The sequence below is a fragment of the Nyctibius grandis genome, chromosome 1 (assembly GCF_013368605.1).
Source record: "Nyctibius grandis isolate bNycGra1 chromosome 1, bNycGra1.pri, whole genome shotgun sequence".
In the NCBI taxonomy this organism is placed as follows: domain Eukaryota; kingdom Metazoa; phylum Chordata; class Aves; order Nyctibiiformes; family Nyctibiidae; genus Nyctibius; species Nyctibius grandis.
In genome coordinates, this window is record NC_090658.1 from 24,156,086 (window position 1) to 24,277,981 (window position 121,896).

The window sequence follows — 121,896 nt, forward strand, 5'->3', positions numbered from 1 at the left end:
CCTTTGTAAAGGCCAAGACTAGTAGCTCTCTCAGTAACAGCATTAAGAAAATCCAAGCCTGCAAGTTGCTATTATTAAATATAACGATTATATTAATGGACAGCCATTACAGATGTACCTCAGCCTTTCTAATGAATTCATAACCATGAGGAACAAAATGATTTCTTTTTCCCATGAAGTACATATGTCAGATTTAATGGCCTGAAAGATAAATAAGAACTGAGTTGGCAAATCCATACTAGCATTCACTATCCATGAAAATCAAAATATTCTCCATTGCACTTAAACAGAGGGCATTAGATATTTTCAGATCATAATCCAAAACATAATATAATCTTTGCCCAGAAGGCAAAAGGAGTAAACAGAAATATTTCCAGTCATTTCTGTACAAAGTATAGAGAATCGCTGCTAAAAGGTGAATCTGCTTAAATCTGTACCCAAACTACTAAAAAGGACAAGGTACTTCCAAGTTGCTGTGAACTGTATTGTTCTTCCATGGACTTATAGACAACTGGGCTCTTACAGATATTTGGTTTCTAAAAATAGATTGTTGAAAGCATGGATTTCCTCCTACAATGAAACAGTGAGATGCTGGTGACTGGTATGCTTAAGAGAATTTATTCTTCTCCAATTCACCAGGTGAGGGAAGAGTCGTACCAAAAATAGATCCTGTTCCTGCTTCCTCCTGTCATGTTAGTTCCACAGTCAAGAGAAGGTCTTATAAGGATATAGAGGTATCCTCCTACTCCTGTGCCACATATACATCCATTTCAAGGCCAGCAACAATCAGACTGGATGGGAAGGAAGAAATACAGGCAAGGATGAACACAAGAGAGGACTCGATCTCTACTACAAGGACTGCAGCAACTTGGAAAAGCAAGCTGAAGGCAGGGCAGGAAAACTGCAGAAGCTTTCATGCCTTTCGTCTAACCCAGAGCCTTTATAAGCTAAGATGGTTGTAATTGTCCCAGGGATGGTTGGGGAATATGCTGGGATGGCAATGTAAGTAACCAGACTGTCCTGGTTTGGCCTAAACCAGGCCGATTTTCCTTTCAGTGATTTTTACTTTCAGCTAAGTCTCCTCTAAGTAACTGCACTTTCTGAAACTAACTGCATGTTTGCAGACAGTGTCTGCTTCCAGGACTGATAACGCTCGAAGTTTGTAGTTATCGCTGAGGCACCGGTAGGGATGTTGTGCAGTAAGGCTCTTGCTGTACTTAGTCTTAGAGAAACCAAGGTCACTGCTGAATTCCTCACTGCTTATGAGTGAAGAGCCAAAGGGGGGTCGCAGCTGCAGGGGGGAGCGGACAGGGCAGGTGACCCAAAATTGACCAACGAGGGTATTCCATCCCATACACGTCATTCTCGGTATAAAGCGGGGGGATCACGAGGGTCTCGCGCTCTTTCTGCTATGGCCAGTGTCCAAGGAGGACTCCGACTGTTTTCCTGCTGCCCCCGATCCTGATCTGTGCATCCCTGAATACAGCTCTCGACCGTCGCTAGGCCCAGCCTGGGCCTTCCCGGAGCCTGCCCTGCAGTGCCGGTGGTGACGTTGCCGACATCGGGGGAGCTCGATCTTGGTTTTGTATATATATTTGTATATATTTGATTATTCCAATATTATTATTATACTCTTTTTTTTTTCATTATTATAGGTTTATTAAAACTATTTTAACTTTCCAACCCGTAAGTCTCTCTCCCTTTTCCCTTTCCCTTTCCCTTCGGGTGGTGGGGGGGGAGGGTTAACAGAGAGCGTCTGCCGCAGGTTAATAGCTGGCCCAGCTTTAAACCGTGACACCAGACTCAACTCAAATTTTCTTGCCACCACCTATTATCAGGACAGGAGCAGTTAACTCAATTCCAGCCTTAGCCTCAACCACTAACATTTGCAACAAAAATAAATATTATTTCCCACGTCACTGGAAAGCTTTGCAGCAGCTCTGTCACAACACAAGTAGCCAAGAAAAAAAACTGGTCTCTAACTTCTTTTAGCCTGTCCCTTTCCCCTGATGTGGAAATTACACCAGCCTGTCATTTTACATGTTGTTTCTGCATTTCATCCAAATGTTGCCAGACTGGCAGAATAAAAAAACAAATCATCACACATATCCCTAAATCCACTTGAAGGCACTAAATGTAACAATGGGATAAAATGATACCTATTACATTATATTAAAAATCCAAGCACCCAAAAGCATGAAAATGAATAATTAAGAACATCAATCTGCTGCCCACAATATAGCCACATTACGCCTATTTCATCATAACACCATTTACTGTCACACTTTGATTGTTTTTAAAATATATTATTTTGTTTTCTTGATGTCAGTAGCTAAATGTGTTCAGTGAAAAGAGTGGGATCTGGATGGAAGGTACATAGAAATAGAAAAAAAAATAAAAAGAAACATTACTCAGCTTTTAGAAATAGGTTGTATTGAATATTGCTCCTTCGCTTTTACTGATGTCTAATGGGGAATGAAAGACATGAGGAACATTGACTCGAACCCATAATGCAATGGATGTCTAACAGAACCAGAAAAAGTAAGCCCAAATTACAAAGACCATCAGATGCAGGAAGGTCATTTAGTCCAGAGATAGGACTGCTATAGAACAGCTGCTCCAGCAAAGACGTTCTAAACTTGCAAACAAATGACCATCCCCACTACTAAATCACAGCATTTTCCACCAAGTTTCTATTGCATCGAAGTAGTCAAGTCATGCTTTTAGGAAGGGGGAATGAATCATCTGTTATTATTTTATTCTATGTCATCCAAAATAGAAAACTTACTCTGACCTCTTTAATGTAAGGAAGTTATATTTCAACCAGACCAACCTGAAGTTTTTGCATAAAACCAATATAAAGGAGTTTGAATAAGCATTCATACAAACATTTACAACGCAACAACATCTGTCATCCTTGCATTCTGTTTCTTTAAACTGACAAGAGACATTTCATAGAGCTGAACATGGAAAATAAATTTTAAAACTGTATTAATAAATCCAAATTTTACATTCTCAAATGAAGGAATTGGGACCTAATCTCAAAACATGCTATTTTCCAAGTCCATGGGAACTGTGCCATTCACTTCACCATTGTTAGAATGTCACCCATGTATCCTTTTAACCCAGAGACTGAAACATCAGGGCTGTATTTTGCAGGTTTGCCCTTGCACTGCCTTTTGGATTTGTTCTGTTTAAGCAGAATCCTTTGCCAAACTGAGAGCCTGCTCATGTTATTGGAACCATCATCCTGAAGGGAGACAAGCACAGATTTGAAAGGATTCAGGTAGTATGTGGATAAATACATGAGGGACCTGAAACCTGAAGATGGATTTCACAAGCTGAAAGAGAATAGATCAAATTGAATTATTCATCCAGCTCCAAACATTGATTAAATCCATAGCTGGTGACTGAGGGCTCAAGCCAACACAGATTTACAACTGAATAAAATTTAGTACCAGAAATAGTTCCATCAGTAGTGTTTGCAGAGCAGGCTGCAGCTTCCCGTTCTCTCATTTTTGAGATACACTCAGTTAATATCTCATTGTCTTGCTCATGGAAGGAAGGGGGAGAAGAGGACTTACATTTTTCTAACGTGCAATTCAAAGACAATATATGCCTCTTTGCTTTTACAAAATTAGGATTTTCTATAAAATTGTATTTGGGGTTTTTTTGTAATAACAGAAGTATATAAATTCAGGAAATATTTAGAGTTATGTTTTTAAGACAATGTTAACTAATAAGCAATGAATATGGATAGTTTGTTTAAATTCTTGAAGCTGTGATAGGAGCAGGCAGAAGTTACTTTCTGTCTTTAAGTTTGCCACATCTGAATAGTTGCTGTTTGCAACTGCAAAGTATTAGGTCTTGGCCATTGTAGGAAGGCAAGATCTCTGACTTGATCAGTCAATAGCCTAATGTGATTCAGACAGTCATACGTCCCTATCTCCTCTAAAAACCATGGAAATAAAAATGTTATACAAGTAGACCTGATAAAATCAGGCTACTTTCACGGTTCATTTCTAATGCACAAGGCAGCCTGTTACTGGTGCACCAAGCATAAACTCCATCGTATCAAATGGTTCTTGAAAGATACAGCTTGTTGTTTATGTTTTGCCGATCGAGAGTTTTGTTAAGAGAAGCCAGTACTGATGAAATGTCATGGCTTTGCAGGTTCCCTTTTTTCTGATGACTGTTTCTTCTGAAGTCTAGTTTGTCAAACTGGAGGAGTAAGAAGCAGCAAGAATGCCCTGCAAAGTGCTAGGATTTCTGTACCAGCAGTGTGTATGCATGTATGTAATTCATACTGAAATGACATGTGGCGTGCCACACACTTTCCTGTGTTGTTGAGGGCACAAAATAAGCCTCCAAACCAAGGAGGATATTTGTTTTGCTTTTTTTCAACACTGAAAATAGAAAATGTCAGACTTGACTTGTGCATAGAGCTTTCCAAAGGATAAGATTCTCTAGGTTGATTCTCCTCCTATTTATATTTGGTTTTCTATTGGCAGAACTATATTTGCTCGAATGGAATCACTCTTGATTTACTCAAGTGTGAGAACAAAACAATCTGATTCCTCTGTCTGTTCCAAATCAGCATTATTGTGATACTCCCAATTCTTTCAACAATTTTATGATTTTCAAAAAATTCCCTGGTCTTCCAAAAATTGATCTTCTTTAATCTGTTTTATCTTGGTCAAGTTCCAAGCTTCATGTAATTTGCATTCCTAATATTACCTCATTTCAAAATGAGACTTTGTACATTTTTTCAGCTCATAACCTTCCTTAATATAACCACCATAATTGTACTTTAGCAAAAGCACTTGAATTGTTGAAAAAAATATCTTATTAAATCTATGATATAGTAGGAACTGAGCAATTATATGCTGGAAGGGGAAAAAATCACCAGCAACTGCACATTACAAAGGTTGGAAAGTGCCTTGATGAGCTGACTGTGGCTCTCCGATTGATGAACAGCAGTAGATATGCATAAAAGAGTGTGGGTGCCTCGAGCATGTCTCTGTCTTCAGTGAAGTCAGAGAAAAGAGAAAACAAAGTGCTTTACAGGAACCTGCTCTCTTGCCTGGACTGATAAGCATACAAGATAAGTGATATACATTAAACATAAGCAAGTGGAATGCAGAGAGTATATGTCCTCATATGTACTACATTTCAGCATATTCGTCCAAATTAATCTCCTGTGCTATTTCTGTGGAGCAATTTAACACAAGACAAATGTGGTTTGCTGTTGACTTGTACTCTGATCTGAACCAAATCAGCAACAATAGCTGTGTGAAAACCTAGGACTGAGATGCAGTCCCTTAATCACTCATGGAGAAGTGGCACAGTTTCAGCTGAAAGGGTATCCAGCCACCCTGCCAGATGTGAGTAGGGAGATTACTACAAATAGCAGAAAACATGTAGTCCCAATGACAGAAGACATCAAGAATGGCATACGCTCCCTCTGCAGCTATACAGTCTTTGCAGAGACAAGTACTCCACCTACTTCCTAGACTCCGAGGGACAACCAGAGGTTAAGCTCACACAACTTCTTCAGCTGCCACAAATATGCAAAAACCTTAATCATAAACATTCATCAGGAAAGGAGAGCTGTGAGAATCTGCAGAACACAAGAATTGCAGTAAAACACTTCTCTCTCTTTGTAAAACCTGTACACACCAGTGCCCACACTGCAAAACACTCCCAAAGAGCATCCCCTAGAAACAGCTTTAGTATCTGCAGTTTCTAGTAGAGTACCCCAGTCTTTGCAATTCGTGTTTTTTAAGGGCTACATGGCAAATATGAATACAAACTTTGCCCAGTATAAGATGTGAAAAACAACAGCATAGAAGGACAAGTTTTTAAGGTTTAGGGAAATAAAATATTATAGAATTTTAGCGGGGAGGGGGGTGTGTTTTTTTGTTTTAGGAATACGTAAAGTCATATGATGGAGAATTGATATGTGAACTCTTTCATGTTAAACTTTCTTTAAATGTACCCACTGATTTCTTACCTACATTTTGCTGTTTTTCATAGAAATTCCATGCCAATATTATTCATCTGTAGTGGGCTACATTTTACCCACTGCTATAGCAACAAGTCCCCCAGTTCTCTCTCCTTCAATAATTCCTAGAAGGAATCATAATTTTCAGCAACACATAGTTTTTTTCTATAGTTACAGCTTATGGGTCATGACTAATTGCATGCTGCATCAATGGCAAAACTCCACTGACTGGAAAACAAGGTACCAATACTGAGTTCCCTGGAGAAAAATCCACATTTGTGTTGGTAAAAAAATAATCAAGTCCAGTGTCTGTAGCTAAGGCAATGCTACTCCTTGCCACTATAACACACAGAAATTCCTACTAAATTATCCCTGTAGCTTAAAACTTAAACTCTGTGGTGACTCAAGGAAATGGAGGATAAAATTTTCACACCTGTTACATGTCAGCAATGGAAGACCCATTCCTGCCACTTTTTTGATCAATATCTTTCCACTACTATGTCCTTCTGAAATGATAAATAAATCCCTGTGAAAAAAAAACCACATTGTATACTGGTTCTTTTAGATTTTACTGTTTGCAAAGCTGTATATCAGATTCATTTCTTTTTAGCCCAAGTTGTTTCAGTGTTTGATTGTGATCTCACCCACATCTTCCAAAACCTAAAAGTAGCTGCTTTTATCAATGCACGGCCATTAAGAAGAGTCACACCAAAATAAATAGCTACCGTGCTTTCAGTTGCATAATGCCTTAAAACTCAAAAGCCCAAGCAACTTCCAGACCATCACAATTTAGAGGACAGCTCTTGTTCTCTTGCACTGTCTGCTCCTTGTTTCTCTCCATACAATTTAAGTCGAACTTGCAAAGCCTACTTATCTTGCAGATGTTCTCACAGAAAGTTATCCTAAACCAAGTCAATTATCATCTGGGAACTTCTATCTGGAGCATGGCCCTTTTGTGCATGGATATAGTTCAAGGAGGAGATCAGCATGCTGTAGTGCAGGCCTGTAAGCTAAGAAGCTTTTCTGTTTGCAATGAGATCAAGGTATCTTGGCTTTGGCATTTAGAAATCTATATACTGATTAAAATTCTGGAATACTCTGACAACAGCTGCTTTAAACAGAAGTTACCAGATGGTAATATTTGTGTGGGTACCACGTCGTCTGGAAAGGAACAAGCTAATGATGCACAAAACGCTTTGATGCATAGCCTTCAAGCAGTAAACTTAAAGTGCTATGAGGCTTCATACAAGGACTCGTCTACCCTGCTTTGCAATTATGTGTGATACAAATAATTTTTACCAATGCAAAATTATTTGGCACGTAAGTGTTGTTGGGATTAAAATGAGTATCATCCCTCAACATGACTAATATTTGTGAACTTCTGCGTAAATTTGCAGAAAGCTATAGATCATATTTTAGACATATTGCAGTTATGAAGGTGGGTGTTTGGAATACAAAAATCCAGCAGTTACATGGAGATTAGAGCACAGGCCTCTTTCAATCATATTTTGGAAATGGAACACAATGACAGCCTAAAACCTAAAAAACAACTAAGCCTGTCAAGTTTAAGGAAAATCACAGGAAAGCTCAGGACAAACTATTCATACCAGTATATCATCAACACAAACAAGACTAGAGCTGTTCCCTGCAAAGAACAACTTTGTATTTTAAGGCAACTAATTTCAGAGCTACCTGTTGTATGTATATGCATAAGAGGCTCTGATTAAACTCCTTTGGTATGAATGATGTGATTGACAACAGAAAAATGACAGAAACAGTCAGAGGATTTCTTGCACTGGTCTTGCAAGGATGTGTGAAGACTCAGAAGGCTCAAAGCACCATCAATATCCTGTTTTTTTTATTTACTGAAGAAATCCACGGAGCATTGTTCATGCAGAAATAAAAGTAGCAGTATCTATTAAACTGTGTGCTATTTAAAGAAATATGTGGTTGCAGTTTGCCTTTCCACTCTTACTCTAGAGTTCACGCACCATATTTGTAACCAACCTGACCATGCAAAATGCAAAACTAAAAATAGACCTTCACATGCACCTTGTTTTCACTTTTTCATTCAACCCTTGAGCACTTGCACTACAAAAATGGGAACCTATTTAAAGTATATACTTTTACAGATCAGGGCTCAGTTGGAATCTCCCTGAAAATCACGTGGAACAGGTACCCTGCTGATTTAAATTGCAATGTTGAAACCTTTATTCAAAGAACACAAAATAATTCTGAGTGATTAGTTCAACATTTTTGTGTGCTGGAAAGCTCACTGGATTTTTTTTTTTCGCTGAAAAGTAAGTATAGCAGGCTTGCTTTGAATTAAATACTCTTTCTCAAAAAATATATTTTTCATAAAATAAGAGAAGTCTGCTTACAAATAACAGATAACCAAAGCTTGACCAAGGTCAGATAAATTATGTTCATGAACATATACCTTTATAAAGCACAAATATATTACTCATTAGTATTATTACTGCTCTTAGGAAAGAGTCCCTTAAGTATGCATATACCAAACAATCGACTGTTTAAAATAAACTAGAGCAAAATTCACTATGGATGGTCTAAGTCAGTTACTGGTCTGTGATTCTGGTGATCATCCTTTGTTCCCCTGTCTTGCTATTTAAGACTTCTAAGAAAGAAATTAGAGTGGTAATTGTTGTCCGTAGAAATTTAAGACAGAATAATCACATCAAATTATATAAACTTATTTATGTATTTTTTTATTTGTTCTGTTGGACCATTTCTCCAGGACAACTATTATATTCAATATCCTCAGTATATTAGCATCCTGCAGTAATGTATTTAAGTTGGGCATGTTTATTATATTTATTAACCAAAGGACAAAAATAACAGAATGAGATGTAATAGAACGCATACATCTTGTGTGTAGTTAGCAAGCAATATATTTAATTGTTTCTCCTTCATGTTTGTTGATTTAAACGAAAGTCAACAACAGATACTAAATTCAATACAATTTACTTAGTACAGACCGAATTCTGTTCCAGGGGTCTGAGCAACCCTGAACTTTAAGTACTACTGTAGCCTTATAAGTTTCTGCATCAACAGTGAGGAATTCCCACTGGAATGCATCTGTACATCTGCGTTGGGGAAGAGAGAAGTGTCCTACACAGCCCTGTGTCCATCAGCAAGAATATGGTCACATAATGTCCTGCCTACCTGTTGTATGTGGCACTGACAAACAAAGAAACCTGGCCCATGTACTCCCTTCATTTTCCCAACACCTGAAGTGTGAGAGGAGCTCTTGTGCAAGTGTGAAAAGCCAGAGAGCAACTGTGCTGTCTGGAATGAACTGGGGGACTAGACAAAAGTAAGTGAGAGCTACAACTTGCCCAGAGTGCCAATGGCAGAAGGCTGGGGGCTCAGCATCAGCTGAGGCAACAAGTGCCTGAGGTCACCATCACTGTCCACCACTCTGATGCAAAGCTATCAGGTCAAGGACATGAAAGAGTGGCATATGACATAGCCTATTCCAATACACAGAGGGGAAAGGGTGCAGCTCCCAAAAACTTCCACATCCTCCCAGACTAAAGGTCCAGCCAGCTCAGTACCTATCTTTGAGAAGGGACACAAGTATGTACATGGAACAGAGTATAAGAACAGAGCAAGGAAAAGTCATCTCTCTTGGCAGACCCTCACAGATCTATCACAATACAGTTACCTTGTTTTAAATGGATGAGTTGTCACTGTTTTACCCTGACTTATTCCATCAACACTTCTACTTTCCCCAGAGATGCGTTTAAGCCACAAATTTCACATGCAGCTCTAAATTCCCCTGAATTTTCAGATAAAGAGATATGCCAGGAATTTTAAATTTATTTTCCCGTAGCTGGAAAATTAATCTTACAAAACAATAGTTCTCTCCTGTCCAAATACAGTAAGCGAGCACACGTTTTATTCTCCTAAACTCTGTGCAATTGTGCAATCAAGCTGCTCCTGTGCCGTTTATTTGTCATGATTTCACTTTGATCACATCCACATACTGAAGTATTCAGCTGACAGAACAACTGGCTTTCTTTTCAAATAGTGGATGAAGAGCAATGAAAGTAGGGAAAATGTGCATCTGTCACGATGCTGGAATTTAGATATATGATAAAAATATCTAAAATGCTAAAGGATCATAGGGCCTAAGGAACTTTTTTGTCTCCTGAATTATCATAGGACTTTTTTTAATGTTTCATGGAACTGGAGTTGGAGACAACACAAAAAGTCATTTAGACCAGGCATTACAGTCTTCAAATAAAATGTAGATGAAAATTGTAGAAACTCTGGAGGTCATCCTACCATCATTAAAACAAATTGCAAAACTGTTGCAAGACAGAGGGAGCAGGAGCCAGCTATCTGATAAGTTATTAAATACAGAGCCCTATTTAAAAGTATGCCATTTCTTTGATACTCAATCTTCAAACCAATTTGTCATACACTATATAGTTAAACTTCATAATATAAGCATTGTTTCTACATTCTGAAAATAGGGTAACTAGGGGTGATTTAGCGATCCACTGGCAAAAGTGGGGTAACTGTGCCTCAGGAGCTGCCTCATTCTTTCTGGCTCTGAGTAAATGTCAGTATCAGGATTTAAAAACAGATTATCTTGGCGCCTCTTCTCAGGACAATATCCAAAACACTGTCTCACTTTCTATGCGCATGAAAACAGAATTAAAATAACACCAGTATCTTCCACCTTGTACTATGTATATCCCTTCATTTTAAAAATATTTCATGTAAATCCATCCAAGCTCAACAAAAGCACCTACAATCCGATTCAGAAAGTACCAAGTATAGTACTCCCCAAGGTCACACCCTGACTAGCTTTATTACACATGCGCTACACTGTCTGCTAAAATAGTTACCCTGTAGGCTAACTTCTGGAAAAATTCCTGGTTTTGCAGATCTATTGTTATTAGCACGCAATGATACCAAAGGCTTTCCAACCTTTTGATTGTCTCTTTACACCTTGTGGGTAGACAACAAGTACAATTAAGGCAACTCAATCCCTGAAGTCAAAACTGCTGAGATCCAAGAATTTCATATTTTTCTAATAGTGAATCCATCTTTAACCCACAGCATTGGAACATGCATTGAATACAGAGTAGGCATAATGCCTTAGCAAATATCCTAGATTAACATTTCAATTATTTTTACTACCTTAATAACAAAGAAAAATTAGTAAAATAACTGCAGGATTAAGCAGTTACTGTCTAATGTTTCCAGTCTTACTATGATTTGTTCAAACCCATTACAGGTATTTACATATCCCAGGTCTCAGAGAAGGAAAATGCAACCCATTTTTGTTCTAAGTTAACGTATTTTAACAGGGAGCATTCCTAGTGATGGACAGGTCCTAACAAAACCAGTAGCTGGATAGAACAGAGGCAGTGTGCTCCCTAAAGACATTTAGCAAATGGGATTTTCATGTCAACCTGGACCTGCCATTTTTAAGTGACCCCTCCTGACCCTCTGCAAGAATGGGCAAATGGTGTTAGATGTTTCCTAGGTTTTTTGACACAAATTTCTACAGGTAAACATAACCATGCTATAACAGACTAATATAAAAATATGATCATTTATTTCATAAAGATGCTCATACAGTTTTTCATTTTGGTTATCTCTGTTATCAAGTACAAACCCAACTTCAGCATGAAGCTACCATGACCAATTAAGATGACAACGGCCTCCTTTAAATTACTCATTTCCTTCTCTGTTTACACCAGTAAATTGCATTAAAATGTGCCTTTCAAATTGGGGTATTCCATGTCTTGTTAAAAGCCTCTGACTCTAATAATTTTATCCACTTCAAGATCCCTTTATAGCTTCCTGTGTAGGTAAACAGGGTTTAGCACAAATGAGAGCCCAACTCCAAATATAGACAGTTGTGTTTAGCACTGTGTTTGTTACCACATTAATTTCCTGCGTTCCTGATCCAACATGAATGTCATTTCCCAGTGCAGAGAAGCCTCAGTTGTAGACAGAGATCAGCCTCAGGCCACTAATACTCTGGAACAGAAATGTTATTCTTTCCTTGGAGACCCATGCCATTTCTGGAATGAAGGCTGATTTGTCCGCATACAAACGAGGATGCTAAGTGTACTTCTTGGAGGATGCATTCCTGAAATTTTCCTAAGGATGGGAAAGATTATTCTTTCTGTGGTATCAGCACTGGAATTACATCTTTTCAGCAGTAAGGGAATGACTTTGAGGAGTGATCACTTCTTCTCCTTTACTTCGCACTACCACCAAGCAGTTCCAGACCCTTCCCCTTGCTTTTGACAGGCTTATCACTCTATTTTCCTATTTGAAATTGTGAACGAGGAAAGAATGTTTTATTGCTGCCAGGAGGGAGTGGTTGCACAGAGGGTAGGGAAGGGAACACGAAGGAAGGAAAAAGGTGTGTGGGTAGGTTTGGTTTTGATTCCCTATCTACGCAATAGACCATAGAGATTCATGCCACAGCAGCATCTCATAGCACATACTGCCTCATGTAGAGTTAAATCATTTTTTAATTTGGAAACTTAACAATCAGCAAGAATGCTAGCTGGCAGTACACAGCAGCTCCTTCATCCAAGGAAGGATTCACATCTCCAAGAAGGACATATTTCTTCTGCTGTCAGTGAGCCATTTTCTACTTTGTGCCAAAGAGTCTGCAGAAGGTCTGTCAGTCAAGACAAAGCACGTAGATTCAAAAATACGGTGTACACTTGGCCATGCCATTCCCCACAGTCAGCTACAGAACTGAGGGAAAAACATATAGCATCTGTGGAGGATATGGGAGAAAAGGTGATCTCTGGTTCACCAGTCTGCGTGAACAGGTAGGAGAGATGTATCGCTTCTACTGTCCTGAATGCATCTCACCCCCACATCCATGTTCACACACATCCATACAAACCGCTGCTGAAACCCACAAGATAACATGCTGCATTACATCCTTAGCACATTGATTCGCGACATGCCAAGAACGACGCCCACCCATCCTCCCTGTACAGCATCACATGTGGAACTGTCCCTCTCTCACATTGCCATTGTTACAGTTCTGGCCTTTCCTAAGTTCTCCTGCTTTTCTCATTCCCTCTGCAGATATCATTGTATCATTGCAATTGCCCTAAGGCAGCCATTCTTACCTTCACATCTTGCACCAGGGTCTTCACCAGCAGCAGCTGACATAGCTCATGTGACTCATGATCATAAGCCATGTATATCATATGTAGCGCTGGTTTGGTTGGGAAGAAGCTTTACTTGAAAACAGAAGAGTGAAGAGACGAAGATGGATGTACCATTCATCTCTCAGATATGTCTGGAGGTACATGTTGCTGCAACAGATTTACAAGTAAACCAACGTGTTTTTTTTCAATTTGTTTTCAGTGCTCAGGGTTATTTTTGGCCAAGAATGTTATTCTTTGAGTGTCTGAGCTCCTCTGGAGGCTTCTTCTTCCTGTGAACCATGGACTGGTTCACTGAGCAGCCTCCAAGTCCTGTGTGGTAAGCTATCAGTTCCAAGAAGAATGAGTCAAGTGTTTGCCCACATGAAATTAATTCCCTGTTATTTTAGGAAGAGGCAGAGAGGCTCATAATTCATTCTCATCACTGCTGGGAAGCAAACACCAGGTCTCTTGCACAATCCAGTGAACAGGGCTGTCATAGTGATTTAGGCAACATAATGTTACAGCCAAGGTAATACATGACATGGCAATGCCGTGGAACGTGCCCTTGTAACAAATTAAATACTTCAACAGGTATCCCTGCACTTCACTTCAACAGGGATCATCCATCTGCATCCAGGATGAGATTTGTTGAACATATTATAAAACTGATTCTGCTAATTATTTTTAAACTAGTTAATGAAATAATTGCATTGCTAACAATGACAGTAATAATTTGAATTGCTGTCAATACCATGAATTAAAACCCAGAGATGTCCATCAGCATCTATTCTGGTCACTTTTCCTTTGAATGTGAAGGGCTTGGAATCCCTGGGTCATGGGTTTGACTTTGGAAAGGCAAAGCTCAATCTGCAAACCCATATTTGATCTTCCCTTTCTCTAAAGAAGACTGAATCTATGTCAATCCCTCCTTTAGCTGTGCAGATATATCTTCTGCAATGAACACGGAAAAGTGATACTCAGCAGGGTCTCAGGTGAAGATATTAAATCCTCCACTCCAAGCCCAACTTGACGCAGGGCCTAAAGATAATCTCCTTTATCAGACTGCAGATTTGTTATCTTGAATGCCACTGCAGAGACTAAATTACTACAGTGGCCCATATGGCTTTTGGATGGGTTCATTCAGGCTGAGGTACTTCATAACTGTAATGCCTAATCAGCTTCATGACTTCAGGACTTGAAGAATCCACCAGCCCTGCTTACAAAGTCCATAGCATGAGTAAAGGTACTGATGGTGTACCCCTGAACAGGGCTTAGAGAACAGACTTCTTGCACCAACTCCCAAAACCTGCCTTCTCTTACGGTGTTGCATTCAGTCATGTAGTTTCCTGTAAAGGATCGAGGGACAGTGTCTGCTCTACAGACGCATGACAAAACTGTAAATAGCACCAAATACAATGCCGTATAAAAAGAGAGTGGCAAGTGGTCCCTGTAGCTGAGACTGAGGTTCAATTCATTTCTAAAGCTTCTCTGTCAGCAAGCTATTTAAGGCTTGCCTCTATATTTTTGTCCTTCCTGCTGGTTTGAGTTTCTGGCTCATTATTGAAAATTAATGATAAAGATATTAGTAAGATAGACTTCCTTCCAGTGGTTGGAAACATGTATTTTAAAAACATGTTCCTCTACCAGTTTATTGTACACAGAAATTAAGGGTTTCCAAGAATCAAAACAGGCTATTTATATATTAGATGAGAAACAAAGGATAGATTTTACTTTTAAAATTTCAGGAACAACTTATAAGAGTAACTTATAACTGTGCCATTAGATGTACTCTGGAGATAAATGAGCAGATGTAAGTACATTTATAAGTACCCATCAGTTTACAGAATCACAGAATCACAGAATCAACCAGGTTGGAAGAGACCTCTGGGATCATCGAGTCCAACCGTTGCCCTGACACCACCATGTCAACTAGACCATGGCACTAAGTGCCATGTCCAGTCTTTTCTTAAACACATCCAGAGATGGTGACTCCACCACCTCTCTGGGCAGCCCATTCCAATGTCTAATAACCCTTTCTGTAAAGAAATTCTTCCTAATGTCCAACCTGAACCTCCCTTGTCGAAGCTTGAGGCTATGTTCTCTTGTCCTATCACTAGTTGCCCGGGAGAAGAGGCCGACTCCCACTTCACTACAACCTCCCTTCAGGTAGTTGTAGACTGCAATAAGATCACCTCTGAGCCTCCTCTTCTCCAGGCTAAACAACCCCAGCTCCCTCAGCCGTTCCTCATAGGTCATACCCTCCAGACCCTTCACCAGCTTGGTCGCCCTCCTCTGGACTCGCTCCAACACCTCAACATCTTTCTTGAAGTGCGGGGCCCAGAACTGGACACAGTACTCAAGGTGCGGCCTCACCAGTGCCGAGTAGAGAGGGACGATCACTTCCCTAGACCGGCTGGCTACACTATTCCTAATAGAAGCCAGGATGCCATTGGCCTTCTTGGCCACCTGGGCACACTGCTGGCTCATGTTTAGCCAGCTGTCGATCAGCACCCCCAGGTCTCTTTCCGCCGGGCTGCTTTCTAGCCACTCTTCCCCCAGCCTGTAGAGCTGCATGGGGTTGTTGTGGCCGAAGTGTAAGACCCGGCACTTGTTCTTGTTGAACCTCATGCCGTTGGTCTCGACCCATCTATCTAACCTGTCCAGATCCCTCTGTAGGGCCTTCCTACCCTCCAGCAGATCGACACTCCCACCCAGCTTGGTGTCATCTGCAAATTTGCTGAGGGTGCACTCAATCCCTACATCTAGATCATCTATAAAGATATTGAACAGCACCGGCCCCAGAACTGAGCCCTGGGGAACACCGCTAGTGACCGGCCGCCAGCTGGACTTTACCCCATTCACCACCACTCTGGGCTCGGCCATCCAGCCAGTTTTTAACCCATCGAAGAGTCCACCCATCCAAGCCCTGGGCAGCAAGTTTGTCTAGGAGGATGCTGTGGGAGACAGTGTCGAATGCCTTACTGAAGTCTAGATAGACTACATCCACAGCCCTCTAGCTTGGTTATGAGTGAGAATGCAGATTTTGTACGTTACATATAAAAAAGAAGATGATGGAAATAATCTCAACAGCAGCTTAATTCTGCGCTCTTTATTCTATGCTTGAACTTGCAAGATGCACAATCTCCACTAACGTTTACAGGGTAGTATAAGCATTGGCAGTTGGTATGTTCTGTCAAGAAGTAAAACTTGTGCTTTAGAGAGCCCCTTAAGAGAATGGCCTTCTTCCTAAGTGATAGTCATATGTGGCCACGACAGACAATAATATTTTTAAATTCCTGTACTATAAGTAGCCTTCACCTATGAGTCTGAATCTCAAACTGATTCAAATGGGATCCTTTGCTAATGCGACCACTTCACAATGTAAGAGGTATGTTGGTTAAACTCCTGTGACTGCAGCTTCCTGGAAAGAAAATTTCCAGGCAAAGCCACAGAAAAGTGCAGAGAAAACTCCAAATACATTACGGTACACCCAGCTTAAACCAATATCCACTGAAAGACACACAGAGAGAGAGAAAGCAGAGGACAAAAGGATAGCATGAATTTGTACAAAAATCACACAGATACATTAAGATTGCCAAAGGCTGGGAGTATCCAGTTATTTCTGACATTTATACTTCTGAAAATCAGGCTCTAAAGCCTCTAAGGAGTTTTTGCAGCACATCTACATTTGATGTCTTAGTCCTCATGTTTGTTTTCACTCCAGCATTGTCTGCCATGATTGGACTAGCCTTATACACCAAGATGGTGACTAAAGGGTGTATGTCGTAAGACAGCTAGAGAAGCTCCTTAAACCTCTTTCCTTTCAGTGATTCAGCAAGAGGGAGACTGTCATAAATCAGTTTAGGTTTTAAAATTGAGTGGCATCTCACTTTTGCCCCCCTTAACAATTCTTTTGGACGTACCATGTGCAAGTAGGGCAACATTCCCTGGTATTGATCTGCTTGTGCTTTTAAGATAGAGGAGGGGGGGAGAGGGAGGAAAGAGGGGAGGGAAGGAGGGAGGGAGGGAAGGAAGGGAGAGAGAGGAAGAAAGGGCTTGCTGGTTAATGTTTTCCTTTCGGCTTGTTTTTATGAGTCACTCCACTAAGCATTTGCATTAGCAGGTCTCCCGCTGCTGCTGCTAGATCATTCAACTGTTTGTTTAGCTGCTGTGCCTCTTGAGAAGCCCAACACCACTGAATTTTTATACATCTTCCTTGTATTTTACTAACTAATTAAATCTTTAAGAACCAAATAACTTCCCATCACTGTGGTCCCTATAGAAGCAGCAGTCCCCCCCAACTCAGTGCTATTACTCACTTGAGTAAAGGTTACAGAACCAGACTGATAGTTATTGTTGCTTCTTCATATGTTGTCTCCTGACCAAGTTGTATCAGAAAAAGTGAAAATAACAACATAACTGGAATGTCACAATAATAAAGTTTAAAGTTCAAGGCTTTTTATTCCCACTTGTGAATTGAAATTAAAAAGTTGCTTAATCTTGAACGACATTTGCAAATCGAAACCCTGAGTATAACTTTGATCAAATCACTTTGAAAGAGTTGTATTTCCCTCTTCAGGTATGAGACTAATGTTGCTCAAAAACATATCAAATCAGAAGCTACATATGCACTAAGACTGACATTGCCTTATTCCTGCAGAATAGGGTCTTCAAAAAAATCTTGCTACTGAGTTAAACAAGAGTAGGGCTGTAAGCAAAACTCTATCGTGGCCAGCATGAAAAGAAGCTGCTAACTGAGGAAAGCAAAGAAAGAACAGCAGACAGCTTTTTCTGTCTTTATGAGGATAACCAGCAATGTTCTGCTTGACCTTCTTTATCTCTTGCTTATCCAACATTCTGAAATTCTTTAACAGCTTGCTTTCAATAAACCTTTTTTTTCCCCTTTTCAAGAGTACCAGAATAAGCTATATTAATTAAATACAAGCTAGAAACCTGCCCATTGGATTAAAAGGCAATAAAAGCATCAGAACTTACCTGTTCACAGAGGATGATTCAGACAAGAGATCCACTCTGTGAGAGACTGGGTCCCAAGAGGAGCATTGGTAAAGCAAGCTCTTCAAAATAGCTCTATATCTTCTGCATGAGGTGTTTGTTTTGTTTCTTCTTCTCTTCAATCAAAACAATGACTGATAGGAGAAAAGTGGGTGTTTAAAGGATGTAAAAGCCTTGTCTTGGTTCTATAAGAATCAGCACATTAAGAGCAACTTTTCTTGATTGCAGGCTTACGATCTACACAACTTTCTCTTACGCACAGCTCAACCCCAAATAGTGACTGTGTATAAATGGTATCTTCTTACTTATCACATCTGTTCCCTGTGTGAATTCGGAGATGCGTGTGCTGACTTCAGTAACAAAAATACTTTTTTTAAAGTTACTTGTTATTCTTGCTACACCAACATAACTGAGGGAGTATGAGCTATAGTTCTTGTCTATCATCAACAGAACTATGGGATAATTAAAGGACTAGTCAGTTATTTGTATGCAAATTATCTGCCTAGGTGAAATTTAAAGCATAGCTTGCCCTTCAGAACATTTGTCACCTGTAGTGATCTGCTAGAAGACATGAAGCTAGAACATAAAAATGTTTAGTTGCCTGATTTAATCTGAAGACTTTTCAGGAAAGAAAGTCTGTCTTCCACTTGCCACCTGGGCATATTTTATTTTGAAGTGGGTGGAATTAAACACAATTTCCTAAAGCTGCAAGTTTAATCTCTCTCCTGTGTAACTGTTGCTTTATTCTAGAGACATTCTTGCCCTGTATGCCACTTAGGCTCAAGACAGGCCTTAGAGGGGATGTCACTAGGATGACTCTGGAACAGCAGTGTCACTCTCTGCTTAAAACTTCCAATGATCAGTATGTTCTACTCAGAGTGCCCTACCTCATCTCTTGCTCTACAGCAGGTGAAACTCACTAGCTAAAACAAAGATGTTCCTCTGTAGTGGCTAGGGCACAATGAATAAGAGTATATAATAACTAGCAGTTAATTAAAATATTCCTTCAGGTGAAGTGCTAAAACACTATCTGGGCTCTGAAAAGGCTAGATTTAATCCCTGTTAATAATCCCATGAAGGACTGAAAGCTGGAGAGGGACTTTTTACAAGGGCATGTAGTGATAGGATGAAGGAGAACGGTTTTAAACTGAAAGAGAGTAGATTTAGATTAGATATTAGGAAGAAGTTCTTTACTGTGAAGGTGGTGAGACACTGGAACAGGTTGGCTAGAGAAGTTGTAGATGCCCCCTCACTAGAAGTGTTCAAGGCCAGGTTGGATGAGGCTTTGAGCAACCTGGTCTAGTGGAAGGTGTCCCTGCCCATGGCAGGTGGGTTGGAACTAGATGATCTTTAAGGTCCCTTCCAACCCAAACCATTCTGTGATTCTGTGATGATTTGTTTCAAAATTACATGAGCCTATGCAATTGCTTTGCCTATGGTATAACTTTTCTGCCTGATACTGTGGCCTGTAATTCTTTCACTGCGGGTTCTTCAGTTCTAGTTTCACTCTGTGACACAGCTCCTTAACAGCTTCTTTTGGAGTTGCATAATCTGAAAGGCAGGAGACACAGAGGTCTGGATAAACACATTATTAAAGAACTGCAGAAAATATCAGGGTAGTGCTCACATGAAATCTAATTTATCCTCTGGTCACTTAATGTGGATAATGGACACCGGTGATGGAATGTGCATGCCCTGGGCTATACGCTGGTTCATTATGCGCACACGGCTCCCTTTAAGTCTAATGTGAATTTAACGTACCAAGGAAAGGGAGGGCATACCCTTCAGGGTGAATGCATGTTCTCAAAAAAGCTAAAGAACTCCTACAATAATGTCTGTTTCTAAGATAATGGTAAAGATTGGATATTGATATCTAAGCACTTTTATGACTGATGCATACGCTTCAGTTGTTCATATCCCGATCAATAGCATGTTATTGATGGCACAGAAATGTGTTTTTCTGCCAGCTCCTTACCCATCCAGTCTCACACTTAACATTAAATGTATGGGGCACAAGGTCTTATTTTTTATAACACCTTCGAAGAGACACACAGCTGGGAAGGGCTCAAAGGCACGCTCCTGGCAGGCCGTGCTGACAGTCAGTGCTGCCCTCTGGTCGCTTCAGCCTTTCTTCCACCTCAGGCCTTTGGTGGAGGCGGCTGCCCACGGCCTGCCCCGCACGGCGATGGGCACACGGCCGTTGTTAGCAGCCCCAGCCCCATGCTGAAGCTCTCAATGTTTAATCCGATGAGTTGACACGTTTTATCGCTCACACTTTGCTACCCGTGTTCCTGAAAGAGCTCGGGTGACACGCTGGCTCCCCGGCCACACCCCGCACACGTTTCGCCAGCCTTTGCTGCCGAGACCCAGGCTCAGCTCTAAAAATAAGACGGCAGAGCTATAAATAGGAGCCGCTTGAAGCGCTTTCAAGATGTTCCCTCAACGCCGCTGCTTCGGGGGGAGGGGGGAGAAGACTTTCTTCAGGTGGCGCCCCGAGGGGAGGGGAAGGCAGGGAGGTGGGTGGGGATGGCTGCGGCGCAGGGAGCCCACGGAGGGCGGCCGACGGGCAGGGCAGGGGGAGCGGTGGCCCGGCCCGGCCCGACCGCGGGGCTCCTCCCCAGGCAGCCGCGGTTGCGAGGCGGATCCGCGCGGGACGGCGGTGGCTGCTGTGCGGGTCTGGGGCCACGGGACCTCGGTGGGCTCCCTTCCTTCCCCCCGCCTGTGAGGTAACCCGGCACCCGCGGGCAGGGGCCCGGGCTGCGCGGGAGGGAGCGCCGCCGTCGCCGGGGGCCCTGAGGGGACGGGAGGCCTCCCCGAGGCTGTGGGGAGGGCAGCGGGCGGCCTCCCCGAGGCTGTGGGGAGGGCAGCGGGCAGCTCAGGGTGCCAGGAGCCGGGCTCTTCTCAGTGGTGCCCAGTGACAGGACCAGAGGCGAAGGGCACAAACTGAAGCACAGGAGGGTCTCTCAGAACATCGGGAATCGCTTTTTCCTGTGAGGGTGACAGAGCGCTGGCACAGGCTGCCCAGGGAGGCTGTGGAGTCGCCATCCCTGGAGACGTTCAAAAGCCATCTGTACGTGGCCCTGGGCAACCAGCTCTGGGTGGCCCTGCTTGAGCAGGGGGGTTGGACCAGCTGATCTCCAGAAGCCCCTTCCCACCTCACCCACTCTCTGATCCTGTGAAATCCTGTAGAGCCTCACTTAGAAGTACCAGAGCTGAGGATCCTCCTTTGCTTAAGACTTCCAGGATTGTGCTTAAATTTAATAAGAGCTTTATAGTCTTCTGTTGCTGCTTATGGCTTTATGGTGGAGGTGGTCTCTTAGGGCAAACTTTGATTGCAGCTAGCAGGCCTCCAGTAGAGAGCTGCCTGTGCCTTAGGAGAGAGAGCAGCAGGGAATTACACTTAATACCTCCTCCTCTCAGTTCTGACGTTCTTTCAGCAAGTAACAGCAGGGCTCCCCTACTATGCTGTATGATCTCACTCTGTTAACTAATTTCCCCTTGTATCAGGAATGCTCTTGCTTGTACAATGAGAAAAAAAAATCATGTGGCTGTAAAGCCTAGTACTTTAATGGTGCTGTAGTTTTAAAGTGTTGTTTTGTCTTGCTGAATGTTCTGCTTGCGTTCTGATCTAACCTGTGTCTTGCATTATTTGATAAAAGGAGAAAAAGCAAATAAACAAAAATCAGAAGACTTTCCCACTTCACTATCTTTTTTTTTTTTTTTTTTTTTACTGAGAAGAGCTGGGTCTCCATGATTAAGACAGCCAGCGTTTTGCTGCCGTAGCATAGCCAGTAGTCTATTGCAAATGTTCATGCATCTGAAGGTACTCAGTCCCCCCCCCAGAGAGATTCATTGTAATTATGTAGGGTTTTTTTTTGTTGTTGAACGGCTAGCAGAAAATGGCTTTTTTCAGAAAATGGAAAGGTTAATTGCAATAATCCAGTTTTGCTGCACATTTTGGAGGGTTCATTTTATGATGCCTTTAGCTGCGAACAAAGTCTTTTTCAGCCAAGCCCTGATGGTATTTGAATAAACTAGTTGAGTACATAGGTTTTGAATACAAGACAGAGGTGTGGCCTCTCTGTTCCCCTCACAAATACACACATACCTGCCCATATTTCTTCATACCTTCTGCTTGAAAACACCAATGAGCTTTTAGAGGATCAAACTGTGACCTTGTTGAAGTCAATGTCAGCATTATTATGGACTTCAGTGAGGGCTGTGGCTGCAAGCAAACTTACATTGGTGATTGAAAATCAAAAGTAAAATGTACTTGCCTATTACAGTAATTATACTTTTATATTATACATATACATAAAAGTATTTTACTGGCCAATTTTGTAATGAGTAAAAGTGGAAAAGAGATTTTATGGGTTTTTTTCCCTACCTTTTTTTTTAATTAATTACAAAGAAATGAAAATATGCAAAAAGGTGTCCTGATGATTTCTTGACTAACATAATATGAAAAATACCAAGAAACTGCAACAAAATAAAAATGTTCCCATCTAAATAAATGAAATAATTACATAGCTGCGACTGTAGAAATATGTTCATTCACATAAGAAGAGCTGTTGGTTGCCCAAAAATGTGGAGACCTAAGATCTTTTCTAAGAAACACCAAGGAATATAAAGGTGCAGTTAGGTAAATAGAGACTTAAAGGTCTCACTGGTGCTGGCAGCCTGATCCATTAGATAAAGTCTTAGATCTTTTAGTTATTTACAACTGGTTGGCCCTGTTCTGCATATGAAGCGAGTTCTTACCAAGAGCTTTTATGCCCATCACTCAGGAAAGAAGCATTATAATATCATTATTATCATCCTGCAATATCTGATTAATCAAGCCATAAACACACAGATCATGCTAACGTTACTACTTAGAATTCTCCCAAAAACTTGTTGGTCTCAACCTTGGCTGAGTTTATCATTAATATCTGACAGCATATTTTTCCCTGTCCTTCAATACCACATTAACTTTATGACAGTATAACTTTAGAGAATTTGGCTGCAAATCATGGATTTAATTTTATCTCAGCAGATTTAGATATCAGTGGCTCTCTTTAATTATTTAATTTAAAACTTGGAAGTTGTTAATTTGGCCTCATTAGTCAAAGTGTCACAGTCTATAGTTTAACAGGAGTAGTACTGGGAAAATTTACAAATGTTGAATTAATATTAGTTAGAAATTTAGAGGAATTGAAATGTTTTCAAGGCAGCTGGTGAGGTTATTGCTAATACTACAAAGTACTGATAAATACCAATGTCTCCATTTAGCCAGCACCCAGGGCTAAACAATAACCAGTTGTTCTTTCACCCAAGACTCCTCCCCAGCCAAGAAAAGGAATTGCAAAAAGGAGGGAGAGTCATGGGTTGAAATTTAAACAGATTTAATAAAATAAGAGAACCAATATCAATACTAATAATACAAAATACAGAAAGTTATACTTAGCCCATGTAGTAGTAGTACTGGTGGTGGTGGTGGAACTCTCCAGGGACAGCAACCACAATATGAAAGATAAAAGAGCCCCAGCCATCCCTGCCAAACTTTCCAATTTTTAGTGAATGTGATGTTTATGTTATAGAATACACCTGTGGGCAGATGCCCTGGGATTCACTTCTCATAGCTTTAGCACCTGGCTAACTCAAAACTGCTAATGGCCTTGATCACCATACGATAGCTGGCCACAAACAAAAACAAAATGTAACAGAAAATGGATTCTATTATTTCATCCCAGTGAAACCAGGACAACCAAGATCTTGTTTCTCATCCTTTTATTTGTGTTTAGAGATGACACAAACTGATGTATCAACTACTCTGTAATGAATTCTAATAGATTTATTGGGAAGAATAATAAATCCCTTTATTCAAAAGGTAAATTCAGGGTGTTAGAACATGTAGTATGAGGACAAGAACGGATTGTTTTTTATATATGTACTTGCTGAAGGGTTTTTTCAGGTACTTGAAAGGCAGGATGCCAGTAGGAGGATGCTGAACTAGATGGACTGCATTTCTGGTACAAAAGAGCCATCATTTTATTGACATATGTCACTAAAAAGTTACAGAAAGCTCAGCTTACTGCATTGACTGCACTCATATCCTCAGTGATTTATACAGGCTCCGTAGTTAACCCCTGAATTGGGCTTCGTACATCCTCCTGTAGGTTTTTTTGGCATTTCGGAACAGACACATCACTGTTCCTGCTGTCCTTATGCTGGAGGCTTTATGACTAGATAGAGCACAGCTGGTTTATTGGCTTTTGGCCACCGGAAGCTTTTTGCCTACTCTGGAGACATTTCCAGTTTGCTAGCATCCAGTGCTTCACCCTCCCTTGTCACTGTTGTGGCCACAGTTGTGGCCAATCTTGACTTTGCTTTGTGACACCTGACACTGATTATTCCTCACCAGTGCCGAAGGTGCTGTAGGAAGCTTCCTGGCAGCCCCACCAAGTGCACAGCATGCCCCTGAAGTGACATAAAGAAAAAGAAAAAGCTCCCAAATTTTTTTCCTCCTCTTCAGCCATCACTCTGTTATTTCTATCTGCTGCAGCTGCTGCAGGAAGAGGCTGTTTTACCTCTGTGAACTGCCGAAACTTGTAGCTAACTGCTGTGAGCCAGCAGGTTTCAAATGTGAACTGCAGTTCCTTGTAAAGATCTTGTGTTTGAGGTGGTCACCTTTGACCTACCACATGGCACATCAGTGATGATTTACAGGCCTGTGGTTTGAAAAATGGAAAATAGAAATAATAGAATAATAATAAATAGTATGACAATTTAATGGAAGGAAATTATTTTCTTGTCAAAGTCCTAACAAAATAAATGATAGACTTATTCATGTAATTCATTCATGTAATATTGTCATTCCAACAACTGTACTGAACACGCGTTATATCTGACAATGCGTTATACCTGACAAAAAGGGGGAAATTCAGTAATTCTTGACTATATAGAACAGAAGTTGGCTTCAAAATTTCTTGCTGTGTCAGGCAATAACACACCAGTGTCCTGTCGTGTAGAAAAAGTCAAAGCACATGCATGAGCAGAGGAAACCCAGTTGAGCAGAGGAAAAAATATCTAAAACTCAAGGGAGAAGAGACAGCAATTACCAGCTGCTCTGGTTAAATATTCTTTTCTATGCTCTTTTTCATACTTTTGATTTAAATTTTTTTTAAGGTACATTGTTATTTTTAAATGAATATAGTTCACACATGTCCTGCCATTCCTTGACATCTAGACACTAGGATAAAATTAACAGAATATGTTGTATGGAGGCCTGTTAAAGAGTGCATTTGCTCAGTCTTTTTTTCTTTTTTCCCTAGGCGGTAGTTCCAGTTTCAGCCTTTAGAGACTGCAAACAGCAAACAGGAAATAAAACATGCAAGACTGGTAGAGATTGGTTTCTTCTGGGTGTAGGTCAGTGGCCCTGATGCAGCCTGTGGCTTTATCTCGCTCAAAACAACAAAGAGGAGTTATCAGCCAAGCTATACTGACAGAAGAAACTGAGTCTGAATAGCTTTTTCTAATTTATAACTTACATATAATGTGTATAATATATTTTATAATTTATAAGTAAAGAAGGCTGTAAAGTGGCAAAACTCTTTACCAGTGCTGCCCTGCATCTGACTAGAAGTCCATCCAGTCAAATATGTCTCCAATACTGGCCATGAGTAAATGCCTGGGAAAGTATAAAAACAGAGCAAGAATACAATACTTTCCCCTAATACTCTCCCTCCTCCTTTTTTTTCCTTTCTCAGCCCTTTGGGGAACAGTGGCCTTCAGTCTTTGGCTAACCAGTGTGGTGGACACATAAACCTCAGAGTTTTCTAACAGCACCCATCTCATGTTTCAGTGTATATTTGTACTTAGATTATTTCTCATGACTTGCTGATTGTGCTGTGTTAGTGTTTAAACGTGACAGATCAAGACTCATTTTGTGAGGCACATGTCTGCATAGAGTGAAGAACAACTATTGCCCTGAGAAACTTTAAACTTCTGGTTTGACTAGACAAGACAGGTTGGAAGGGAAAAAAGGTACACATTGTGGTCTTGATGCTCTAAGTTATGCACTAATTATAAATATATTCCTAAAGTCATTTCCAGTCTGGTAGATAGAGCATTGCTGCAGAGCCAAGGCAGCAGAACCCTTCATAGCAATTTGAAGCTCAAGGAAATTTCCACTGCCACAGCACTGGACCCTCTTCACAGGGAATAAAGAGAAAGCATTTGCTTGCTCTGGAGGAGAGCAGAGCACGCTGGTGGAGTAGGCTGCACATCCTTGGCTGGATGCTGCCACAAACCTCCCAGTCAGTAGAGAAAAGGATACTTCCAAGCCATAGACCATATCTGAGGAGACTTTTAGGCACTGGGAGAAGGGAGAGACTGTATTGCACCCATCCTGTGAAAGTCAGCCTTCTCCCTGCTGAGAAGAAGAGAAATAGGAGTTTGGAAGGGACATGGGGATGGAGGTGTTTTTAGGGCTTGAATTTTCAAAGGAGTCTAAAATAACAGATGTGCCAGCAGCAGGTTCGTATCCATCAGCAGAGACAGCATAAATTTATTTATATCTTGCTTTTACCTGCCCAGGATGGGGCCATATTTCTTGTTGATAAATGCAATCTAAAGTGCTTCACTTACAATGTGCTTATTTTAGAAACTAAGAAAAGTGTTCTTGCCTTTATTGAAATAACTACTTGACTGTGTTGCCCACTGAAATCCATGAGCTACCACAGCATGGCTGCGTACTTGAGAGGTAGCTCAGTTACTTTCTCAGGCAATCAAGTCATTTGTTCTTCATCAACTAGAGTTTATATATTAATGAATAGACTCCTTGCTGTTAAGAAGTTCTCTCATTTGGATACTGTGTAAAGGATAACAATTTGCAGATGAGTTCTGGCCCATGAAAAGCCCAATAAGAGTGATTCTTTACCCTGCAGGGCAAGAGTATAGGCTAATCAGTACTTGAGCAACCCTCAGCTATTTAATTGGGATAAAAGGGCTGATACAATTATGATGCTCTTTCTGTTTGTTTAAGAATCTTGGAAGTGTTACTAGGAAATTATGAATCTTTCCTGGATGAGAAGAAATAATTGATCTGTATGCAGCTACCTAGAAATGACATGCAGAAGTGAGTGAAAATGTCTGAGCTCTCATAAAAAGAAAGACAACTTTCTAAAATATATTACTAGTTAAACCATGTTCTGTTCTGTTAATGAAAAAGAATAAAGAGCAGAGTCATAATTTTTCCACATGCTTTCACGGTTTTCTTATTATTTGTCTTCAGTTCTTATTTTTCTGCCTGTACAGATACCCAAACTATAGCATTTCCCTTTTACATCAAAGGGATTTGATGAAGGACTGCCCTGATCTTTCTTCCTTTCATCTGTCTCTCCGTGCTTCTCCATGTTTTCTTTGTAGCTACAAGTGGATACCACCCAGTGACAGGAAAGGCATTTGAAAAAGAGTTTCTTTGCTCTGCTGAGGGGCCTTGCAGCTGACAAGTACACTGCTAAAATTGGATCCTGCTGATCAGTGGGAGGATGGCCTGGGTATGGCTTCATACATATCTTCATAGGGGCTCTCTAGGGTGTTGCTTATATAACTGACAGTTGCTTAATTTGCCTCCAGCTCTTAATAGTTAATCACGCAGTTTAAGATATCAGATAATTAAGTACCACAAAGTGCAAACATCAGAGTGTTCACCCAATACAAGTATGGTAGGCTTTAGTAGAGGCAGTCAGGTGGCAGAACTCCTGTTCTGCAGGAAGGTCCAAAATTAAGGAAAATAAATGATGTCGTATTAGAACCCCTCTACTCATGCCGTTAAATTAATTTTTTTAAAATTCATTGAATCTAGAGGATCTGTCTCGTAGGTTCCCAACTCCCAGGGCTTCCATGTTTTCTAGCTATTCATACCAGAGTGAGTCCTGAGAAGCCCAGAGGAGGGTCTTCCGGGGCTTCAAGACTCAGAGCCTGGGCATAAGCTGAGTTCTCAAAGGTCTCAGGTTTCCTGCTGCTCAACTGGAAGGCCAAATGTGACACATAGCTTTCAGGTTCACAAGAGAGAGAGGATGGCCCTGCTACTTCTGCAAACCGAGCAGGGGTGGAAATAGCAGGTGTTGGAGTGGCCGACAGACGGGAGGCCATACAGTGGGACTGCTTTGGAGCTGTGGGTCCTGAGAGACTGCACTGTCCCGCAGCCCACCAGGTGAGCCAGTGGGGCTCCTTGCTGGTGTTTTGCTTGAAGTTCAGCGAAACCCTGTTGTCTGAGAAATATTTGTATTTTGACAAACTTACAAAAAATGCCCCAAAAATGCCGTTTTCCTGAAAACTTTTCAACCAGTCTTGAAGTGCTGCACAAAAACCAACTCCTTCAAGTTCAGTTTGTTTTAATGTTCTGGATTAAGCCTGCGTATGCTGCTTCCATATCTGATGCCTGATGAGGGACGCAGGCTTCTGCAGGTATTCACATATGGACCCAGAGAGATTCCAGTCCACTAGGAAATTAATGTGGATTTTAGGATGATGACAAATAATGCATATCTAATAATCAATTCTGAGTGCTGAGTACCAAACGCATATCTCAGATACTGTAGTTCTGTATTCCTGTGGATGAAGGTCCACTCCTTTTTACCCAAACTTACTCTATCAATAGAAAACCCCTGAGAACATTTTCGAGCATAAATCCCATTGCTTTATATGTATGATCAGAGCTGTTTCTGTTTCAGAACTATGCTAAACTCCACAATTCCCATCAATGAGAATGGCCTAATATGTGGATAATTTTTAACCTGCTATAGTACGCAGTGATAAATCCTTAAGTATGAGTATGTGAAACAAGATATGCGATCACTAGTGAATAATAGGACAGGAGACTAGACTGATGTTGAAACCTTCTTAAAAATTGCAGTTGTCACTAACTCTTGTACTGAGAGCCAAATCTTGCAACACACAAAGCCCTGCAAATCTGGGAGCTGATGCTGCTCAGTGCCTTACTGGCGGCAAGGACAAAGCTACAGAATCAAACCCCTTGTTTTTGGAGAATGATCCTCTCACAGCAGCAACTGCTTAGCTGTATGCTTTAATCTGTTTCCTTGTACGTCATTCAAAATATTCCGAAAGAGGCTTTCTTATGTCTTCTGTGAATGCCATTAGCAAAGTCATGTTGTATCTGTGCATTATTATTAGCTAAAATGTAAAAAAGCATCTTTCTTCTCTAACTTCCAGTCAGTACTTCTACTGTCACCTTTTTAGGCGTGCTGGGGCTTCAGCATTTGTGTCGGGAGACAGATTCAGGTATTATACAAATGCAGAAAATACAAAGAAACTGAAGAGACTATTCAATAGAAACAATTCCCTGTGAAGCATTTTAGTATCTATCTGTCTGCTCTAAGAAACACCTGATTTTTCTTCCATATAATTTACAGCCTAGGTCTCCTGTTAAAAGAATTGTGCATTGATGTACAAAGTATAACACTTACTGATTGAATTGTTTTATTATAATCCAGTGAAATTAAAGCCGTTTGGCACAAATGAAAGTAACTGCTGCAGTGTTTGTGTGGTGACACAGATTCAAGTATTATAGAAATGCAGAAAATACAAAGATACTGAAGAGACTATGTTGACAACAAAACACATAACTAAATAGAAATAGGACTTGTTCCCTCACCTAATGACTGCAAAGATAGTTGGATAGGTAACTAATGAGTATGCGGTATAGACTCCCTACTGTGTCTTATACTGGTTTAACAGAGGTGGTCATAAATTATGACAGATTTAGGAAATCCCTCTTTTCTGAAATTATCCCAAAACACAGCAGCTTCTGTTACTATACCTGAGTTTAAGCAGAGGTGAGGCAGAAGCTCTGCTCTCTCTCTGTTTGCTATGGCTCAAATGAAGAGCTTCACAAAAATTAACACCATTCCTTCAAAGGCTGTATACTACTTGTTTTCATTCTAAGAAAAGGCAAAAATAATAGCATCTGCATAGCTGCTGAATTATTTTAGTGATAGTACTAACCTATGGTTTTACAAAGTCTGTGTGTAAAGGCAACAGGACTTAAGCTTATGGTAAGGAACAATGCCAAATTACTACTTTTAAGAGACTGTACCCTTCGGATTCAGAAACTCCATCAGACAGTTTCCTTGTTTCACTATCAGACACTGCTTTGGAAAAGGGTGTTCGTCATTCAAGGCCTGATCTTGAAGTTAACTGGAGTATATTGCTAGCGACATCACCTTGGATATGCTCTGGCTCCGTGTGTGGTATTGGACCACCACAATGAATCATCATAACTTGAACACAATAGGTTTTATGCTATCATCTCCTCGGTTTTCATGATAGCTCTTGCCAAAATAATTTCCTTTTTGTGTGTCTTTCTGTGGGGAAACACACTGTTCCTAGAAGCTTTTAGGGCTCCATAAGTCAAAAATGGTTGCGGCTACGGAACCTAGGCAGTGTTTCTTCTCATGAGAAAGAAAATCCCACATATTAGGTATTTAGATAAAGATGAAAATAGATGCCCTGAGGTTTAGGCACTGGTCTGGTACGCAGAAAATCAAGTTTCATTTCTGTGCCACTAACTCTCTTGATCTTGTTACAATGAACCAATCACTTAATCTTTTTCAGTCTCTGAAATGAAGACAATGCTGCTTTTTTTGCCACTTGCTATTTATCTGGTTTGCAAACTTCAATTGTGAACTCTTTGGGTATGTTAATGAGTGACTGACTGTTTGTACAGAGCCTGGGACCATGATCTGACTGAGACTTCAGGAAGTCACCCGAGTTCAAACAACAGCAGCAACATTATTGCACGAGTTAATTGCTGTAAATGCACATGTAAAGGACTAGTACTTAAAGATCTGCCGTTATTGTGACTGTGTTCAGTCATAACAACTGTGTAGTGCCTGCGTCATGTGTTACACATAGCATGCACGTATTAAATTAAGTGCATTTGGGTCAAAAAATTACAATTTTGGATACATGCTTGTTCCATTTTTATCTGTCCTCACTCAGAGCAGTTTCCCACTCATGTTTTTCCACTTCAAATCATAGCGGAGTAATTGTTGAGCTAAAATGGTAGGACTGGGCACAAGAAGATAGAGAATTACTCTCTGTTCTAAAGTTGCACGTGATTAAGAGCTCTTTTCAGTATAGTATCCTTCTATCTGTCATGCCTTTCATAGATGTTTTGACATAAAAAAGAAAAAAAAACAAAAGAAGTAAAGATTTAGCCAGAAAAAAAATTATATTTCAAAAGAAATGAAAGAATCAAAATTATTATTAGTAATATACAGTGTGATGTAGCTAAACTAATTGGCTTTTAAGTCTTTAGCCAGTATATATGAAGCTATGATTAAGTACCACTAGTTTCAAAACATGAACCAAAATGCTTTAAGCAATATATCTAAATAAAATTTAAGAAATAAATGTTTTGATGAGTTACCTTGGATTTGAGAGCAGTAACTTCCTTCGTCCATATCCTGTTGTGACTATAGGAGGATGATTTCAAAAGACAAAAAAAAAAGCTGACCTTTTGATGATTTTATTAACTTAGGGACCCATGACAGTTAGAAATATGAGCACAGAGGAAAAACAATAACGTTTACTCAGCTCACATTTATTTCATAGTGTTTTTATTTTAAGCCTGTGGTCTAAGGTGGCAGAATTTGATCCAAAAGAGCACTGCTAATAATCTTTCCAACTTTTGTTTTCTCAGAACACTGTTATAATACTCTTTGTTACCTGCATCCTTTTATCTTTAAGAAGGCTGTCCCAGACAAAAACTAAGCTACTAGTGATGAGGCCTGAATTTCAGAGCTGGTTGAGAATGCACTCTCTGAAAAAACAGACTCTTTGTCAGGTGTCACCAAATCAAGATCCAAAACCTATAATCATTTTCTTAAGTTTTTCTTAGGTTTTGGTTATAGCTGTATAAACATAAGGTTTGTGAAGTTGCAGCAATGCCTCTGAAGCCAAAAATTATCCTGAAATGTGTATAAGAACAAAAGTAAAGTTTTCATTGTTTAAGAGTCAGACACTCCTGGTTCTTCCCCAAATTACAATGTTGCCTTGAAACCAAAGAAAGAATTGCATTGATCTTTGTAGTTCTGATGGCACTTGGCATGTCCTTTGACATTTGGGATCATCTCTAAGGAGATGCTTCCTTTGCAACTCACAAATTGAATCAGGCAAACGTAAGTTCACAATTAAGCAGCTTCTGCTGGTAGACAGCCCTTTGGAGCATAAAACTACTGAGCTTTAGGCTCCTGTATGCCAGTTGGCTTATCTCCTTAAGAAGCATGGACTTCTAAGCGTGGGTTTAAAGTGATACGATTTATCTGGTGAAGAAGATTATGTATGCACATTGCATTGGTGACTGGCTTGCTTCACGTAAACCAGGAATAGGTTTAAGCTGAACCAAAATGTTTTGAAACTGGAGAAAGTCTATTTAAATTATAGTTCAAATTGTTGCTGGAACTTTTGCATATAGACAAATCATTTCACTAAGTTCAAAGTAAGTTAAAAATGAGGACTGAAGTTTAGTCTCCATGATCAGACTTGCAAATTAAGGTACCAGCTTCTCCTTGATCTTAGTGGTAGTTAGGAACATGATTGTGTTGAAAACCATACCACTGGACAGGTAGGGACTGACATCTCCTGGATTTCCTGTGAATCTGTGTCTGTCTGACTCCTGTGAGCCTAAGTGGCTTTTGAAATTGAGACTTGGCCCCTTCAGCTGTTAAGGCATACAGTAAAATTTACCCTGTAACTCACCTGAGGTGAATTCAACTGTCAGCAGTGGGACATACCTTCATAAAATGGGTGGAATTCCGTGTATTTGGAGTTTGTGTTCTTGCAGCTTGCCCTTAATTTGAAATGAGAGGGGGCTTGTTTGCTTACTTTGCTGTATTGGGCCTGGCTTTTCTAGGTCTCGCTTCTGTGATGTAAGCCCATACTATTTCGTAGAGTATCTTTAGAAAATATTTAATGTGCTTTTTTCCCCACTGCTTCCCTTGGGCACGAGCAGCACAGTAGCTTCTCGTGCCTTCTCGTTCCTTCTTTTGACTTGAAGCTTTATGCTTAGCAGAGATGATCTTTCAGATTGCAAAATATGTGACATTTGTGCAAAGCCATGGCTCATTTTTGTGGCCTGCAGAAAATTGCCCTGTAGATGCTGTGTAAGAGGAATTTTCTCTGAAGAGTATCTGGTCAAAAGCATCCTACTAATTGACAGGGATTAAAATAAACAGAAGTAATCTGGCGGGAAAGTAAACTCGAAAGTGCCAGCCTTTTCATACCTGTGTCAGTTGCAGCGTAGCATTCTGGCCAGGCAATGACTCTTCTGTAATCCCCATAGGACCTGCAGAAAGATAATCGTATTTCTTAATGCTTCTGCAGTATGTAACCAATACATTTTCCTTCCCTACAAAGGGTCCCAGATAGCCATGGTGCCTACGTACTCCATGATGGGACCTTTCAGAGGACATATGAGTCTCAGAAGTAGCTGTAAGTATTCACATTATTACTTGAGAGGTGCCTATGTGCTCCAATTTTAGAATAACAGCTTGAATATTATGAGATTATTAAAAATACATATTTTATTATTGAGACAATATAAAGTATGTAAGTGCTTCTAGTATCTGCTATTACAAAAATCTCTCATTCTTGATTCAGGCAAGCAGCTTTCCTGTTCAGGATCTTTGCCAAGCACCTGTAGAAGAATTGCTAGAAAGCTGTTCTGCCTGAAGCTTCCCTTCTCAGAAATGCTGTTCCACTATACCTTCTCCAGATCCATATAGTTTCAGTTCTTGATTAGATGCTGGCAAACACACCACCACCACTAGCACCACCACCCACCATTTTTGTCCTTTGTCCCTCCCTTGAGGAAGCCCAGCTGCAGTCGGAGGCATTTCACTCTCTGCGCATAGGGAGTGCTGCATTTCAGGGCCCACAGAGTATTATCCTACCATCCTCCTCTTCCCACCTTTTCAAAGGAGCCTCAAAGGACTGAGAGGAGGACATCTATTGTGTCCTCACCTCAGCAGTCTGTCATACTGGTTTCCTGTATAAAGTGGTGTATGTATTTTCTGAAGGGAACAGAAGCAGAGACACTTCTGTTAAATGCTCAAAGCAGAAGCCAAAGCTCGATGCCTGCCAGTGCTTCCTGCAGCTGAAAATAAGCAGAAATACTTACCCAGAAGGGGAGCAGCTCGAGATAACTATGCAGCTGAACCAAAGTAAGAGGATTTGCAAAACATTTGTCAGCCATTGACTGGGTCACTCTGCTGAGAGATTGTCTCATTGGTTACTATATTATCTGCACTGAAGCAAGCGCTATGGCCACAGCCATGGGCAAATGTTCTACCTTGTCAAGCATGAAACACAAAGCAAAGAGGCGGTCCCTCTCCCCTCAAATTTAGGCTCTAAATACAAGACAAGGAAGTAGACAGATACACAAACAGATGTAGGACCATAACTGTGAACTCCTGCTCACGGTACAAGCTCTTTCCTTGCAATGCTAGGTAGATACTTCAGTTTACGAAAGGCAAAGCCAAGAATGTTGCAGAGATGGTTCCCACTTGCCAGTAATGTGAAGGGTAGATCAGAATTTGATATTTCCAAGCTTTTGAGGCTTAAGTATCACAGAACTGTTTTTATTTGTTGATTAGAAGTACATCTAACTGTGTCCCCACATTGGGAAATTTCCACTTGTAGGAATTAGCAATTAGCAATGCTATAAACTATTTGCAGTATAGCAGCACTGCAGTTATACTAGTATTTTAAAGAGTAAAATAGTTGACGTTCTTGAAAACATGCTTTTGCTCTTATAAGAGGCAAAAAGTAGTGGCTTTGAATTAGCAGTCTGGTGAGGAGCAAAGTCACCTCTTGTGTTTTTCAAAAGCATATTTTTGTTTTTCAGATACATGGAAAAGACATGTTTTATCACTGTCATTGTGTATCAGTCAAACTTTAATACTGCTTCGACTGGATTTATGGTATGACATTATACCTCTGGACATGATATATTCTCCAGACATGATTTGCAGAAGTAATCTCTTGCAATTCAATCAGTGGAAACTAGGTAAATTAGTCATCGTACAACTACACATTCAGGACTATAATAAATTACCAGGAAAGTCATTACAAAATAGGAAATAAAAAGAGTCAGCTTTGAGAGAGTTGTCACTGTTCTTTATTGCTCGTTCTTGGATCTGTGTTTCCTGCAGATCTTTCCTCATATATAGAAGCAAGATGTAATTGTCTTGAAAGTACAGTAGTATCAGAGTTTAGAAAGATTTTCAAAAGCAGGCAACTTTCTGTAGGTGGATCTGTGCTCATATATAGAAAATGCTGAAACTCTGAAATGTTGAAAACTTGGATAAAGCAATTTGCTAAGTGTTGCAGGTAAATGAGATCTATGTAAGACAGCAAAAAATACAGAAGTTTGATTCAGTTCAAACAGGAGCTTGAGAACTCTGCTTGTCTTTACAGCACACAAAAGGGCTGTTTCAATTTGACCTGACGTGTGTTTACCCCACCAAGACAGCCTCATAACAGAGCTGCTTAAAAATCCTGGAAGATTTCTATTTAACATTTCCCTCAAATTGAAGTTATTCAAAGATGTAAAAGAAAACAAAAGAAAAATCTGTTAAAAAGTGTGAACTTTCCAGTGAGCTCAAATAAGATCACCCTCTCTAGGGGTGGGAAGTACTTAGATGGGCACCCACTAAATCTCCCCATTTTATTGTTTTTATCGTTAAAACAATCTTCTTTGAGAAATGGATGTGTTTTTTCATGTCCTCTTTTCAGAGAGATTGAGCCACAGAAAGAAAAAATGACTTGCCAAAGTTCAACAGAAAGTCTCTGGCAAAGAAAAGAATTGGCTTTTTTTTTCCTTACATAGGAATAACCACAATGCTGCTTATTGCACAATGTTAGTAGTTTTCCGGACTCAAGATAGAGTTAGATTTTATGAAAGACAAAAAATTAGATTAAACTACTAGTGCCTTGAGTATCTTCAGCATTTCAAATTCGGGGCAGTAATTCATTTTGAGAAGAATGTTCTTTTTATAAATGGATTTTCCATTCCTTTTTAATCCTCGGATATTGTTTGGATTATCACATTGTTCTTCTGTCACGCTGTTTTTTTCACTGCATGTATTGAAATCAGGCTGTCACTGCCAGTCAGGGAAAGATTTGGGGCATTTCCTGAAATACTATTTTCTTTTCCTTACTGACAAGAGCCTCTAGCTGCTGTGATTTAGGGCACTGCCATTCCCTGAACTCAGTAGAGCTGCCCCCTTTTACACCAGCTCGGGATGGTGCTGGATATTACTGAAGAGCTTGTTCCAGTTGCTTTTGCCAGCAGGAGGTTACAGCACAATTGGCAAAATTCATGAAAAAAAATTAAGTTTTTTAAGTTTTGGAAGTGAATAGCTACTGATCTCAAGCACATAAAAGCTTTGAAACAGAATAGTACTGATGTTAACTGTTTGTTTTCTTTAGTATCGTACTGACACCCCATGAGTGGTTTCCCTGATTGAAATTGGACACGTGGTAAATGATCTGGATTAGAAATTTTGTGAGCTTTATATTTGTCTGCTTCAAACATTGGATTTCATTGTGGTACCTGTACTACTCATGCTAAATTTCATTGAGACAAGAGATAAATGCAGTTTAGTCATAATTTTGCACCAAGTTCTCCATTGCTTTATAGCAAACATAAAGTCATTATTTCTGTTGATGTCTCTGCACCTATTTGTGTCATGATGTAAGCACTCTGGCTGTGCCTATGTGTTCGATGAACAATCAGAATGGATGGTCCTGAAGCTGAAGTAACACCACCTTTCTGTGGCTAGTCATGTTGGAATGTGATGCTGCTCCTGGACAGGCTGTTGAAAGCAGGTCTTCGTGCCAATGCCCTTCTGGCAGGCTTTTAGTCGCTTGCAGGAGCACATTAGTAAATAATACTAAATGAAGCAACAGATATGGCATTAAGTGTTCTGTCCCGCTCTTTCTTATGTTTCTTGTTCAAAACATGACACAATAAATTGAATGTAGTCAAACTCCTTGGCAGTGAAAAACAGTTTGTAGCACTGTCTCACTTGGTAGGCAAGAGATTTAGACAAGAAAAAGCAACACAGCAAGAAAGCAGCCAAACCGAGGTTAGAAGGATTGATTCCCAGACTCTCAACCCAACGTCTCCTGTTCTTTCAGAATACAATTAAAACTTTGAAACTAAGTCATTAACTGAAATTGTACGTTGGGGACATGACAATGAAACAATCATTTACTTCATTGTGTCAGAAAGCCAAACCTGAATAGGTTGGATGGGCTGATTGTCTCAGTGTAAGGGCTGTTCTGTGTCTGTGGATGGAAAGTGAAAGGCACATTAGATTTCTGATCTCTAATATTCTGTTTATTTTTTAATATTATTTGCTAGCAACTTTCCATCTGCAAATCCTGTCTGATGATTTGAGAAGGAATCCAGAAATAATATTTTTGTTCAGAAACAGGTTGAAAGACAATGATCTATCTCAGCTGCACCACCAGGTTAAAATTTAAAATGAGTAAATGCTTATCATCTTCTTGACTTTTTTCCTGGGCTAACGAACTTATGTCAGATACAGAGACAAATTCTTCCTAATCTGAGAAGTCTTGTGGGTTAGAGATTCAGAGGAGTGTCACGATCAGTCTGTGCGTAACATGTTTCTGTTTCATGTTCTCGGTCCTTTTCTGGCCCTATTTCTGTCTGTGCATGTACCCAGTCCATTTTCCTCACTACAGCGTGCTAGAGTTAGGCCTGGTATCACCAAGAGGTAAGATATTCATATGCAGTTTTTTACAGTACTTTGTCCTACTGTCTAGTATTAAGTCTTTCAAAATGTAAATGCTTTTTACTATATCAGATATTAAACAGTGAGATCCTCTATTATTCTCCTGAGTTCTATAATATCCAAGGCTTATGCATTACTTATTGCAAGCCATAATTTTCAGGTATTCAAAAACAGGCAAAATAAAAATCATTTACCACTTTTTCGTATTACATTTTGTGTTACCCTTACTTTTTGAGATAAATGAATGAATATTGACTTGATTTTATTGCAAGCAGGAGAGGATAAATATTAAAATGTTTTCAGAGCCATTGTTGCCTGAGACATTGCTTGCCCTGTTGAATGAACTAAGATTTTTCCCTCTTGCAGCTTTTTCTCCTGGACCTTCCTGCAAGCTCTCCAACCAGTACATCATTCAAGATCACATGGCTGCTCATTACAAGAAACTGATGTCTGCCAAATGTATGTACAGTCTTTAATGATGACAACATCTATGTAGCTGAAAGATGAAATCATAGTCAAGGGTATGTTGGTTGCCCTTAGTTTTGGCTGGCTGCTGAACTTCCGCTTTTTTTCCTCTTTCTCCCTGTCACTAACAGTTGTAGGAGGATTTAAAAGTGAGACATAACATGGTGTGCCCTAAAAGAGGTGATAGGTAGAATACTTGATTGGAACTGTAACCTTGTCTTGGGAGAAGCAATCTTAACTGTTGGGAGGTGTAAAGTCTACAGAGTCAAACCATTCCACAAAATTACAAGTTCATGTTAGGAAGGGAAATATTAATTAATTCCCCTGTGTTATTTAATAATGGTTTCTGCTTAGATGTATATGGCAGTTGACTAAAAGAAAAGGTAAAATGAGAACTAGGGCAGGTATTTGTTTAATTGGGAGAAACCACTGAAGAGTAACAGTGAGGTTACAGCTTTCAGTGTTTAGAAAGTTACAGTATCAGTCCTAAATAACCAGAGGGAAGCTGCATTAGCATGCAGTCATGTTTGAGAGGGCTCTTCAAATACTCTCTGTCCTGTAAATAGCTGCAAACCACTAGAAAGAGAATTTGGAGTAAAAAAATGTCCTCTGTGAGTTATCAGGAGCTGTGTAAACTTCCTGGTGCTTCAGGTGCAGATGAAAACAACTGGAGTTGAATGGTCATAGCTGTAGTTAGGTTACTGCAAGACTTCCAGTCCTTGGGCTCCCAAGGCTTTCTAACCAAACAATTCACTGATATCATGCAGTGAGCTTTATAATAACACATAGCTGTTGAACAACAGATGAGATTGCTGCTGCATTTTTTGCCAGGAGTCCCATCCTTTCATCAATTTGCAGTGCCAAGTGCTTTATCTTAAACTACCTAGCTCAAATCTAGTGCATCTTTTTATCATGGTAACAAAACCACTATTTAAAAGTTTCAGCACCTCCGCCATGCCACAGTTCATGACCATCCCACTCATACTGGGAGCTGGAGGCTGGATTGATGCTGTATACTTTCATTCTTAAATGACTTTTGCTTTTGCATGGCTAATGTCACAGAAACAGTGAGCTCTCAGGACTGTAGAATTCACATCCTAGTGCATTGCTCATAAATATACAGAAGCATCAGGACTAATTAAGAGCAGCAAAGGCAGCTGTATATAAGTGAAATTTGTTTTACTCTCAACTGGTGAAGCCTAAATGAGGGAGCAAAGATCAAAAAATAAAAGGAGGAAAACAAAGATGTTTTCAGTCTTTTTGTCTATTACATTCTTAAAGCTCAGAAGAAAATACACAGAAGATATTCTTGGTATAAAAGGAGCCAAGTGCTTTGTTCCCAAGCAGGTTTCAGTTTTCTTTTTTACAAATGTCAGCTCTGCTTGTCTGTAGCAGAATTTAGTCAAACTGGAAAGAGCTTCTCACAGCAGGTGCTAATCAAAATTTCCAGTGGCTAAAATTTCTAATTCTTAGGTGTTATACCATTTGAAGTTATAGCTCTCAAAAGTCAGATTTGGAGCATACTAGAGTGGGAACCTTTAATATTAAAACACTTATTTTCCTTATTATAGTGCTTCATCATTCCTACAGGTTTTCCTTGTAGAGCTGTACTTTTGCATACATATTAAAAACTGCAATATGGCAAGGATATCAAGGTTCTCTTCTGTACATACCTTGATGCTCCAAAGTGCTGACTTGCCACATGTTCTGTACATCCTTAGAGGAGATGATAGGATTTTGTGCCTCTGGAAAATCTGGTGAGAGTTGTCTAAAGGCCTTCTCCAGTATCCTTCTAAATATTCTCCAATCTGTTTGAAATACAGCTGCTTTTTTTAAATACAACCTATTTGGCCTCACTCCAGACAGTAGCTAGCCCTGCATGTCTGAAATTTCATTTGGAGCACTTGTACAACCTCCAATTTGCTGTGACATTTGGCAGTAATCACAAAAGTGTCTTGGATGGAAATGGAGTCAATGTCCTTCAAATGTAACGGGAATATTGAACTTCTAGGTGATTGCTTTTCCCTCTGCAGTCAAAAATAGCATTTCCCCATATACCTCAGTTATATCCAGGTATATGCAATCAGACATACAGCTCCATTAATATCCATACCATCCTCTGTATGAACACGACTTAACGAAGAGTGTGCAGCAGCATAGTGACAGCGCTTGGTTCCTTGAAGCTCACTTGATTTAACCTTTTACAATGAAAACCAAATGACCGACTAACAGAAAATGCTGTGTACAAAACTGCCGAGGTAATTGTATAATCAAATAACTCCTGTTGCTAGAAAGATGATGAAGAACTGATGACCTTGAGCCTAGGGACAACTTGAATCTCACTCTTAGAGCATCACTTGGCAGTTTTCCCTGTCTGATACCAGCTATACTACTCATCCCTGAAATATAAACTTTCTGGGTAGCAGAATATGCAGTAGATGCCAATACAAAATTAGTACAGCTTTTCTTAAATTGTAAACTAAAATGAAGGTTAATAAATGTAGCTGTACTGGCTCTTATTTCTATACCTAAGTAAAGATGGGCAAAAGCCACAAAATTCAGACCCAGGTTTGATACTGAACAAGCAACAGCGCTGCTGAGGCACTTACCTTATTTTTTTACCCAGATAAAGACAAGGGGTGAAATCCTCAGCTGGTGTAATTGCAGTTGGTGTAATTGTAGTTGGGGTAACTCCAACTTCACTTCATTTAAGCTATGCTAACTTTTGAGAGCTGACCATTGGCGAAGATAATAATAGCAGGAAATAGGATGAAAATAGTATATATCACTAGGGAAACAATAAGATTTGGTGGTTTGTAGATCTGCATTATTAATAATGCTAATATTATGTGGACTGGTACCACATTCCCACAGGGAATTCAATATCTTAGGATGACCAGTTTCATCTCTATCCATTTTCGTATGATTATTTGTGATGTTAGTGTTTCATTGGACTGAACCTTCTTTTTGTTAATACAGCTGCTGTTGATTCATCTGCACCAAAGAGTTTGCATACCAGTGTTAAATGTGAGTAGTTTTGGTTTGTTTTGTTTTCAAAATAGGTCTGGCTCCATTTGTTTGGTTTGGAAATACTTGTCTTTTTTTATGATGAAGGTGTTCTGAAGAGGCATATGCGTGGCAAAAATATGCATCATTGTTGTTAAGATAACAGTATCTAGTATCTAATATCTAATCTAGTATCTAACTTAATAGCTGTGTTCACTTGGTTCATATTTGCATAGATACATGCTAACTTGCAGACCATGGGAGTCTTTGATACGCATACTTTAAGCAGCATGGTCGTTGGAGGCATAAATTGCTTTAGTTTTCCCGTCTAAACTCAGACCACGGCCCCTTTGAATTCCTTGCTAATCCACACCGTATTTTGCATTTACTTAACTGCTTTGTGTATCTCCGGGCACCAGGCATACTACAGTTAAAACAGGTTTTGAGGAATGAATGGGGTTTTGGTAAGAGAACATTGCACTGCACCTTAACGCCACCTCTTGGCTGAAGCCTGCAGCACCCAATGTGTAGGCAGAGTCTCTCCTGCCCTTCCTTGTTTGAAAGGAAAGAAGATTGATGAAAAGCAATACATTCATCCCTTGCCCTGGAAACAGAGCATTCGCTTTGGAGTGTGTTTAGTTTTCTTCATTCACCAGGTTGTGAGGCATATGCTACTCCTCTGTTCGATAGTTACGTACAAGGGAGCACACATCCTTTCTACACAGAAACCCCCCATTTTAAAATGAAATTTAAAAAGCTGGAAAAATGAAAGCTTCTGTTTTTCCACAGTGCATGCATAGTGGGAACCATGTATCAGAGATCTGCAGTAGGCTATTGCTCTGAGCAGGGTATAATGTACTTAGAAGCAAAGATAGCTCAACGGCAATGGTGAGTTGCAGTTGTTCGAGCAAGATACACACAAGACAAAAAGCCAAACATAACTCTTGCCCATAAAGATTCAGAAAAGTGTGTCATAATCTTCAGTACAGAAGAGCAAGAGAACAAGTTCAGGACCATAACAAATCACAAATCAAAATTCTCTTCTCTTTGATTTTTAACTCCTCATGCTCAACAGTGTGTTTTTCTTTTTTTCAGTGCTTTTATATAATAATTTTAAAATTAGTATTTTTGATTAATCGCTTTATGAAAACAGTGCTGTAGTAACAGAAAGAAATGCCACAGAAAGCTTTCTGAGAGTGATAGGTTGACAGATGATCCTGACACAGAAGCACATGAGGAGTAGAATAACACCTACTTGAGAAGATCAAGAGGACATAGAATTTGTTCAGCTACCTGTGTTAGCTACAATAGCAAGTTTTCCTAGATGACGTATCAGAGGGAAACATTATCTGTGTTTCTTATAATGCTTTCTTAGGAAGGTATTCCTCTTACACTGCTAAGCAGGACTGAACTTTTGTGTGGAGTTTCTGTTTATTTAGAAGCCCTCATGAGTACAAGGCTCCTGGTGCACACAGAAGCCATAACATGAGATTCTCAGGCAGAGAAAGTGAGGACCCAATATCATTTTTGTCAGTAGCCCACTGGAGGAATGCAAATCACCTTTGTAGTTTAATATTTATCTTCACTAAAAGATACTATGTATCAGCTAAGTCCTTTTTCTGACACATTAGCTCCAGAAATGTCTGTTTTGGCAAAAGAAGTTTTATCCCTTGAAGGACAGAACTCAAAATTCGTAAGTCACAATGAAAAGGTGCATCAGAACTTGTACCTTCTGAAGCGTTAAGTAGGGCAGTAGCACAATGGAGGTACAATTGCTGCTAATGGGGTTGATGTGCAAATCATTTGAGCAGTATAAAATTATTTTATACCTAGAAAATAGGCTTCTGTTTATCATTTGCATATTCAAAGACACAAAATAAATGAAGGCTGTTTTGCCAGCCTAGTAGAATAATAGGAGGAGAAAACTAATTTTCTGCTTAGTACAAGATTACAGCATTTTCTTCTTTTCATGTAAAATTTTCTCCCACAACAATCTCCCACTATTACTATTACTAGTTACTAAGTGTGGTGTGCTTTTAAAACCTTGAAATTTATCAGAACTTTGACAGATACACATTCTGATGCAGTATAACTTCTTACCTGTTCTCAATCACTCAGATAGGTATAACCTTGTTTTCCATATGTGTGATCTGTGTTGGATACCACATGTTTCAATGGTAGACTGCAAAAAGAAAATTCAGGTCACTCGGTAGCGATATAGACATACGCAAACCTATTAAAATAAAGAGAAAACCTCAAACAGATACAAAGATTAGTTCTGAAAAGACAGAAGAAAATACAGTGTACAATACTTTGTTTCATTTTAAGAATAAATGCACTGCAGATAAAACACTGTACATAATTTTTTTACAATCTGGAAATGCACCATTTCACAAGCTGTCTGTACTGCTGCACTTCAGATTAAGAACTGTATAGACAAAGTGGGAGACATGCAATGTATAGGACTTTCTTCTGAATATCTTCAGGTATATCTTGGATTTTCAATTCTAGGGTTTAGAAGGGCCCTGTTTTAGATTTGGTGCTTCATTGGGCTTTTTGCTGGTTTAGATTTCATTAAGCTACTAATGTCACAGTTAGTAAGAATGTAATTGAATTAGCTGAGTTTGTTTCATATGAAAAATTCCTCTAACGACCTTTAAATATGGCTTATAGAGCATTGCAAGTGCCAGCTTTCATCAGTTGGTGAGAATAGAATAGAATAGAATAGAATAGAATAGAATAGAATAGAATAGAATAGAATAGAATAGAATAGAATAGAATAGACTATTTCAGTTGGAAGGGATCTACAGTGATCATCTAGTCCAACCGCCTGGCCAATTCAGGGCTGACCAAGTTAAAGCATGTTGTTAAGGGCATTGTCCAAATGCCTCTTAAACACTGACAGGCTTGGGGCATCGACTACCTCTCTAGGAAGCCTGTTCCAGTGTTTGACCACCCTCTCGGTAAAGAAATGCTTCCTAATGTCCAGTCTGAACCTCCCCTGGCACAGCTTTGAACCATTCCCATACGTCCTATCACTGGATACCAAGGTGAAATAATAGTTGTGTTTCTTTACTGTCAGAGTAACATTCAAAATGCTGGTGAAATTGCACAAACTTATGACAAAAGTTAGGGAGAAACAGCTAAGATAAAGCCACGTGAGCAGTCCTTTCTCTCTGACATAGAGCTGGCTTTGTTGTAGCAGTAAGACTGCATCTCTGGTGTTCTCATGCTAAGAATTATTGTCCATTTTTCAGCTCTCATCAAAGGATGCAAACATATATCTGTCCCCTGCCTTAAAACTAGATATATTCGCTGGAGATGCATCAGAGGTTAGGAATATGGGAGATATAGTTCATCTTCATAAGTGTTCTTGTGGAGATAAAATTAAGCAAAGGTGATTTAAGAGACATGAGAGCAGCACGACTAATGAAACTACTGTGAAAACAGTGATTCCTTGACCATCCGAGTGTGGAAAATGTCTGACTAGAAGGATGTTTACATTTCTTAGTCTCAGCAAAAGCCACGTTTGCAAGAAAGAGCAGCTAATGAGTATGGAAAGAGCATAAGGTGTGCTGCTGAACACGCCACTGACCAGGTTTCAGAAGAGTGTCTAAGCGGTCAAAAAGAAGAATTTTTGTTCTAATGGAAATGTGAAGGTTCTGGGGAAAAAAATTCCGTTATGAGGCATTGTTTCTATTCCAACAAAGGAGAAAATTCAAAATAATTTTGTTTGAAATCGGATACCTTATTTATTTATACATCATTGAGCCTGAGAGTTAAACTTACCTGTGGCACCCAGGAAGTCCTCCAGTTTCTCAGTTATCAGGGATTAATAATTGACAACTAATTAATAATAAGCAGCTGAATTACATTCTTGGACCTTGGAAGCATGAGACAGTGTTCCCATGGCCAGCTCTAGAAGTCTCTTCCGATCATTATTTCCATGATACTATGATGCTCTGCCCCAGATTCACAGAGCCCAAATTTGAGTCAGATCTCCTGAGGCTGATCAGCTCAGTAAGAGGAGCAGAAACCTTGGCTGATGTGCATATGAAGCTGTCCCAGATGAGCTGGCAGGAAACTGGGAAAAACTTAACACTCGTGAAAGATTAATTAAAAACAGCCCTAAACAGGGGAATTCATAAAGGTAACCTGCACTTCATACAGGAAAATGAGGCACTCAAATCGTTATTTGGTCCTGCAGTTCTGAAAATCTCTTACTACATCTCAGCTCTTTGGCTCCATCACAGAATCAGTCCACCACTCCAGGGAAGCGTGGTAGTCCAGGGCACCCTGCCCTAATTCTCTTCCTAGTCTCCCATTCCAGGAATGACAGCGACTCCACCAAGGCCTGCTCTCATGTATTGTTTTTCTCCAGGTTTTGCAGTATCTGCTCAGCTTCCATTAGCAGAGTATTGGGTAGCAGTCCAGCAAAATAAGCACACCAGCAAGGTGAAGCTGTGGTAGGAAGTGGTCAGGTGCTTCAGGCTCACTCTACCCAAGTTAAAGAATCTCCAGAAGGAAGGCCTAAAGTAAGTCTGGCTCTCTGGGCACATCTTTAGGTCTCCACAATCTTGGTCTTAAGACAAAGCCATTCCTTCTCCTCTCTGTTGAGCTACAATTTGATTACCAAGCCAAGGCCAACTACTTACAATGGCAAGATGAGCTATTCAGACCATTGCACATTCTGCACAATTCCCTTGCACTTTCAGGAGTACAGTACCCAAAAGGAATTACAATATTATATGTAAGTACAAGAGGTCATGTGACTGTTTCTCATTCACCTTTTATTGAGTGTTGATCATATAATTGCTCCACATGCTGTGACTCATTTTTATAAATATGAAACCCAAATGTACATACAAGTGTGTGCAGAAACACATGCTTTAGTAATTGGAAAAATGAATAGTAGCTTTCTTTAAGAGAAATTTTATTTTTCTGTGTACTAGCAGAGTACTTAAGTGCTTAGATATGGTACACAGTGGTCTTTTTATAACCTGTGTTTTTCCCTTTCTAATTCTCTGCATGAGACAGACATTAGTCAAAATAATAATTTCCATTCAGGTTTTAACCAGTTTAAAATTAAGTTTCTTTGCGACTTTCAAGACCGCGACACCTGTGAAAAAGAACAAGTTGTTTCTCCAGACAGTTCAAAGACATACAAAATTGCACCATTTTATCTATGGTTTGTGGGAATTACATAAACATAATTTTATCCTTACAGATGTAGAATCTTAGTTGTCACTAATCTTGGGCAATTGAATGTATCATTTAGCAATCACTGGAAATTAATGTGTTTATATAAGCAAACATCAATTTTCTATCATTGCAAGTTTATGGAGCCTTAGCGAGATGGTTTTTAATAATAGATTTTGCAGTCTGTAAAAAATAAATGTGTATATCACCATTACAAGGGAGCTGCAATGCAGGGAATATCAAATGTATGACTACACTACGTCATTTTGCTATCAATGATTAAACAACTAATCTGCTTCATAAATTCTTCTCACACTTCGAATCCTATGCTATGCTAGCAGCTCCATTTGGGATCTGAGTTCCTGTATGGTGGCCACTGTACAGTTTACAGATCATGTTCTGGGGATATCTGCCCAAATGATGCATCAGCTAGAATAGAGTAAACGTGTACCAACGTCGTCTTTTACAGGGAGGAAATTAAGACAACAGAGTTTAATTAACATACCTGTGATCACACCAGAGCCTGTTGTAGAGCTGGGAATTAAATGATAGTTTTCTAAGTCCTATCACAGTGCTTTAATCACAAAACCATCCTTCACATCAATTTCAGAGTCAGCGCTGTTGAAAGGAGTATTTGTAAGGGGGAAGAAGGTGGTGGGAGCTACTGGAGGATGAAGAGAGCAGGAGTCTTGTCATAACCATTGTGCACTGACTATTTTAACTTTGCATTCCTACTCTGCTGCCAACAGAGAAAGCTGCATACGTCACCAATCAGTCAGTAGTTTAAACATGGATGAAGCATCTTGACATTTCTCTTGTACTCCAGCTTCTAGGATTCCTTTCATCCTTGAACACTTCCATACAGTATCAGTATAAAAAAAGTGCTGTTATCCCTCTAGAGGCTTGTACGTTCCTGCCAGTGATCTGCAGATAGATGTTATGACGTCTACTTCTGGCCTTACCAACAATGTCTTTTCACCACAAAATATAGAATCAGTTCAAATAACGAGTGGCTTAGCTATAGGAAATTTTGTTTGCCAAAGTAATAGAAATTCTAGAAAAAGTTCTTGATCACTCCTTGGCGTAAAGCAGAGTTGACAGTTGAACATCCCTCCACCTGCTGCCTGTTGGCTTCAGGTAAGAGATGAAAATCTGTAGCTTGGCTAAAGAGGTTTTACCCATTTTTAGTAACTTAAGAGATCAGAATCTTGAAAAAAATCAAAAACAACGATGATGGATGTATCCTTCTGTTGGACCACCTTTTCACTGTGTTAATTACCATTGTAAATCTGTACTGACACGAGGGTGGGAGGGAGATCTGGCCTTTTGTCTCAGAAATGTGGTGAAACATGCTTTAGAAGAGAAGCAGGCTGCAAGAATGGGAGATGCTCTAAGTGTCAGAGTTTGCTCTTATTTGCTTATGCAGGAAGTTGTGAATACTTAAGAGGTTCAGAGCAAGTGGTAGTTACAGAGCTGTGAACCTCACCTTTTGAATATATCTTATTTATACTCACTAAAAGAGTAAGAAAAATGGACTATTTCCCCTATGTAAGTAAAACAAATGACAAATCTTGTCTTTGCTCCAGTAAGAGAAGAGAGTGTGTTTCTTTATTTTGATGCAGTGTATGACGGAATTGTGTCAAGTGCTGTCAGCTCCCAGTGATGTCCATGAATTTGTTGCCTTTAGTAAGGCAAAACCAGTCACAGCAGACGTGGGTTATGGCCAAAGGTTTCAAGCAGTTCAGAATTGCTGGGACTGGGTGGTTTGTTATGGAGAGCCGATTCCTTCTTGCCTTCCTCTTGGGGAAATTCCTGTTAATGTCAGCGTGAGCACTCACATTAGCAAAATGTGCAGAATTTGGCATGGGATTAGAAAACAACATGGCAAGCAACAACAGGCAGTGTCGCTTAGCAATGTTTCCTGAGTATATCTGGCATTTCAGAGAGTTTTCTTCCCATATAAAACTGTTACTATCCACTCACTTGATAGTATTGCAGCATTTAAATATTGATGAAAACAAATAATGCTGAACCAGAGCTTGGGGCTCAAAAAACACCCACACGCTGTAGATTAATGTGCCAACATAGCTTTTCATAATGATAGCTAGCATGGGAAAGAGCATCTGAAATCAAATCTAAGCACTTGAGCCTCACTTACCACTGGTTTCTGCTGAAGGGGTAGTCTTGTTTGGTCTGAGAAGCCGAAATAAGTGGTCCCCACACCAAACTATTACCAGTGCAGACTGCAGCATTTCGCCCATAGATGTGAACATCATGAGTAACTGTCCTTGTTATCCCTTTGTATTGCACTGGCCCAAAATCTGAGATTACATCCATTAACAAGAAGAGAAAAAATTGAGAAAAAATGGAATTTCAGAGAAGTTGATAGGCGATCAGTGATGACTGACACATATCTCAGAGTTTCATAGACACAGCGAGAATAAACTGTTGTGGTTATATAGCCTTTTTTTTCCCCTAAGTCTTCTCTGTGTTCATTGCTGTTTTACAGAGTTGGGGGGAAGAGTTTAGAAGTATGTCAAAACCTTATTTATTTACATCCCACTTCTCATTAAACTGTTCCAAAGGCTAACTTACCTTGCTATGAGTAACATATGCCTTTCCTTTAGGATGAATTTGTCCAGTCTTGGTAAACCTCTGCTTGACAAACTGTATTGTTTAATTTCTGTTCTGTCTATAGGTGCTTATAAGCTGGAATAAAGTTACTTCTTAACCATCCTTTTGAGGAACTAAATACATTCAGCTCCTTAAATCTGTCACCATGAAGAGTGTTTTCCAGACTTCATCATTCTGATGGATCTTCTCTGCATCCTTCCCAATTTATAAATGCTTCTTGAGCAGTAAAGTTGTAGAGCAGGATATGTAATTCCAGCAGCAGCCATCCACCTGTCAAAGGAAACTGCAGTAAAAGCTCACTGTTTTACACTTGAGATTTCCACTCTTTATAGGCAATGATATTACACTAGTTTTGGCTACACTGTCGCTGTGGGAACTGTTTGTCTAGAAGGTACCAATGTTCTTCAGCGACACTGATTCCCAGATAAGTGTCACCTCCTTTAAGTAAGAGCCTGCATTTTCTGAACAGAGATGTTCTGTTACCCGTGCTGAAAAGTACACTGCTTGCTTACATCTGCTTGGATACATCTACCTCATTGAGCGATGCAGATCACTTTGTTACAGTAAACCACCCCTTTATTATTCACAGGTTCCCCAGCTGTAGTTGTTCAAGCTTTATGAGGAATGATTTTATGTTTTCTTTCAGATAACTGAAAGAAATAATTTAATAATATAATATCAAAAATGATGCTTGCATTAGAAACACCTGCCTTGCAAGGAGTCCTCACTTCTAATTACATTTTCAGATCTGCCAGTTAGCCATTTTGTAAACACATGTAATTTTGTAGTGTTCTGATTTCTTAGTCAAAATGTCATGCAGAACAGAGCCAGGGAGCTTACAGAAGTCTTTTAAACCAACACCTTTATCTATCTCACTCAACCACAGTCAGAATCTCTCTTTTTTTTCTTATCAAGTTAGCACGGAGATTTTTTTTTTAAACCTTTTTGATTGGCGTTGCTTATTTACTTTAACCAAGTCCTGTAACAGCCGTGCAGTTGTTATGCTCAGGGCTGATATCAGTCTGACAGGCCTGGAGTTCATTTATCACTTTTGCTCTTCTCTTTCTCCCACAGTCCTTTGAAAACATCCTTGTTGTTTCAAAACTCATCAGCAGTTAAACATCAGCCAACTCTTTTAAAACACTTGGTAGGAATTAAACCAGAACTCCCACTGTGAGCCAAAAATGAAGGCATTAGCCAAGGTGTGGATTCTATTTCTAGCTATAATCACTGAGTTTTGTAACATCTGGTAAACAACTTAGGGGAAGCCTGTTCCGGATTTATATCCCATGTTCATACATGGGCCATAATGTTCTTAGACCTGAAAATAATCTTCTGTTTTAGGAGGCAGCTGTGAAATCAGTTTAAGGTGTTTGCCAGCTCTTCTTACTATTTAAGATAAAGATAAGTAGAACTGAAAGGCACTAGATTTAAAAAAAAACAAAAAAAAACAAAACACACCACAAAAACCAAAACAACAAAAAAAACCAAACAAACAAAAAAACAAACAAACAAACAAACAAAAAACTGGTTTAGGTTTGTTTCATTCTGATTGACCGATATTATCAGCCAAACTGCTTCTACTATGTTGAGTGAGTTTGTGTCCGCTCATTCTGTACACAGGCCTTTCACACAGCAGCAGAGGAGAGACAAGACGTTTTATTAACTGGCAAGCAACAAGAACTGCCAGGAAAACAGAGTGGGGGCTATAGTATCTGAATCTTCCTCTGTTTTTAAAAGGACCAGATTTCAACTAAATTGCTTTTATTTTCTGTACTTCTGTTGCATTGACAAGTACCAGATACCAGTACAAGTGCCAGTGAAATTGTATAATAGCACTGATAAATTAATGCTGGCCACAGGAGGAGGGATGATAAATTAGCAAATAAATGAGCTTAACAGAAAGGCTGTTGAATACATTTGCCTAAATAACTGCTGCACTGGCCATACCACATGATTCTGTTCCCTGGGAAGCAGCAAAGATGTAGTCAAGAGGTACTGGCTGTTGAAGGAATAGAAATAGGCATGTCCTGTAAGAGGATTCAGGTGACACATTGAATCATTTTATGCTTCTATAGGTGAAACCTTGGCCCACTCCCCACTTAATTATTCAGAGTTGTGGTTTTAACCATAAACTACAGCCAGTTCTTAAACATTTCAGCTAGGACGTGAGATCAGAAGGCAAGAGATGTCAAATTTTTGCTTTTCTAAAAGAAAAAGAAAAAAACCCCAAACACCTTTGTATCATTTGGGATACAAAGTCTGCATGTTATTTTCTTTTTCATTCTTGGCCATTGCAAGTTGTTATTTAAAAGTATTTAGAGAAAGGCAGAATGGGCAGGTGATCCTTTTCTCCTTATGTCACTCTTGCCGATGATCAGCCAATGCAGCTGGGCAAGGCTGCCAAGTGTGACATGGTCGCAGCTGACTTTCAAACAGAACTGTAAAGGAGTGTGTGTGAAAGCCAACAATGTGACCTGAAAACCTAAGAATGACTTCTACTCTTAGCCCCTGCATTCACACATCTGGGGAGCATGCCAGGCCACCACGGGGCAAGGTCATTTTAGGAAGAGAAGTGTAGGAGAGGAGAGGTTTAGAAAGGAAGCAACCTGGAGCATTACTGGCATCCAATGGGTGCTGGGAGCAGCTGTGACTCTGCAGCCCTGGAATCATGAGAAGGGGCATAGGGAAAAACATGAATGCGAAAAAATAGTAGTGAGAAAAGAGGAACTGGAGAGAGCAGGGCTGGAAGGTGGTGAGGCAAGTAAATACCTTAGCAGACATGTCAGCAAACCAGGATGTGCTGCAGGACCCCTCAGTCTGCCTCACGCGGCTGAGGCACATACAAAACCTGACAGTCTGGGCAATGAAGCCTGGCGTCTATTAGGGAAGGAGGAGAGTTGCCATGAGACATTCTGGCCCAGGAACTTTTGCTAACTACTCAGAACATAAAACTATAACTCAGTGGAATAGTACTTATTTGAATAGGCTTAATGCCATGTGGCATATTTATAACCCAATATTTATAGTAAAACTATCAATGAAATACTAGACAAAGTCTGTTTAAAACCCGTGGCTCTTTGACCTGGAACATTTTATTTTCTTGTCCTTGGCAAGGCTTGGTGAAGGCTCAGCTGTGCCTCGGGTAGATGGTTGTTGTCCTGCCTCACCTGCGCACAGACAGACGGCACATGCAGCAGAGCAGAGAGGCAGAGACATCACTTTTTCCCAAGGCCTCACAAGTCATTGGCACTGCCACGAAAGAAGCCAGGTATCCTGACTGGCGGTACTGTTGCACAGACACTACAGCAAGCTGCCTTGTCTGTTATTTTTCATATGACTGCAGAATGCAAAGTCTTTAATCAGAATCAGGGGGTACTTTGATTGGGCACTGTACAAACCTAGATAAAAGGGGAAGGTATTAATCTCTGCATGAATGCGATTGAGCAAGTACATTTTGTTATTTGTTCCAGTGAGTTGTATAATCCTGCTTCCCAGTCATCCAAATAGGATTTAGCATTGTCAACATGTTTTTCTTAATAGGATGATGCTATGAACTCATGTCCATGCAAGACTGGAAAGCCAGATTATATGCCTCGGGAGACTATATATCGGTTTTAGCTGTTAGTGAAATCTCTTTTTTTCAATGACCAAGCCACAGCCTTGAGGCCGCCTTACAGGGGAATTGCCAAGAGGTGGTGTGACCCACACAAGAGCCATCATCAAATTTTGGAGGAGCCAACCATTTAGTCCAGTATCTAATTGTTTGGGTTTTTTTTTAAAAAAAAGCCTCAGCTATTCTTTTTCCAAAAGAAATATTACTTTAAGACTAACTAAAACCCTGTAACCCTTCTGCTAATTCAGAAATGTGCAATACTAAATTCAGGTTGATGCATCTCCCCCTCAAAAGAAAATCTGCAATAAGTGCTGCTTTGCCAGGTTTCAAGCATTATTCTGTCACATTACTAATGAGACATGCTGCAATTACATCACTTTAGAGGAGGAGGAGTTGTTTCTTATTAGCAAAAAATTTGCAGTGCATTGGGAGCGTCAGTTCTAGTACATTGCCAGAATTGCAGTGTAAGGGGGCCTTAGGCTAATCAAGAACCAGTCATGCATTTTGTCAGGAATAAGTCAGCGTTATTCACAGTAACATCACTCAGCCAGAAGTCACGTTTCACCAGCTCACCTGGAGCCTTGCTAAACCCTCTAAAATTGCGTGTTTGAGGAGTCTCTGCAGCTGCACCCAGAGGGGAAGGAGCAGAGCACGTCTCTCTGCTGGCCTGCCCAGCAGTACTGGCACATACCACCATGTGCCAGAGCTGCAGAGGGCAAGAAAATTCTGTCAGAGCTGCATCTTCAACCCAAAAGATCGATGTGTAGCTTGCAGGAGCTCAGTGGACCTGACTTTACTGATATTTTGTGTGTGAATCCTTAGTTTCAGCTAGAGCTGCTGGGGCTATTATTTTTTAAACACCATCTACAAAGAGAAAGGGATTTCTTGCACATTACAATTCATATCCCTTTTTTCTGAGCTATGCTTGGAAGGAACATGGCAGGTAAAAAGGGTTGAAAATTTTGGTCATGTATCATTCTTGTTTGCATTGCTAAAAGTAAGGTTCTGACAAGAGATGGTGAATTGTGAGGCTTTGCATTATCCATGAGTATGCCCCTGTGGGCCTCTGTGGTCTTGGGCAATTCATATCCCCTTCTTATTCCTGTGTATTCTTCTTATTATTTTATAACACTTAATTATATATATACATATAAATACATAATATGATATATTATAATAATGCTTATTATGAGAATAAGTATTCTTATTCCTATTCTCACTTGCATATTTTCAGTGAGATCAGAAGATCCAAAGGACTAGGTCTGTTTCTGTCCTTTTTGTGTATGGGGTGGCTCTCCTCTTTTCAGCCTGAGTTTGACCGATACAGAAAGCGCGCTTTCTTGGCCTTTCAGTCTGCGCAGACCACAGAGGCAGCCTGACTTTGGTCACTCAACTCTTAGTACATAGACCTCAATCCTTATTTGATTACCTCGGCTTTTCTGCTGTTTTGACCTGTCTCAGATCCTGTCTAGGGTAAAGAAAAGAGCGGGCAGAAGGTGCGAACAAAATGTTGTCATACTCTCTTATCGCTCCAGTAGCTCATTACTTACCGTGTGAGTGATGTAACGGAGTCTTGGGTTGCGTCTATTTCACATTCAGATGTGTGCTGAGCATGGAAGCAGCAAGCGCCAACTGTAAAAAGTAGAGTGATTGTCTTCTTTGTCTGCTACTTGGTGTTGAGAGAAGGAAACAGAACAGTATTTAGCAGGAAAAATAATAATGAAGAGTAATACTCTATGACTTGACCACTGATTAAACTGGAAAGGGTTGTGTTTACATATTTACATGTACAGACAAGGATCAGCAGAAAAGAGACAGAATGATTCAAGCCCTCGAGAAATATAAGGATCTTGTACAGGGTCTGCCTGCCTCACCGTTCAACTCCAGAAGTGTTTCTCCAAGCCAGCAGAAGGTATGTGATATTCTGAGAGCGTAGGACCTGTCACACAGGTAATACTGAATCACATAGGAGACCAGCTTCCCCTTAGTGAGCTGTATTCTGACGAGTTGGGGAGTGCCTGTAACAGCGGTAAGTGCAGGTTTATTCAGTGTGGCTCTTCATGGTCTTGTCAAACAGATAATATTTGACTCTCAGTTTTGCCAACTGGCAGCTATCCTCTCATCTAATTGTTGCAATTCCTACATGGCCTACAATGACAGGTACCCATGTCATGACTACATGTACATGACTAAAATGTGTCCCTGCATTGACAGCATGCCACTCACAAACCCACACGCGTTCTCTTTGCTCCTTTGGCAAACGGAGTTAGAATTTTTAACAAAGTACTACATGGGTGCCCAGAAAAAAAATTTGAGTTCATTTATTGAAATAATTTGCTGATGTGTGTGGCAACATTCTTATTAGGATGATTTCTGTACACAGTATTTTCAAGAGAACTAAATCCCAATTATTTTCTTAGCATTCCCACTGAATGCAATGCAATAATAACTTCACATTGTTTTACAGTATCCTCTGAATTTCAGAATAGTATTTACTGGTAAAAGCAAGACCCTAAAGTAATTAATCCTAATACTATATATTCTGCCAGATACCAGAAACTGTATAACCTCATGCTAGTGTGAGTAGGCCTGTTCTTCACCAAATTCTGCCATTGGACCTCACCTCAATAGGCAAAGTCTTGCAAAACATTTAATTCTGCCACAGTCCAGAGTCTCTCTGGGGCAAAAATTCCTCAGTGGACTATATTTAGATTGTAAAACTTTCTGTTTGTTGAGAATTATAGTGGGTTTACCACTAGATTACCAGTTTTGCTGTTTATAAAGAATGTGATCCAATTTAAACATCTGCATTATTTTGATTTGTAAAATCTTGCTCCCACTGAGATAAGTGGCAGAATGATAGGCCACAATTTCACCTATGGTATTTATGAGGATAACAGTGGTTCTGTTTGAATTCAAACTCATGAGATGGAGTAATGCCCACACCTGCATTGGCACACAAGGAGAGAGAATAGAAGATGCCATCGAAGGGCTGTAAGATTGTCATTGAGACATCAGTTCCATAGATGAGAATGCACAATGTCCAAGGAAGGAAAAATCTCCTGTTCTCCCTCTGTGAGTCCTGGCAAGCAAAATCAAATTTCTGTAATTTCCCAAGACTACTTGTCATTAGCAATGTCAACCTTGTAAAGAGAAGGAAAAAGAAACTAAAACAGGGACTCGTTAAGTAGCACTAGCACAGTGGCAGGGTGGCTTTACTCCTAACTGCAGTTCCTGAAACTCAGCAAGTCATTTAGACCACTTGAGATATTTTGAAGACAGGTTCTTAAAATTCCTCCTGAGTGTATCAATTTGTAGGAGAGACTGTCTTCAGCGAATTGCTTTTGTGATTTTTCTGTCAGTTACTTTGTTCTTTAACTTACAGACAAGGTGGTCACTGTTGGAAAATGGTCACCTATATTCGACCTCTGGTTGGAACAACTCCTCCAGGACAAAGAGAGAGCAGCCCCTCTCTGTATCATCTCAGAAGCTCACTTCCAGGACTCTGTTGCCAGCTTCCACTGCAAGAAAGAACATCCAAAATAGTACTCAGCATGCTTTGTCTCAGACTCCTGTTCATAACTCTGGTACAGACAGATCATCTGCTTCACCACTCCAGCAGTCTCGCATGCATTTAGGCAGTCGCAACAGGAAGAAGGCGTTTCAAAACTCTTTTAATAAAACATACTCTGGGGACCTCCTTAATAAACATTCAATTTACTTCACAGAAAAGCAGCAGTATTTTACCCCTCAAATCTTAAAGACATCACACCAATCTTTTCTTGTAAAATATAGGTATTATAATCCTCCTACCCCAAAAAAGATCTCCTCCCCTGGCAGACCATCACTTAAATCAGCAGACATCAATGATGAAAAGAAAAGAGAGTTGCACAGGTACGTACTTAGTTTGTTTATACATCAGTGCTAAAAGTTAAGTAATTTCACTTTCAAACACATCATTTTAAGCATAACTGGTTTTCACTGTGCTTTTCATCTTTCAGACTTTTAGAAGATGCACATGTGAGACCACATTCAGATCACTTTTCTCAGCAGCCAGTTGAGGTTGGTGTACCCAGTTTGTTACAAAGAAAAAGAATGGAGCCCACTGTTCATACACAAAAGCTGTCCTGGTTGTGTGGAAATGAGATGGATAATGGAATCTTTGGCTTTGGGGAATATATGTTAAGAGCAAAACCAAAAAATTAAATAATGTTGTGAGAAGTCATTAAGATTGCAATTGAGAAATCTAGCATGTGTGGCTAGACAGGGTCAACTGTGAATAAAACAGAAACAGCTAAAGTAATTGGTCTTTCTGAAAAACGCAAATAAGGCATTATGCGATGTGAAAAACGGTGTATTCCAACACAAATCTGTCCTTCTGAAAGCAGAGCTTTTTCCTACTTGACTGACATCTTACTGCACACTAACATTTTGAGCGGTCCTTTCAGCTTTTGGTCGATTTGCAGCCTTTTACTCCATCCAAATAATAACTTGGACCCAGAAACATCCAGGCAAAGTGCTAATCACCCAGCCTACGGTCAGTACTGTAGTATGCCATACAAGACTTTGTCTGGAAGTTGCACTCCATTAGTAACCTGGATTTTTAAGATGAATGGGGGATTAATTTAGTGAATTTTAGTGCTCTTAAAAATAAGGGATGCTTAACAGTAGGCAAAGACATGCATGATGATAGAGAGGTTTTGTACGATTCCTTGGCCTGCTCGCCCCTTTACAGAATCAGTGCTGAATTTCTATACAGCTCAGCCAAGGCACCACAGGCATGATTTGTGCTCCCCTGTGCTACCTGGGACTACTCCATTCCTTGTTCCAACCACCAAAACCTTCATTTCGCATTATCAACAGAAGCTGCTATTCCCATTTGATAATCTGCAGAAAAAGATAATTTCAATATCAATCTGCTTTTCTGAGTCTTCTTTCAAAGTTACACATGTATTTTGCACGTTCCTTTAAATAAAAAGTTGTCTTATTTGAATGAGGTCTGCAAATGCTTTCTATTCTGTCAGAAATTTTTATTTCCTTTATAGCATTTGCATCATTTTTCTTAGGTTATACCTACTTGTTTCCATTTCTGCAAACATGAACCTACCTAATAATAATTCTTTTTCTTTATTTATGTGAGTGATTGACAGTCAAGACATTTCACACAAGCTGGCCTGTCACTTCAGTATGATGTTGTTGTGATTTTGATATGTTAAGAAATCAGATCATTCTCCCCTGGTACTCTGAATGGAAATATAGAATGTTAATGCAAAGATAATTAAAAAAATCTACTTTTCCTCTTTACTTGTTTGTGGCAGAACCATGAATTATGGATTCCCAATTCTGAAATGCCGCTTTCTCCAGGATCACTACCTGAAGAAGAGTAAGTAAAATATTTGTTTGTCCCTTTTAACTATTTCTAAGTTTTATATCAAAACATTAAAGTGGGAATCTGGTGGAAAATTGAAAACATAGCCCAAGAGCCAATTAGCAATGGATGTATGCGGTGAATAGAAGGGACTCTATTACGGATACAGGGTTCAGCTACTTGCTTGGGAGGTGTGGGATCAGAAAGTTGGAAGAGATTTTCTGAGTCATGCCACCCAGTCCCCTCTTACAGTAAGCAAACTAAATATGTTAAGTAAATAATAAATAAACAATGTTAATAATAACTTATCTTCTGATACCTACGCTTTGTTCATTGGAACTGTCTTTTTAAACTGGTTATTCATAAAAGGCATAGATATGCTAGATTAATGAAATTAATTGATTAAATTAATGGATTAAAGTAATTAGGGAGTTGACCAACAGAGCTGTGAAAATCAGTCATTTAAAAAAGTATAAACCTGGATAGTAAAATAAATGCAGACTAGTAAATAGATTCATCACTTTTTGAATATATTGGCGAAATTCTTTATTTGAGTTAGTTCAATTACTCTAAAACTGCTACCTCTTTGGATGGTATTGTAAACCTTATTTGCGTTCAGTGTATGTTAAAGAAAGATGCTGACAGCTTGTGTATTTGTATAGAGAAGAAGAGTATCTTCGTTTTCTTCAAGATCTTACAAATGATATCTTGATTAGAAGTTGTTTTCACAAAGAGTAAGTGCTTTGCATTTCTTATTTATTCCTTTAAGTAACAAAATTTTGACCAATTATTCAATCAGTGTAAAGAATCGGTGGTTTTAATGGGATCAAAGTGAAACTTGAAATCAGTTTAATTTGATGAATGCTTTTGTGACTGCACTTTATTTTCAGCCAGCCTCGTATTTCCCAGTGACTTCTAGTAGAAACATATAAACATCATGTTCTCTGACCCTGTTCTCAAGCTCATTCCCTTACATAGTATGGTGATAGACATTGTTGTTACAACAGTCTCATTCCAGTCCCAGTCAATCCTGAGCTAGCAAGCCACAGAGCTACAATGAGTCTTCCCTAGCAAAGTGCATCATAGCAAGGTTTTGTATTTAGAGTTCTTCCTCCCTCCTATAAGAGCAAAATAAATAAAAGCAATAATTGCTTTCTTTAGGATGTACGTGCTATCAAGTTAATGATCCACACGTAAAGGCTAGAGCCAAATGCACCCAGCGCTGCTGGTGTCTAACTGCAGCATCCTTTTCTGGTTTCATGTTCCGTACATGATATCCTGTCACACACACACCCCACCTCGCACTCCCATTTCTAACAGAAATCTGTCACATTTCTAATATTTAGAGAGCTGTGATAAACCACAGGTCTGTTTGTAGGCCTGCTAAAAGTGACAATGTTGTGTGCTCCTTTTCTATGCCATTTTCTGGCCTGCATCTTAAATGGGAGAAACCCTTGCTTTGATAGAGGATTTAACCCCAGTGTTGAAGATTTCAGCCTTTGTCAAGTGCTGTGCTTTGATGCTGGAGAGGTGCAAACCCCCTGAAATCAATCAAACTCAGTCTGACACCAAACTGAGATATTTCCCTTTCAATCTAGGGGATTTCAGTTAAAATCCCTAAGGCTCTTTTAAATGTATTTTTTTTAAACAGCTGTTAATGCAAGTGGTTAGTTTGTTTTCTGAGCAATCAGTTAAAGGTAAGAGTTCTCCTTCCTTCTAGGTATAGCATTTTTCAGACAAACTTCAAGACCCAAATTAGAAATGAATTTTCTGGTTACACTGGGAGGAACAGTAGTAGATTTGAAAAACACCAACTCACTACACATTGAAAAGGTTGCTATGTATCATGCCTGCCCATACATACAGTTAAAAGGAAGATAACATTAAAATAAAACATCAAAAAGCTACTGTGTGTCAGCTTCCATATTAACAGAAGGATTAGTATCCTTCAGAAAATAAGTTTTTTCTCTGTAGATAGTGTCAACCAAACGAGAGAACACAAACTTGTACCTGTGTGATGTGACAGCAGCAGGGGTTGTGTATGTGTGCTCCACATTGAGCCCACCCCAGAACACTGTGGGGCACCAGGGTGTCCATGCTCAGGCTCATAGGGTGAAAGGAGTGTGCTGTTGACTTTAGATGGACGTCGTTTAGATGCTGTGCACTCTTCCCTCAAAAATAAAGGTTACTAAAAATACATGAAATATCATCCGTTGTTTTCTTAGGTAGTCTCTAATAACAGAGCTTAATTTCTCTGCAGAATAAAAGTGAACAATCAATAGTGGCCTTTAATTTTAAAACAGAAGCTGAATTTCTAAATAGATTTTGTGACAGACTAGAAAAGACACAAATAATGGCCTTAGCTAACCTGCTGCAGGATTAATATGATAGACACATATTTTAAAATCTACATTTATTTAGACCAGTTTCTGTACAGATAAAATTGTAAATGCCTTCCCAATTCAAATATACATTATACAACCAAAACAGCTCTGCTGAGTCCTGCAGCTCATTGCAGATATTTTCATTTTTTATATTTGCCTGAAAATGCAATCATTGGGTTAGATTTAACTGAGCTATGTTTGTAGAACACAGAGACCTAGTCAGTTAGGTCTTTATTTTTATTGATGCTCATCACCATAAGCACATCTTTTGCATGCAGCTGGTCATAGCTATCTAAAAAAATATTGAGAGCACTTTCTGAAGGCATCTCTCTTTCCCTAGTACACTTTGTTAACAAAACTATGACCGTGAAAGTTCAACCTTCAGTGTTTCCCTTAAAAGTTAGGGAAAAGGAGGCCCAAGAACAAAGAGACCACGCAAATAACCTTCAGAAGTCTAAACAGTGTTGGCTAGAGGCAGTTCAAAAGTCCTCTGAGTAATGCAGTATCCTGGAGAAAGGAATAACAGCTATAAACGAATCTAGGAAGCTGCTTGCAGTACTGCCCAGCACCCCAGTACCCACAGCAGTTTCACCCAGTTAACGTGGTGGGACAGTATTTGAAGTAGCAACAGAGAGACTTAGGCCCCACCAAAATACAGAGGGGGACTACTACGTTGTGATGGAGAGCACCAATACTCTTATATTTGTATTAAATGTGGAAGAAATTGGAATTATATACATGAAAGACTGTCTATGGCACAGTTCCTGCCAAACTGCATGCACTTGGAGTGAGAATATTTAACAACCTTTAAACGTTTAAGATATTATTTTTTAAATCCATTCACCGGTATGGTAGGGATGGGGAGGGGATGGAGCAAATGAAAAGTTGGGATGTATTTTAAGTGATCTGAAAGGCAAGCTGAGTGATATTTTTCATTGGGAAGTATATGGCCTTTGAACAGGGTTGGTTTTTTTTCACTGATGTTCCTTTTTATTCTTTTTTAAGGGCATTAGAAGATGTATTTCAAATGCACATTAAAAGTAAGAGGCATAACCTTGATGAGGTGAGCAAAAAAGTCTATTATTAAATACTATGTCACCTCCAGTAGAAATGTTGTATATCGATGCTGAGCAACAATTTATGGCAGATTGACTGCTATGCAATTTAAATACAAGGCGAGGAGAAACTACTTGTACAAAAGCAGCAGGAAGGGTGTTTTCCATGGGGGACTGGTAAAGAGAGATTTTTCTGTAAGTTTTTGTGTATTACTCTAATAAAGTTTCTAAAAGACAGATAACGTACTTAGCGTGCAGAATGGCTTTAATTACATAAAACCCGTTTACAAAGAACGTTTGTTGCTGTACTTTTTTGCTGTGAGTGCTATTTTCTGGAGTAGAACAGCAAGAGAGACTTGTAGGCTGCAACTACATCCAGTAGGAAGACCTTTGTTTTTAATAGCTTGCTTTTAGGAGTTTGGTCACCAGAGCAGAATATAAAACTCTAAGTTGAACATTAAGGCTCCCCATGTGGTGCCTGCTGAGAAGTATACACCTCAAAATGCTTATCTGAAAATCTCACATGCTGAGAGGGAAGCTGCCTACGGAGAGACAACAGGAAATGCCATGCACAAATATGTGGCCAGTCGTATATCTCTCCTCTGCTAGTCTGGCATCTTATCTAGGATGAGCAAAAGCACCTCTGCCTGTTTTAATCCAGATCTTAGACCCCTCTCTTGAGAGCAGGGCTTATAACTGCTCTTTGAAAAATCTGAAAGAACACACAGTTTCCCTTTTTAAAGTCATTCACAGAGAAGATGGTATTAGCAGTGTCATTTATCTTTGCTGTTATCCCAGATCGGCTGAAGCATTTGCCGATGAAATGGGGGAGGCAGATTCCAATGCCTTCCTCAGACTGGGGAGACCCAAATCCAACACCACACCTCATGAGCAGATGACTCAATTGGACTTTTGAAGTAGTTCCTCTAGTTTGGATAATAGGAGTGAAATAGGAGACACTAGCACTATAAGCTGAGGTTGCAGCACTCACTTAAAAGGCACTAGGTTTTCCTCCTTCCCAATAACTGCAAAATATAAATTCTTTCTTCTTTACAGTCTCTGTGTTAAAGAAAAAAAAGAAGGAAAGAAAAAAACATTCCTAAGGGCCTGGAGCAGAGCTCTGAACTCCACAGAGGGTGCAAGAGTTTGGTCACAGTCTTCCACTTGCATTGCCTGCCAGCTGCTTGTCGGGGGGGTCCCTGTCCAGCGCGCAGGGCTTGGGTCACAGCGCTCTTTTGTCCCACATTTCTCCCATGTCCTGCAGGGAGTGAGGCTGCTAATTCTAGCCTTGAGAGGGATTTGTTGCTTCAGTCCTCCTCTAGATCTGACTTTAAGGGCCTATATACAAGAAGGCATTTCGTTCAGTCTGGTGATCCAGAGGATTCATGGTCAGGGGTTTGGACTTGACGTTACAAAGCTCGTATTGCTGCAGCAGATTCAGGTGGGAGCATTTCTGAGGAACTGGCACAGTGCAGCTTTTAAATGGGCTACCTTTGCTTATTTGTTTCTGCAAATCTGTAATGCTGCCATTTAGTATTGTACTTTCTCCAACACTAGGCATGTGGGACTTACTTATATGCTTTGCACAATGAATAAATAACAATCAAAGGAATTATAAAATAATTAGGATGCAGAAGGTTATTTTGTCTTTGAAAGTGCCATTATTAGGAGAGAGATGGTGTTCTGGTGTCTGTTTAGATGCTGGTCTGAGTTGACAGTCAGTAGGTAGCAAGAGTGTTTGAAGAATGATCTGAGCCGAAATTAGTGAATTTTAAGTCGGTTTTATGGAAAAAAAGTCAACAGCAGAACCTCAATTTGGGAGAATATGTAATTTACATTCGACTAGGGGATGCCGAGTGATTTCTAAGGTCAACTCCTGCGAGGCTCTGAATGCCTTAGAGATAGAGCTGAGAATCCTTCAACAGGAGACTGAAGGTACTTGATACCTCTATTCCAGAAGGCTCCCAGCACTTCCAGAAGGATCAGTTTGTAAACAGCAGTGGATTTTTACTATATCCTGTTGTGACATGTTTGATATCTAGCAATGTCTTGTTCTGCACCTGAGTAGAGCTTAAGCCTGGTGTTTTCCTCTGCGAAAATACTGACTGAAGACTTTGAAGAAACTCAGAAAAGATGGATAAAATTAATTGGTGAACAGATTTAAAGGATTTTTTTAAACCACATATTTGCATGTTTAGTCATGCAACAATGAAAGGAAAAAGACCAAACAGCCTTTATATATTAGAAGGATGTAGCATGCACAGGAGAAAGAATCATTCTTTGGAAAGATTAAATAAGAAGCATAAGCATGACCTACACCAGGAGAAGCTTGTGGGCAATGACATTTATTAGAACATGCACAGTTCCCACAAGAGAAGTAATGGAAGCTGAATGGCTTTGAGACTTTTAAAAGTGAATTGGCCGGTGAATAGAAAGGAATTCCATGATGAGTGGCCTTTTTTGTCCTACAAAAAAGTTTGTCTTTTTTGGTTTCTTGTTCAAGCCAAACTTTTTATTCACTATCACTGTTCTCTGGACCAGACAGACAAAATAAGAAGATGGAAACATTTGTCAAGGTCTTTGCAGTGTTTTTTTATCCATGCTGGATACCTGCCAACTTGTTATTTGAGTACTTGCTTCCCTGAGCTCTGCTCTTCTGTGTACTTGCTATACAAAACCAAACACCCCTCTCCATGTTCCTGCTGGCACTTACTCCAGCACAGTGTCTGAGATCTGTTCCCTGAAACAACAGGTCTACTTCCAGTTCATGCATTGTGAGGATGCTTAAATGCATCCAACTGCATTGCCTGACGCACCGTTCCTGTTTGGCCATGCATCAGCCAAGCAATCCCCACCGCTTACCAGGGAACTTGTAGCTGTAGTACATGTAGCCTTTTCTCCAACTTAGAGAAAGAGAGTAGCACCATCGCTCTTCCAGGGAGAAGGATATGTACTCAATGGGATGTTATATGGGGACTGAGGAGTAGAAGAAAGCAATTAATTGCTTAATTCTGTTAGAAAAAAAAAAGATGGTAACGGCAGAGCAGAGAAGAAGAAAGTGAAGAAAGAATATAGGAAAAACATACATGGAGGAAAGGACAGTGCCTCAAAGACAAGAGCCTTTTAAAACGACTAGCACCTTCCCCCTCGATGTTATTCTCTATGTATCTACATGGCATAGTTATTGATGTAAAGTAGGGGCGTAGAGGGCAGTTCTTTCACCGGACTCCAGCCTAAGGCAGTTTTCAATCTGGTTCATCAAAGTATGTCTGAGGAGCAAGTTTCTTTGGTTTAGAACATGCAATTTCAAATAGTGTGCCCAGGAGAAAGCATGCACCACTCCTCCCACCAAGATTTATTTCTGCTGTTCACACTGTTCTACTGCCTCTGCAGACTGCATTCTGCGGTCTGCTTAGAAATCTTCAGCTGAGCTGAAAAGCTTCAGCTTTTCACCTACCCAGCCCTAGAGGTTCAAGCATTCCTTTATATTTTAAAACTATAATTTTTTTCTAGCACTCTTATTAAGAAACCAGAGAGTTTTTCTAACAAATTTTCACAGAGTGAACAGGTTCCCCCATTTTCTGTAGTAATAAAATGGTCTCCACTCAGGAAAGCTCGTAGAAGTGTTTTTTGTCTAGTTGCTTGCTCAAAACCAACATCAGGCAGTTTTATACCTTCACAAGTGCAAAGATGACGCTTCATCTGCAAAACAGCCGTCTCAAAACCTGATCCATACTCAGATACAATTCAAGAAGCCATTAATTCTATGAAAAAATATTCCTTAAAAAGAAAAAAATGCTGGTTCTTGCTAAGAGGTACAGGTAAAAGAGTAGCTTTTAGAATCCAGGAGAGTGGAAAAAATGTCACTGCTGGGCTTGAAATAGCCACTGAAATGGGTCTGTAAGTGTATTGTTTCAGGAAATCGATGGGAAGCTAACACAGCACCTGCAGGGGTGCGGGATCCGGTGCCCGTCTGTCTTCCAGTGAGCAAACTGTTCCAGTTAACTTATTTCCTGGAATTTTAGCATATAAAGCCAAAAGCTCCTGAAGACACAAAGTAATATCTTACACTTGTTTTATGCCTTTGCTTTTAGGAGGATCATAAAGCATTCGTTCTCAAAAAAATATGGTGTAAAGACACCAAAAGATTTACCTCAGGTGAGGGGGAGGTGGAAGAGAGCTGATAAATGGCATCCAGCAGTGTTACCAAACATTTCAGGACAGGAACACAGAACAGCATAGGCAGCTGAACACCACAGTGCTGTGGAAGCTGAAAGGCTGTCTTACTCAACCAAATATAATTATTTGCTTTGATTACTGCGAGAGTATAGCCTCAGCGATAAGACCTGGCAGGAAGTGTCATAGGGTCTTTCATAGCCAGTAGTGGAAATGTCTATTTTTACAGTCTATTATTACATTTCTAAGGCAAAAAACATCCTTTTCTTTATGTACTATGCCCCAGCACTATCCTGAGTCACGCTGAAGCAGACACAGGAGAAAGCAACCTCTGCTTAACCCCTGGCACTCTCTCCTACACATTCTTTGCCCTTCCCTTCTTCAAGTGCCATACCCTTTCTGTTTAGCCCATCATGTCTCATGGGATTGCCTTAGGAGCAGACAAGTGTGGTTTAGGATGCTAATGCAATAATTACTGGTTTATCATCAAAGTGAATAAGGAATTTACCAACAGCCCCTTTCAGCACTGTGCACTGATACCATTTAACTACAGATTTTTGTAATGTACCATAATTAGATACTGCACATGGGAAAGTTTTAAAAGTAAACCAGTAAAAATGAAAATGACTGCTCTGAGATGAGCACAGGACCCAAGTTTATTCTTCTCACAATGGAAAATGTCAGTGATCTGGTGTGTGGAAACTTTCTTCCAAACCAGTACTGACCCAGTGGCCCCACTGCATGCAGAAGGGGAAATGTTCTGTGAAACAAGAACATTCTCTTCTGCATGGGGCTTAAAGTAGGAATCTTCTATTTTGGCAAAGTGGCATGGCTAATATTTTTAGAGATTCCAGTGTGAACAGCTTAATTTCAATTTCTTAAATTTCTTCTGAAGTTTCAATTGGACATACTTATTTCACTGCCTGCTCTGACAGTATATACTTCATAGCTGAGTATACTGAAACGTTGCTCCAGTTCTTCACACTTCATATGTACATTCAACTGTATGTGTGCAGTGGCAAATACCGTTTTCTTCAAGCACACAGGTATCTGTCTGTGTAAACCAGGGTTTCCGTACGTGGAGACAATTGGAAAATATAAACAGATGAGTATCACTAAACATGGTCCATCTCACAACCACAGGACACACATACCATAGAATCTTCACACCTAAGTAGCTGACAGCTTTCACTACTTTAGCCACTGAAACCAAGCCTAACCCAGACCTTTAGTTGCTTTAGTTGTATGTCAACAAGATCTTTAGTTGTAAAGATCTTTAGTTGTAGAGATCTAAAGCATCACCCAGGTGCTTTAGTTGTATGTCAGCAAGATCTAGAGGAGAAAAGAGAGGAAAAGGTGACATGTAGTTAAAGCACAGGATCAAATCTGCTGGCTCAGCGCTATGCAGGTCTGGCCACAAGCTCTCTCAGTCCTCAGCCTTCCATAGCCTTGACCATCATACTGGATTTTTCCCTTTTGTTGAAGGTTCACTTTAGCAGTCAACTCAGCAAAACAGAACACATAAGATATGAAATTACCTTATAATATTTACAAAGAGCAACCTTGTGGATAGGTTTTAATAACTTTTAGATTAGTTCAGAAATTATTATAAGAGTCTCTTTAGAGCCATGAAGGAGGTTTTAAAGTTGCTCTTTTCACTGTTGTTGGGCATTTCTTAATGTCTGTCAAGGCCATGAACTTCTCAAAAGAAAAAGAAATCACTTGACATTGAAGACTGCAAATCTCATCTGTCAGTTTAACAAAGCACGTGCACAGAGAAATCCATTGGATCTCTATCACAAGGAGTTGGGATTTTTTCTGAACATCAGTATGCTGAGCTAGAAAAGTGATTGCTTTTAAAGCATTGGACATTATGTGTTTCTAGCTCATGAAGAGTGGATTATCCATCGTTCTTAATGGGTTTCAGTGAAAAGAACTAATTTTTTGTTAAAGTGCTTCAGATTGAATGCCCATCGTAATGACCTTCAAATTGAACTCAAGTCTTAAGATTTTCCCAGTAAGTTCCTCAGAATCTGCGGAACAGCTTCTAACTGCACACATCCTTTTTCCCTTTCTACATGACAGTTTCTAGACTCCGTTTTGTGTCATGAGTACCTACAGGTCATCTTCCACAGAACAAAAAGAGGCCATCATGATTATCATCTCTTAATAAAGCAAAATGCCCTGGGGATGCTCTAGTAATCCTAATTGATTAACCCATAATCCATTTTCCACTCGATTCATTCTTACTGTAATATTAATAATATTCTCTGTCTTGATCAAGTCAAACCACACTGGTCAGGTGCTCTCAGTCTACGCAGCAATCATCTGCCATTCAGAATCTACTCTTGTATTTTTCAAGATAGTAAGCAGTCAAATAGTTCACCTAACTGGCTGGAATTCAAACTGCAGACCACATATTTCATCACTGTTTTCCTTTCTCCTCTTATGACTATACTGGATCACTGATGTATTTAGCTCAGATGGTTCTGGCTCTTTGTAAGGCTGAAGTAGATAAACACATGGATCACAGGAAACATGAAAACAAAACAAAGCAAAAAAGACTTCTTTTGCTCCAATGAGTTCTGGAACTTCAAGCCAGTGTCTTACCTCTGAGGAACCCATGCGCATGGTAGACGTAACCTTGGACTATATGGAGTTCCAGGCTATGATTTAGTAGCAGTGTTCCACATTATTCCTACAAAGAAAAGGTAAATTTGCTGCTACCGTATGCAACGTGTTTCATGGAGCTGCTGCTCCATGACAGCTTACTGTATACAGGCTCTTACCTTCCCATGGGCACTTATGACAGAACAGGTCACATCTAGGGAAGGGGGATAAAGGTAAGAGTGAAGCACTTCCAGGCAGTTACTTGCATTGTAGGTACCTAAAAACATTCCTGTAGAGGCACGGAAGTACCCTAGATGTTGCTCAAGCATTGCTAGTGCTGCAATAGCTGCAATCTTGTAAAGCAGTGCTTACTTCTAACTTTGTGTAGTACTTTGCATAGATGGGAACTGCATTTGCAGTGTTAAAACTAAACTCTTCACTGCAAAGTTATGAGGCTGTTTCTGTGATGTGTTGCAACTCCTGACTAACCCAACTCTCCTGCTGTTACTGCAGCACTGTTTCAGGCACGTGACTTTTTGCCATGGCCAGTGGAACAGTTTTCTCAAATGACCAGCTGTGTTTTGCTTACCTCCACTCACTGCAGTTTTGGTTTGATATTGGATTGCTTTTCACCACCTCTTCCCGCAGTCCTGCCTCTGTGCTTCTTCCCAGCACAGGATGCATTTTCCAGGGGGTTTAGTTATATGAGAGATAATCCGGACCACAAAATTTCTTGAAAATGAAAGGTAAAATCTCTGAGACTACTTGAGCGAGCTAGAGGAAATAAATGAATGAGATAGTGGGGACAAAAGCGAAACACCTACTTAACTGAAACCTCATTTCAGTCTTTTTCTCCAGTTAATTAAGTATTGAGGAAAATGGATGTAGAAAGCACATTTTAAAGCAATCAAGTACTGCCAGAAATCAAACCAGCAATTTGAAAAGAGAACACCACTGCTCTCTGGCATCTGACAAAATAAGGTACTTCACAGGGAACAATATGTGCAGTACTGGTTAATTGAGAGGCGAGGAGAAGAATAATCATAGCTGCATTACTGAATTTATAGAATTATCTCCAGTGTACCCCACAGGGATGATGTGAATTTGTGGAATCCTCCTGCCTGCTACAGCAAGCCAGCAATCGCTTACATTCCCATCAACATTTTTACAACATACCCTAGGCAGCAATGCAGAAATAGCAACTGTGGTGGCTGAAACCGAGAGACTTGCCTTTAAAATGACTGTAATCCCACAGTTTCCTCTGCTGGTGAAGAGATACGGAATAAGAAACAAGTGGAGGAGAAATATTCATTAAAGTTTGCTCTGTCCACAGCATCCTTTGTTAGACCTGTGCAACCCTTTACCAGTTCACCTGGTATGGGATATGGCTCTTCCAGCATCAGTACTACCACAGGTTAGGTTGACTGAGCATTTTTTCAAAGTGTCAGCATTAGAGCAAAGATAAGACTTTGGTTTGCCAGCCTTTTAGTTCTGAGCTGCAGCCAAACACAGTGTGAACTCTGCCCATGAACCTATCGACATTTTGAAAGCTCTGGCAGAACTTTCAGGGCTATATTCTCTTTTCTGCAGTTGATTCACTAACCTTCCATTTTTTTCCATGCCATTTTAGCACATTACAATGATGCTTACAACACAGGCAGCATGCTGTTGTGTCAAAGAAGCCAGCAATGGGGACTGAGACACCTAACAAACCCATCATACGGTACCCCTCCCATTCATACTAAAAACACTGTTTAAGGGTATGTGCAGTTAATGAGAGATTGTTATTTAGATTCTTTGATATAAACCAATACTTCCACAGGGAACAGCCTGTCTCAGCAGAGGATTCGTTGATCTGAAGATAGTGTCAGGAGCCAGACACCAAGCACTTAAACAAAAAAAAGAGGTAAAAGAACAGCTAACCAAGTTAAAGGAGGAGTTAAGCGAGTAGATCTGGAAATCACAAACCAGATTCTTCCCTTTTGTAATTGCTCACAAGAAATTAAGAAGAAAAAATCCAAAAGGATGAAGTATCAGTCATCTCCATGACTACTTTTAGCCTTCATGATCTGAAACTAAGTTAATTAAAAAGGTTCCAAACTATGCTCCGCAGGAAAACTAAAATCTTCAACCACTCAGTGCCAGAGAATGACTAAAGCCACACATATATTTAAAAATCATCAATAGTACTGGAAACAGATTATTTTTCACCACAGGGTAAAAAGAATACAGAACATTTCCCTTTCTCTATAGTGAAAAAAATCAAACCACAATTAATAATTTCCCACTCCCCTGTTTTGCCTCTAAAAAAAAAAAATCAGTAATCTGATGTGGATACACAGACTTAGTGAAAAAGGCAATCTTCCTTCACAGTATCAGACACATTTACACTGTGTTTCATGTGGTACTCAGCAGGTCATCTAAATAAAGGAACCCTGAAACACCATCCAGTACTGAGAGCAGATTCTCACTAAGCTTTCATCTGTTTAATTTATGAAGCACAGTAGCAGAAACGCAAAATACAGAAAGCTGCTGATATTTCTGTGCACCCATCAATCACCAGTGCATTCACCTAAGTATTTCAACAGCTGAATTGTGACTAGAGATCATTTGTCTGCTGTTAAAAAAGCTTCCAGGAAGACAAATAAAACAATGCAAAAAGCTAAGCACATTTAGCTATTTTATAGCTACATCCTATTTTTCTAAGTTTCATATAGTTTCTGAACTCTACATTGAAATAAGTGCTTGGGTATGTCTCTAAGTGTGTCAGAGAATATGCACACAGACATATAGATAAGAGGAGATATGCCTATCTCCTGTCACTGGAACTATAGGTATACTAGTCCATATTTTAAGCAAATCCACAACATTGCTTTTGAGTACTGCTATTGCAATGTGCTTTCACAGTAGTCCACCATGTATTCAGTTGTCAACATCTTTAAAAAGTTCAAACAGCTGTTTTCAATTACTGTTTTCTACAGAAATTACTGGCAGCCTTATTGTAATTTGTGGGTATTTAGGATAAGGTAGCAAAAGCAGAGGGAGATGGAGTCATTTTAAGGGTTAGACAGCTGAAATCTCAAACAGCAGGAACAAGGATCGGGCAGCTGAAACCAGTTCTGAGACAAATTTGGAGTGTTCTCACCACAGATGTAGCACCTGGGCCATGGAGTGACACTACTTTCCCTACCGTACAGAGTGTTTACATTGTTCAGCTATGTTTCCCTGTCTAAAAGGAACTCCTTTGCAATGTATAGCACAAAGAAAATCCCCATTTGATGTGTGTTGCGCTTTTCTCTGTCATCGCCTGTCATCAGGGTTTTAGGGCACTACAGGATTATTGTTCCATACGCATGCCTGAGACTAGGCAGATTGCGGTTCACCGCAGCTCCAGGTGGTATTTTTCTTGCTCTATTTGAAGTATATTAATTTTCATCAATTGTAGGGCACATCCACAAAATTAGTAAGCTGGATAGCAAGAACATGTTTCTTCTTTCAGCTCCATCCTTCCCTCCCAACCAGTTATCACGGGACTGGCAGACTCAGAAGAGTGATCCTTCTGTGAGCAAACAAACACTAGCGATGGCAGCGCTGTGCCCAAGAGCAGAACAGCAACACAATGCAGAGTATCTTCTGGAAGCTGATGCTTGAGAAAGTAGTATAGGCCCATGTTCAGTAAATGGCATTTCTCCTACTGAGGATTAATTTTAAAAAATGTTGTACAAACTCTACACAAATGGTTGTTGATTAGACTGTGGCTATGTCATGGGAAGCGCAGGGCTGTTTCAGACCTGCCACTTCGGTGCTGTTCCTGCGCTCAAGGCTTGGGGAACTCCTGAGGATCTCTGCAGCTGAGTGGACTGCAAGTCAGTGCAGGATCTGACCTGGGACCATTTTAGATTCTGACATATGAGAGATCAGTTCAAACGTTGGCCCTTAGTAATAATCTTGGAAGAGCAGCAGCCAAACAAATCTCCTTTTATGTTTTCCTTTCATTCCTAGGTACAAAGGAGAAGAATAGTTCAAAGCCTGAAGAAAGAGCTGAACATCACAAACCAACCAGACCCTTCCATCAGCTGTAAGGGCGCACAGCAAAAGGATGCCAGCATTCCTGCAACATGCTTTTAACCTACAACTCTGGGCATTTCAGAGAGCATTCAAAATTAGTTAGGACAGCAAACTAGATTCTACACCAATTACAGTGTAAACCTTGGGCAAACAGAAGAATGAAGAAGAGATCCAGCTAATGCATCTTCCCATGACGTAACACAGTATCACTATGGCAACAATCAGGTTAACACGCTAAGAACAATACCAGAGCACCAAAGATGGCATTTTTACAGGGATTTTCACAATCAGAATAGAAAGCCAGATGCAAACGTCCTTTCATTCATTACAAATAGCTGACACTGACAAAACACATCCTATACAATCCTCTTACTGGGAATTCTGATGAGGCATTTTGATTTTTTCCTACTGCACAATTGATTTACAGATAGGTTGGAAATTATGTTTTTGACACAGCTTTCAAAACCCTACTTGAATTGTGACCTGAAGTCTCATCAGTTTGCATTAGGATGTAGAATATTAAGCCCCATTTTCAAGTGATTTAGGTATTAATCTAAGGAACTTAAGATCTCTTGAAAATCTTAACCTATATTAGCTCATATGCCAAAAAGCTAAGATTAGCTAGTACTACAATACATACCAGTTACTGAAAAGTAACAGGCATTGTAACCTTTCAAAATGCAAACATTTCACACTTACCGAAATCTAAAGGCTTATAAAATACAAACATGGCCAGGTTGGAAAATATGTAATTACTAAAGCCTCAATCCTTTCTTTTAGTGATGATATTTACTTACTTCATTATAACATACTTGTTTAAATTTGTCTGGTTAAGATCAGACAGCTTTCTAAAGATAGATGTTTTTTCCACACTCTTCTCCAAGTGGGACACTTTTCAAGGCATCAGATTAAAATAGAAAAACAATGATTGGGATAAATAAAACACACCAGTTTTGTTTGTATTTTTTTCTATTGTCCACTACCAATGCATTTTCACACTCTTGCTTTTACCTGAGGAGAGTTAATTTTTTAAAAAATTGCTACAATTCCAGACATGAACCTAAATAATTTGAAGATACAAAACCTTATCTGAAATATTTTAACTTTTATGAGCAGCTTTGTTGGTATACTGACAGAAGATGAGGCAATCAAAGTGCATCCTTTAAGATGGGCCTCTTCCAGTCTCCCTGGAAGATGGCTCTAGGCATAGTGCCACAAGGACTGTTTTAATAACCTAATACTTGAGTTAACAAACAACTAGAGATGTTTAAGAAAAAGCCACAAGATCTACTGATCCGACCCCAATCATAGGTATATCTAGTTACTGAAGGATAGCTTGTATATAAAGTTTTTGTTAATTGGAATTATATGGAAGATTTTGGTTTGTGTTATTCTGTTAGACTTGAGACAAATGCTGAATTTCTTTGAAGGTCTTTCAGTTAGACTGATGAGTAGATTATTTGTTCTCATAAACTGCGTCCTAATGGAAAATGCTGTAAGCAAGGCAGCGTAATGGTGTGTATGCATATGTAAAAGAGAAAAACACTGCTTTGAGTGTAAAACTAACTCAACTTCAAGTAGAATCTTATCTTTGTATTATTAGAGAAGCACTTGTTATACTTTGAAAGTTCAACTTGGAACAAAAGTATTGTCTTTTTTTTTTAAGTTAAGGAATCTTTTTCAAGGAGTAGAAAATATTATTACCCACCTTTGTTGAAAGAAGAAACAACATCTTTCTGATAGAAGAATAACATGAAAATGCCTCTCTGCTGTGCAACTTGGAGTCTTAGGGCACTACTGCTCATGTACAGGAGCTTGATTTTCCTAATACCTGGCCTGGGCAGGCAAGCATAAACAATATGAATTATTGGAAAGTAACTTCCGTTCAGCTGGATAATGACTGATTTAGTTGATGTCGCCCTTTTCGCTTGCACAGAATTGCTCTGCACTACTCAGCAAGTCCAATTAGACCTTTGAAATCCACTAATACAGCTTGTTATGAGCTTATTTATAATGAATCATCCTACATTCAAGTGCACTATCATGAACTAGATGGAGTTATTTTCTTATATTGATGATACCAGAATCTTAAATGGTATTTCCAGGTGAGTTACCTCCTTCTGGGATCTCAAATAGGATTTTTCTTGAATGAAAAGAGGCTAACTCGGGCATTCTATGTAGATGTTTCTTGGCATGTGGCCATTTCTCCAACACATCCACTCTTATTACGTCAGGTACAAGTCTGCAACGATTTTGGTATAAAGTGACACATTTGAGGTCAAGCATTGTCAGGGTGATGGGTGGCCTGCAGGGAATCAGCAGACAGCCATTATTGGTAGAGCGAGCAGTTTGTTATGGTGTCCTTTCTGGTCAGGTACATTGTGACCACTCCCAGCTTGCTGAGGATTACTGGCTGGCCAAGAGCCATTTTGCAGAGGTGAAAGATTAACATTGTAAGACCTTTGGCTATGGTCAAAGCCAGTGCATACTGCGAAGTACAAAGAGATGGATTGGCAGATGCTTAGTTTCAGGGAAAACAGACGGTCCTTTCTGGGTGTGTTCGGATCACTTCTCATCCCCCTTGCATAATGTTATGCCATCAGGAGGAACGGATACCAACACACAGCGTGCTGGGTGCAGCTTATATCTGGTTTTATATTTGGTTTTGAACAGTGAAGTCACTGCTTCATTTTGAATCACCCAACAGTGTATGCCTCATTTTTCCTGGAGCCCAATATTTTTAGAGATACTTACGTGAGTTTAGTTTCCATTTGTAAATCAGCCTTCAGTACACAGAAAAAACTGCAACAATGAACTACACGGCAACATGTAGTCTGCTTTTTCCATGGTTTAATTTTTTAACAGATTTATGAAGAATTACTTACAGAAAATCCTACAAATGAATTATATGTTTCTTCACTATCATTCCACAAGTTTGAGTGACTATTGGTATTAGTAAATATTCAAGAACAAGCTCTGCAGAACCCATATATTGTTAATCATTGGATAAGAGAAAATGGTGCCCTCCATATAGTTCTGATATTTTTTTCACAAACTGGTTTTTGATTGTCGGTTATTCTGAGTTGTGATTAAGTCCACATAGATTTACTGCACCTTACAATTTTCTTTTTGCTCATCTTGCTCAGGTAGTCCTTGTTCATTTAGAGAATTTCTGTCTTTGTGCATCATACAACTCTCGCTAGTATTATCAGAGACATTTTTTGTGGATTGCTTATACAGGCAAAGTGGTGACCTTGAAGCAGATTTCACTGGTGGAAAAGCTGTTACTGCTTGAGGCTGTTCATCATTTACCTGTAACACAAACAAAAATGTCCTGTTTTACTGGTAATGGAAAACCATATTAGCTTTCTGCAGTAGATCAAAAGACTCACTGCAAAAGACTAAATACTGTCAATTTGAAAAAAACATATACATACATATTGAGAACAGAAAAAAAAACATTTTGAAGACACCTTTCACTTTGAATATACAATACAATGAGACTTGGTATCAGTCAGTTTGGTGTGGTATAAGATGGAATAATCTGCTACACAGCTGGCAAGCTATTTGCTAGGAGCAGAAAAAAGCTAAACCAGGAACAGACAGTACTTTATCTGTTTACTAAGGCACCAGGTATTGTGTACTGAGATCTGCATTTCATTTTTCCTGTACGTATTCTGCAAACATAAAACACAGTTGTCACTTTTTTTGCTGACTTCTGGACAGAAACCACTGCTTTCATGTTTTAACTCATGTGCAGTCAAAGCATTCAATTTGAATCCTACATTAAATTCACATAGGAAAGTGAATAAATTTGCATAAGAAAATGACAGGGCACATTTTAAACACCTTGAGAAATTTGCAACAGTTTGAAACTGGGTGTCTGAAATAAAGTACATATAAGTACTGGTCAAAGAGAAGGAAACAAGGCTTAGTTCACTTTTAAAATAAGACACACCATTTACTGTACTAATATAAAGCATGAAACAACATGGTTCGGTGTTTTCAACAAATGATGAAACATTACTATGGACAATTCCTCCAGAAATTCCCAGATGTATGTCATCTTGAAATAAAACACACACATATATCCAGTAGTGTTCAAGAGAGAAGGGCTCAAATTCCTGGAAGTGATGACATTGCATATTTACATTTGGGGGAAAAAACAACTCTGAAGTCTTAATTTCTCCTATATAGTTGAAGGTAAGGCATAGCCTGTCCTTAGACCTAGACAATACAAGCTTAGGCAAAGAGAAGGACTGTTTGGGAAATCCCTCCCCCAGTTAAATTAAAAACAATTTATTACTGATTACTTGTTATTCTCTGTAACCTTGATTACGGTCAGCGAGAGTCTACAACAAGCTTACACCATGCTGGCAAGTGATTACTATGCAACTTTCTCCTGCCAAGGCTTCCATTCTTTTTTGCACTATTGAGTTTCTTTACAAGCCAGACCCTCCATTTGTTTATAAAGTTACAGGAAAACATACATAAATGAGAGTAAATAAAATTTATTGACATCACTTAATGAAAGAGTAATAAAACACAGACCTCCAGGCAACATCTGTAAGAAGCAGAAAATTTTGGCAAGTAGGGTAATTAACCGTTGAAACAACATACGCGAATTCAGTGGATTCACTCTCACTTCAAAATACAGATTTCCTATTGCAATAACTCAAAACAAATTATGGCTCTGATCTGACTTGTCTTCCCAATGGTGTTTTCTGGCCTCAAAACCTATACATCCACTAACCTATGTGGCTCCTGCCTTTCTTTTGGTATCTTGCCAACATACTTTATGTGCTAACACAAAATAACTGCATTAAAAAAAAAAACAACAAAATAAAAGTTGTACTTTTGCTTTCTGGCTTCACTTTTGGTTGTGCAGCATACTCCACTGAATGCTAAGAGAATGCTTTTGTGTAACCTGGCAAACTGACTTATTTTATCTACTGGCATATTTCTATGTAGCCCTCATGTAAAGAAGTATCAATAGGTAATAACTATTGTCTTATTGCTTAGCTTGAGATAGCATGGTTAAAAAATTTGGAGGATTTTTCAGACAAGAAAAGGTTTATTTCTATCCTGAAGCTGGAACATTTTTCTATAATCTGCATCAGCTTAGAAAGAACACCTTTTTCTGATGTACTGTGAAACACTCAGCAATGTGTCATATTATTGAAAACACTTGCAAAGTTAATGTAAACTTCAGTTACTAAACTTTTTTTAATAAAAATAAGCTTTCAAAACCTAACTCTGTAGTATTTATTTGTTTTGATAACCTTAAAGTCTGGTAAATACTAACATTAAAGTCTAGTTTTTTACCATCTAAGTGTTCTCTATTTACATGTTCAACAGCCTCTCAAATATCTGTAGTTATTTTATAGCATCTTGAATCTGTAATTCCAAGAGAAGTTGCTAGCAGAAAACTTTAAGCCTCAACTCAGACTCCCAGAGGTTAATTCTTTTGCTATTTACTTTTTCTGAAACCTAAGAAACCACAGTATAAGGAATATCTGCTCTTTAATATCCTTTATAAAAAACTGAAAATGTACCTGTCTTTAATTTACATTTCTCAGTGGTTTCCCTAAGAAGACACAAACTACATCACAGGAGCAATTTGAGATTGCTAGCATGGTCAAGACCTCTGTCACATTTTAGCGATTCAGTATTTATGATCTTCACTGTATTGCTGAGAAACGTAAAGAATGATGGTATGTCCTCAAACTTACTTGGCAAGATGAATCCATTTTTGAATGTATTAGTTTTCCGTATGGCTTTCATACCCAGTCAAATTTTTTTAAAGTTACCTTTTGTGGTTTGCTGCCACCAGGTGTCGAACAGGAGTGCTCACCAAGATTATCTGGTCTGCATTTTCGTACATCTTGTGTAGGCAAAGGTGATTTCTCGCTTGGGGAAGCCAGATGGGGACTGGTTCTTAGATGTAGGGTTGTTCCACGTAAAATGTAAGGGCTAACCTTTTCAGTGGGGATATCACCAAATCCTGAAAAATAAACAGCTTCTATTAAAAACAGCTAAATAAGTTAGACTTTCCAAAATGGATCTTCTCTTTTTTCATGACGGGGATAAAATAGCTGATTAAAATAAATAATTCTTTCTATTGAAGAAAATGGATCAAAAAGATTGCTGAACAGATCTTGTGTATTCCAAAATTCATATGCAAGCCCTGGAAATTATAGACAAAGTGCAACAGTAATTCTATAGCAAAGTTTTTCAAACAAGTGTTTGGTCTTTTTCTTTACAGGTACATTATTACCCGTAGGATAATTTCAGTCTGAAAACATGTACTGGCTTTACTAGAATTCAATCAGCACACAATACTGTGACATGATATTCTTGATTTTTCATATTTTTCTCTGCATATAGTGTTACAGATTGTCTATTATCTCTCTATTTAGCCTAGAAGTCAAACATTAACTGGCACATATGTCCTCAGAACCAGTTTATTTCCAGAAAAATAATAATGCAAGTAAGAAAATAAAATGCAAATAACATGTAGACTAAGAAATCCTGACTTCTGGGAGTCATCACCGAAGCTAAGGCGATTCAGTATCTCTGTGGCTTGTTCTTTAATGATTGCAATTGCATTTATTATAAAGGGGTACTTAACAGGTAGTTGAATGTACAACATATTTTTTAAGCCCTGATTTGTGCAATCTTCTCAGTTACTTTCTGCTACAGTGAACCCTTATATGGAATATCAGGCTACCTAATTTCATTGCATTCATAGCAGAATGAAACAACTCTCATGAAGATGTTAGTATATTACTGCTGCGGGCAAGACAGTTTCAATTCAGGGAATTTTAATCGATTTAATGTATTGCCAATTAACACCCTTTTAATTACTGATTCTGGTACTGAAAGAAATAAAAACACACAAATAAGCAAACACTTGGGGAAAACACCTCAGCTTCCCTCCAGTTCCAGATGGGGATGCAAGGAGATGGGTGTCAGATCCTGCTCCTTGTTTTTAACTCAATTGCTCAAGCATGGAGGAACCCACTGGCTGTAGTCCCTCTGGGGTCATACCTCCTCAGTCTTATCTCAGCCTGCCTTGGGCTGCCCTCCAGTTCCTGCTCAGGCCACCCCACCCTCAGCCCCATGCCCTGCTCAGTATGGTAACTTTGCTTCAGCATTACTCCTGTCTCTTCAGCCCCAGCATTGTTTTTCCTTCATCTCAGCATCTACCACCCTTTCTTACTCACGTTTTCAGAGAGATGTGACAAATGCATCTGACTAGTTCCATTTTGGCACATGGTTTTCTCCTTTGGAGCCAGCTGAACCTGACCATGTCCAGCATGGGGCAGCCCTGACTTCCTTCCTCAGAGTCCCCCTGCAGCCCTCACCACCAACCACTTGCCAGTCAGACCCTGCACAGCTACTAACTGCCTCTTTGACCTCATAAGGAGTAATACTGAAGGAACTGCAGGGCTATGGAGGGAGCAAACATGACTCCATCACAGCATGGTACTTTAGTGCTCCAATCTTGAGGCCTTTAAGCTTAGATTCACTCCACATCTATTCTCCTGTAAGTTTCAGTGAATGGTTCAAATAGTGCTTTTAAATGACTAGAGCAAGTCTTCTGTCAGCAAAACTTTGTTGCTGTTATATATCATATGCTTAGCCTCTCATACATGCATCACAAGTAATTGCAAAGTTGTGACTGACAAAGATGTGACACCCCAGGTCCAAAAACACTAACTTGGCACTAACTGGCACATCCCCAACTGACTACTTTCACCTTCCATTGTCACCAAAAATGTTTGCATAGTCACCTACTTACTCAGAGTAAAACTAATTCAGCAAAACAAGAGAAAAAAAAACACCTGCTATGCTCAGAGAATGTTTGCCTTTATAGAACACTATAAATACCTTTTTTCACTACTTCTGGAAGCCCTTCTTGCTCACCGTCTGTGTTCTCCTGACCCAGCAGATTTTGACAGATATCATCCTTCTTTTTTTTTTGGATGAAGTCTCTGGCACAGGGGATCTTGGTTCTTCATTATCTTTCCTGTTGTCTTCGTATCTCTGCCTTTTACTTGAAAGCTTAGTAGTATCTTCATCTGACCTCATCTCTTTGACAGACTGATAGCTCACTGTTAATGAGTTATCCAAATTCAGCAAAGGAGTGCTGACAGCATCACTTGTTGGCTGTTTCAGCTGAGCACTCAACAAACTGACTTGTGTTTTTAGCATCTCATTTGTTTCCTCTAGTTTATAATATTTAACAATTAGAGAGCAGTATTTCTCCAAGTTCTCATTTGCTTCTCTGGTTTTCACTTCTGTAGATTCCTGTAATTCTTCCAGTTTTAACTTCAGCTCTTCTGTAATGGCATTCTCATTGGCACCTTTCAAAGCAAAATATCATTATTCATATAACTGACATAAAAAAAAAGATGCATATATAAGAATTTATAATGCAATGGTCACACATCTTTTAATTAATTATACATGTTCTATAACTGTGCAACTACAAAAAAAAAAGTGACAGTGTATAACAAAATCAGTAATATGTCAGACATCATAATGTATTTGCTAAATAGAGAACAAACATGCAAAATTTGAAAAGAATCCTTGACCAGTGCATGGGCAAACATTTTCCCTATCATTTTGTAACTTCTGAACACTCCAGTTTGTACCCCTAACTTTCTTTAAGTGTCATTTACAATACAGTGCATCTCATGAGATAAGTCAAAATATAAAGAACAAAGCATGAGAATCAGAGGGGAAAGCTTGCTGGAAAACGAGAAAAGAACTCGTACGCAAACTTCAGTTATTAAGAAAAACACTCTCTTTCTTCCTTAAGTCACTTTTAACCACAAAAATGTAATACTTAAAAAACATATTCATAATCCAGAGTTGCCTCTGATACTTAAGAGAAAGAAGATGAACTAGATTTTGAAAATGTTTGACACATTTGCATTTGTACTTTCTTATACTAGTTAAGAACCATGCTCTGTATTAGAGCTGCATATGCAAATGGACATTTTAGGGAAAAAGAAAACTTTACAAACTTAATGCTAAGAAAGCATTAAGATTGAATCTAGATTGTTACCTTCTTTCTCACATTTTGACATAGTTAGATTTTTCTTCTTTAATAGTTCGTCACGTTCAACTAGTTGTTTCTGCAACATTTCCTTTTCCTGTTTCATCTGCTTACAGGATTTCATCCACAGCTGCACTTTACTGTGGGCAAATTCATTTTCCTTCTTCAGTTGAACTATAAGGTTAATATTATCAGCCTACAAAATAAGAAATGTAGTTATTACACCAGAAACATAATTCTTCCATTTAAACATTACAATGTCAAACGGAAGCTCAACTGTTATGCAATATTAGCTGTAGAGCATGGTTGTAATGTATACTTGTTTGCTTGTTTCTGTACAATCTCATTACAGCAGCTCCTTTACTGCAGGAAACATGAAAGTCCTCTTAACTAGATGGGTACATACAGGTGATTAACTCAGCAGTAAAAGAAGAATTCAAATACCAATAAGGGAGACTTGTTCTCTTCACATAATACCAACAAATTATGAATGTTCAGATTACTGATGTCAAGACTAGCAGCCTGTCTATGAGAAAGCTGTATGAACTCTGAGATAGTAGTCCTTCTTCCAGCTGTTATCACTTCATTGACATGGCATAAGAAAGTGCTGCTTTCCAGGTAACAGATTTCAAACCAATACTCTAAATTTTAAAGTGCGCTCTCCTAGTCTGAGTCTCCTTTATTCTTCTTTTCATCCCTAATGCATCTTATTACCACAGCTGCAGATAACCCAAGCTTGCTTTGCACTCTAAATTCCAGCTCAAAAGTACTATTCTGAGCAGCAGCAGATCCTTCTTTTCTACCCAGTTCCACTCTCCTGGGCTGCTCCCTGCTCATCTGGTCTGGTACTGACCTGTGTGCAAATACCACACAGTGAGAATAAAGAACTGTTGAGCAAGATGAATATATTGCAATTCAGTGTTTACTTGCAAGTAATTGAATTGAGTATGTTTCTTCAAGAGGCATTTAGAGAGATACTCATTCCCCAAGTGGGAGTACAAAGTGGGGGACCAAAAAAAAAAAAAGGTAGATGAGAAATGCAGGGGAAATTGATACCTGTGCTACCAGAAAGCAAACCGAGCACATGTAGAACTGTTCCCAGCTATCAGTTGTTCACAGTGTGTGGAGCTCATATTCTACTATCATTGAGAACAGTTCTGTCATTTAGAGAATTAGTTAATAATTGTCATGAGAATTCTATATAAAATGGAATTTCTAAACTCTCAAGAATCAAGAGCAATGTATCAAGACTAATGCTTAAGATAGAACCTTGTATCTTTTATCATCAAAGTAATTCACAAACAGAAAATAGAGGCACTGCAAAGTCTCTGTTAGTGTATTCTAACCATGTTACAACCTAGTTGCAATGTTCAGTGTAGACAATACACCGCTGTGTTTATTATCACATAAACCAATTCTAGGTGATCTCAGTCGTGGCACCCATCGCAGAATTTGTCTAATGTAGATGAATAGTAACAATGTTTCCTCCATGCTCTATATTCTTATTAGTGAAACAAAGGCTGTATCAAAGTCAAGCCAAAGCTCTGGAGCACTGGTTCCCAATCCTACGTTTATTTCACTACACGGTGCCTTGGGTCTCATACATAATTGGCAATGCTCACATATTTTTTTCTTACCTTAGTTTTTAGGAGTTCTCCTATGGTTTGATTAGTTTCTTTAAGGGAATTATTTAGTTCTTTATTTGACTTCAAATGCTCAATTTCCAACTTTTGTGAGCTGATAAAGTGCTCCAGCAAATTAATCTTCTCTTGACAGGCCTCAATTTCTACTTCATTCTAGCGAAAGAAAATGTGCCTAATTACTACGATACTAAAAAGGACATTGAGTTGTATTTTAAAGATGTACTTAAGAGCATATCACAGCCCACAGGAATTCCACAGTAAATTTGCTTGGTATGTTTTGAGTTTAAAACTGAAAGAGCAATTTTTCTCAAGTATACATGTTGAATATCAGAATCTTGCCTCCCAGAAGTCTGCCATTAGAAAGCCTTTATATTTTACTATAACTTGCTCTTGATTTATATTCACAAGAATGAAAATTATTAAGAAATAATTATAGTAAATTGTTTGCCTGTGTCCTACTGGCCTCAAGTACATATTCACAGACAGATATTTCTGCAGAAAAGATGATGGCTCTGTGTACAGCATGGCTGACAGATGCATTTCCAACAAATTTGCCTTTATATCCTAAAGTGGTTGATCTTTCTTCCCCATTCCTACCAAAACAACCATTTCCTGGACTAAAACATACTGTTGCTTTCCCTTTTTCAAATGTATAGTCCCAGGTAAATTATATGTACGCTTAACACTTACTGAGTTCCGAGGTATGTATATATTAGAGTTTGGAAATATTGTTAGCAAAAACAATTTCTTTTGCAATAGGATCAGCAAAATTATTAAGTACATACAATCTAATTCAAAACTCACAGCACCATTCTTCTCATTTTCTGTTTTACCTTTCGGTTTGCTTCTGTCAGAGCATCCTGATGCTTTTTCTCTGCTTGAAGTAGTTTGTCTTTGTATTCTGATATTTCTCTTTTCATTTCACTTTCTTTTTCTTGTAGTTCTTTCTGGACCATCTCCAGACTCTTAGTCAGTTCATTTTTTTCTGACATAGTTAGATGCAGCTGAATCTGTAAACAGTAATAGCACATTCTTTGGTATTTAGGATTTTCTCAATGGAGAAACAGTTGACCCACTAAACTATTTGACTTTACATCTGAAATGTTTTTGAATTTCCAAAAACAACTTGGTAAGAAAAAAGTATTTAACAGTGGCTAAACACACTGTAATCAAAGAATGGAACATCTGAACACAAAAGGCAGGATAGGAGGCAAAGGAGGGTCTTCTAAAAGGAACATTATGATCTGAGGGGTACGCCAAGTGCAAGTTTGCCAACACTGTTAAATCAAGCAGCACTGCCAAAATCAAAGCTTAACCTCTCCAAACATTGTTCCCTCTGAGAGTGACTTGAGAGGTCAAGGGTCACTTTCCTCACTCTCTTTAAGATGACAAAACTTTCTAAGCATTTTCATTTTGATCCACTTTTATAACTGTACTTTTTGGACGGCTGGCCTGTATTTCCATACAGGATTTCTGAAAGTTGCAGAAATCTCTTTTCCCACTCAAAATCCTCAACACCACAATAGAAACAAGACCCTGGTTATAAATTTTTGTAAATAATGTTACTAGGTCAGAAGACCACTTAACACATAATATTGTTCACAAATACAACCTACAGTGATCTAGATGGTAAAACAGCCTCTAATAACTAAATATGAGCAAATTAAAAATACTATAAAAATGTTTGTTCCTTGACTTTGTCCTGAAAGTACTTTAACACTATTGAAACACTGAAAGCAGTTTAGTTCTAAAACAAACTTGAGAAATGTTACATTTTTTTATCTAACATCCTCAGTCTGATGATTGAATGCCTATTGTAGAGAATTTCTTGGCACTGAAAGATTTCTAGATAACCACCTGTGGCCTTTATGCCAAGAACACATAGTTTCAATAGAAGGAAGAGGGAAAAACTACTAACTAATTCTATTTCAGAAGAGAACATTAAATTTTTGGAAATTTGGAAGCAAGAACCTCTGATACTGTACATTAGCACAGCTCCCTTGACCAACCTCCATGCATTTACTGTACTTGAGTATCTGGCCTTGAACACAGAAATGCAATATATGGAGTAACTAACTTTGTTCTTTTCTGAATGTTCTTGAATGAGTTGTATTTCTTCAGCAAACTTGTTTCTTTCTGTGGTAAATTCTTCCTCTAATTTGGAAATCTTCTGTTCAGTATCACTTAGCTTGACTTGCAGCTCCATATGACTTTCAGTCAGTTCATTTACCTGAAATTAAATTTTCCAGAATTATTTTCAATACATCTGTCATGACCTACAAAGAATTTTCTTATATGCAACAAGCAGTTTTTAAGATGGGTTATTTTATTCATATAGCTGGTCCAACTCAAAGCAAAAGTCACAACAGGCTAATGCTGTTTTCACATGGCAAGTGTCCAATTGTCATTTCACTTTCTTTTGAGCTCCCCAAGTACTTATTCTTGATATAAAAACTCACTCACCCAATACTAATTTCTCTTTCTTCTTTTTCTTCTATAAGAAAGAGGAAACTATCCTGCATTATTTGATTACTTAAACTTCTATGCTTACTTTCAAGCAACCTTCCCATTCATCCTACACAAAACAATGTCGTGCTTTCCAGCTCTGTAATTTCAATGAAAACTCATGATTACATTGAAAACATAATTTTAAAAATAGGATGCTTACTGTAAAAGTCTGAGGCTAAAGTTATTTTAAGATCTAATTTATTAAGGAAGTGGTAAGCCCAGAGGACACTTTATCCTCACTCCTAAAAAGGGAATTCTACCCCAACAGAAATGGCGGAAATGGTATTACCTTTTTAGATAAAGTGCTCTTTTCACAAAGTGTAGATTCCAGTTCCTTCTCAAGGTCCTTATAAGACACTTTTAGAACATTCAGGATATCTGGAAAGGTTTCATTATCAGAAAAACGTTGCTCCTTCAGCTTCAACTCAGCTATCAAATTCTGTAGCCTTTTTTTTTCCTGGTGCCAACATTCACGCTCACATTGCATGTGTGTCAGCTGTAAAGACAGCTCCTCTGTTTCTTTCACCTGTTTTTGAAGAGCACCATTTTCCTGCACCTTTTCATCAAGTTTTTGTTTATAATCCATCAATTCTTGAACAAGTACTTCCCTCGTTTGATCCAATTTGATATTTTCACTTTTTATTTCCTGACATTCTTGTAACAGAATTGTTTTATCTTTCTCAAGATGAGCCACCTGATTAATCAAGACTTGCTCTTTTGCTCTAGCATCTGCTCCCTCCTTGCAAGAAAACTCTAATTTCTCGCTTCTATCTTTGAGCTCAGATTTCAGCAATACCACAGTATTTTCAAACTCATTCTTGATTTGCATCTTTTCTTCCTCCTTTTCTTCTAACAGTTTTACTGTAGTCAAATTTGAAGACTCCAGTTCAAGGATTCTTTCTTGCTTTTCTTTCAAATCTTTAGTCAAACACTCTTTTTGTGAGGTGAGGACATCAATTTGTAAGTTAAAACATTTCAGCTTTTCAGTCATCTCTTCCATCTCCATTGTTAATGTTTCTGTCTCTGCTTTAGTAGTCTCTGACTGAACAATTGCATCTTCTAGATTTTTCTCTGACATCTCCAGTTCTCTTTCAAGCCTTTCTATTTTATCCAGAAGAGAGTCAGCTTTCCGTTCACTCTCCTTCAGCTTTTCAGCAACATGGTGTTTTTTCTTCTCATCAGATTCAATTTTTACTTTCAGCTTCTCAATTCCATACCGCATTTGGTCTACTTCTTTCTGTGCTGAGTTAAGTCTAGCAGCAAGTTCACCTTTTTCCATTAACAAGCCTTCCAAAGATCTAGAAAACTTTGAATTTTTCATTTCTGATGAACTTAATTTACTCTGCATCATTTCCAACTCTCTTACAAGCAGCTCTTTCTCCTTGTTCAAATGTGCTGCTTCGTTTTGGAGTTTTTCTTTTTCTAAGGCGAAAGACACAGCATCCTCTTCCAAACTTTGCAACTTCTGCAGAAGATGATCTTTTTCATTTGATAATTGATTTACATCAGATTTTGCAGCCCCAAGCAGATTTGTCTGTGGCCTCACTTCACCCTCTAACCTTGTAATGAATTCAGTAGAATCCACCGTCATTGACTCTAGCTTTTTTAATTTCTCTTGTAGCTTCTGATACTTCTGATCCAGTTCTTTTTTATTTTCAGACAAAACACTCAGTTCTTGGCCAATATGGTTTCTCTCAGCTGTGACTGAAACAAGGCGCTCTTGAAAGCTAGCAATAGTTTTCAGGTTAACTTCCCTCTCCCTTTCTAATTGCAGACATTTTGCCTGAAGCATTTCAATATCATTCTCTATGAACAAGGCATGGTTCTCAATATTATCTTGCTCAGATTTTGGCCTCCTCTGTTCATTTTCAGCTGCAAGAAATTGTTCGTGACAATCTCTCTTGGTCATTTCTACATCATTCAATGTATCTGCTGCATTAGACAATCTAACTTTATATATCTCCAGCTCAGACTTTACTTTCTCAGGTTCTTTTTCTAACGACACTACTCCAAGAGATAAGTGCTGCTTACTGACAGAGACTGAATCCAGTTTTTCCTTTATGTCACAGTTATCTTCCTTAACAACTACAGTAGCTTCCTTCAGTTCTGCAAAAGCTGAGCTCTTTGGAGTTAATTGTTCCTTCTGAAAGTTCAGCTCTGAGTTTAATTGTTCAACTTTCATTAGTAAATCAGCATGTTTATGGCTTTCTTCTATCTCACAGACCAGCTTCAAATTTTCAGCAGTTTGTTGTTTTGCCTCCTTCTGACACGTTTCAGTGGTTATTTGATTTTCAAAGAAATCCTCTGCATTCAAAAACATACTACTGTTGGAAAATGACAATGCACTGGCATGGTCCGAAGGGCTGGCTATTTTTCCTGACATATTTCCACACTCTTGTTCTCCAGAAATCATCTCAGTATGATCTTCCATTAATCTTGCTTCAGCAGTCTCGGTTACATTTTCACACACAGAGGTATCTCCTACAGCAATTTTCTCAACAGGGATTAGTTTAGGTTTATTGCTTTTCAGTGCTGAGTTTTCAATAGGCGCTCCCAATTGATAAGGACTATTGTTTTCTTGTTCAGTGTTCTGCAAGGGTTAAGAATCAATCCGTTAAAAAAAAGGAAAAGAAAAAGAATATATATATAAGAAAAAACCAAGGTGAGCTTTAAAAGTTTTCTTAAACTAGTAAAGCTCCTCCTCTTACGCAAAATAAACAGATAGCATCCTTCTCTACTTCAGAATCTGCTTTCTTATGGAAAGGATTTACACTTATTTATACACACATGCATCTTTGGCCAAAAGGTTTTAAAGATACTGAGAGAGAAATTTCAGTCAAATTTACTGAAAGACTAAGTGCAAAGATATCATATGCCTCCATATTTTGGGAAAATGGGTGTCTACGTGACAAAATGAAAAATTATTAGTATCGCTAATGGGGTAAAGGTTTACTGCTCACCTTCTATTAGACACCAGAGAATCTTTAAGGGACAGAAGCCCAAATCCTCAACCAACCTCTTTTCCGAATTACCACTGTCTGTCAGAGCTGGGCTTACATTTGGCGCCACCTGATGCTCTCATGTGAAATATGATATTTGACTATTTGAAATAATAAAAATGAGTAACTTCAAAACCTGAGGACTCCAACAAAGAACAGGCAGCACCTGAATTATCTGTATTGAGTACTTAATTTTAACAAAACTCCAGCTATGTATGGTAATGAACAGTATTTCTTTCTTCAAGTGTCTATGTATCAGTGTGGATGCTCTATGTGAATTACAAGCAACACATACATGTGAAAGATTTTCTTCTCTGCAAGGAACAGTTGCTCTATGTTCCACAGTTGGCCAAGATGCAGAGCTTCAAGGTGCTCTTTGAGAGCAGCGTTAAAGTTTAATTTCTGAGTCTATGTTGACTGGGCACTGGAGGCCAGTTGCACAGAACTTAATGGTCAAAACTGGAATTCTCACAAGCAGAAAATGCACCTGTTAGATTTCTTTTTAAGGGGAATTAGACTAAGACACTGTACGCAAGAATTAAACTCATTTTCCTCCATTCCGAGTGAAGTTTTGATTCTTCCACTTGTACAAGTGTAGAGGGGTTTTTGGAGCAGAATGGTCATGTAATGAGCCAGAAGTATGAGAGTATGGAGTGAAGGCCTAGCTGCGTGAGAAGATTCATGTAGCTAGTGTCAACAAGCCGACCTTTGAGAGATGAGGAAAAACAGCAGCTGAGCAAACAAGAATTGAGGGAGTAGCCGGTGGGAGCCGAACACGGAGGAGAAGAAACAAGAACTGATGGAGCCAATTAAGGAAGGACCAGTGGCAGAGTAGTGACCAATCAACACATCAAAGAAGAGTATGTTTAGTAATATTAACGAATAGCAATGCACATGCTTACAGCCAGGGAAAGTACAAAATGTATAAAAGAGACAGCTTATGCTTAATAAATGTCTTCACTTTGATTCACATTGGATTTTGTGGAGGCGTGTTCCTTCTCCTCATACAAGGAGCAGCAAAATCTAGTTCACTGGTTGCATGCCATCTACAGCACTGAACAAAAAGAGAGACCTGACTCCCAAATTTCTTGTTCCCTTAGGTATTTTGAAGGAATTCAGGCTGAAATGAAAGTTAACCGTTCTGCTACCAGCTCGTTCTGTTCTGCTGTTAACAGTACTGAAAGGAATTAGAGGTGTGAAAGTAGTCCTAGTTTGCTTGTCCCGTGAAGCCATATGGGAAGTGTGTGCATCTTTAACCGACTGTGTAAAATCAGAGATCTAAGCTTGCAAGCACAGTGGAGATACATACAGTGCATGCACACCCACTAACACGGCATGATCCACACCGACACAGATCTGAAGGAAAACCAAGAAAGTAGTACAAAGTATTACACAACTCTAATAGACTAAACTTGTTGGTTTTGTCATCATTTGCTATTTCTTATGATGCCTGTGATGCATAAACCAGAACTCAAGGTATGGATTTTTTCTACTTTCTCTAAAGAACAGTACTGTTTCTGTGGGACATAATTTTAAACATATTTAATTTTAAAATCTAAATTTGGCTTACCATAAATCAAAGGGTTTACACTGATTTGCATGACAGCAATTACTTACATTTTCAATATCCGTGCACAGCAGTGAATGAGAACTTAAATCAAGGACTTGCAGTTGGAGTCTTGCTGCTTCCAGCTCCAAAGACAGATTCGCATTTTGTTTTCTTTCTGCTGCCAATTTGCACTCCATCTCCATAGTCACGCTATTCAGTTTCTGCTGCCATTCTTCCTTGTCAGATAGATTTTGCTGTTTGAGATGATCTACTTCTTTTCTTTCGGAAAGTATAACTTTTTTCAGCTCTTGTATTTCCTCATTTTTCATGTTCTCTTGAATGTGAAATTGGTCTTTGAGCACCTTGATGTCCTTCTCATATGTCTGACACAGCACCTGAAGTTCTTCAATTCTACTCTCAAGGTTAGATTTTCTAGGAGTAATACTCCTGGCCTCTCTAACAGAGTCCAATTTGTGATCACTATGACAATTTTCAACCAAAACTTTTGTTGCACCTTCTGGAATTATTTCTGCAGAACTATCCAGCTGATTCATTTCCTCTGTCCATTTGCACGTACCACTGTTACAAGAATTAACCACCTCACCTACTTCTATAAAACAGGGGCTTTCAAAAAGATCTGAGGAAGAAACCGTGGACTTAGTTTCATCTAATTTAGACAGTATGTCATTTTGACTAGAAGACAGTAGCACTCTCACAGAATCTATATGTGCATTGCTCAGACTTGTTGACAATGCAGAATTTTCTGCCTTCAGTATTTCAATACAAGACTGTAGCTCAGATATCTTTGAGCTCATACTGCAATGTTGTTCATATAATTTTATATGCTCATCTTGGAAAGACAAAAGCTTCTCTCTTACTTCAGCAAAGTGTATTTTAACTTCTTTGCTGGACAATTTTAAATCTTTGTAGTCAGAACTGGGTGCATTACTGCATTCTTTTGCAGTGAAGGACATTTCCTTATTATCAAAATACATTCTCAGATTGCTGTTATCACTTTGATCCATAAGTTCATCAGGAAAAATAGCTTTCTCAGTCTTTAAATTCTTATCTGCATTCATCACGTTCTCCTCCTCCTCTGCCACTTTATTGGTACCTGTGATGCCATTGATTTTTGAGTCTTTAAATCCCGAGGTTAATACAATGTTCTCACTCTGCAACCTGTCACACATCTTCTCGAGCTCAGTCAGATTGTTTAATGTTACTTGCAAAGAGGATGCCAGCAATACTGATGAATAACTTTCATCCATTTCTCTTTTGCCACAATTCTCGGAAACACTATCATAATTATACTCCAGTGAGTAGCCATCTTTGTCTAATACTGCAAGCGGAGAATCTGAAGTTTTCAATTCTTTAAAAGACAGTAGTTCTTGCTGCAGTCTCTCTTTCTCTCTCACACTTCTCTCAAGTTCTACTTCCATGCCTTTTAAAGCAGTCTCCAGTTGCATCACTTCTAACCTGTAGTTCTCTAGGGAGAGTTCTCTGTCCTCAAAATCCATTTGAAGAAGCTCAAGTTTAACTTGGTATTTATTCAGCTCAGCGTCCTTTTCTTCCATGGACTTCAACTGTTCTGAATAGAGTTTCTGTTCACAATTAACATCAGACATTAAAGGTTCACTTTTTGTTTCTAGTTCCTTCCCCAATTGCTCTTTGTCTTGCAATACAATACCGCATTTCTCTTGCATTGTATTTTGTGTTACCCTTACACTTAACATTTCCTGTCTTAAACAGTCAAGCTCTGTAGAAGACACACGTTGGATATTGGGAAATTCTGACTGCAGTTGCTTAAGTTCTTGAACCAAATCTTTTTTTATTTCTTCTGAGGCTATTAGTTTACATAAGATATTTTTATTCTCACTAAATACCTGTTTCTCTTGTTCTAATTTTGATTTCTTTTCCTCAGATTCAACTGCCTGCTCTCTCAGAATGCTCATCATGTTTACATTTTCTTCTGCCACCGATTTATACTTTGCTTGCAAAGCTTTAAGCTCTGTTTTGATTTCTTCAGTTCTTGATTCAATATGTTGTCTTTCCTCCTTGTCTTTTCTGGACATTTCAGCAATGATTTCTTCTCTTTCCTTTAAACTATCGGAAATATTTTTATTTGCTTCCAGTAAAGTTATTTGTTCTTGCTCTAAAGCTCTGCTTAAATCTCTAAGGGTTGCATTTTCTTCAGTAAGTTCCTCAATTTTTTTGCTATATGAGCAAATCATTGTTGACATGTCCTTCTTCTCTGAATCCCATGTTCCAGACATGAGCTTCAGCTGTCTTACCGAATCCTCAAGCAATTTATTATTGATCTTTAAATCCTGAAGCTCAGCTTGCTGGTTTTCTAATCTGTCATTCAGAGTTTGCAGCTGTGTGTCCTTTTCCTCAAGAACAGCTAAAGTTTTTTTAACTAATTTCTTACGTGCTGAAATATCTGCTTGCAAGTTACTGATGTGCTGTTTAGTTTCTGTCAGGAAGCTTTCATGCATCTGTTCTACATGAAATAAACTTTCTTCTGTTTCGCCTTTTATTTGCGGGAAGTCTTCATACTGCTGCTGCTGATTTGAATTCAGCTGGTTTTGAGCCACTAAGGAAATCTCAAGAGAAGAGATCTCATCTTGTAAAATGGCCAGATCCTTAGTTTTTCCTGCTTCTGGAAGAGCTCTTGCACATCCGTGATCCTCAGCAATGGAGTTATTTGCTGCAAGTTGTGCAATATCTGAAACAGTTGTATCCTGACCACTTTGTAAATTAACTTCTCCATCGTCTGTCACTTCTGAAGTATATTTTGCTTTTACAAGACAACAGATTTTTTCATATTCACCAAGCAGGTCATGATAACATTGCTCCCTTTGCAGTCCTTCACTTGCTGCTAATTGTAACTTTTCTTCTAGTTCACCAGCTTGGTTGGTAAGCTGCAATATTTTACAGGACATATTTTCTATCTCTTTACAGTACTTTTTATCAGAACATTCTGCTTGCCGCTGAAGTTCATCAAAAGCTTTTTTTTGTTCTTCCAATTCTGCACTTTTATGTTCCAGCAGGTCTTTAAGTTCTCTAATCTCTGTGCTTTTCATGTCAGTTTCAGTTTCCATCATTGTGAGTTTCTCACTATGTTCGTGATTTTTGATTTGCTGGCTTTGAAGGGAACTCTCCAAGTCATTAATATGAGTCAGCATACCTTCCTTTTCAGACTTAAGTTTATTTATAAGATGATCATTTTCATTTTTCCATTGAGAAAAAGCAGTAGCCTCTTTTTGCAATTCTTCGCATTCTCTCTGCTTGAATCCAAGAAGCCTCTGCAAAGTTTCTGATTCTTCCTCCATTTTACTTATTTTACAGTTTTGTTCTTTAATATGATTTTCCTTTTCTTTGAGCAGGTCTTGAGTAGAATCTTGTTGCTTTTCCATGTCAGCTAAAGCTATTTTCAGCTTCTCCAGCAAAAGAGAGTTCTCTTGCTTTTTAAATTTCTCTTCCAGTAACTTCAGCTCTGCTTCCTGAGAAGTATTCTTATCTGTAAAAGAAAACACCATTAAATCTTTGCCAGTCAATACTGGCAATTCTACCAATAATTTTCTAGATTAAATATTACTATTTACTTTTACTATTTTCAATTCTCATTCTAGTGCAAAGCATTACTCTCAAGTTTTCTCACTGGATAAAGGATTGTTTATATTACATTAGGCTATTGGACGCTGTGTACTCATAGACTTTGTTAACTTTCCACTCTGCAGTCTGATACAAGTCTGCACTCCAAGCCAGTCAGTCCATACTTCACAGGTGTAACTAACTACCTGTTGTTTCTGTGTCTCGTTTGCAGAACATTTAAGTCTACACAGTCATTTTCCAAATTGTCGTCATTGTTTCCCCGCCTTTATAGGAACAGACAAAGAATGGGGCAGCAGAGCGGGAGAAGGCATGTTCCACTACCTAGCTGGTAAAGGCTGCAAATTTTCTATACGATCAAAACTAAATCATCAGTTGAAAGGCAAGGAAAAGTTTGGTCATTAATTTTAAGGACAACAGAGTAAAATTCAAAAGCTTCATTTTGAAATCTTACATGAAGTTTGATTGATACACAGAAACAAGTGGGATGCACAGAAACAAGTGGAAATCCATACTCCTTTTTTTAGTCAGATCCAGCAGAACTACAAAGTATATTTCACCTAAATTCCTAAAAAACTGTGCTCTCAATTAGAAACAAACACTGCAAGAAAGAGTCAACTATTGGTGGTTATGCGACATTTTCCCACTTTTTTTTTTTTAAACTCTGTGAAACACATAAAAGAATTACAAAATAGAAGTTTTCTGGTTTAAATACATTCTATGAAATTCAGTTTGCTGATAAGTTTGGTACACTTCAATTAATTTCAAAAATGTGTATCGTCAGGACCTGCCTATATTCATAGACAAAAATTCATTTCCATTTAGGACAAACTCGGTGTTGGTTAAAAACACTAATTATATCCCACAGTGGAAACCTTCTTACTTAATTCACAATGAAATTTACAGGATTGCAGGAAATGTACATTATTATACATGCAACAGTTGTTCTGCAAATTTAAACACATAACTCACTTTTCATCTCTTCTGCAAAATTCTGGCTCTGCTTTAGAGACTGCTTGATTGTATTTAGTTCTTCTTCAAGTTGGCGGATCTCTTGCAATTTTTTTTCAAGTTGACTGTCAAGACAGTTTTTCTCCTGCTTCACTTCCTAAAACAAAACCAAATAAGACCATATATCATGTGAATTGCCAAGAAGATCAAAGAATTCAGTTCATTTAAATCAAACGAAAGATATTCCATTAGGTCCTATTAAGTCTTTGGGCAGCTATGCCTGGGTTCCTAAGCACTGCTTGGGAACATAAGCTGAACTGTTCTTAAGTAGCTGACAGCATCTGAGAGATGCTGCCAGTTGACGTAGTTAGTATGCTCCTTATTTGCATAGAGCAAACAGCTCCGCAATATCTGCCCCAAACAGATCGAGACAGGACAGGACATATCCTACAAAATCTGAGTTGATGAATGAGGCTAGTTTCCCAGAGCAACAAAGGAAACAAACCCCTGCAAAGGCATCAAAATTAACAAGAAATTTATAGATCAGATTTCACCTATTACCTCATGTAGAGACAAGTTCTCTTTCCACTGAACATCATCATCATGTCAACACTGGTCAAATTTTATTTAGAAGTGCTTACTCTTTCAGAGGGTTGTTTTGCCATTAAGAGTATTTTCTTCGAAATAAATTGATGTTTAAAAAAAACACAAACAAAAAACCCACAAAAACACACACACAAAAAACAACAGACAAAAAAAACCACCAAACCCACACACAAACAAAACTATGTAACTGCGCTGCATCTAGGGAGCCAAATAAAAGGTTTTTTTAAGGAAACTAATCAGTTTTCTCCAAACTCCTGTGCTGCTGGACAACAGATGGCATGGCACTGGCATGGCGCAGTTGGAAAGAGGACGTCAATTATTCATCCATTCACTACTAGCAGATGGGCAGCAATTCACAAAAGCCAAGCTCAAGAAATGGAAAGGTCTGGATAAAAAACATTAAAAGCTTGCTGGCATGGTAGGCTTGTTTTTGCAACAACATAAATAAATCACCCTCAGAACATGATTAAAATTGTCACTGTCACTAACAGTTACCTTCCCTTCTACTCATAGCCTTCCCTACCCACAATTTAGAAAAAAAAATCCAGTCACATGTAAGTTTCAAGGAAGTTTTCTAGTAATCTTAACAGTAATTTTTCGAAGAAGTACAAGTGTCCAAATTTTTTGCATTCAATGCACCATACGCAGATGCAACACAAGTACACAAAGTAAACAAGCCTGTTCATTAGAAAATCTAGGGTGATCTACAGAAAGAAAACCAAACAAGTTTAAGGAATTAAAATGGCTGAAAGGTCCAATTATTTTGATTTGGTGCAGACATTCCCAATAAGCAGCACTCAGCAAAACCCAGGAACCCATAATTTAATGGACTAAGTATCTGATAGTAACTAGCCATTTACACTTCTCAAAGCTATAAGCAAAAGAATTAATTTTGTTTCAATCCAGTTATTGATTCTACTTGCACGTTGTTTTACTGAAGTTAGCCATTCTGCCATTGTCCCTTGAAAAAGCAAAAACCAACCCAAAGCAAACTCCAGAACCTTATCCAGGTAGCACTATTATTCTGGAGAAACTCTTCACTGGGCAGGTTTACAAGCAGTTTAGGGACAGACTGACCAATTTTTTCAAGAACAGTTATGGGTTTGCTTGCACCATCAAAATGTAAACTATACGCTAAGATGCCAGAATGCTAAGCTATTGAGATATCACCATTGCAAAGCTTAGCAGTCCTTAGACAAAGCATATCCAGTATGTCTCACAAGCGTACCTGTTTTGCAACATTTTTGGAACACCAGTCTTATTATATAGTAAGGACTAAACACAGAAGTGGATTAACCTGTGAAAACAATTGTATTCTCCACTGGGTAGTTAGACCATTAGTGTAAGACCACAACAATCTCCCTTTAATAAAGGAAAAGAAATGCCAATCTCACTCCTGTTTTCTTTAGCTAGAAACAAAATCTATTGTCAACAAAGCCTCCAAGACTTCAAAACAATTCGATGTAATTTTTTGCATTATACTTATTTGTGAGAGTGAGGAAGACAAGCCATGCCCTAAGTTCCACTGACATATACTATGCTTTCTCATGTGCAGGTCTTAAGATAGAGAGAACTGTAGTGTTACTGATGTCTTCAGATATTACAATGTCCCCCAGATTAAGCGTCTTTATAAATTTATTGGTCACATTCTAATACACATCACTGTCACTAGCTGTTCAATTGTCTGAGCAAGACAAAGAAATACGAAGAAAAAATCTGACTATAGTTACAGCCTAGTAAGATGGATACAAGATTGGTAGATAAAATTAAGCACTCCCAAGAATTTGCAGCAAAAAAAAAGCTATTTCCACAAATTAGATGCTCTCTGACAATGGATCCCAAAAAACTGTATCAAATCCAACCTCACTGCATAATTTCAATGACAGAAAGGGTATGAGCCCACAATATATGATACAAACTAACTATATATTTTTTTTTTGGCTAAAAATACGAAAGGTTACATCAAGAATGTGCAGAAGCTTGATGAAGGCTTTCCTCCTCTGGGATACATCGGAAGAACAAAACTGATCTTGATTAGCCTTACTACTGGAAAGCACTGGTTACATTTTATTTACTAAATAGGTTTCAAGGACCACTATCTGGCACTGAGGCCTAGCGGCACAGAACAGCCCATGTCCGCACCACTAAAGTCTTCTATCTTCCAAAACAGGTGGCTCTAACCAAACCATTTGCTGGCAATGGTCCCAGGCTCATGTGAACTCCCAAACTGTGCCTGGGAATTGTATGAAAGAGTGCTAGTCAGCTGGGCCAAAGCCATGCAAAGTGCTGTTCTAACAATTAACAGTATAAATAGTCACATTACAATACCTGGGAATGTTCCCAGACATTGTAATCTACCAGCACGAATGTACCTAAAGTTTCACAATATACTGAAGCTATACCAACATTTGTACTGATCTTAACATAAACCACTGTTTTACTTTAAATTTGTTCATAGAATTTTGACAAGTAAATTTTTGACACAAATTATGCCAGATTATTTTTTATCTGCTCATGACAACAGGCAACAAGCAAAATAAGAAGTTTAAATAAAACAAACTGTGACATGGATGACACAGGTATTGAGCTATCTTTCTCTTCTAGCTCTGATTCTACAAATAGAGGATAAAATTTGCACTGACGGGTCTCCAGTGGCACAGCTGTAACAATTTCAAGTGTAGCTGCCCTAATTGCCATCAAAGCAAAACAATGTAACTGAGAAGACAAAGGAGACATTAAAGTGAAGAGATTTCTGCATGTGTGGATATAAGGTAGTGTGGCAGCATCCAAAGAGTTCTCTGAATTTATCTTCATTTTGGGCAAAGTTGTTACAGCAGTGTATATTTGTTGGACTGTGTTTCTTCTAAGAAAAATTATTTTTTTTTTAAAAAAAAGAGGATATAGTAAGTCTTTGCATAAAATCTCTGAGTTTGGCAGTGTGCATCAAAGCCGTAGTCAATGATTCTAGAACTAACTTTTAAAAATCAAACAAGCATTGATATATTTTTATTTCAGGACTAAAAGCAAGAATCTATTGAAACAAAAGCCTATTTTTGATAAAAGATAAGTTCAACATGAACTTGAACCATATCAGCAGCGTTACAGCAATGAACCCTAACCACGCAGCCAGTTCCACAAATTGCATTAAGCTACACGTTAGTGAAGACCCCATTTTGTGTTACAACCAAGATATGTTATTAAGATATTCCATAAAAGTGTTTAAAGATTGCTTATGGAAAATACGCTGTGTGAGTAAATGCTCAACAGTACTAGTGTTTACAGATTGCCAATTTATGCTATTAATTCTGTCAGCTACTCCTCTGCATTGGTTACCTCAAAGCTTCTTGTCAAATCAGTTTCCTTAGCCTGGGCTGCTAATAAAGCCTGCTCTGCTCTGCACAGCTTCTGGGTGAGATCACTGGTATCGTGTTCCAAGCGTTGTTTCACTGCCATTACCTGTAAGAATGTTGAAAATCGACATTGTATTCACAGGCATATATAACTTTTTTTTTTTAAACTCCCATTGTGGAACCCCAACATTCTATTACAAAATAAAAGACATTTATGGTATCCCACCATGAACCTAAGGTTGCTTTACTGTGGTTTAGAAAATATCTGCTTATTCCCTTTCCACTTCTTTGCCTCTGACCAGAAAGATGGTATGTCTCTAAAATACATATATTTCTAGACTGTCTGAAATTAGATTAATACATCCAACTTGCAGCTACATCACCACAATGGTATCTGTAGGATACAAACAAGACTGTGAATGTAATAGCCTTTTTGCTAAGCTATGAGAATCAGAACATTAGGATCATAACTGGACTTATTGCTCCATTGACACAGATTTTATAAAAACTGAACAGGTTTTAGCACTTTCAAAATAGTGCTGTAAAGGAAGGAAATGCCATTATTAAGCCAAAAAATAAAAAAGTCTATTCTGAGGTCATTAGGTAATAAATTAGCTTTCTTGGAGAAACAACTAAAAGGCACCTATTTTTCTCTCTATGAAATCCGTTTCCTCAGTAAGCATATACAAAAGAACGTGCATATAAAGAAACCTCCACTGAAAACATTTGACTGAGTGTATTCCCATGGCTATATTTCTAAAATAAAACAAGCCTGCAAGAAAGCTGTTGTCAGTTTTAGAAATGATGTTTCAGTTCAGCCTGCCTGCTAATGGGGCTTCTCAATATAACTTTCAAAAAGTTGTGGCGCTTTTTAGAAATTCTGTTAGCTCTGCTGTTTTATAGCTGCTCTCAAGAGTTTTTTAAGGCTTTTAAACATTCCTCTTTCCTGGTCACCCACTCTTCAGGCTTGTGCTGCTTTCTAACTTCCTTAAAATTGTGGTTTTGTAACAACTAATGTGTTCTAATAGCTAGTGGCTGCCAAAGCTGTGGAAGATCTCCTTCCTACTGATGTTCCTCCTTACAGAAGCCCTGACACTCATCTGATTTTGTGGAAAACCAGTTCAGGGAGTTAAACTGATAGCAAACACTTGTGCCTGTGTACACATATGCTAATTTTTTTTTTTCTTTGCTGTTTTAGCTCCTGTATCAGCTCTCTGCAGGGTCACATGAGGGGTAGCACTGCTAAAAAAGAAGTACCAGGAGTGCATGGCCAGGGTGTATGAAATAGGGCTGTTCCAAAGGGCAACTACCCATTGATCAGTTTAGCTCTATCATCAAACTGCACCTCTACACATTTTCTATATAAGGTGTCTCCTGCGGTCAGCCTTAGCTCCTCTCTCAAACAGATCTATTTTAGCTGGACTGTTCTGCATTCACATCTCCTTCCCTGTGGGAAGTGGACTAGTCCCAAACTTTTAAAAGCCCATAATTCGCATTCAAATACATAGTATTTCAGTGAGAAATGGTAAATACAAAACAGCTAATACAAACTGTACAAATATTAATACAAGTCCCCACATTAATTATTTTTTGCTTCACGTGTAATTAAATTAAGGCAGTACTGCTGAGACAACTAAATATGAGCTCTAGTAGAAGATTTGAATATAAAAAAGCCTACTTTGTCAAATTCTGCTTGCAGAGTGTTGAAGTCATTCTTGGCTTGCTCTAGCTCCTGATTCAGTTTGTTTCTTATCTGGTTGCACTGCTGATCCAGTGTTTGCAAGGAACGTTGCTGACAAGAGAGTTCCTAGAAAACAGCAAAGAAACACATAACTGCAACTAGTCTCTATTTTGGTTACTGGAGCAATAACAACTGATTTTCATTAGCAGATACTGCCTGCTCAGAGGCACTTGTCTTACACAGTGAGCAACAGTTTAAAAACAACTTTGATGCATGCTGCAAATGTCACACAGGCAAGAATGGCCCTAACCCGATTTATGTCACCTGCTTAAAAACTCCATTACAGCAACATTCCTATCACAGAAAGGGAAAAAATAACAAATCTAAAAGTAGTGAAAGTAATGGTATTAAAATTCTTCATCTGAAAGATAAGTTTCATATAAGAATTACATTACACTACAAGTAGACAAATTCATCTCTGCTATTATTTACTTACTGTACTATAGGGTTGATCTTTTTTCTAGGAAAATTAGAAAATAGTCTTAAAATAATACCTAGCATGGGACAGAGCAACAAGATAATCTTACAAGGCAGTCATGAAAACTGCACAAAATAGTGTTCCCAAATCAGACTTTCTGAAATCTGTAGAAGGACAATATAGATCACATGGATCTTATGACATGCCAAGTCAGCACCCATTAGGATAAACAGCTGTACTTGTCATTTCTCATGAAGCCTGTTTCCTATGCTTTTGGACCTTATAGTTGTGATTCTGCAGAGTTCAGAGGTTTCTTAAGATGTAACACAATAAGAGGTGTGAGGGTAATAAAAAGCTATGAAGGAAAAAGCTAGGATATTTATCAGCAATAATCACTATGCAAAAGTTACAATATGCTCTACTAACAAATTCTAAGACCCTTGTGAAGGGGAAAAGGCAATAAAGCTCTTGTGCTTCTCTTATCAGTTTTAGAGTATAGTCATAGTTACTTCATACAGGCAAGCTGCTTCACTAAAAGGCACAGTACCATACTGTCACCAGTCAAACAAAACAAAACAAAAGAAACACAAAAGAAAGAAAACAAAAAAATAAACAAAACAAAAGAAAGAAAAATCAAACAAACAAAAGAAAGGAAATGTTCACAGTGGAGGAACTAGAGCCAACATTTTCTGCAACGTGGCTCTGGCTTCCAGGTGCACGAACACCCTGCACGCAAGTCAGTCATATCTGTGAAATGATGCCAGCACCCCTTACATTCTGCTTGAGAACAAAAACAGCACGAAGAGGCCCAAGCACTTCCTACGCCAGTATGACACCCAGTAAACGAACAGCTCTTGTTTATCAGTGGAAGTAAGGATGAGTGTGGAACTGTCATAAAGAGAAAACCCAGAAAGATCAATGTTAATGTATGTGTGTGTGGTTATATATACATATATAGATAGATAGATAGATAAAATTTAGCATTTTTCTAAACAGAACCCAGTACACATAAGTCTGCAACTGCATCCCCACACAAGAAGGTGACAGAAGCACTATAAAATTTAGAAAGGAAAGACGTGACACCAGTTGGGTGTCACAGTAGCTGACACTAGTAACTAATGCCAAGTACATATTAGCTTCAAAGAGCTCTTCTGCAAACCTCTGGTCAGGAGCACTTCCTGAGCTTATGCAAGGAGGCCCTTTGGACCCTAGTGCACGTCTTATTAATGAAATGATGAATTCAATGTCTTTATGACCCAAAGCATTCCAACAATTATTTGTAAAGCTGATGGGCTGAAAAGACTCTGCTTGTTACAGTATAAGACAGAAAGCACAGAAAACCTTTCTTTAGATGTGTGTCTGTTTAGCCAGCACCCAGGGCTAAACAATAACCAGTTGTTCAATCACCCAAGACCCTTCTCTGGCTGAGAAAGGGAATTGGGAAAAGGAGGGAGACTCATGGGATGAAATTTAAACAGATTTAATAAAATAAGAAAACCAATATCGATACTAATACAAAAGTCACAAAGTTATACTCAGCCCATAGAGTGATGGCAAGTCCCTCCAGGGATAGCAACCATTGAGGAGAAAGAACAAGAGGAGAGCACAGCAGAGCAAAGAACCCCACCCATCCCCAGCAGCTTTCCCATTTATAGAGAACCTGACATTAATGTTACAGAATACGCCTGTGGGCCAGCCTGGGTCAGCTACCCTGGCTTTCACTGCTAATGGCCCTGATCACCATACATCAGCTGGCCACAAACTGAAACAAAATGCAACAGAAAATTGATTCTGAAAAAACAGGACAAGACAAACGCTCAAAACAAACAAAAGAAGTGCTTCCTCTAGTTTTAGATGTCAAAAAAATTAGTTATGCACATCTAAGCTAAAAGTGGAGGCTCACTGAATCACAGAATCAATCAGGTTGGAAGAGATCTCTGGGATCATCGAGTCCAACCATTGCCGTAGTCCAACCACCACCATGTCAACTAGACCATGGCAGTTAGAGCCATGTCCAGTCTTTTCTTAAACACATCCAGAGATGGTGACTCCACCACCTCCCTGGGCAGCCCGTTCCAATGTCTAATAACCCTTTCTGAGAAGAAATTCTTCCTAATGTCCAACCTGAACCTCCCCTGGCAAAGCTTGAAGCTATGTCCTCTTGTCCTATCGCTAGTTACCTGGGAAAAGAGGCTGACTCCCACTCCACTACAACCTCCCTTCAGGTAGTTGTAGACTGCCATAAGGTCACCTCTGAGCCTCCTCTTCTCCAGGCTAAACAACCCAATCTCCCTCAGCCGTTCCTCATAGGTCAGACCCTCCAGACCCTTCACCAGCTTGGTCGCCCTCCTCTGGACTCACTCCAACACCTCAACATCTTTCTTGAAGTGCGGGGCCCAGAACTGGACACAGTATTCAAGGTGCGGCCTCACCAGTGCCGAGTACAGAGGGACGATCACTTCCTTTGCCAGCAGGCAAACACCCAGCTCCAGAGTGAAGACCCACATCTAAGGTGTCTGGAATAACCTGCCTTCTGAAGGTGCCTCTGTCTCTGCAGAGTAAAGTAGAGGCCTAAGAAACAAGCTTAGACTGACACCTAGATTTCAGATGTCTGACGTAAGGTGATACGAATCTCACCTTTTCAATTTGAAGCTTGGATGGAAACATTTAAATAAAATATGAGCAAGAACATTGGAAACTATGCCCCGATGCAAGTGCAATTCTGAAACTAGCCTGCATTACCGTCTCAGAACAAGGCCTGGAGATCCTCAGGCCTTTCTGAAGGTTCATGAAATGCATTCCTGGATCTCACCTGCCTTCTAGAAACAGAAATGTAATAAGGAACACATCAGCAAGGCTTTACAGGATGGAATTCAGTAGGACCAGCACCAGTATCTGGGTTTCACAGAAGGGAAAAATCCCACCCTGAGGAAAACGCACAGATCAGAATTTCCACAATATTACACTGTCCTGGTTTCATGGGATAAAATTTATAGAAATAAGTTTCTGTTAGATTTTGTTTCAGTTTGTGGCCAGCCATGGTGATCAAGGGCAGCTGACCCAGGCTGGCCCACAGGTGTATTCTGTATCATTGACATCAAGTTCACTACAAAAGGCAAAGCTTGCAGGGGATGAGTGGGGCTCTTTTTGCTCTCCTCTCTTCTAGCCTCCCTGTTTCTGATTCCCAGCGATTGGTGTTCTTGGAACAACCTGCTGCAACTCTATAGTTAAGTGTAATTTTGTGTTTTGTGTTGTCATTGATATTGGTTTCTTTATTTTATTAAATCTGTTCAACTTTAACCTATGAGTCTCCCCCCTTTTCCCAATTCCCTTCCTCACTTGGGGAAGGGACATTGGGTGAGAGGAAAAACTGTTATTGTTTAGCCCTGGGTGCGGGCTAAATGAAGACATACAAAAATTTGGATACCAGAATGTATAAAACAGAGCCTTTAAACTGAACTTGACAGCCAAATATTGCAAAGAAATGAACATTAAATAAACTTCGTAAAAACAGAGCTTACAGATCACAAACATGACAGAAAAGAAGAGAGTTCTTCACAATTAATGGCCTTGCTGAACAACCTAGAATGACAGTATATGGATTTACATATTAGTCTTATGAAGGCGTTTTTGTTTCTAACTAAAAATAAATTTTGCTTCACAGGAGCAGTTCCTGTGCATGGCACCTAAACTGCCTGATATCCAAGCTACCAGCTATTGAGACAAGCTGTAGCAACAAACAACCCACGTGGAGGATGATGTGCTGCTTCTCTGAAAGAATCTCAGAAATACCATATTCTTAAATGATGCCACTGAATAGAGGGCCAAGGGCATGCATCAGGTATAGCAGAGCCAGTATGGGTTTGTAAGGAGGAACTATGACAGAAGGTTCAAGGGCCTTCAACCTATCTTTTGATTAATACAATGACTGCTATATTTGAATCTTTCAGCAGTGTTTTTTTCATGGTACAGCTATTCAAATACAAAGAACAGTTCTTCTTATTTACCACTTCTAGACAAGGTTCAGTGTCTCTGAGATCCTGGGTTAGCACCTAGACTAACAGACTTTGTGATTCACTCAAGAGCATCGGTAGCAGCAGTGTTCATTGGCCACTTCAGCAGAATTCTGCTGCCAATCATTTTATCTTTCTGGATATATCTTGGAAAAAAGGTTTCAGTTTAAACATTTGACACAACAGCAGTCTTCTTCAGGGCAATGCCCTTACCCAAGCCACAAAGCAAACTTAAATGCCCATCTGAAATGGCACTATCACTTCCAAATCTGTGTCTTGGATTTCCTAACACTGAGTATGTTATTAAGCTTAAAAAGAAAAATACTAAGAGTTTAGACCTAAGCTGAATCAGTGTTAATGCTAAACATAACTTCACTCAGAAAAGTTCCTGGGATACTGCTGCTCTTTGTCTCTCTGCAAGAGCTGGCACGAAGGAAACAAATGACACTTACGGTAATCCCTTATTTGACCATCTTCTGAGCATGAACTAAAATTAGAATAATAGAGATATAAACCTAAAGAAATTATTTTCTGGTGTGCAAGATGCATGAAAAATTATCTTAGATTCCAAGAAATGAGTCAGTTACTAAGTTTGAACTCAGATACACATAATTCTGTGAACAATGAAGACTGGTTTCTCATTGATTTGTGTCTCAACTGGGTCTCTCGCACATATTCTCTATTATCTAGTGAATACGATCATAATTCTGCATCTCTCCAACAGCCTGTCCCCTCTATTGGGATGTTTGTTTTCAGTTTTTTGCTTACCTTTGCAACTTTTACCTCTCTATCAAATGTGATCGCAATTAACTGAAAAGCAGATACCCAAAATAAGCCATGTGATTTCATCTCCTCAAGAAGTCAAAATTAATAAGTTCTTGTTGCCTTACCTGTTGATATTCCTTTTCCTTTGCCTTTATTTTCTGTTCTAAAGACTGACGAGTACTCTCAGCATTTTGTCTTTGGCAATTCAGTTCTTCTGACAATCTTTTCACCTTTTGCTCCATCATTTGTACCTATAACAATTTAGTTATCAATCACAAGTGTTAAATATGCAAGCGACATTTTATTTAGATTTATATGCATTCATATAAAAAGACTGATTCCACCTACTAGAATTGTTCTAGCATTCATATAACCTGCAGCGTAACTTTAGCTGGTACGATATAAATTCTTAGCAATTCAAAGTACTAAACTCATATTTGCTTATGTTAGTGATAATACATATATATATAGAGAGAGAGAATATATATACTTATACATGTAGTTAGGTGTGTATATATATATACACATATATATGTATACACATATACACACAATCTTCAGAAAATCAGTGTCTTTGACAGTCTACAGAAATGTACAGTATCTGACACTAAAAATAGATTGTGTTTTCAGTACCTCAGGTTGCTATGAACTAAGAATGACCACTAACTGCTAAACAACTACATGTTTAGACTGAAAATAACTGGGTATTCCACTGAACTTCAGAGTGATTCAGCACATTGATTTGACAGGGAAAAAAAGAAGCAACTATCTTAGTCTACTTTAACAAGAACAGAAAAGTGTTTTTCACAATTTAAACTGATTAAAAAAAAAATCAGTAGCCTATGTTCTAGGTTAACCTCCCTGTTAAGAGTGCCAGCTTGTTATCTAATTCGGCTTATTATGTTAATATTACATTACCTAAGAGAGTGAAGCTATCTCCACCTAACTCCCTGAACAGAAAACCACAGTTTTATTCCAAAAACAATCTGTTAATGCAGAATATGTACAAATTTTTTTTCACAGGGGGTAAGAAAAATGGCAAAGGGTGAATAAGACTGTTTTCTTTTCCAGCAACAAGGGCTATTTAATGAGTTAGTTAAACAATAGTCTTTCTATGTCATAAGAAAATAAGAAGCAGGTAGTATTATTGGGATATCTGGTTATTAGGCAGAGACTTCAGGGATCGTGAGCTCCTGTAAGATCACATGGAAACTTGCCTGCAGAAGGGCTGCGATCTCACAAGATGTGAAAATACTTAATAACACAGAGGAGGTGCTGTGGTCAAGGTCTGTGAATCGTAGCAGTGGCAGAGAAGTATACAAAATCAAATTCAGGCTACGAGGCAGGAAACTAAAATCCAGAACCTCAATGCAGTTCTACATCCAAAGCCTGGGGGGCAGGCAAAGATCCCATTTCAGTGTGAGAAAGAAGAAACAGAACAGAGAGGAGCAACCTTCAGATGGCACGACTGAAGGAACCTTCTGGGATAAGATGCTGCGCTGTACCGTAAGGATGGGCTGCACCTCAATTCAAATGGGGCCAGTCAGTCCTACTCCTCCTCGTCCTTCCCCAGGGATGTTCCTAGCTATAGAACCTTGCCCCTTCCCTTGTGCTGGATTTAACGCCCCTTTGATTCCCTAGTAAAACAATTCAGCTCTCTTAAACCCATAGAACATTAACAAGGCAAAATTAAATCAGTAATATCCTAATAATTTAGAAAGTTGAATCAGGTCATTTGGGGAATCAAATAAATGAAAAGACAGACTTTTTCAGAGGAATTGAACTGTTAGGTTGGGTCAGCTGTCTTCCCACAACCTCACTGTGATAACAATACCTTTATGTAGTCAATGGACTGTGTCAAGAATATGATTTGACCTTACTCCCAGCCAAAATTTCCCCTAAACCAGTTCCTCACGGAGCTAGCAATAGCCGAATGTTGCTGTCTCTCTCAAAAGGCAGACAGATTAACCCTCAACATGCAAAGGTTTATTTTTTAAGGACCTATACAGGAGTTGTGGGAAACAGCAGTTTTCCAATATACTTCGGTAGCACGTAGAAACTTGCTGACAAAGATGGATAACTATTATTATACCCTGGGAAGATACACACAGAAATGTCTTTTTTCCTATCCTGTAGATGAATCAAAGCAGTAGAAAAAAAGTAAAAAGATAGATGGGAATATGACAATTCAAGGAACTATGACATCTGTGCACTACTTTCAAATTTGTCAAATGCTGTGAAAAAGGACTTTGCAAATGTAATACAACTTGATTAATCAGGAAAAAGAGAAAACACTTCTTGTTATCTTCTGCAGTTTGAATTAAATGATTTTAAAAACTGGCATTCTCTTCTTCTTCGCGTGATTATGAGCAAAAATCTGAATCATTTGACGTTTTTAATTGTATGTATTTAAATACTCTGTGAATTCTTGACTAAGAAAACTGTACTGTCCTAGTGGTTTTATACTATGAATCCAAACTCCTTAGGTCGTGAAATCCCATTTAGAAACTACATACATTCTCCATCTTGCATGGCATTTTTACCTAGATTTTATTTTACGCAAGTAATTTACAATCCAAAGACCATGCCATCCTGTAGTATAAGCAACAGATACTGATTTTCAGCCAAAGGTGCATGGCAGAGAGTATTTTAAGGTCAGAACTTGCCACCAGATGTCATTGTTGCTCTACGTAACTTAATCAGAAAATACTTTTCAGAATTCCAGTCAATCTTGCCTGAGGATGAAAAATATTTCTTCCAGTGGTATAAGAACCTTCCAGAAAATGGTCGACTGCTTAAGAGTATTTACATTTTTACTGGTAATACATATCAAACTAATATATACTCCTCAAAACTTGATCTTCAGCAAGTGCTCAATAAGCTTATCTGAGAATTGTGGTTCTTACTCAAACAGCTGAAAACTGACCCGCATTAATACTGGGAATGAATTGTAAGGACAGTCAGAAGATATGTGATACAACATTTTACCTGTGTGGTAGCTTGATCAAGTTGTGTTGTCATTTGTGTCAGTTTATCTCTGGTTTTGTTCAGAACTTTATCCTTTTCTGTTAATTCCAGCTTTATTCTGTCCAGTTGCAGTTCAGTCTCTTGATGTTTATTCATATGGGATTTCTTCACTTTTTCTTGAGCTTGCAGTTGTTGTTCTAGGTCTTTAACAGTGGAATTTAACTCTGAATTTTAAAAACAGTAAAGATTAAGGATACTTTCTGCTTTGAAAGGTACGTCTTCCAGGTACTCAAATTTCCAAGTGTGTATACATTCCAAAACATTTAGTATGTTTAATACAACCCAAGTTCCTGACACAGGCAGACACCCCATAAAATGTTCAGCAAGCTAAACCCAAAGCTTTCAACTCTCTTCTACTACTACATCAATGACTAAAACTATCAAGATCAAAAGATAGTTGACTCTAAATCAATCATTTCCACTTCATAACATATGAGAACACAGCAAAATGCGAGGTCAGGCACAAATGCTGCAAAGGCAAAGAATTTATTCCTCTGCTCATTTGTTTTTTGTTTGTTTGTTTTTGTTGCTGTTCTTAAACACACAGAAAAATGTCATTTGACATATCTATTTTAAACACACAGAAAAATGTCATTTGACATATCTATTTTAATTTTTTTTTTCTTTTTAAAAGGAAACATATCCACTACAAACATTTGTTTGGGGCAGCTGTGAGGCTCTTCTTCAAAGAGGCTTTTCAGCTATTGGGCATCTGTAAATACAGTATTTTATATTTTAATCTTTTTCCTGTCCCAAAGCAGCACACATATAAAGTGAAACCAAGTGATCTTGTCACAATATACATCAGTAAGAGTTTACCTCCCAAAATCACAACGTAATTTTACAGTAGAAAACGTTAGTCAGCTACAGGGAGTGTTATCCAGAATTACTATTATCTGGTAATTCTTTTTATTTAAAAAAAAACTGTCTTCCTGATGCTGAATTTATATGGCTTCCAAGTTGAAAATGCTGCCTAGATTGAAGTTTTATCTGTAGGTATTTGAATAAACAGTTTTGAAAATACAGGAACTTGTAAAACAGTCCTACAAGAAACAGTTAGTGGAAAGGCTGGTCCAAATGTAGGCTCAAGTAAATGTTCATCAAGTCCACAACAAACCATTGCTCTCTTCCGACTATCAGATATCAGGAATGAGTATTTCTTTATGTCAATATGCGCAATAAAGATCATATTTTGCTTTTTCTTTGTACTTTTGGCATCATGCTTCATTCTCTGCTTCCAGTAACATCCATTATGGACCAGATCAGTTATGCATTAAGCATGTTCAATCAATGAATTTTTAACATAGGTATTGCTCAGTCATAAATCTCAAGAGTCATACAAAATTAAGGAAGCAATATAATTGAATTTAACAGTGAGATGTAATAAAATCCTGAAGAGTTTTTTAACTTGGTTTTAAGAGAATTGTTCCATGAGCAATAGAATTATTGGAGAAGGCCATTTTCCTTTTATGTAATGTCCCCTACCCGTCCCAAAAATACAAACTCCTCCCTTCTAACTCTCACACCCCTTATATAAAAGATACCACAGCTTGTGGATAATCTCTATGTCCTGATTTATCATTGAAAATACATACACCAGCAGCCAAGTGGGCTAGCTGCCAAAGGCAACAACAGGTATCTTTCTCTTTTCCTCGCTAAAGCACTAATTTCAATACCTCTCTTCTATCCACACATCTATCCTATATGGTTTCATGAAACCATATAGGAGACTGACTCTGGGTTTTAAAGAAATATATCATATACCTTGGTTCTGCGCTCTTAGCTGCATCATGAGTGAAGAATTACAATTCTCAGCAAAGCTGTTGTTGAACTGTGTCTTCTCTGATATTATACTAGAATTTGTTTCTTTTTCCCATGGAAAAGGAGATGTTGTAGAACTTCCCCTTGCAGGTGTTTCTTGTTTTCTAGATGGTGTCTTTTCTTGTTGCCATGAAAACACAGAAGAGGAAGCCTGATGGCGAGCAATCTCCCTGTGACTCAAAGAGCTCTGAGGTTGAGGTTGATTTATTTTCTGTGTCCAAGGAAAAAAAGCATCTATCTTTACACAGCTCCATATCCAACATATAATGAAATAATTAATTTATTAGTAAGTAGATAATAGGTTGTGGTCATTTCACATTTTTATAACACCACATCATCCACCAGTGAAAACTACTGATTCATTTAATTATTTTTTATACTACATAGATTAAATAACTTTAACCTAAATATCCAGGAATAGCTGTTTCTTATAAACATAAACCAGGATCTCCAAAAAAGTAGTTCGAACTGTGTATCTTTATAAGTAACACCCAGATTTTTGTCTTTCTCGAGAAAGATCCTATCATTTACCTCCTACATTTTTCAAAATCGAAGCCTACATTTTTACAGGCAAGTGCTGACACAGGTAAGATGCCAGAAATACAGAAGTCAAGACTAACAATACCTGATACCTGATCCACATTTAGTTCTTCTGGAAAAACACAGGTAAATTCAGACCAGATTTATTTATTTAAACTTATACACGCAGAATACCTCAAAATTGCAATAATAAAATATGCCAGGTACCAGCTTTCAGCCTCTTCCTACAGAAAAATTAAACAGAGCCAAAATGCTAGGTGTTTTTTTCTCCTTCTTAAGTGGGGGAAAAAAAAAAAACCAACCAAACCTTCAAACACTAATACCCCATTGTATTTTTTAACTGGATTTTCAAATGCCTCTCATTTTAATTTTTATTTTTTTAACTAAAGCCCTAAACCACTTAATATGCAGTCTGACTTCTCAGTCCAACCAGAGAATATGTTGTTATGCAGGAATAGCTATACTAAGACTAGAAATCTATATAGTCCAGAATACTGTCACCAATCCTGTAAAGTAACTTGTTTATAGATAAAAGAGCAGAAAAACCTAACCATGCATATAGTAATCTTTCCCCTTATATGACATTTAAATTTGCAGAGTTTGAGACAAAAGTTTGAATCCAGGAAATTAAGGGGAATTAATAATTTTTACTGAAATACTTTACATGTACTTTCTCTTTTGGATCTGTTTGCATTTTGGCCTTTTTACAATACTCTGTGACAAAGAGTTCTGCCATTTAACACAGTACAATGTAATGAAATAGTTTTTGTTCTGAGTCTGCAGAGCTGGTACTGTAATTATGCCTTATGAAAAACAGGAAAACGATCATTCCCTGTTTCCTCTCTTGATCTTCACTCACTTTTGTACCACCCAGTTCTACCATATCTGTTTGGAGATTAGATGAATAGAATTTGCAAGGATTACTCAAGATGTGAGAGCCATTTGGCTATACATGAGCAAAGAATATTTTCTCATTAGTTCTTCATTCTTTTCCTAAAAAATTCTTTTTCATCATTGCTGAACACAATATTGAAGCTTTCAGAGAACTAGTCACAATAATTACTGAATTGCTTCCTGGAATCATTTCATTAAATTTGGAGCCTGAATGTACCGGGTATGCATTCTTTAGATTATGTTTTCCAGATGCATTACTTCACTTTTTTTTTTTTTTTTTACACTGAATTTTACTTATCTTAATTATTGCAACTATTTAGTATTACAAAACACTGTGCAGTCTTCAGCCATATTATTCAACTCTTTTTCAGATCATTGATGAATATACTGAATAGCACAGTTCTCTTTCTTTACCAATCCTTTCAGGCACCACTGTTGATCATTCCCCAGCTGTAAAAACTGACCATTTAATTCCTAGCCCTCAATCTTTACCTTTAAATTCACAAGAAGGACTCCCCTTTATCTAAATTGTTTCTTTTTTCAGAGTTTTGTGGATATCCAACGACATCATACTGAGTCACACTTAACTCACATATTCTCTGATTTATTCTTAAAAAAACAAAAACTCTGAAAAATGTGTGAGGCATGATTTCCCTTTACAAATAAATGGTTGATCTTTTCTCCATACACCATATCTACATATGCATCAATAAACATATTGCTTTAAGTTTCTAACAATTTGCCCAGGAGAAAAAGTTTGCCTGACTAAACTACATTTCTAGGAATCAGCACTGTAAGCTTTTTTTAAAAAATGGCATCATCCTTGTCACCTTCCACTGTCAAGAGAAGGATGAAATAAGTTGCACATCACAGTGATTCAGCAGTCCCACACTGCAGTGCCCATATCAATTAATGGGTAAATATTATCTGTATCTGGTGATTTTTTTTTTTATTACTATTAATTTTATCAATCTATTTTAAGTCTACTTTTGACTTTTGAGGCTATGCCACAGATTCAACCCCAATAAAGACAGATTCTGATATAGAAAACTTTTTAAGCATTCAGACAGTAAATATCAAATAAAAAATTATTTCAGCTTTTCTGCAATGGCCCTTTTTCTTTTGAGGGCTTTCACATCTTAGTCATCCATTGGCCTCAGAGATTCCACAATACAGTTCCTACTCCTTATGTATTTGAAAAATTTACTAGTTTTTATTTGCTAGGCAAGTTATTTCTCATAACCTTTTCAAGGCTATTTTATTATTCTATCATATTTAATTTGGCAAAACTGACACTGTTTTCTCTTGTCCTTGCTTGCAGGAGACTTCCAGTTCATGAAGGATGTGTTCTCATTTTTAATGCCCTTCTTTCCTTGGCTATTCAATTATGCTGGCTTTTCTGGATTCTCCAATATTACTTATGAATGGCAGTACCACACATTAATTCCTTTTTTTTTTTTAATTATACTTTAAGTGATGCAGAATATATTCCACTAGTTTTCCGCTCCATTTTCCAAGTTCACTCAGTAGTTGCTTTCTTAGATATCACATGTAGCATTCTCAAGAGATACTTACCTTAGCCTGCATGGTTCTCAGTTCTAATTCTAGCCTTTTTCTTTCTTGTACTTCTTTCTTGTATTTTTCTTCTAATTCTTCAAACTTAGCATCTACAAAGACATGATGAATACTACTTCATAAGCTAACTTAGTACATAGGTAATCTTTTCTAGCCCATTGCTATCATAGGAATGATAAAAATGAACAGCTATCAGAAGTGTCAGATCATTAGGAAGAAACTACTGTATTTACAATATGTTCAGTAATTTAGGACCTCAAAAGTACACTGGTGGGATATCTGGAACTTGACATTAGAATTCTAATTGACATTAGAATGAAAACACAACTGTTAAAAGTAAGGATCCAATGCCAGAATTTTTTTTTTAATACCTCTCTCTCTAAAAAAATGTGTATATATATAACATATATACATTTTTTAAAAAATATATATAACAGATGTGTTGCATTATAGATACACATACACATAGATCATATACTTTTTTTTTAAACTTCTCCCACCAGCAGCCCAATAGTATTAATATTACTAAGTAATGACCAGAAAATAAGGCTGGATCTTTTCCTCGAGTTCCTTTCAAACGCAACACGAATTGGACAAAGAATTTATTTAGGATTCTTCCACTGAAACTCTAAGAGGAGCATACTAGTCCAAAACAAAAGTCTTGCTTCCCTTTTCTTGAATTCGTGTATAATTCTACAACACTCTCAAGAACATTCTAGAACTAGAATGCTTTGTAGCATTCTAGGGAGCAGTTGAGATAGGCGATTGTCCCACTCTACACTGCACTGGTGTGGCCCCACCTCCAGTACTGCGTGCAGTTTTGGGCGCCTCAACATAAGAGGGACATCAAAATATTACAGTGTGTCCAGAGGAGAGCAACCAAGATGGTAAAAGGGCAAGACTTACAAGGAGCAGCTGAGGTCACTTGGCTTGTTCAGCCTGGAGAAGAGAAGGCTGAGGGGTGACCTCATCACAGTCTACAACTTCCTCAAGGGGGGCAGCAGAGGGGGAGGTGCTGATCTCCCCTCCCTGGTGACCAGCAATAGGACAGAAGGAAATGGAATGAAGCTGCATCAGGGGAAGTTCAGATTGGACATTAGGAAAAGGTTCTTCACTGAGAGGGTGGTCAGTCACTGGAACAGGCTCCCCAGGGAAGCGATCATGGCACCAACCCTGTCAGAGTTCAAGGAGCGTCTGGATGACGCTTGTAGTGATATGATTTAGTTTTAGGTAGTCCTGTGAGGAGCAGGGAGTTGGACTCGATGATCCTTATAGGTCCCTTCCAACTTGAGATATTCTATGACCTTAAAGAATTTAAGACTACAGTTTTCAAAGGAAAAAACCTCCTCAGCAATACCATTTTAAATACAGTTATTTAAATCATTTTAATCTAATCCCCATTTCAGGAGTGCCACACTTAGTGGAATGCTTGACATTGCCACTGCTGTACCCCTTTTCAGATATGTATAAAGAAATAAAAAGGAACAAGACTGCAAGAAAGTATCTCAGATTTCCCACTGGAGTAAGACTGAGATGCCAAACTCACAGAACATTTGTTCACAGCAAAGAAAGAAGTAAACAGCATGCGTAATATTGAACACATCAAAGTTTTTCAGCGTAGACAGCATAAGGGTCTCTGTCTACATAACAGTTCTCCAGTTAAGGAAACTTCCTTTCGCTTTTCCAGTTCACTCAAATATTTTAAATCTGTTTGATGTCACTAATTTGAAGATAGAAGTGATGCTTTAAAGTGGATACAGTGCATAAATTGTGCAGATTATAATGCACAAAAAAATAAAAAATATTTTTTTAAAGAAATAACACATATGACTGTTGACTGAACTTTAGTTAAAGTACCCGTGGTACACAAAGGAGGAAATTTGCTCTTCACTACATGAAGGGAAGAGCTGACACTAGGAACAAGCATTCAAAAAATTCTGCAGTCAGTTGATGGGTATTCCTATTACTATTCCATGCCCATCAACGTACTGCTGAAAACATGTAATGTGCAATAGGTGTTCAATCCGCACTAATAATTTTTAAACTTGGAACCTATGGTGCTATGAATTAGACACTCTCATAATAAGCTATATAATAGGGACTAGGCAACTCAGTACAAGTGTAATGTTCAAAATACTCCTCCACCTTCCAAGAAAACTGGCAGTTAACTGTCTGTGCTAGATGAAGAAAAATTCATTTACCTTTATGACTTTGAACTGGTGTTAAAGAAGCAGTAAAACTTTTCTGTGGAGTGCCACTGAATGATGTGTCTCCTGCAGTCGATGTTTGCTGACTTCTCTCAAGCTCACATTTGTATCTGTTTAGAAAGAAGCAGCAGCAGAAATTAATAATGGAAACCAAAAGGTTAGTTATCTGTTTTTAAGAGCCTGAAATACACAAACAAATTATATGAATCTAAGAACTTATTTTGAAGATCAAGTCAAGATACATCCACTGAAAATTTTTAGATACTATAGCACAGGAATATGAAGAATTTATTTTATATAGAGTTTTAACATAATTAAACAATTACATAGGAGTCAAAACCAAGCAAACAAACCCAAAGTAAATGAAAATCAGTTAGAACTGCTTAAGATCTCACTGTATGAAGCTGTAGTCCAGCTAAACACACCCAAATCGCTGTAAACACTGATAATATAAAACTCTTCATTATGCATCTTTATGGTAAGAAACATGCTACCTTCATTCCATGTTCTGATACTGTGCACTTTGAGGAAACCTATGCATACCTCACGAAAATGGAAGGGAATACCCTCCATCCAACAGTGTATTTTTTGTGTGTACCATTTACACTGCTACCCGAAACACCACAGCAGACTACCCATTCCAGTGATTTTTTGTGAGCACAAAGAGTTACAAGTTCATCCAATGAAACCAGGTAAGTAGCTTGGAGGTTATACAGCAACTTTCATCCTGCCCAGGGAGCACAGGTTGATAAGGCAATGGTTCCAGGCTGCAGCTCATCACAGTAGTGACTCCACAACTTGCCTTTCCATTTCCCCTCCCTTTTACAGCACAACACCAAAAACTCCTCTCCCAGTGGATTGTCAGTTGCTATGAAGGGGTATATGATCAGTTATCAGCATAAAACAAAACAGAACCAAATACAAAACCAAAACTCATTGCCAAGATTAAGCTACATGTAGTAATGATCTTTTGTAGTGGATAGCTATGCAAAGTAATATGATGAGGAGGAGATAATTCAGTAAATAGGACTCAATTTTGGAAATGGGTAAATGGAACACATATCCTTAGTCTCTCTGGCTCAACATTTGCCAGCAGATAGAGAAAACATGAGTATGGTTCTATCAGCTCTGTTGAATCTCACTGGGGAGATGGATCTCTGATAGATCTCAGCAACTCCTTATGCAAAGCTGGTGTTTCTACATGCTAGAAGTTGTTGTGTTGAAATTTAGAATCCTCTCATAGCAGCCAAATACTTCAACTATCGTTAGGTTTTCCCAAAGAGGGGGAAACAGAGGGAAAAAAAATGGAAAGACCAACACAGTTTCCTCTTTATTTGCTTCTTTTAGGACATGTATGAGGCATACCATCCAAAAGTTAAAGGAAGAAGACATACTTCAGGCCATGGGAAAAAAAAAAAAAACAAAAACAAAACACAAAACCCACAAACCAAACCATTAAGAAACCTGGTATCACAGACTCAGCCCTCTTTGTGACAGTAATGCTGCATGACTAGTATTAGCACAACAGTTTATTGCAGGATACTCAGCCTTATTGACACACACAAAGTTTCAGACAGACTTTTATTCAAGAACATAGGTGCCTCTAGTATGGGAGCAAGTTTAACAGATGACAACATTCCCTTCACTATGGACAACTGTTCCATTTGTATAGCACCCTCAGATGAAGGATTGTAGATGTGTCTGCATTACAGAAGATTCTTTTATTGTATGAATTGCATTCCACCTCTACAGACAGTACACACATACTGCCTCAGTAATAAAAGTGTTTACAAGTTGAGGCATTTGAATTAGGCATTTCTTTACCAGAGCAACTGGATTCAGTGATTCAGTCACAGCACCATTGCTTTTAGCACCTTCACAGAACCACAAAATGGCTAGGGTTGGAAGGGACCTCTGGAGATCATCTAGTCCAATGCCCTGCCAAAGCAGGTTCACCTAGAGCACGTTGCATATGGTCATGTCCAGGTGGGTTTTTAACATCTCCAGAGAAGGAGACTCCACAACCTCCCTGGGCAACCTGTTCCTCATGTTTTTCCTCATATTGAGATGGAACTTCCCATGTTGCAGTTTGTGCCCTTTGCCCTTTGTCCTGTCCCTGGGCACCACTGAGAATAGTCTGGCCCCATCCTCTTGCCACACATCTCTAAGGTATTTGTAAGCATTGATAAGATCCCCTCTCAGTCTTCTCTTCTCCAGGCTAAACAGACCCAGCTCCCTCAGCCTTTCCTTGTAAGAGAGATGCTCCAGTCCTCTAATCATCTTTGTAGCCCTCTACTGGACTCTCTCCAGTAGTACCTTGTCTTTCTTGAACTGGACACAGTACTCCAGGTGAGGACTCGCTAGGGCAGTGTAGAGGGGGATGATAACCCCCCTCGACCTGCTGGCCACACTCTTCCTCATGCACCCCAGGATACCATTGGCCTTCTTGACCCCAAGGGCACATTGTTGGCTCATGGTGAATTTGTCCACCAGAACACCCAGGTCCTTCTCCACAGAGCTGATTTCCAGCAGGTCAACCCCCAACCTGTCCTGGTGCATGGGGTTACTCCTGCCTAGGTGCAGGACTTCAGCCTTCAGGTGTATCAGCCACTCCTCCCAGTTTTATGTCATCAGCAAACTTAGTGAGGCTATGCTCTGTCCCTGTCCCTTCCTCTTCCACTGCAACAGATGTTCATGCCTCCTTCTTCCAGCTGTCATATTTTATTGGTAGACTTGATCTTACAGACTGAATTCTCAGTTGTGATAGCTTTTTGTTGAAAAAAAAATTCACAGATGGGATGGATCCCTTTTCATACGACACTGCAGATTTCCCCCAGATTAAACAGGAACTATAGGTGCTAACTGCTTCAAATGGCACACAAATTTCTGTAGAATTCCATATATGCACATGTATATGTAAAAACGGGCCAATGTTTTGAAATTTTGGTCACAAAATGTGACTGAAGTATGAGATAAAGAGAAACTAGAGGACCAGACAGTATGTGTTAAATGAGCAAAACATGAGAAAATAACCATTGTAAACAGGCTAGAGACATACAGCAAGTCCTCACCTTTTCAGTTCTTGTTCTAGTCTTTCAATGTCTTTCTTGTTGGAATTCAGCTGCCCTGACTGAATGTTGACTTGAGATTCTTTTACTTGAAGATCGTGTGAAATTTTCTGCTTTGCTTTCTCAAGACCATCACACAATTCCATCAAGCTCTGGTTCTCTCTTTTTAGTGTTGCAGTTTCATTTTTTTCATTTTCAACCTAGTTGGAATATAGACCATTTCAAAAATGTCTCAAGTCACCTCCACACTTCTGTGCAATTATTATTTTAATAACACAAAGTTTACATACTGTTATTTTCTTCCTAGCATTTCAAAACCCTGACAGCACTGAAAACCTCACATATAAACATTGTTTAAGTAGTCTTGGGCACGAACAAAACCACATTTCCTAAAACTCAACTCAGTCACATTCATTTCTATTTGACCAGAAAGAAGCTCATCAAAATTTCATCAATCCTTAAATACTAATAATCCGCACTAGTCTGCATTCTTCACTGATCGTCTCGCTTCTCTTTCCAGCCTATCAACTTTAGCAACCAGAATACCTTGACTCACTAAACAGAGAATGCACAATGATTATCAAGAGTCACGGCTTTTAAATTGGAAAGAGAGCCTGACAGCAGAGATGTCTTTCTCCTCCCCTCTAGCTTCTGAGGGGCAGGCTACACCTTTGCACAATGTTATTCTTTTGAATCAAAAGTACCGAGAATTGGCTGCTGCTTCTGAGAATTTTAAAGCACAGCTATTCAATTGCACCTCTTCCTTTTGTTTGGGGAGCAAAGCAGTACCTTTGGATGGTTGAGATAAGTAGCTCGAAAGTCACAGGAAGAAACTACAAGAAAACCACTAGGCTTAAGTTTTGCTAGAAAACTGTAACAGCATAAAAAGAATAAAAGGCAACCTTTGTAAACTTCCTCTGATTTGTATTCAAACATTACAAAACAGAATTCAACAAAATGGGTGAGTTCTGATCTGAAGCACGGCAGGACCCTGACCAAGAGGGTCTCTAGTTTCCTGGCTAGAGGATTGGCAGGGTAAAGCCAGGCAAGGTAAAATTACAGCCCTAAAGAAAAAAAAGCAGCCCAAACCAAAAACCAATCCCAAAGTACAATCTCTACAATGAGAAATTGGAGATCTACATAAACTAAGTAAAAGATGAGGCAAATAGGTGCATGCAGGCAAGGTGAAACAGTAAGAGGCTGTCAACTGTGCAGCTCTGTTACATAAAACAGGACTAGTCATTATCAAGATTTTTAACAGGCATAACAATAAAGTATTTTTTTTTTTCTCCTAATCATAAAGGGAAGCTTGGAAGAAAGCCTCAAAGTAAACATAAAACACCTGGAGATGAACAGTAATGCCAAAGACTGAGAGGAGGCAGGAATTCTCTACACAGTCAGTAAGAACTAAACAGAAGGGAGAATATGATGAGTATGAAGTATGATGAAGATAAGCACTTCTATACTACCTTTTTGGTCAGTCAGTGGGAAACACCCAAGGCAAAACCCATCCCCTAACAATCAGATATTAAATCTTTATAACTGTGTTTGGCATGGAGAATGCTATTTTAGGGAAATGACCGCAGTACTCATGTTACCTTCTGTTTCTGTTTTTGCAAAGCTGCCTCCAAAGACTCTAACTGGAATTGTCTTTGTTGACGCTCCTTTTTAAGCTTGTCTACTTGACTTTCCAGCTCATGGATCTTCTGAAGGACTCTGGGAGAGAGGCCTTCTTTCCATTCCTCAATGGCCCAGCTCATATTGACGGGATTCTTGTTTAATGCAACATGGATAGTACTGTTCCTGAAACACAGAGACAACTACAATTAGACCTTGAAAGTGATTAAATAAGCCACTCTTAAATAAATTCCATGTTTAAGCTTAGTAGGATTTCACAACCTTGAGTTACGGGCTTCCTGACCTAAACACCAAGCAGCAACTTCTAATATTAGGTCGTATTTTGACACACTTCTGTCCAGTTAAGATGAGATTTTTAAAACCTCACATTAATCAATCTCCTAACAAGAACGGGGTTTATATTCTTATAATTACTTTTCACTGCTGTACTTCAGAAAGTTTCTCTCTACATCTCACATTAAGGAAGAGATTTTTTACGATGGGGGCAATGAAACACTGAAACAGGTTGCCCAGAGAGGCAGTAGATGCCCCATCCCTGGAAACATTCAAGGTGAAATTGGACAAAGCTCTGAGCAACCTGGTCTAGTTGAAGATGTCCCTGCTTACTGCGGGATTGGGCGGGGGGGATGGACTAGAAGACCTTCTACAATTCTATCTTATTTTGATGTTCACATTGCAGAAGGTCATTAGCACTTAGGACTGCATTGTACTTCAGTGATGTTTAGCCTGAAAGCCTTGCAAAAACCCATGGCTTTGTTTTAGGTGGCAGCAATGTTTCTTTCTTTAAAGAAGTTTTTCAAGCCAATACTGCTGAGCTTGGGGCACTGGGAATGCTCTCTACGGGCCGAAACAGCTGTATGGTACTTACAAGCTTGACACACTCATATGATTTTATTTGTTATTGTAATGACTTCGCCTTTGGGGGATCTGGCACGGGCTTACTTTCTCGAGACACCAGCACAGCTCAGAGATCGCTCACGAGAGACAAGTTACCTCATAATAACTAAAACTAGAGATCAACAACGGACGGACAGAGCCCACCCAGTCCTGGGGAGGGGGGGGTGGCTCAGGGTGTCACGAACCTCACTGGGCTTGACCCTCGGCGCACGGGGCGGCTGCCCGGCTTTGCCGCCTAACGGAGGGCGGCACGCCGGCCCCTCCCGGAGACACACCGCGCCAAATGCAGGCGCACCCCCACCCTAGGGGAATGGCACTGCGCACCGCCCCCCTGGAGCTGCCTGACACCCACACCCCCGACCCCGCAGAGGTGGACAGGCGCCCCGAGCCCCCGCCCGACCGCTCACTCACTCTTAA

At 38.9% G+C, this 121,896-nt stretch overlaps 2 protein-coding genes across 4 annotated transcripts; one reads left to right on the forward strand and one right to left on the reverse strand.

Annotated features, from left to right (window-relative positions):
* The first annotated feature begins 20,624 nt into the window (after positions 1–20,624).
* LOC137670562 (spermatogenesis-associated protein 7 homolog) lies at positions 20,625–73,957 on the forward strand. Of its 3 annotated transcripts, none has more exons than XM_068413479.1 (11): positions 20,625–20,664; positions 33,604–33,678; positions 38,376–38,468; positions 41,454–41,501; positions 54,723–54,841; positions 56,315–56,823; positions 56,931–56,991; positions 58,248–58,312; positions 58,960–59,031; positions 61,687–61,744; positions 72,525–73,957. In XM_068413479.1, exons 2-11 carry the CDS (start codon positions 33,618–33,620, stop codon positions 72,648–72,650), a joined length of 1,212 nt encoding a protein of 403 aa, XP_068269580.1. In that variant the 5' UTR covers positions 20,625–20,664; positions 33,604–33,617; the 3' UTR covers positions 72,651–73,957. The 3 variants fall into 3 exon arrangements, with proteins under 3 accessions (XP_068269580.1, XP_068269572.1, XP_068269589.1); XM_068413471.1 differs by lacking the exon at positions 20,625–20,664 and adding an exon at positions 20,725–20,906; XM_068413488.1 differs by lacking the exons at positions 20,625–20,664; positions 33,604–33,678 and adding an exon at positions 20,725–20,906.
* A 1,649-nt stretch (positions 73,958–75,606) lies between these two features.
* Positions 75,607–120,704, reverse strand: CENPF (centromere protein F). Its single transcript, XM_068413460.1, is given in 20 exon segments — positions 75,607–75,902; positions 78,401–78,594; positions 80,484–80,567; positions 80,570–80,959; positions 81,667–81,853; positions 83,295–83,453; positions 84,134–84,310; positions 85,378–85,530; positions 86,098–88,398; positions 90,425–93,876; positions 94,941–95,076; positions 98,859–98,981; positions 100,554–100,682; positions 105,938–106,063; positions 108,801–109,003; positions 110,604–110,871; positions 113,670–113,761; positions 115,871–115,986; positions 118,948–119,144; positions 120,543–120,704. Coding segments are annotated over 20 exon segments (8,856 nt in total). The 3' UTR covers positions 75,607–75,695.
* Positions 120,705–121,896: the final 1,192 nt, after the last annotated feature.

Excerpts from the sequence above, each read along its gene's own strand:
- LOC137670562 (XM_068413479.1), top strand. The coding sequence starts at position 33,618 with ATGGTGCCTACGTACTCCATGATGGGACCTTTCAGAGGACATATGAGT. Across the intron at positions 56,992-58,247 it reads TTTCTCAGCAGCCAGTTGAG|AACCATGAATTATGGATTCC; the intron begins GTTGGTGTACCC and ends TGTTTGTGGCAG. Across the intron at positions 61,745-72,524 it reads AGAGGCATAACCTTGATGAG|GTACAAAGGAGAAGAATAGT; the intron begins GTGAGCAAAAAA and ends TTTCATTCCTAG.